The 144179-nt window shown below is 36.1% G+C and overlaps 1 protein-coding gene and 1 pseudogene across 5 annotated transcripts; one reads left to right on the forward strand and one right to left on the reverse strand.

The window, feature by feature from the left end:
- Positions 1-9446: 9446 nt before the first annotated feature.
- Positions 9447-98396, reverse strand: BARD1 (BRCA1 associated RING domain 1). Of its 4 annotated transcripts, XR_013762670.1 has the most exons (12): positions 98120-98396; positions 88188-88244; positions 79890-80038; positions 69025-69983; positions 59665-59745; positions 57826-57998; positions 45771-45879; positions 40577-40709; positions 39924-40016; positions 17844-17941; positions 16413-16833; positions 9447-9490 (listed from the first exon to the last, which is right to left on the reverse strand). XR_013762670.1 is itself a non-coding variant. In XM_079132509.1 (11 exons), the coding sequence occupies exons 1-11, from the start codon at positions 98260-98262 to the stop codon at positions 16501-16503; spliced, it is 2328 nt and encodes a 775-aa protein (XP_078988635.1). In that variant the 5' UTR covers positions 98263-98396; the 3' UTR covers positions 11655-16500. The 4 variants fall into 4 exon arrangements, 3 of the variants coding, with proteins under 3 accessions (XP_078988635.1, XP_078988637.1, XP_078988636.1); XM_079132509.1 differs by lacking the exon at positions 9447-9490 and having other exon boundaries at positions 11655-16833; XM_079132510.1 differs by lacking the exons at positions 9447-9490; positions 16413-16833; positions 17844-17941 and adding an exon at positions 37129-39485.
- On the forward strand, positions 84478-85692 carry LOC306657383 (E3 ubiquitin-protein ligase RNF138-like; annotated as a pseudogene). The gene has a single exon. The product of its transcript is annotated as an E3 ubiquitin-protein ligase RNF138-like (transcript).
- Positions 98397-144179: the final 45783 nt, after the last annotated feature.

The raw sequence follows: 144179 nt of genomic DNA on the forward strand, positions 1-144179 counted from the left end.
ATAAAGCATTATTCCAAAGCTGTGTGAAAGATGGAAAAGTCATAATGTTCTATGTATATAATGAACTGTGCTTTGAATCTTTATGCCATGACGTATGATAATTAGTCCAAACATTTAAATGATAGGATGTGAATCAATTTATAGGATGCCATGACAACTTGTTTTTACCCCTGTAGCAGGTCGACAATTATTGTCAATTCTTTGGCCCCTCCTTCCATTGATCCTGGCTCTGTTTCCTCTCCCAGGAACTTGTCTGATCCTGTGACATACTTCAATCAACAGAACACAGCATAAGCAATGCTGTGTAACTTCTGTGTCCTCAAGAAATGAATGGTGTCTTCCTTCAATGCTCAAAATACCTCCTTTTGGAAACCAGCTGCCATATTCTTACAAGTCTAAGCCACATTGAGAGGACATGTGAAGAAGAACCAATGTACCAGGGGTTCATTCAGTCATTACAGTTGCTGGTCACATGAGTGAACTACATGGGATGAGCTGGCTCAGTGAAATCTACATATGTATACATATATGGAGTGCAACCATCCAGCTGAGCCCATGAAGCCAGATTGATGAAATGCGATGTTTTTAAGTCACTACTTTGGTTAAACAATAATATATAACTGACACACACACCCCACCATGTGAAATCGGTGATAAAATACTATTTGTTTTTTTCTGACTTTGACTTAAAGTATTTGTTGACCTTTTAAATAATAATTCTTAAACTTGTTAATTCATCAGGAAATGCCAGTTTTTCCTCCTGAATCAAGACTATCCCGTCTCATCTTCAAATTCATACTGCCTTGACTAGCAGCGGACCTAGTCATTATGTAAATATTTATTGAGGAAATGACGCTTTTCAAGAGATATACATTTATAATGTCAAAAGTAAGTGAGGTATAAAGAATGAAGACTTTTTGATAAGCAGTAAGAATTTCAATAAAAGACTTATTCTTTTGGAAATTATCTTGAGCATTTTAAGGAGAATGACATTTACAGATAGAATGTTTTCCTCCAGTAATAAAAAAAAAAAAAAAAAAAAAAAGGAAGAAAAAGAAAATCACTTTTGGCAATCTCTCATTTTGTTAGTCATATTGAATTGACCTTTGATTTCTGACTACTTTTTGAAATGTATTTCCTGTACTGTTATGTAGCATTTTGCAAGTGCATAAGTTCAGAGCCAAATTTGAATTTTATATATCTTTACTATATTATAAAGAATAAACCTTCAGACTATAGACATTATTTAGATTCCTCTCATGTGATTACTTTGTGAATTTAATAGTCTGTGCCATTTATAGTCTCCCTTTCTAATTTGTAAAGGTGATAGGGAATCTATGCATGACTAAAAGTCTAATGTAAAGATTAATCTTGATTGCAATTTATGGTTCACCTATACCATTGAGGGGATGTAACTATGAAAAATAGCTCAAGAAAATATTCTCTATCTTCTTTGAGACTTAAAACATTATGAGGCTGAGAAATAAAAAGAAATTTCATCTAAGAATATCTTTTTTATTTAAGAATGTAAACAATCTCAGGAAATTACTACTATGAAATCATGTAAAAGAAGGATAATAAACACTTGGAATTATTATCTGAAATACATACTAACTATGCGTTAGCGTACAACAAAACATTCTACAATTTTAATATGGTGTAAGGCATTTCCTAAAGATATTATTGATGTTATTTACCTTCAACTGTCTGGTGTCTTTGAAGCATTTCAAATTAGGTAGGTTGTAAATATTATAAGAATAATAATACAATTATTGCAAATCTATACTTGACTTTGGGAGCTTCTGGAGATGCTATCTACCTCTAAGATTTTTAGACCTCAGATCTATATGATGTCAGAAACGACTCCAGCTTCTCAGGACAGCTGATTACTTTGTCTGCCTTGATTGTGTACAGCTATCAGCTATTTCTTTTTTTTTTTTTTTTTCTTTTTTCTTTTCTTTTTTTTTTTTTTTTTAGGTGGAATAAGCCCTGAATTTACAAACGGTATTATAGTGTCAAAAGTCTCCTAAACCATAATTCCAGGTATCTATGGAGGACCTAGCAATTCATACATGCATTATCTTACTTGATATTCAAAGCAACCTCATGGGATAGCTAGAGATGATTATTTGTGAAATACAAGTCAAGAAAATGAGATGCTGAAAGTCCTGGCCAAGTCAACAGTAAATAGCCCAGTGGGGATTCCATGTAGAATTTTCCACACCTGGTCTACTCTGCTTGCAGTTCTACCTCTCTGCTTCAGAACACACAATATACTTTGACTTGAGGGATTGATAGCAGAGTCCACAACTGCTGTCTTTAAAAGTGTAAATTTATTTTATGTTGTATTAGAAATTACAGAATATTGTAAAGGACAGGGATATAAAGTGTGGTTGTTGTCGAAAAGAGCCTTTGCAAAAACAGCATCTCAGAAGATCATATATTTCTTTCCCATGTGTCTTCTGATTCATGTCTGCTTAGTTTACTCAGAAAAATATTTTACTACCACCTCCCCTGCAGAACCAATATTGCTACAGAAGAGCAAAATGCCTGCTATTCTGCCTCATGAATCAAAAGTATTGCTGACTAAACTCTGATTTCACCATCATCAGCAATGATGCACAAGGCAAAAGAAACTTTTCCTTGTTGAAAAACAAAACAATGTGTTCAGTGTTGTGCTCTTAATACATAAAATAAACATAAATACTGGGTAAAACGTTAAATTTGAACCCTGTTTCAGAAATGTTGGGATTTATTCAGATAGAGACAGAAATACTTGACATCTCAAGTCACGGATATAAGAATGTGCCCTGGTATAAGAGTGGCAGCCACAGATCTCATTATCAAGAGAAAGAGATTTAATTTAATAAAATCCTTGACTTTTATGTGGCAGAAATATGTAGCAAAGCTCCAACAAACTGAGAAACATTGTGTTGGTCCAATCATGCCTACCACTGATTTAAAATTAGGTAAAGCAGAATTCTTCAAGGCATGGAGAGTACATCTACATACATATCAGGGGCCTAAGGATGATTGCATCAGCCCTTATCTTTATAATGGCAAAAACCCAGCAGCTGAAGCCGGCAGATTCAATCACTGCCACAGTCAAATGAGCCCACTCTTAACTGCACTCCCGTCTTCCTCCAAGGGCAATGACAACTCAAACCTGCGCCCTGTGAGGTTCAGTTCTGCGCTTCTGGTAAAATCCAAAGACAGCCCAGCATTTGAATATTTCTCCAAATTGTCTCGTGTCTCTTTTTCACCAGATGGAATAAAATTTTTTGGTTACTAGTACTTCTAACTTAAAAGGCAAGATACTTCTCTGGAATGGCCTATCATATAAAATGGTAAAATTGTATCAGACCAGAGAAAAATGTGTATATACACTCTTTCTCTCTCTCTCGATGGTAGTGTGTGCTCAGTATGCAGGAGGGCAGGAAGGCCTGGGTTCAATTCACAGCACCAAAAAAAAAAAAAAAAAAAGAAAAGAAAAAAAAAGTATTTAGGCCACTATACTTTCTTAAGATCAGGCATATTGATATCATATTACCTTCATGTTTTAAAGAAGATGGTGAGAGTCATGGTTACCTTTTTCATTCAGTCCATTTCCCAGCATTATAAGATGCAGTGAACTTTGAAAGTATCCTTCATGGGTTATATTTTCTATTTCATCTATCTTCCATTAGAATGCTTGAAATTTCTTTTATTGAATGCATTATTTGGGTTTTAAAAATCTCACCTATTATGTGTAACCTTAGCTACTGAATAGTACCAACTGGATTGAGGGAACTCAGTATCATTAAAATTGCCTTGCTCTGTAGAGTTGCCATTTTCCTTTCATCTCAACCTTAGAAATGTGCTTAGAATAACTTCATCTGCATTTGTCCTCAGATAAGGCTAACTTCATAGACACAATGACACCTAAATGCAATAAAAATGTAATCTGATCATGTGCTCAGAGTGAGACTAACCAATGGAGCTTGGGTATCCAGTCTATTTTCCAGTGTAGATCAACTAGGGTAGTGAAATCAACATTCGTGGGGCAAATAACTGATTTACTAGATCGTCTTAGGGTATAGGATACCTTCAAAGAAAGGGTCACTCCAAAAAAGGATCCAGTATGTGGTGAGTTGATGACAAATGGGTTCCTTATGGCCCCTACGCTCTAAGCCAACTACATGTGGTCTATCATCTTATTCTATCTATTGTCTTTCACAGCAAAGACAAGGCTGTTGGCCATTTTCTATCAGTGAGCGTTCTGTAGTTTTGCTTAGGTGAGAGAAAAAAATTACACATTAATGGCTGGACTATACTCACAAAGTTGTCTGATGATATAGGAGAAGGGAATCCCTGTGGAGTTCAAGTCCAGCACAGAGGCTTGGTTATCACTCTTTCTAACCAACTAAGGCAATTTCTTAAGATCTGAATGTAAACTTTTTTTCTTCTTAAATATTTGTATGCCATTCTTTAAAAAAGACTGTGCTCATTTTTTCCTATCTAATCATAGTTCAATGTATGCAGCCAAAGCATCTTCTCCTCCTCTCTCCAACTTATTCCCTCTGGCTTCTACTAGCTGCTGCTGCTGGGGCTGGTGGTAACCCATTCTCCCCCAGTTTGTGTTTGCTCTTTCTGCTGCTGCTTCTGCAATATAATACACACATATAATCACCATGTGTATACACATCCAGACATGCACACACACACCCTCCAGCACATTTCTTCCTTGCTAAGAGCTCCACTTTTTTTGTTGTTGTTGTTGTTGCTGTTAGAGTCAACACTTTGCAGACAGAGTGACTATGTGACTTTCTGGCCAGCAGACATAGGAAGCAGTTTTGCGATATGGCTTCAGAGCTGGCGGGCTCTTGAGCCCTCTCCTCCTTTTTAAAAAATTTTTAGTCTAAAATACAGGAATGACAGAGTTTTAATGGGACAACTTGTACCAATGATGCAAAGTAGAGAAGGGGAGCCACCGGACCAGCCTTGGACTGCCTGCCTTGGGACTTCAGGTTACATAGAAAAAATAATTCCCTGTCTGGTTTAGGCCGCTGTCTTTCAGATCCATGTGACTGATCTACTCCTGAAACAGATACCATGTATTTATTGCCCTCTTTATGCCAACCACTTTATAGGTTTCCATTTAATCTTCAGGGCTCTTTAAGACATCATTTTTCCCTTGCACAAATGAGAAAACCAAGCACTAGACATAAAGTTACTTGCCACTATTATTCAAGGTAATTTTTTCTAACTTAAACTTAGCCTATCACTAACTACTATGGTATGGCTACTGCCTCTGTTAAACTGCCTTTCAGTCTCTTGAGACCTTGCTCCAGTGAGCTCAGGGACTGATTCTGTGCACTCAAGGAGGAAAGGTTTATTCTGGTTCATGGTTTCAAAGGATTCAATCCATAGTTGCCCAATTCCATTGCTCTGGGCCGGAAGTGAAGCAAACATCAAGGCAGAAGGGTGTAATGGAGGAAAGATGTTCACTTCATGGAAGTCAGGAAGGAGACAGGGTTGGGGGAAGAGGTCAAAGACAAGAAGTATCTTTCCAGGGCATGTCCCCAGTGACCACTTTCCTCCAACAATGCCCCACTACCTACAGTTTCTACCACCTCCCAGGAATGCCATCAGATTATGAACTCTCTTCAATGGATTAATCCTTTGGTTAAGTCAAAGCCCTCATGATTCAAACACAACCCCAAATTTGAAACTGAACATTGCTGCCTTGGAGACCAAGACTTCCATACATGAGCTTTTAGGGGACGTTCCAGATCCAAATCATAACTGTATCTGATCACAGCAGGCACCTGACAAGAAAGCACCCACTGCTATGATTATTACACAGTCCTTGCTTTAAGAAGCTTACACCAACTTGATCACAGAGCCAGCCACGGGTCACTGATCCTAACTTAGAAATAAAAATTTTGGTAAAACTTTAGAGAGTAGCACTGAGTGAACATTGAAGTCAAATTCTGGGGAGGAGTGAGGGAGAAAAAGAAAGGAACCTAAAAGGCAAGTGAAAAAAATAAGTAGTACTGTTCCATTCACTGAAGTAGGTCAATTTCTGTAGGCAATTCCAAGAATCTTGTAGAACATGTTTCTCCTCTGGGATGAAAAAGCTGGAGTATAATTGAGAGCACATAAGCTCAGAGTTGAACAGTCAACAAGGGTTAAGAAAAGAGGAAGGCACGGGAATGGTGGTATCAGGGTGAATGGAAGCCTAGCAGAAGCAGAAAATAATGGTAAGCCCAAGACAATGCAGTCAGCCTCCTATTCAATATGCAAGGCCCACATGGAGGCAGAACCCTTTCTACTAAGGAAGACCCCATTTAAAATACCTAGTGACTGAGTTAGCAAGAAGAAAACGCCCAAGTACAAGATGGAGAATAAAAGAAAATCTAATAATCAAGGGAGATAAAACTTGGTGCCCCAGTTCTGTAGCCTTTAAGCTTAGCTGTGAGATAACATTTTAAACAAAATGAGAACTGAAGCAGTATGCTATTTTTAGTGATCCTGATACTCACCTACAAATGGCAATGATTTATAAAGAAATAAAATTTTGGAAAAGTTTCAAAACAAGAGAAGGAAATGGCTCAGGATCAAAATTTTTAATTCACTTTCTCCTGACACAAAGCACAGCCTGACAATTTTAGTCAGAATGATCCCATCAAGGACATTTTCAACCCTTAAATTCATCCTTTAAGTTCTATGGATTCCTTTCCTTCAAAAATCATCATATAATATTTATAGTATTCCCCAAAAATAATCACTGAAATGTGATATTTCTATAGATTATTTAATACCCAAAACAGGCTAACTGGTTTATTGCCCCTAACTCCCAAAATGTGCACATATAATGAAATTTCAATGGCTCTATTTTCTTACAGATGAAAACCATGAAACCCCAAGTTTATCTTTTGGTAAAGAGAAATAGCTTCTTTGTCAATTCTTTAGAAATTATAGACTAGCAGTTATACATACTTCAATTTGTTTGTTCCTTCTTTTTCCCTCTCTAGTGAATTGTTTGGCTTTCTACTTGATAATCCACCTCCCCAAATGTCCAACTGGTCATTCATAGATCGACTTATCTTTTTCTGTCATCATTAACTGATAATTTTCTCCTTTTATGCCTCTTAAAACCCCTTCATCTCTTACACACGTAAATGACTTACATTTGCATTTGATCATATCTCCTGTGAATACTGCCTTAACTTTTGAGTTATAATTACCAAATTTATAAATCTCCACCCAGTAACATTACCTCAAGGCAAGTGCCTGACCAGAAAAAGGATTGCTGCTAAAAAGATTACAATAAACGTACTGCTATTTTGTGTACTGCTGACAGAATCACCGACCTTTTCTAGGCAGGGGATAGTTCAGTCATTTACAGCCATCATTTAAAGGCCCAAAAGTTTGCTAAGATTTGTTAGCAAGTTGTCCCAAGTCCCACCTACCCAAATTGCCTTATTTAGTCAAATGTTATTTTCAAAGGGCCATTTTAAATAAGTCTATGAAATAACCATTAAAACACCATTAAACACCTAGAAATGGAAAAAAAAATTCTGATTTTCAGAAGGAGGAGGATGAGCACTAAAGGCATTGCTTCCTCCACTGCCTCTTTCTCTGCCTGAAAATTATACTAAAATAATATAATAAACAACCTGATGTACCCTTGACATCTGATGGATAAAAATAAATGACTTAGATGGCAGTAAGGTCAAACCCAAGTGCCAGCATTGGGTGGAGGAGATACAGATAAGAAGGAAGAGGCGATTCACCCCACAGAACCCTACTGTGAGGGAAAGTAATTACCCCTCAGAATTGCAAAGCCAAACAGATGCGATGGCAGAATGCAAATCTTTTTCACATTGTTTACTGATTGTATTCTTTCTCAGGAAGCTACTAGAGGACAAACTCCAACAAAATACAGATGTAAAGCAGAAAACAGGAGACCCAACAGAGAAGAGAAAGAATTGAGTCCCAGGGTCTTGGAGGAAAGCTAGACAGCTGATCTCACTGTCTGCCAGTCCACATGGGAGAGAAGGCAGAGAGCTTCAGAATGGATGTCCAGGAAAAAACTGAAAGTAATCTATTATTTGAAAAGGTTTGTCTTGGTAAAAGTACCGAGACTTTTTATAGAGATGTCAAAAAATAAAGGAAGATTTAGATATACATTAAAAAATTTAAACAGATTTTAAAAATTCAAGAAAAACAGGTTTATAAGAAACAAATGCAATGATCACAAACTAAAAGAATAAATATTTCCACACATACTCATACTAATAATTGTGAAAACTCTGAAAAGAGATTTGAATTACCTATTGGTAACATGGGAAGAGAGAGAAGGAATTTTCAAGTGCCAAAACCATCTATCACAATAAGAAATCAACAGACATCTAAAATGAATGAATCAAGAAAATATGGTGTAGACATACTTACTATGGAGAAGGTAAATACCAAAATAGACTATTTAAAATAGTGCAAAGTGGTTGTTTCTGGGCTTAGGTTGAGAGAGGTACAGGGGACACATTTTTTTAGTCTAAATCTGTTAGCATTATTGGACTTTTAAACATGTACACAAATTATTTTATTATACAATAATTTTAAATGCCAACAATTCATTTTAAAACTATTGTGATACTAAAAAAGCCCTCCCTTCTAACTACTATATCTGAATTCATAGAAAACTGGTATGAATTTTAAAAAGAGGCATTTTTTAAAAGTAGATGAAATAAACCTGGATAGATTTAACTACTGTTTAAATTATCATCAAATTAAATTTGCTAACTTAGCAAATTAAACATGAATAGCAAAAAAACCCTCATTTTAAATTCATGGTTTCAGCAAGCTACATTTCCTATCTCTGACTTGAATTTCTAATTGGAGGAAAAATCTCTGATAAAATATTGATAAAATATCATTCTTTTCTGCAAAAGACTAGAAAGAGAAATAAAATGTTTAGTACATATCATGGTGAATATTAATTTACCTATTTTTAAAGTAAGTCATAGGTACTTTTCCAAAAATACCTGCTCGATGTCCAGAACAATGTCCTGTTGGTTCTTTTAGCAAGTGCATCAGGTACAGCAAAGAAGACTGCTAAGTGTACTGACAGCAACAACCACTAGTGTGCAGGTCTCTATAAGACATTCCTCCTGGCTGGTTAACTGGGATGTGCTTTGCCCCAAAGAGTACCTATTGGAGTGTAGTTGGTCCACTGAGGACTGTTGCCATGTCTTATTCAAGTCTGATATCCAACAGGAGTTTCTTGATAAATATCCAATAAATCAACGTACAAATTTACTCAGTGAATCAGTATCAGACTCTTGTTCAATTTTCTTTTAAAAATGTAAACCAGGTCTGTTTTTTTTTTTTTTTTAAGGATAAAATGCATATGTATAATGGCACAGAATCTCTGCATGGCACTTTAAATAAGAGGATACTTACTGAAAAAGTCAACTGCCTGCTCTTCATGCTTTCTGTTACCTATCTGAAAAGGTCAACAGAAAAAAAAAATTATCTCCATAGACTTCATTTACTTTTCAGAATTTATGAACTCTTTTAATATAAATTAAACATCAAATGTGCTAATCATTACTTCCACAGTCAGAAAAATAATTTGAATTTACCACCAGGTGTCAAAACTTTAGCACTCATACAAAAAGGGAAATGATTATTAAAATGAGAAAAGTAATGACATTACAACATCACATTGTACAGCAAATTCCATATACCTTCACTTTAGGAATGTCTTGGGGAATTAGATGCATTGCATACATAATATGTGGTTACATTTAGTCAAACACACACACACACATGCATTGCAACATATGCTAGAATTAGAAAGATAATTTCTAAATCGTGTGACCATGTCACAGGTAATTCCGACAATAAATGAAATTGTCTTGCAATTGTGGTTAAAAATAGGCATTAAGATCACCTAGGAAGCTTTTCAAACCTTATCACTTCTCTTCATTCTTTCTTTCAGCCTTTGAGGGGGTATGTGTATTACACTTTAAATATGTGGTATTCCCCCAAAAGCTCATGTATAAGACAATGCTAGAAAGTTTAGAGGTGAAATGATTTACAGGTACCTTAACCTAATCGATACATTAATCCTGATGTGATTAGCTAAGTGGTAACTGTAGGCAGGTAGGGTGTGGCTGAGAGAGGTAGGTCACTGGGGACATGCCTTTAGGGTATATATTTTGTTAGCTTAGTCTTTGCTTCCTGGTGTGATATCCTCAGCCACTTTCCTCCACCACACTTTTCCACCATATTGTTCTGCCTCACCTTAGGCCTCAAAGAATGGAGTTGGCCATATATGGACTGAGACCTCTGAAACCGTGAGCCTCAAATTAAACTTTTCCTCCTCTAATTATTCGTCAGGTCCTTTAGTTACAGAAACAGAAAATCTTACTAAAATAGTTCACTGTCCCTTCTACCCACAACTAGGAAGCACGGCCGCCCATATAAGACTTGCTGCTGAGCCACAGTGATTGAATGGAGTGTATCCTATACTTCCTGTGAGCTGCAAAGGAAAGAAACACACACAAAAACCTAAAAATTTGAATTTTTTGAATTTGAATTTTCAAACATGGTTTAGTTTAGTGAGGGTAAATAAATTCTAGCTGACAAATCAATTGTCAATTGGTTGTGGCTGAGAAAGTTTTTTTTTTAAAGTTATATAAGTTTTTTCTCATAATCAAAGTACAGCCATTCGTAATGTTTATTGAAGTAGAGTTGAGTTTACACAAACATGGAATACCATCTCTCCCTCTTACTGTCCCAGGCCTAAGTTCATGCACGTGGAAGATGGATCACAGACACAATAGCAAAGGCTTTTAAAGACCCAATGTGACCTTGGAGGTATTGTGACAAAGCGGAAAGAACACCTGCGTCTGACACAGGCCCAGGCATTAGTGAGCAGCACAACCTTGGGCAAGTCACTGGGGTTCAGTGGGCCCAGCTTTCTCATCTTAACACAAGACCTCCTCATAGGCAGATTGGTTCGCAGGTCACTACCAGAGGCTGATTTTTTTTCGTCGTTCTGATTAGTTTCTAATCCATAAGGGCTGGAGCATTCTGAACCTTACAGGTAGTCTCATCAACTCATGAAGGTCATGGCAATCAAATAAGACTCATTTTCTAATTTTTGTATTTTAAGCATAACTAGAGGTCTTAAAATGTGTAGCACGTACACTGCATTCTGCACAAATGACAGATGCTGACTTTGCTTAACATTTAAAACTTATATAAAGATGTTTTATACAGATATATCTATAAAGGAAATAATCCAAATATTCAATACCAGGGACTCGGTTAAATATACATCCTTTTGATAAGATACTATTCAATTGTTTGAAAATTATGTGTTTAATTACATGATAAAATATAGAAAATAAAAGTATATAAAAATTTAATCCCTTAGTTATAAAAGCCATAGTCATTCCTCTGGATTTGCTGATGTTATATCCACAGATTAAATCTGGACTCTAAATATCCAGAATAAAAAAATTCCACCTGTATTGAACATGGAGACTTTTTATCATCATTATGCCTAAACAATATGATGTGACAACAGCATTTAGACTGTACTGGGTATTGTATTCTAGAGATGGGAAAGTGCACAGGTTAAATGCAAATACTATGCCCCCCCCCCACCAGAGATTGAACCCAGTGGTGCTTTACCACTTAAGTTATATTGCCAGCCCTTTTGAGACAGGACCTCACTAAATTGCTGAGCTTGGCCTCAAACTTGCAATCCTCTTGCCTCAGCCTCTAAAGTCACCGGGATTACAGGTACAAGTCACTACACCTGGTTCTTGTTTGTGGAAACAGGGCCTTGCCCAGATTGGTCTCAAACTCATAAGCTCAAGTGATCCTCTACCCAACTATACCTTTTTCTGTAAGATACCTGGGCATCTATAAATTTTTGTTTTCATGGGGGGGATGTCTTAAAATAAATCCCCCAAAATACTGAGAGCTGACTGTATAAACACTTAAAAAAAGAAAAGACAAGAATGTTAATTGCTATTTGAGTTGTGGGTCAATTCAATGTTTAATGAATAAATGGAAGGGGAGAGTAGAGTGGTCAGGACAGTGATGCTTGGAGTACCTGTGATCTTTTGATGGTGTTCAGTGTTTTTTAATGCTATGAAGGCCACACAAAACTATCAGTTTATGATCCCTGGATGTGGGGTTAGCCACATTATTTTAGGCAGTAGGCAAATGGGGAGTGGTTTTTGACAAACTTGTAGTATCAAGTGAAAATATTCAAGTCTCACAAATTATAAACCAAAGGTAGAAAAAAAAAAAAAACCCTTTTTTTTTTTTTTAAGGAGGTGTAAAGTGAAGCTACCCCAAGGGCATCCATCATCATAAGGGCTCCAACTGAGGTGGCAGAAAGGATCTGTGACCATGCTGACAGAAGTTAACCCACAGCTTCCTAAAGCATGGAGGCCTAAGTTGTCTTGGTGTCCACAGTAAATATGTTCAGGGCACAAAAGCTAAACAGAATTTGAGTTGAATGGGCAGGGGAGGCTACAGATGGGAAAGAGCTACGACAGTGCAGACGCATGAAAAGATGTCAGAGGCAGAAGTCAACCAGACATGCCAGGCTCTGGCTGTCAAGGTAGTATCAGTGAAGCTGGAGGCAGCCAATAGTCCAACTGGGTGGGAGACGAGTCAGGACTAGGCAGGACTGACATGAGTGGGGCTACCCAACCCTTTTCATGAGCTGCTTCTGAAGACATTTCTTAAGGTGATCCTGCAAGTGCCTTCGATGTGCTCAGCATGGAGGAGAGTATATCCTCTGCTTTCTAACTGAAGACCTAGGTTAGATAAAGTAGAGAGCTGGTAAACACAGGTTTGACAGATTTGAAAGCCTGTGCAGGAACACGCCTCTGAAGTTGGGTGTTAGTAGTTAACCATTTAAACTAAGTCACTTCTTCTGCATCGTCATTTAGAAATTCTCAGTACAAGAAGTGCACCTTGTGCCTTAGGAAGTAAATAATGACCAATTCCTAATTCACAAGAGGGCATGCAGCTTAATTAACCAAACATGATACTTAGCTGACTAGGCAGACTCAGATCTCACAACTGAACAATCACTCAATCTTCATGTATTAGGTAGTTTCATGCACACGTGTTTGAAAGAGGTTGACATCTAAGCTCATACATTGTTTATAATTTGTAGTTCAACCTAACTTCAAAAAAATAGTGGCTTTTAGTTATTAAATAAGCATTATTTCCTGTCAGTTTAGTGTCTTCTGGTTAGAAAACAGGCTAGACATTTGTGACTACAATGAGCTCCATGACCCTTGAAAACATAAATTATCTCTTTTTCTACACTGACCCACCCGCCTACTCCTGAGTCTTATTCCCACAGGAAATAACAGGCCTACCAAACATAATTTCCATCTACACAGAGGTCACATAACTACTTAATCCACAAAGTAGGCTCAGAAGAAATTGAGACAGACAAAATAAATGGTAAGATATGTCTATTAAAATTCAAGTATCTATTCCGGTCCATCAGTGAACCCTAACATATTGCTCATTTACTCTTATTTTTGTCATAGTTCTAATATGCTTCCTATTTGGTTTCCATTTTCTAGCAAGCCAGAAGAAAAAAATTACCAATTAGATATAATATATTTGTAGAGACAGATAAATAATTACAATGCAGTGGGTAAAGAGGAAAAGCAACTGAGAAGGCAGAATGCATGTGCAACAAAGCCTCAGGGACAAGGTGGAAAGAGGTCAACTGACTCCAAAGGAACCAGAAGAAATGGCTGTGTGACTAATGCTCTTGAAGATTCTAAACCATCAGTTACACTCTATTCAGAATAATTTATTTAATATAATGAAGTATCTAATATCTTACTTAAAAAGTAAAATTAGTAAAAAGTATTAATGTTCTAGAAGCTGAAAGATTTCCTCACAAGTCACGCTGAGTCTCAATCTTTAATACTACAGAATATATCACTTTACAGAAGATACAGAGACATGGAAACACAAATAACTTTAATAATTTTTGGTAAATAAAAAGGAAGCTTAAATCTATGATTGAAAAATGAAAATGTAACAAGTATGCCCACACAAAAAGTATAACCCTAAGTTTCAACATAACATAACCTTATGGCTTAACATATACCAACTGCTGTCAAGAAAAATACTGAAAGAAACCAAAAAATACTACTTACTAGTGGAGGAGAAAGAAAACAGAGGAAAGGGAATAAACCAAGATAATGAATGAGGAATGTGAGCAGGAAACCCCCAAGGTGTTTTCACAAACAGGAATTCAGACACAAGGAACAGACAAAGCTGTCTGGGAATGTGATCTATGGCCATAAGCAACAGAAAGTGACTTAAAATAAGTTATAAATAAAAAATGACAACCAAATCCCAGAGTCATAATTATTTAGGCCAGACATTACCAAACCCCTCAGATTCCCTTGGTGCAATAGTGTTCCTCATTCTCCATCAGAATGAAGTGTGGAACAAACACGTTAATGGCTATAGAGAGAGCTTCAGAGCTACTTCACCTGCAAGGTCAGGGTCAGAAAAATAATATTTTGTGCACCTAACACATGTGTTAACATGAAAAAAAGTAATATGTTGAAACAGGGACTGATGTAAAACATACCTTCAAATGATCAGCAGAATCTCAGAGTTTCAAATAAGTGGATCGAAAAATGCTGATTAGCCTCATAGACTTTCAGTATTTCAAAATTAGGAATATTATATTCCACTGGTTATCAAACTGTTCTCTGTGGCTCGTGAGGGACCAAACTGGCAGGTCTCATAGCATCTCCTTCTCCAAGCCTATAATATTGTAAGTACATTCAACTTCTAAGCAAGATTAAAGAATCCTGTTTCTTCTTCTTTTGAGATAGGGTCTCACTAAATTGCACAGGCTGGGCTGGCTTGAGATCCTACCGCCTCAGTACCCTGAGTTGCTGGGATTACAGGTGTGTGCTACCCTACCAGGCAAGGATTCTGCTTCTAAAAAATGTTTTAAAATTATCTATTCTAGTCCTCCTGATACACAACGAGAACATTCAGACAACACAGGGTAAGCTTCCCAGATCAGTCATTCTCAAGTGGGGTCCTGTCCACTATGAAGACCTGACTGTTTTGGTATCACCAACAACTCCTTCTCACTCCTACCTCCACATTTACTGCTACACCCTTTTGTATTACCTGGGGGAAAAAAATCCACTCTAAATCAAGTAATTTCTATCTACACACCAAACTAAAATTTTTATTTAGACTGGTTTGGGGATATATCTCAACAGTAGAGCACCTGCCTAGCATGCTCAAGGCCCTGGGTTCAATTCTCAGCCCAACAAAACAAAAATAAAAATAACAACAAAACACGAGAAATTATTTTAGCAATCCCAGCAAGGTGTATTAGAAAAAAGACTGCTTCTAATCTAAAGTAATGACATCTGACTGACGATTTTGTAGATTGATGGCACCTTTTTTTTTTTAAATTTTTTATTTTTTGCCATGCTGGGAACTGAACCCAGGGCCTTGTGCTTGTGAAGCAAGCACTCTACCAACTGAGCCATATTCCCAGCCCTGGTGGCACCTTTTAAGGAATGCTGACACTAAAATATGTTAGAGAATATACTATATACACATATAGATGCACATGGAGAAAGCAAATAAACAGTTATAAACTGATAGTTAACAATAAGCAAATGTACATGATGATAATATGTACAGTAAGTTTAACATTGATTTTCACTAACAAAAGACAATGCTGCTATGGTTCAAATCATGATTTCCTGATGAATATACAAGAGTAAAAAAAGGATAAAAATGAAGGAATAAAAGCCCCCCAAATTTTTAAGAAACTAAATATATACAATATAAAATGAAGACAATTGCAGATAGGAGGATTTAACACCTGTGATGGCACATTTAGATCAGGTACTATCTTTTAAATGCAAAAAAACAAAATCATTTCACAATATTCTGCTTAATAAAGGATGAAAAGTATTTTTGCTGGTGGCAGGTGTGGACTTTTTGCATCAAAGAGTATTAAAAGGTTGAGAGTATAATGATATCATTTACAGATTTAACCAACAGTTATCATAGCCTCTCACTGATATTTGATAGCTGATAATTAGAGTAGAAGCACATCAATAAACAGGCTAGTTTCAAAAAGAAAACAAAAATTTTTTTTTTCAGTGTTAGGGGGTCAAATCCAGGGTCTTGTGCATGCTAGGCAAATGCTCTACTACTGAGCTACAGAGTTACAGTGCTAGGCCCTGAAAGAAAAATTCTTTAAAAGTGGTCCTAGCATCTACATGATAAACACAGAGTGAATTCCTAATCTGGCATAAATTTTTTTTTTTTTAAATTCCAAAAAAAAAAAAAAAAAGAGTGAATGACTCTACCTATCTGTAAAAATGTGAATGATCAAAAACAGTGCTGGGTTCACACAACTGTGCAGCTTCAATTTGAAGTGTTCATCTGGTATAATATTCAGCTGTCAAGAGGAAGCAACTCAAAGGACATCACACAGTCTATAAACCAGCTTGAAGGAGCCATCCAGACTTTGCCCTGACGAACCCTTTCTGGGCGATAATTAGACAAATCCTCATAGATGATATACTGTGTGCAGAAGCGCTGATCAGAATCGGGTTTGGCATGATAAGCAACTGTATTGATGGTCTGTGTCACATCACTGTCTGGCTTAGGTTTTCTACTGAGGATCTGGCCCCCTGCTGCAGTAACAAGCTTAATAAGGTTGTCCTTTGGATGATGTTTGAAGGTTCCCCCAAAATAGAAGTAGCATCCATCAAACAACTTCGGCAACTGAAATAACAAAGAAAAATTTGTTAAAAACTGATTGAAATTTTTAAAAACACGCACTGGAATGAAGGATAAAAATAATAGTAAGCAGCTAAGATGCTATTTAATGAGGTGCTGGTACAAGCTGTATTTCAACTGAACTAATTGGAAATATGCAAATAAGGGTTTCCTATATATACTTTTTTTTCTGTAACATTCAGTCACTATCATCTCAATTCCTTTTCACTCCCCCAAAATTTTAGGTGTGCTCTGTATTTTTTTTTTTTTATATGCTCATCAAACTTCTTTTATCAGGATGCTTATGCATACTAGGTGGGACTTTAGGACCAAAGAATGCCTAGAATATCTGAGATGTGCTTCAGGGACACTGGGCTAAACTATAAAGACAATCCAATTCTGCCCACCCATATCAGGTCCCTGCACAAGACCAACTTCAGGTCCCTAGGGCAGCCATGGTGACAGTATGACCTAAGGGTTCCAGAGATATATTACTGGGGTACAGGAGATGATGAAATGATGGCAAGGAACCCAATTAGCTATAAGACATACTTCTGTGTGCTTTACAGAAAAATAAAGCTTCACAATTCCCTCCTTTGAAATATTTTCTTTGTCATTTCTAATATATTTATATATATATATACATATCAATACAATAATGGAATATTATCCATTAAAACTGCAATATGTGGCAATAAAGACATATGGTAACTAAATCCGAGCAGCAGCTGTAAGTCTTCTTTCAAGCTACTTCCTGTATCTGAGATTTACCTCAGAATCTGAAAGGTTTATGGGAATGTTCAATATGCCAAAAATCCATTAACAGTATGAAATTATTACCTTCTGGATTTTACTGCACATCGTGATCATCTTTCAGAATCAAGTGCTTGAAATAAGCACAATTAAAATTTTAATCAGTCACCTGTACTTGCTGAAAGGGCAGAAGTTTTTCCTGATGGTGATAATAATATGAAGTCATAATAAGAACAATGAAAGTAGTATGGAAAGAAAAATACCAGCTGTTCTCTGTTGAGCCTGCTTCTCTGTGGGCCTTCAGGAATTTCATACTTTTCTTCCCTTTCACACACTTTCTTTTGTAGAGAGGCTTTCACCCCTGACAAAACACAAGGACAAAGTGAAATACATTTCGAGTGAACACTGTTTTTCTCTCATTGAAATTAAGCAATTTACCTAAGTGTTTTTTCCTTTTCATGGTTGTTCTCAGTATTCCTCTGAAATAGAAACCTTACTTAGGCAAAAAGAAAATAAAGTAAAACTGATATTCCATATGAAGAAAATATAAGAAATCCTTCAGGATTAAGCAATGAGTTAACGCTAGATGCTAATTTTAAACTTTTTGAAAAATGTAAACCAATATACTATTTCAAAAACAAGAAAGGACATCAACAGCTTTAATAATACAAATTATCAAAATAAGCATGAATTTTTAAAAAGTCCATCATACAGCTGTTCAGAAGGCTGAAGACAGAGGACTGCAAGTTTGAGGCCAACCTGGGCAGCTTAGCAAGACCCTGCCTCAAAATAAAGCAAAAGCTGGGATGTTGCTCAGTGGGCTAGTGCTTATCTAGCAGGCACAAGGAAGGCCCTGGGTTTGATCCTTAGTACCACAAAAGAGGGGTGGGCATCACTGTATCCAGCACACAATAATCTGAACTGAGCATTTATCATTTGACTGCTCATTTTGAATGTTAGACTACAAAAGAAAAGTGCTTTAGTCCACAGCACCTGCTTAGCTAGTCATACAATAGGAGCTCAATAATACCTATTATAATTAAAAAATAAGCAGTGTGTGTTGCTTGGGATTTGATGTTGAAGTCACTAGTTTAGAGAAGATTTGGTTGAGCTCCATAAGAAAAAGAACATTCTTCTGATGACTTGCGTGTGTTCAGCTTCAGTTTATTTATTTTTTATTTTTTTGAATTCAATCCAAATGGTTATTTATTCTAACACTGGAAGCTACTGTGCCTACATTTTTGCCAGAATATTGTAATGAGAACAGGGAGGAAAAAGTTACAGATGTAAACAATGACACAGTTATCTTTTTTTTTTTTTTTTCTTTTAAATGGTAAAACCCTTTTTTACTGGCCACTTTCAAGAATGTTTTACGGGTTGTGCAAAAACATTTGCAGCCTCCATGTGGTGTTTGTTTTTCTGACAAGCTTTTCCATCTAAAGTTTATAAAGCAAAAGCAACCACGACAGTCCAGTGTGGTGCTATCTGAAGTCATTCCTCTAAATGGCTCCTAGGAGGAGAAGTCCTAAGCAGGATCACTGGCTAACTAACAGCCAGTACCAACTGTCCAGCTAAGTTCTAGAGATGACAGGAGTCTTCAGGTGCCTATGATCATCAAATGGGAATACTCAATCAGTTTAATCTAAAGGTCACATCTTAGTGTATGGAAAGGCACCATCAATTGATACCATGTGTATATATTTACCATACTCCTGGTTTTGACAGCATAGGAAAAAAAAAAAACTTAATTTGAGATCTGAAGTCAAATGACTTAGTTATCCCAATCACTTGCTCTGGAATAATTAAACTCTTCAACGTTAGCTTCCTTGCCTATGAAAAGAGACAAAAATGAAACTAACAGTATCACCTATTTCACAGAGCTTCTGTGGATAAAAATGCAAGAAGTGTTCTAGAAACTGGATCGTATTATAAATTACCTTTGTGATAAAAACAAAACCTTCACATCATTTGCTATTTACCTTTGAGATTATTTTCTCAATAACCTCAAGTTTAATCACTGAGTAAATCTGATGAATCTGAGGAATCACTGATGTTTTTTAGGAACATAATAAAAAATACAAAGCACCTATAAGACTTCAGAGTTACAGTTCAAATTCTTAGCTATTTTAAAGTAGTTTTACATATCAACATCTTACATCCTCCATCCCTTGATATCTAGTAGCTTAAAACTTGACCAGACAGAATTTACAGCTACATAAATATCTACTTTCAATTGGGAATCAGCATATTTGCTGGAAACATATTGACTTAACATCATATTAGAAAACCTGAAAAATGTCAGTGATAAAATTCTTTCCAGGTAATTCCTACTCAATTTGAAAGTAGAGTAACTCCAATGCAGAAGAACTACCTCTTGGCTTATAAATGGCATAAATCTGTAAAAGGGCTCCTTTCTGAACTGAGGGGTGAACAATTAATCGCTGCAAGCATCAGAATTGTCCTAGATTGCATTTGATATGAATACTCATTCAAATATGATAAAAGGTCTCATGTCCTATAATAGCTACCTTAAGAGCAAAATCTGACACTGGATAAGACAAACTCAATACTTTCCAAGAGTCAGTAACAGCTCTCTTTAGATCCACCGAGACTTTATGAGATGACCGTTTTTAAACTTTCTTCTCTATTATCCCAAACTCACAAAATAATGAAACTTCATCAATGTCTACATGAATCAATCATAAAAACTTGCAGTGAGACAGAAATTGAAAAAACTGGTAACTTTTGAGGAAAAAGGGGATGTTTGAACCCTATTTATTAGGTACATTTATTCCAAAGTATGCCTAGAACACTTGGAAAATATTTACAATTATGGAATTTAAGAGCCAGAAAAAATTCTAAAGATCTAGCCCAACTTTGTTTTATTGATTTCAAAAGTCAAGTGCAGAAACACAAAGTGATTTGCTAAGATCACTAATAACATGACCAAATTGAAGCTAACTACTTTCTAACACAATAGGCTTCTACTGTAGTGCTCTTCCTCTTATCTTATTAAGTGCCTATTATGTACAAAAGGAGTTATTCTCTGCCTGAGAAGGGAAATGTTACTCATTTTTTATATTCCTACTGTTTCCTGTCATTCTTTAATTCCATAATCTAATTGATCACTTTCGTTAAAATCAGAAGGCTTTATTTTAAATAAGTGCTTAAATAAATTAAATTTTATTGCTCTATTTTTGTTTATTGGTAAGTAATTAATCCATTATCAAATTTAGTTTTTCATTAAAATTCGTGCTAAAGTTGTTAAGGATGCCACTGAGACAAGCTCAAGTCAAGTCAGTGAGACAGCAAAGGAAAGGAAAAACACCTGAATGTAAAATTGTTACTAAAAACAATGTGGGACCAACTTACCTTCAATATTTAAAAACTGTCAATAAAATATTCTAGAAGTATTAGTGGTTTAAATGTAGGTCTTTATATTTATGGTATTAAATACACATAAAAAAATCAACATCAAAAGAAAAAGCAGAATATCATTAAGAATATAAGGAAAGTCAAGTATTTTTATTGTTATTTCCCTGGGCACAAACAGTAGAATGTGAACAGAATTTATTTGCTTATTTATTAAGTTTATTCTTCTTACACTTGTGAATCCACTAAAACAAAACTGTCTTCCCATAAATTCTCATTAGTGGAGAACCAACATGGCAGCAGCACTTTATATAAACTCTGAACCTGTTCTTTAATACTTATGCTAGAAGCAGAACGCATCATTATACTATGAATATGTAAATATTGTCTAGTACACAAACATTAATTGTTCACAAAACACAATACTCATAAGTTCACCCAAGTAATTTAAAAGGAATATATATTTTTTTAAAGTGCAGAAAACACGTTTAAATCATATACTAAAACCTTCTGATTAAATTAGAGGAAAAAAAAGAAAAACAAAAATCTTTAAAGCCCAATTTATTCCATTTTACCTTCTTTTAAAAATGACTTCTCAAAAAAAAAAAAAGACTTCTCATTTAAATGACCAAAGATACGATTATTTGTCCTAAGGAAAGACCCTGATAAAAATTATTACAATAACTGCTACTACCTGAGTTGTAAGTATGTAGACCATTCCCTCAAACCCAGAAAGATTGCTACAGTAGACGTTCATTATCTGCAGTAGTCATGGTTCTATAAAGATGCTGTGGATACTGAATTATGGCTCTTCAGATGAAACACAGGGTTAGGCTCCTGTGAGCCTTTGGTTCCAACATTTTCATTGACTGACCAAAACTTAATGCTTTTTTAATGTGGGTTTGCCTTTATTGTTTTAGTATTGGGGATTGAACCCTGGGACATTTTACCAGAGTTATATCCTGGGTCCTTTTTATTTTTTGAGAGAGGGCATCACTAATTTGCTAAGGCTTACCTCAAACTTGCAAAACTACAGAGGTTTAGTATCTCCAGTAGCTGGTATTATTTAGGACAATGTGTTTGTGTTTAAAGACACCTTCGTTATTCTATTGTGTTGATTCATCAGCATTAAATTCAGAGTCAAAAACACTACAATTTGGGCCTTGGCAAAGTTTTTCCGAAGGGTTTTCTCTGAAATGTAGAGCCCTCTTATACTTAGGGGCTATTTGAAACAGTGAAATTATGATAAAAAATGAACAGAACTCCAAAAACCATAGCACTGAAAAAAGCATGAAAGGGACACTTCATTGTTTAAGGTAAGAGGTGAAGAAAGAAGGCAGAATATCACCTTATTTGACCTCAGTGGGGAACAGGCTCATTTGGCAACTCAAAGTCTAAGTTATTCTGCCTATGTCTACAAAAGCAATGCATTGATTTTAGGATTACAAAATTTTAGAAAGTATACAAATTCAAATATTTATAAAGAATTCATGAACGAGGGGAGAGAACTGAAGCACAAAGAAATTAACTGGTTTAAACCATTCAGCCAGTAAGTGGTAGAATGGGATCAGACCCAAGCCCTCTCAGTTTTCTAATGCCTATGCATTCTACATTAAAATGTAACTTTCTGGTACACAAAATAAACCTTCTAAAAGGCATGATTGTGAATATGTCCAAAGCTTTAAAGCTGCTTTAATTGACCATTCGAAAATGTTGCTTATATATAAAATCAGAAGATTTTAATAACTGAATATTCCATGTCTCAGAAAACAGAGCTTTGTCCAGAGACTGGTTTTCCTTAACTTGGAGTGGTTAATGTATATTCCAATATGCTTAGGACATTCATAATTCCCTATCATGGGATTCCTAATTTGTTGGATTTGCCTATGTCTTGGGGCTCAAATCTCTTTCCACCACTGATTTTAAATAATAATATCATCTGAATTTGCTAAGCTGAATTTTCAAATCTAGTATTCCCAACTTATATTCTATAGAATTGCTTTTTGCACATAAGATTTTAATATATCAAAGCTTTTAATAATCACTCACTGAGTTAAAAACGATGTAATGAATCTAATATTAAAGAATTAATCCCAGCAGCTTAGGAGGCTGAGGCAGGAGGATTCCTAGTTCAAAGCCAGCCTCAGCAAAAGCGAGGTGCTAATCAACTCAGTGAGACTCTGTCTCTAAAATACAAAATAGGGCTGGGGATGGGGCTCAGTGGTCAAGTGTCCCTAAGTTCAATGCCCAGTACCACCCCCCAACTACTAACTCTACCATATATTGAAAATGAAACTCAAAATAAAACTTTTAGCAAGGTCAAAATACCATCCTAGAAACACTGTCAGTATGCTTAATGGCATTACATTGTATACTGTTTTTCATACTAAACACCAACCCAAAAGATATTACCAATGTAGTAAAATAATTAACTTAAACTCATTATTGTACATGTGATTATTATTTTCATTTCTTTCTTTTTTTTTTTTTTTAATCACTTTAGCATGCAGTCCCCTTCCTAAATGTCCTTCCTAAGGATATTTGCAGAGTACCTGCAACAATATCTTTAGGTGAATTAATATACTAGCACACAGAACCAAGGATCAAATGCTAAACACTGCTCTAATACCTACTATATCAGGAGTGGCTAATGTTTAATTACAGAAATAAGGAAGTGGTCTGTGCCTGTGTTAGTTGCTTATCCATTTTATTGGTTTATCTGACTGGTTATTTAAACTATCACAATTAATATATTAAAATGGTATCAATTGATCCTAACAATGTGCTGCCACCAGTCAGTCAAGAGACCATAACCTGAACAGACACAAGAGTTTGGTTAAGTATGGCAGCAAGAAAAATAAAGTGGCATGCATCAAGAAGGCCATGTGGCATTTTCATGGGAAAGCACTGCTGCTTTTATAGTGTGAGTATGTCTCCATTCATACAAATATCAGTTCTGTGGCAGCTGAAAAGTTTCTGTAGAATCAGAAAAATTCAGTAATCTAGTTATATTTATTAAACCAAACAAACTCTGCTAATACTGTCTTGCTCCAAGTAACAATCTACCAACTCCTTATGCCACCTAATAGCAACTAAAGTTAAATGAAAAAAAGATAGCTCCTTCATTCCCCCTGAAAACCAAGGAATCATTTCCCAGGTCTAAAACATTTTTGAATGGTGACAAAGTATTTTGGTAGTGTTGCTGTCATTGCATAGAAAACTTAAAAATTTTTTGAAAGGTGAGAGTGACATATACTCCAAGGGTTGCAACTTGAATGCTTACGGGGACCACATAGATTCCATAAATCATAAGAGATTTAAGCAGCTTTCCAAATGAAACAATTGAGATGAAAACTCAGATATCCTCCAACTACTGAGTCAGTTTTTCCTTAACTCTTTATTCTTAGTTATAAAAAAAAAAGAAAACAATGCATCTAAGGAATTATAACTTCTCTTATGATAAATCACATAAGCACTTATTAGAAATAAAAATTATTTTTCAGAGATTAGCCAAAATATATGCCAAAAATGGCAAAAACTGCTGACTACTTTGGAGGGGGAAGGAACTATAAAGTGAGAGGGATAATGCACTTGGCTTTGCCTTTGTGGATCAATGAGCTCATTTAACTTGACTGATGCCAAAGCTGCCACTCTAACTTACACCCTACAAGTTTCAGAATGAGGACATACTCCTCGGTAGACATTACCATAGTGACAAATCTATATCAACTTCCAGTGAACCTCCTTTTAAGTAAACCAACTGATAATTTACAAGAAAGTAAAAGAAGAAAATGAGATGCTTTAAAATTAACTGTCAACAGTTTAAAAGATAACATATTAATGTCAAATGAAGTGGAAGATCTACCAAACACCACATATTTAGCAGGCCTAACTAATGGCTATTTTAAGGTTTTATTAATTCAATAAAAGCTAACAAATCTGTAACAAAATTCTTAACCTATTTTCCATTTAAAACAAAATATCAGAACTTTCGCAAATTCCTATTAACTCATCTAAAGTATAATACCATAATCTTTAATCTCTCTCTCTATATATATATACATCAAAATTTTAAAATAAGTCGTTTTCTACCAATTGAAGACCCTTATGAAAACTAAACCAAAATATTTAATATTTGCAATAAATGTTGTAATGAAGTCCACAATTATTCCATCATCTGCCACCAAAATATTTCAGCAGAAAGATGGACTCTTATTCTCCCTTTTGAAGGAAAAAGGAGAACAAACACGAGGTCATATTTTTGTGAGCTGTCTCAACCAGTGATTTCCAAAATGAAATGACTACATGAGTAAGTTATGTTATTTATGTAAATGCAGATTTCTTCATATGCCAAAATGATACATAATTTAAAATGTGTCAAAAAAAGTCATTATCCTTATAAAATGTATGCTTTATTTCATCTTTCTTTTCACATGTTCTAAGATTTTGACTGAAGCACAAATAATAGTAGAAACAATCGATCTATTAAAATCAAGAGATTTTTCTAGCCCAGATTTATTCCTGATCATATCCATCATTTCATGTAAACTTTCCTTCTACCCTGAGATCTTATTACTTTTATATGTGTATATATAGGTAAACAGGCCAATTCCCAAAATAGTACTTGACTCAAAGTCATTAACTTAAACTCATTAAGGCAGCTCTTTCCACCTTTACCAATGCTGCAATCTTTGCATATTAATGCAGCTTAGAAATTTCAGGGCTGAAACAATTTTTTTAAAAAAGAAACTTGTACTATACAGAAAGGTATTCCTTTATTCTAAACCACTAGTAACCACTCCTGCCTCCTACCTCATAAAAGCATATTTTCCTTTTAGCAGCAAGAATCCCTGATGATGTTCTTGAATTTATATTAAGCCTGGTCTCTTCTAGTTTTAGAAGGGAGCAAAAAAAAAAAAAAAAAAAAAAAAAAAAAAAAAAAAAAAAAAAAAAAGGATCACACAAAGGAGAGGGACTAGGAAAAAAGGGCTCCTGAATCCACAGCTATACAATATGATCAGAGAATAAAATGAAAATGGAATAAAGCTTCAAAATGGAGATCAGCTTCAAATGTGCAAAGGAAGGGATTAACCCTGCATGGAAGGTCACAGAATTTAGTCATTCTCTTCAAAAAACAGAACAGTATATAAATCCATATTTTAATGAATTGGAACTACCTGTTATTGGTAACTGAAATAGCATCAATAATCAGAATTAAGTATCAATCTCAGTTAACAAATGTTCTTTAAAAAAAATAAAACATGGGGAGATCCAAGATGGCGGACTAGAGGGAGGCTGCGTTCCTTGTTGCTCCATAACTCCGGTTTCAAGAAGAGGATATCTGTTTCTTCGTAAGACAGTTTTTGCTGCTTATCGATCCTCATTTGTCTGCTTTACTCCATTTGTCTGCTGTGATCACCTGCAGTCTGCCAGCATATCCACGCGTTTTTTGAGTGCAGATTGCTCACTTCAGGCACCTATCATCCGCCATTTGCCTGCCTCTCACCTGTCCATCGCCTGCCTTACACCTATCCAACACCCAACACAGAGGTTCACCTCCTGATTGTCCGACAGCTGCCAGCAAACTGATCGCCCACCGCCAGTGGAGCACCAGTTGCTTGCTGCTGCCTGGAAGTTCTCTGTCACAGTACCTGCAGGTTTGATTACACATGGCTGCCGCCATTTTGAGACAACAGCCAGGCCCCATATGACTCCTGGCCAGACTGACTAAGCCCCGTATCCAGGACCCCTCAGCCCGATGGATCACTCCCTGACTCTGGGGCCCTCACATCGACTGACTGCTCCCTGCCACCAGGACCCCCAGACAAACTGACTGCGCCCTATCACGGGGACCCCAGACCGACTGATTGCAACCAGCCACCAGGATCCCACAACCACACCAAACACAGCCAATCTCCAGGACCCCTGCCTGACCAACCGCATCCCCCCTCCAGGACCTCCTGCTGACCACGGCCACACCCTGAGCTGCAGCTCCCCATTTGCCAACACATTTCAAAGCTACAGCAGCCATCTTGGATAATCTGGAAGCCATAGCTCCAATCTTTAGGTGGGGCAAAACCCATCCTGAGACGCCTGATGGAGGCTTGAAGCTCACTGTCAGGTACCTCTTATGTATCAGGCTACTGAACTCTCAGAGGTTTCATTACTATATGAGTGTTATATTATAGATTTTCTTTTTTCTCCTTATTGAAAAACTTTTAAGTTTTTATTTCTTTACTTTTCTTGCTCTCTTTTCCTTATGTTTACGTGTTTCCTCACAGTCTCTTTCTCCCTTTTTTGCATACTAACATCCAATTTCTTTTGATTACACTCTCACCCTTTCTATTATCTAGAACTTCTGCATATTCTTTGCTTATCCCATTAACAGCCACATTCTACATCCTTCTCCATCCTCTTTACCTCCATTTGAAACTGCAGACCTTACTGAAAATTTGTTTGTTTTACTGAAGATAATATTTGAACTCATTCTGTTTATTATGACAATGTTGTTATTGTCTGCATAGGGGCTATTTGGTCTAGGATTGCATAGTGTCTCAATTGGGCACTGCTAATATTGATCTACCCTTAAAGAAAGGGTTTTGGAAACCTATAGGGCCACTATAAGCCTACAGAGGGAAATCTGTAATACCCCAGATTTGCACTGCTAGAGGGGAAGATACATGAACAACTTGAAAAAAACAAGGGAAGAAAATGATCCAAACAAATCTAGATTCTATATTAATAGAATCCAATGACAGTAAGTTAGAAGAAATGTCAGAAAAGGACTTCAGATTATACATGATTAAGATGATTTGCGAAGCAAAAGATGAGATAAGAGAGCTAATGCAGGCAATAAATGATAATACCAATAAGCTGAAAGAGCAACTGCAGGAAGCAAAAGATCATTTAACACAGAGACAGAGATTCTCAAAACAAACAAACAAACAAACAAACAGAAATCCTTAAAATGAAGGAAACAATAAACCAAATAAAATACTCAATGGAAAGCATCACCAAAAGACTAGACCACTTGGAAGACAGAACCTCAGACAATAAAGACAAAATATTTGATTTTGAAAATAAAGTTGCCCAAACAGAGAAGATGGTAAGAAATCATGAACAGAATCTCCAAGAACTATGGGACATCATGAAAAGACCAAATGTAAGAATTATTGGGATTGAGGAAGGCACAGAGATACAAACCAAAGGAATGAACAACCTATACAATAAAATAATATCAGAAAGTTTCCCAAACCTGAAGAATGAAATGGAAAATCAAATACAAGAGGCTTACAGAACACCAAATGCACAGAATCACAACAGATCCACACCAAGGCACATTATAATGAAAATGCCTAACATTCAAAATAAAGATAGGATTCTGAAGGCTGTGAGAGAAAAGCATCAGATTACATATAGGGGGAGACCAATACAGATAGCAGCCGACTTCTCAAACCAGACTCTAAAAGCTACAAGGGCCTGGAACAACGTATTTCAAGCTCTGAAAGAACATGGTTGCCAACCAAGAATCCTGTACCCAGCAAAACTAACCTTCAGATTTGAAGATGAAATAAAATCCTTCCATGATAAGCAAAAGTTAAAAGAATTTAAAAATAGAAAGCCTGCACTACAGAATGTTCTCAACAAAATACTCCATGCGGAGGAAATGAAAAACAATGGAGGTCAGCAAAGGGAGGAACTACCTTAGAGAAAAACCACTCAAAGGAGAAACCAAGCCAACTTAAACACCAAAAATAAGCCAAATGACTGGGAATACAAATCATATCTCAATAATAACCCTGAACTTTAATGGCCTAAACTCATCAATCAAAAGACATAGACTGGCAGAATGGATTAAAAAAAAAAAAGACCCAACAATATGCTGCCTGCAAGAGACTCATCTCATAGAAAAAGACATCCACAGACTAAAGGTGAAAGGATGGGAAAAAACCTACCACGCACATGGACTTAGTAAAAAAGCGGGGGTTTCCATCCTTATATTAGATAAAGTGGACTTCAAGTCAAAGTTAGTCAGAAGGGATAAAGAAGGACATTTCATACGGCTTAAGGGAACCATAAATCAGGAAGACATGATGATCCTAAATATTTATGCCCCAAACAATGGTGCATCCATGTACATCAAACAAATCCTTCTCAATTTCAGGAATCACATAGATCACAACACAATAATTCTGGGCGACTTTAACGCATCGCTGTCACCACTAGATAGATCTTCCAAACAAAATCCAACCAAAGAAACCATAGAACTCAATAACACAATCAATAACCTAGACGTAATAGACATATATAGAATATCCCATACATCAACGAGTGGATTCACTTTCTTCTCAGCAGCACATGGAACCTTCTCAAAAATAGACCACATGTTATGCCACAAAGCTGCCCTTAGGAAATGCAAAAAAATAGAGATACTGCCTTGTGTTTTATCAGATCATAATGGATTGACAGCAGAAATCAACGACAAAATAAAAAACAGAAACTACTCCAACAACTGGAGAATAAATAATATGCTATTGAACGAAACATGGATAACAAAAAACATCAGGGAGGAGATAAAAAAAATTCTTATAGGTGAATGAGAACGATGATACAACTTATCAAAATCTCTGGGACACTATGAAAGCAGTACTAAGAGGAAAATTCACTGCATGGAGCGCATTCCAGAAAAGAATGAAAAGTCAACAACTAAATGATCTAACATTACAGCTCAAAGCCCTAGAAAAGAAGAACAGAATAATAGCAAAAGTAGTAGAAGACAGAAAATAAATAAAATCAGAGCTGAAATCAATAAAATTGAAACACAGGAAACAATTCAAATAATTGACAAAACAAAAAGTTGCTTCTTTGAGAAAGTAAACAAAATAGACAAACCCTTAGCCACACTAACAAACAGAAGGAGAGAGAAGACTCAAATTACTAAAATTCGTGATGAAAAAGGAAATATCACGACAGACACAACTGAGACACAGAACATAATGAGAAACTAGTTTGAAAATCTGTATTCCAACAAAATAGAAACTACCGAAGACATTGACAAATTTCTAGAGACATATGCTCCTCCCAAACTGAACCAGGAAGACATACACAATTTAAACAGATCAATAACAAGCAATGAAGTAGAAGAAGCCATTAAAAATCTACCATCCAAGAAGAGCCAAGGACCAGAATGATTCTCAGCCGAGATCTACAAGATCTTCAAAGAAGAACTCACTCCAATACTTCTCAAAGTATTCCAGGAAATAGAAAAGGAGGGTACCCTACCAAACTCATTCTATGAAGCTAATATCCTCATACCCAAACCAGGAAAAGACAAATCAAGGAAAGAAAATTTTAGACCCATATCCTTGATGAATATAGATGCAAAGATCCTTAACAAACTATTGGCAAACCATATCCAAAAACATATTAAGAAAATTGTGCACCACGATCAAGTGGGGTTCATCCCTGGAATGCAAGGATGGTTTAACATCCGTAAATCAATAAACATAATTCATCATGTCAACAGACTTAAGGATAAGAATCATATGGTTATTTCAATTGAGGCAGAAAAAGCATTCAACAAAATACAACACCCCTTCATGCTCAAACACTAGAACTAATAAGGACAGTAGGAACATACCTGAATATTGTAAAGGCTATTTATGCTAAGCCCATGGCCAACATCATTCTTAATGGAGAAAAACTGAAATCATTCCCTTTAAAAACAGGAACAAGACAGGGATGTCCTCTTTCACCACTTCTATTCAACATTGTCCTCAAAACTACCCAGAGCAATTAGGCAGACTAAAGAAATTAAAGGGATACGAATAGGAAAAGAGGAACTTAAGCTGTCACTATTTGCTGATGACATGATTCTGTATTAAGAAGATCGAAAAACCTCCTCCAGAAAACTTCTAGACCTCATCAATGAATTCAGCAAAATAGCAGGCTATCAAATCAACATGCATAAATCTAAAGCATGTTTATACGCAAGCGACGAAACAGCTGAAAGGGAAATGAGAAAAACAACTCCATTTGCAATAGCCTCAAAAAAAAAAAAAAAAAAAAAAAAACTTGGGAATCAATCTAACCAAAGAGGTAAAAGATCTCTACAATGAAAACTACAAAACATTGAAGAAATAAATTGAGGAAGACCTCAGAAGATGGAAAGATCTCCCATATTCTTGGATAGGAAGAATTAATATTGTCAAAATGGCCATACTACCGAAAGTGCTACACAGATTCAATGCAATTCCAATTAAAATCCCAATGATGTACCTTACAGAAATAGAGCAAGCAATCATGAAATTCATCTGGAAGAATAAGAAACCCAGAATAGCTAAAGCAATCCTTAGCAGGAAGAATGAAACAGGGGGTATTGCAATACCAGGATTTCAACTATACTACAAAGCAATAGTAACAAAAATGGCATCGTATTGGCACCAAAATAGATAGGTAGATCAATGGTACAGGATAGAGGACACGAACACAAACCCAAATAAATACAATTTTCTCATACTACACAAAGGTGCCAAAAATATGCAATGGAGAAAAGACAGCCTGTTCAACAAATGGTGCTGGGAAAACTGGAAATCCATATGCAACAGAATGAAACTAAACCCCTATCTCTCACCCTGAACAAAAATCAACTCACAATGGATCAAGGACCTTGAAATCAGACCAGAGACACTGCATCTTATAGAAGAAAAAGTAGGTCCAAACCTTCAACTCGTTGGCTTAGGATCAGACTTCCTTAACAGGACTCCCATAGCACAAGAAATAAAAGCAAGAATCAATAACTGGGATAGATTCAAACTAAATAGTTTTCTCTCAGCAAAGGAAACTATCAGCAATGCGAAGAGAGAGCCTACAGAGTGGGAGAATATCTTTGCCAATCATACTTCAGATAGAGCACTAATTTCCAGAATATATAAAGAACTCAAAAAACTTTACACCAAGAATACAAATAACCCAATCAACAAATGGGTTAAGGAAATGAACAGACACTTCACAGAAGAAGATGTACAAGCAATCAACAGATATATGAAAAAATGTTCACCATCTTTAGTAATAAGTGAAATGCAAATCAAAACTTCCCTAAGATTCCATCTCACCGCAATTAGAATAGTGATTATCAAGAACACAAGCAACAATAGGTGTTGGAGAGGATGTGGGGAAAAAGGTACACTCATACATTGTTGGTGGGACTGCAAATTAGTGCAGCCACTCTGGGAAGCAGTGTGGAGATTCCTTAGAAAATGTGGAATGGACCTACCATTTGACCCAGCTATCCCACTCCTCGGCCTATACCCAAAGGACTTAAAATCAGCACACTACAGAGATACAGCCACATCAATGTTCATAGCGGCTCTATTCACAATAGCCAGACTATGGAACCAACCTAGATGCCCTTCAATTGATGAATGGATAAAGAAACTGTGATATATATATATATACATATACACACACCCACACACACAATATATAACTGTGGTGTATATATATATATATATACACACACAATGGAATATTACTATACACACAATGGAATATTACTCAGCTACAAAGAATAATAAAATTATGGCATTTGCAGGCAAATGGATGAAATTGGAGAATATCATGTTAAGTGAGATAAGCCAATCTCAAAAATCCAAAAGGCAAATGATCTCACATCAGCAGATGATGACACATAATGGGGGGTGGGAGGGGAGCAAGAATGAAGGAAGGAGGGACTGTATAGAGGGAAAAGAGGGGTCGGGGGAGAAAACAATAACAGAATGAGTCGAACATCATTACCCTATGTAAATGTATGATTACGCAAATGGTATGCTGTTACTCCATATACAAACAGAAACAACATGCATCCCATTTATTCACAATAAAAATAAATTTTAAAAAATAAAAAATTAAAAAAATTAAACATCACTTCATGGCAAAACCAAAAGTCCTAATAAAATATGTCATTATACCCAAACTAGGAATTTATATCATTCAAAATAACAATATGTAAGTAAAATAAACAGAAATTTCTCTTTGGATTCTAATCATAATCAACACCTGGGTTGTAAGAGCAAAATAATTTCGTTTTGCAAATGTTTTTATATTACGTTTTTAGCCAAGTAGACTATGAAAACAGTAAACTTTAGAAAAAAGGAAAATCCCAGGAAGAAACTGTTTACAACAAAGACAATGGAGAAAGAACAACTTATACCATCACTTAAATTTCTGACGAATTGGGTAGCAAGTAAAAAAATAGAGAAATAAACACAGTATATGAAATCCTGTCATGAAGAGTGAAAAGACAATAAAATGAAGGCTGAAAATGTAAAATAAAAGCTAAAGTTCCACTCGTGTCATCATAAACATCTAGTCTTAAGTATCACAGAAATTACAGTCATAGAGCAGTGGATTTTGTGATCCCATATAAATTCTATTTAACAATTACTTATTTTTGGCTGCCTCTTAAGCTACTATTCTACTTATAAGTATATTTAGTATATAAAATACATTTTCTCCTAATATGCCAAATTTAGTTTACTTAATGCATACTAAGAAATAAATTCTATCACTAAATATATTACTATATAATAAAATTTTCTTAAGCAGAACTTGAGTATTACTTCTAATACCTTGTGTTCTAAATAATATCAAAATTGTCTGTTTAGAGATGTCATTAAAGACCAACCTCATCAGTCTACTGTTCAAAAACTACAACAGAAAACTCATGCTCAGAATTCTCTTTGGGTGATATATTAAAATATTTATGCATGGATTTCTATTCTTAGGTTAGTATAATCATATGACAATATATTTCTAGGCCTGCATTAACAAGTATAAAAGATCTGGTATATTAAGTGGTAGATATCCACAGATGCAGGTTCTATTTTCCTTTTTAAAGACCAAAGCCCTTACCTATTCAATTAATCACCAGAAAAGATTAAAAAGAAAATGTGTTTTCTAATATATATTAGAACTTGAAATTCTGAATTTATTCCTACAGAATTTGAATTCAAACTAATAGGCGCACACAGTTTTCAAAACTCTTTTATTTTTTTAAATTTATTTTTATTGTAAACAAATGGGATACATATTGTTTGTACATGGAGTAACAACATACTATTTGCATATTCATAAATTTACATAGAAAATGATGTTTGATTCATTCCATTATCTTTTTCCTTCCCCCCCACCCCTCCCACCTCTCTTTTCCCTCTATACAGGCCCTCCTTCCTCCATTCTTGTCCCACTCCCACCCCCAATTAAGTGTCATCATCCGCTTATCAGTGAGATCATTCCTCTTTTGGATTTTTGAGATTGGCTTATCTCACTTAACATGATATTCTCCAATTTCATCCATTTGCCTGCAAATGCCATAATTTTATTATTCTTTATAGCTGAGTAATATTCCATTGTGTGTGTATATATATATATATACATATATACCAGTTATATATGTATATATATATATATATAACACAGTTATATATTGTGTGTGTGTGTGTGTATGTGTGTATATATATATATATATATCACAGTTTCTTTATCCATTCATCAATTGAAGGGCATCTAGGTTGGTTCCATAGTCTGGCTATTGTGAATAGAGCCGCTATGAACATTGATGTGGCTGTATCTCTGTAGTGTGCTGATTTTAAGTCCTTTGGGTATAGGCCAAGGAGTGGGATAGCTGGGTCAAATGGTAGGTCCGTTCCACATTTTCTAAGGAATCTCCACACTGCTTCCCAGAGTGGCTGCACTAATTTGCAGTCCCACCAGCAATGTATGAGTGTACCTTTTTCCCCACATCCTCTCCAACACCTATTGTTGCTTGTGTTCTTGATAATCACCATTCTAATTGCGGTGAGATGGAATCTTAGGGAAGTTTTGATTTGCATTTCTCTTATTACTAAAGATGGTGAACATTTTTTCATATATCTGTTGATTGCTTGCACATCATCTTCTGTGAAGTGTCCATTTCCTTAACCCATTTGTTGATTGGGTTATTTGTATTCTTGGTGTAGAGTTTTTTGAGTTCTTTATATATTCTGGAAATTAGTGCTCTATCTGAAGTATGATTGGCAAAGATATTCTCCCACTCTGTAGGCTCTCTCTTCGCATTGCTGATAGTTTCCTTTGCTGAGAGAAAACTATTTAGTTTGAATCTATCCCAGTTATTGATTCTTGCTTTTATTTCTTGTGCTATGGGAGTCCTGTTAAGGAAGTCTGATCCTAAGCCAACGAGTTGAAGGTTTGGACCTACTTTTTCTTCTATAAGATGCAGTGTCTCTGGTCTGATTTCAAGGTCCTTGATCCATTGTGAGTTGATTTTTGTTCAGGGTGAGAGATAGGGGTTTAGTTTCATTCTGTTGCATATGGATTTCCAGTTTTCCCAGCACCATTTGTTGAACAGGCTGTCTTTTCTCCATTGCATATTTTTGGCACCTTTGTGTAGTATGAGAAAATTGTATTTATTTGGGTTTGTGTCCGTGTCCTCTATGCTGTACCTTTGATCTACCTGTCTATTTTGTTGCCAATACCATGCTGTTTTTGTTACTATTGCTTTGTAGTATAGTTGAAGTTCTGGTATTGCGATATCCCGTTTCATTCTTCCTGCTAAGGATTGCTTTAGCTATTCTGGATTTTCAAAACTCTTAGAAACAAACAGACCTCTTCAGTAACCTACCAACCTACTACTCTTTTCTTCTTCTACTCATATGTATTTATATTTTTGCTATAACAAAGACATAATTGGTTTTATTTTTTTAATTTAAACAATCCTGTTTTTATAATAATTTTGTCTAACTTATGTAAAACTATGAATTTTTTTTTTTTTTTTCAGAGAACACCTTTAAGCATTCAGGAATCTTAATTCTCTCATATTGAGGTTACTTTCCTACTTCTTGCTATTAGAAATAACAATGCTAGCATTTTTTTTTTTTTAATCTGTGTTACTTAAGGTAAATTTTGAAAAATAAGACTGTTAAAGATTTTTCCTTTATTCTTAGAAAAACTTTGGAAGTATGGAGTTGCTTCATCAATCTTAATTTATAGAAACATCTTATTGTATCTTTTTTATAATAATTAGCAAACATTGAATAAAAAATATTTTTTTTAAAATTCCAAAGCACTCTTAATATTCATTTAAAGAAGTAAAAAGAGAAGAGAATGAATTTGTTAAACTGATTATGAGGTTAGTTATAATCTAATGATGTAATGATTGTCTCTTAGGGTCCATTGCTTTTTAAGAAAACAAAAAACACACTATCTGGCCCTTCCCCAGGTCAGACACATGTTCCCCTAGCAACTCCTTTAGGTGCTATGAATCTTAAGACTTCCACAGCTGCAATTTTATTTAAACTTGGATGAGAAAAGGGGAAGAGGGAGAACATTAAAGATGACAGCCATCTGCTTGCCTTTCACAATGAGGTGAGAAATGAAGATGCAGAATTAAAGTTTTTAAAAGAGGTTAAGCTCGAAGAAATTTTGAAAGCAGTGTACTAAAGAAACAGGTGGGTAAAAAATACTTATAGAAGGGTAGTTTGCATTTTGGGGATGCGAGTTTCATCTCATTCATATAAGAGATTTACAAAAGATTTTATTTATGTAACTTCTATTCTTTCATTCATATCATGTTTAATTACCACAATTCACCTTCCTACAAGGGTGTTTATTAGAAGCCTATGAGGAATTAGCACCCAAACTCGAAAAGAAGCAGAATCTTATCCAAAGATCTGATTTCTTCTTTTTTCCTCTGTTGGTGGTGCTAGGGACTGAACCCACAACCTCATGTATGCTAAGCAGGTGCTTTACCCTGAACTACACCCTCAGCATCCCAGGAATCTGATTTTAAAGAAGGATCTTTCCCTATCTATAGTTTCTGTAAAATAAAATATAAATATCATTCTGTAAAAGACCTGTTAAATCAATATGATGAGACAGAATGGCTGATACAACAGTATAACAACGTTTTAGTCTCAGAATCTTCCAAGTCTATTGACTATGGCATTCTAAGATTTTATATATATATATATATATATATAAAACACATAAAGAAATAAACATATATTTTAAATATAATATATGTAAAATATTTATATATTGAAAATAAGAGCTATTAACACATTAAGACAAAACACTTTTAAACAGAAAACATCTAAAAGTTAAATGTGGAACCACTGGATCAAAAACTTTTGAATAATTCTTTGTTAATTTGTTTAATTTTTAAAATTAGTCAAGTATTTAAAGAAAAAAACTGAGATTAAAATTCCTCTTGAATTTATTTGGTTTACGGGAAAATACTATCAAGTTAATACTAAAGTTTATTAGTAGTAAATCTAGTAAAGGTTTCTCTACCAACAAGCTTGTGCCTACACTCAAACTCAAGACCTGGTTTTAGTAAGTCATTTATCTTTACAATTAATTTTGAAAGTTTTGGTTCACTTACTTTTTCTTTAAGTGATTTTCAGATAGTTTGAATAGCTCTGAAATACTTTTTCAGATCAAATGAGATGCTTGACATTAAGAACAATATAGAAACTGAAGAGCATATATAAGGAAAGAAAGGTACTTGAGAGTTTTTGCCTTCTTTTCATAAACCCAGTGACTATTTAAAGTAATTATCTTGAACCTTCAGCTTACTTCACTTTGGGACTTTGTATTAGAAAATATAAGGACATGAACGTCGGTAAGAGACTCTAGGCATTCTCTATCCTAAAAGAACCATGGATATTAGAGGATGTTAATAATCAGTACTGTGAGGATCACTAAACAGCACTATTATATCAGCTTGAGTTCATCAGCAATTTTATAAAAATGACATGGCCAAGTCATTGAAGTGACAAAATTCCTATTTCCAAAAGAAGGTAGATTTTACAGAAATTAATCATGTAGCCTATATAAGTTAACAAATACCAGTTCAGCATAGTCACAAAATCTAGACTCAAAGTTAAATGGTAAACATCTTAACTCTCGAAATTTCGTATGGCCTCTTTATCACAGAGACTTAATCATTATGAAACTATTTCCTCTTGTAAGTATCGGTAAAGTTTCTAGCATAGAAGTGGTACAGTAGAATCCATAGTCACAGTGCCATATTAAGTGAGTTTTTTAAAACACTCAGGCTCAATAAGACCACAGATTTGGAAGGGAAAAGAAAGTTTAAAATGTAAAGAGACATAAAGAGAAGCTTTTCTCCACTATGCAAATGGTCAATCAGTCAATCACTTATTTCTCAACCTGGTGATGACATGGAGGAACTAATATCAGGGACTAATGAGGACAGATGGAATGGTATTGCTAGTCACAAGATAACGTAGGTGGTTTCAACCACATCAGTGGGAAACAGCATCACAAGAAAGTAGAAGCTGCATTTAAAAAAAAAAAAAAATGAACACAATTGCTGAAAGGAAATTGTTCTATAAACCAATGAACTTCAAATTACAGATTTAATAATACAACTAGAGATTACATGCCTGTAATCTCAGCAACTTGGGAGGCTGAGGCAGGAGGATTACAAATTCAAGCCAGCCTCAGCAACTTAGCAAGTCCCTGTCTTGACATAAAAAATAAAGATAACTGAGGATACGACTCAGTGGTAAAGTGCCCCTGGGTTCAATCCCAGGTAACATGAATAAATAAATAAATGTGTTTTTCTTGAAGTTTTTTTAAATCTTGGTTAAATAAAGCACTGTACCATGAAATCTTCAAAGCACAAAGCTTTTAAAGAATTTTAGTCCATCATTTACTTCTTAAAAAGATTTTGGGGTTGGAGTTGTGGCTCAGTCGTATAGTTCTTGCCTTGTATGTGTGAGGCCCTGGGTTCGATACTCAGCAACATATAAATAAATAAAATAAAAGATGTATTGACAACAGAAAAATATTTAAAAAAAAGGTTTCATTAAATATATCCATTATTCTTTAATATTTTATTTTGAAAGAGTCACAGGAAATTGTAAAGAAACATAAAGAAGTTCCAAGCTACCTTCCTCCGGTGTCCAATGTTACCCACATACACAACTCTAGCACTACCAACAACCCTACATCAACATAGTTCACGGCAACTACATATGCACTAGTGTGTGTGCACTCATATCTACGAAATTTTATCACACATGTAGGCTTGTATCATAAACAACACTATGAATAAGACCCTCAACTGCAAAATCATAAGACTTCCCATGTTACTCTTTTATAACTATTAATCTTTTCTAAACAGTTAACAAATACAGGTTAATCCACTGTCCTACTTTAGCTATTATATCAAAGGTAGATACTTAGCTACTGAGGAGTAGAAAATAACCAACTATGAGGTTTCATTTTTTTAAGTCCTACATGAATGCAAGGTTAAAAAAAGCACGTACATGACAGCAGGGAGTTCATGGAAGGCAGCTTAGAAGTTGTGGTGTTTGACTGCCAACAAGAAGGGAATAGGGCCATATTTTCAGTAGAGGTTGAGGTAACACCTGGTGTAGTCACCCCAGATCAGGTAGTACAATGCAGTCTAAATTTCTCAACAGTTGCCTAAAATGATGAATTAACTAAGAGAACAAAAAGGAGTCAGGAAGGTGATATTTTAGAAATCTTAAAGGGGAAGCAATAAACTACTTTCATTTCATAGACCTGTTATGCAGTATATTTAAAACATGAGTATGTTAAGTTAAATACATCATTTAAGAGTAAACTGGATTGCTTAAGCTTGAAAGTCTATAATGTACTCCATTTACTCTTTACTAAAATAAATAGTTGGCATTATAGAAAAAAAGATTTGAAAAATCAGAATATATTTGTGGACATTTTACTAAAAATATATAAATAATACCATTAATACAAGAAGCTTTAACCCAAAATGCAGAGACTAACAAGAGTAAAAAAATTAGCAAATATTCCTTAAATCATTAGGCACATTAATAATGCACTGTGAAAAATAAACTACACTAGTTCATGCACATTGCAATTCTCCCAAATCCAATACTTACATTCAAACTTTAGGACCCAACAACCATTGAGAATTCCAAGCATACACTTCAGAGTACTCTGAACTTCGTCACCAGGAACAATGACATGAGTTACTAAAACACAAAAATAGTAGTAAGAAAAACAGAGATATAAACCAAAATAATTAACTATCCTGTTTTTAAAATTAAAAAAAAAAAATAGAAGTTAGTATATTTTATTAACGTACACCTGAAATTTTCTTCAAAGGTCACAATTTTTATATTTCAGTAAAGAACTTTTTGTATCATTCTCTAACCAGATCATCAACATGAAAAATTAGATCATAAACCAATAGTAAACTTGAAGTCACATTAGCAAATGCAAATTTTTCGGTTATTTTCAAATTATAACTAAGGAATTATTGTACTACATAGTACTATAATATCACTAGAAAACTCAAAAATTTGTTCTTGGGACATACTGTCCTAAAATATGTATAAGGTTTTCAACTTCACACTCTCTAACTACATTAAGCCTATGTAGTTTATTACTATAAAAATATTTTAGATTTTTACAAGACACAAAGTACATAGCTCAATGGTTAAAGCATATCTAAATTAACCAAGGTAATTTTCAAAACTGATTACCTATTTAAAAAATTTTTTTCTGCCAAAAATAAAGTCAAAATCCTCACCTGTACTGTCAAACTCAGCACATTTTTTAGCCTTAAGAACTGCTGCAAGTTCACTGAGCATTTTCTGTTGTTCTGAAGAAAGCCCACTGCCTATAAGCACAAGCGGTCCATCTCTGCGTTGCCCAGTGTTCACCTGTTAGCAAAAAAAGAAATGCCATAGCAGTAAAATTTAAAGACGAGAGAAATTCAACAGGCTGTAACCTAGAAGACTGAATTTGTTACTTAGCTTACTCTATTTAATAATTCTCAATAACATCTAACAAACCTACACTCTCAACCCTGGTGTTCAACACATTTGAGTAACTACTTTTCTCTTATTTTCCTCCCAAGAAAACATAAATTGGGCTAGCTCTCTTTACCCAGGACATCTTTCTTCCTTGATACCAAACTGGATCTCCACAGGGTTTAAAACTTCAGTCTGTCATTAGTAAACTCAAAGTATCAATTAAAATATCAATTCCCTTTCCCTCCTCCAGTTATTCAGTAGTGTTAAACTCAACTTGTTCAATTTAGTTGAAACCGAGATTATCTGTAAAGTTAAAAAACACTGAAGCTTCTGGAACAACAATGGCCTCAAAGACCAATGTTCATCAAAGCTAAGGAAAAATGAAAATAGAAAAGAGAATTCAAGTTAGGAGATTGGATCCACAACAGTGAGAAGTTCATGTCATTCATGAGAGAGGAAGCAGTATTCTGACTAACAAAGATTTATACTTTTACTTAGAGCTTAGGAGACAAAAAGAGACAAAAATAAAGAAAAGGCGCCAATGTATATCATTGAAGATTAGAAATGGAAGATTCAAAGAATCAATGACATTGGCTAAAGAACAGCTAATAGAAATTTAATAAATGAAATTAGAATGAATTTCCAAAAGATACCTGATGAAACAGAAGTAATAATCCAGTCATAAAGAAAAGATAAATCAGTACTGCTGTATTAAAGGATAAAATGCCAAATGCAATACTGTCCTTTTCAAACATGCAACATGGGCCCTCTGTGTATGTATACTGGGCATCTGGGCTTTCCAAAGCTCTGAAGGGCATGAGGGAAACAGTGAAGGTCCAAGCCCACAGAGCTGGGAGAAAGTCAGTATTTACTTCATGCAGCAGCATAGTGCTAATTCATATTACATCTAAATTGCTGGCTACATCTATAAATAGGCTGATTTCAATAATTCATTCACTCAATATATTAAATGAGATTCTACTATGTATTAAGCAAGCATATGTCATTTTTTTTCAAGATTTCCATAAAACTTTTTTTTTTTTTTTTAAATAACAGGCTTCAGTACTTAGAAGTTCAATGATCATACTTATTCATTGAAAGTTCCAATAGCAAAGGTTTTACTGGGCATGGTACATATCCCACACCACTTTACAATCATATTTCTGTACGTATCTTTCCTAATCACTAAATTATAAAATGATATAAACATGACTAAACACTGTAAACACCCTATAACATGAAAGTGTTCAGTATACTCTATAATTGTTAAATTACTATGATATTAAAAAAGTTATATCAAAAAATCTTGAGAATCAAATAAGTGCCACAAAACTAGCTCTAAATAGAACACATTACTTTTCAACTTACGTAACTCCACTTCAGCTAAATTAGTTCGCTGCACAAAACACAAAAGTGGAAAGATATATCTAAATATAGCATGTGATACTATTTGTACTAAGGAAACTACCAAAGTGGGTCAAGCATTTTTCTATCATAGTTTTTAAAATTTCCATAAAAAATGGAAACCAGCGCTAATTTCTCATAGTGAAGGGATGCTATAATAAAATATAAAGCAAACAGCTGCCAAAGCCACATGTTTGACTTAGGGTGGGACTTAGTATGGGGGCTGGGGATTCTATTTGAATAAGAATAGGTCTCAGACCACGAGGCTCAAAAGAGGTTCAAGAAATAACCCAAGGGCTCAATACCCTGATTTTATAGAGATAGACGTTTTGTTCAGTGGCATTAAACCAACTCTTGCTTAAATAATTCAGTGTGGTACTTTTCTTAATTATTATTCTTAATGAGTTTATAAAAGTGGGATTAAAACTCTGGAAAGAATAAAAAGGATAAGCCTGATGCTCAAAAGGGATCATGGGCAGAGAAGTCCCCAAAGAACATGGCCAGTGGTTTTGTAGGTCTTTAAGATCAGAGATTGCTTCTCGAATTCAAAGCAATGCCTTCAAATAGTCATAAACTTTAAGTTAAAACAAAAATACTGAATGAGAAGTGGAAGAATTAAAACCCCATATACTTATCACCCCTTCCATTCATATGCTATTCCCTGAAGTGGCTTCTCGGAATCAACTCAACACTGATTTAAAGGATTCCAGACCCAGCCACCACTGTGCTCGTTTCAGCGGCAGGCATGCATCCTACAAGGCACTCCAGTACTCCTTCACACAGTTAATAAATACTTATTAAGCCCTTAATATTTGTCAGAAACTGTTTTCAATGCCAGAGCTACTACAGTAAATAAGACAGTCCCTGCCCTCAGGGTTTATATTCTAGTTGGGGGGGGGGGGGACAATAAAGTAAAAACATCTGATACCAGATGATCAATGGTATGAAAATACAGAGGGGGATGGGTGAGCAGAGTTGGGAGGTGCTACTTCACAGACAGGCACAGAGTCAGACTGGAAGGGTATGAGAAAATAGGCCACGTGAACATCTGGCTCCCCACATCTGCTCCTGACACAGAAAACATCTAGTGTTAAGGACCTGAAAGAAAACACAGCTGGTGGACTCAAGACTTTGCAAGGCAGCCCAAGTGGCTTAAAAAGGTGAGGAAGGTGAGGAGACAATGGCTGGGGGCAGCAGGCCTCAGAGCTCACGTCTTAAGGGTGGTACATAAAGAAGTTACGATTTCAACTTACACTTGTCATCAGGCACGGCTCTTCCTTAGCCCTGTTATCAACCACTAAGACAGTAAATACGGATAAAGGCCATATCCATGTGACAATACAGGTTTCTCACATTTAATAATAAAAATCCTTATTTCCTTAAGGCATTGCAGTCCTCAGACTTCAAGAACACCATAAAGATATGTGTTTTTTTGACACACTGAATATGGTCTTTATCCAGCTTTTACGTAAGAGGAATACTGACAAATGACAACTTAGATATGCTGTGTTCTGCCAGGAGAGTTCAAGTACAAATGAATAAAATAAGTACCAATTTTATTAAGTAAGGTGGAATTGAAGGAGAACTGACCTAAGACTTAAGAAATTTGAGTTCTAACTGGTCCATTAAGAAATATTTTTTTTAATGTCTGGTTAATAACCCTGGGCAAAGCACAATCTCTTTAGGTCTCAGTTTTCTCATTTGTAAAAGGAAGAAATCAAACTACTGACTTCTAGGTTCTCTTCTAGTGCATTTCCAAAACTATAATTTGGAGCCCATTTATAAGGCTGCAGTCAAAAGCAGAAGATAAAGAGCTTTCAAGGTATAAAGGCAACTAGCCCATGATGAAACCTATGATCACATCAAATTTTAACTACCTGGCCACCTCTGTAACTTCAACAAGGCATCAATCAGTACTCCACTGCCCTTCCTAGACAAGAAGTCTCCTGGGATGGTGTGTCCTTCAGTTTATCCCTTCCCCCATCTGAACAGTTACCAAGATAGAGTAAGTCCACCATCTATGTCTCTCTCTCAAACCCCTCTTCTTCTCTCCATCCCCACATCATTACCACCACCTACAATTCCAGGCCTCACCATTTCACACCTGAACTCTACCACAACAGTCGGTCAGCCTCAGTCTCTTCCCTCTCACAGATGGGTCCTCCAGACCACCCTATTCCAGTTAAACACACAGAAAGTTCCCCAATAAGTCCAAAGTCCCTATCAGGAAAGTCAAGGCCTTTCACAGGCTGATCCCAACACAGTTCTTTACCCCAAATTCCACTTTAAAAGACCTTAGTTTCTCTCACACTAAACTCTACAGTGCCTTGAATTTCTTTATGTCTCCTTTTCTTGGAGAAGTTACACTGTTTTCCTCACTATGGTAAGACCAAGAAAAATAAATGACGTTGGTTATCCAGACAGAACCCATTCCTCACTTCTTCCAGACTACCAGAAGCCCAATTCTGTTCATGTATGGACCCTTCAAGATCTAACCTCATTTGCAAGCCCAGGGTATGTCAAAACCAATTTAGTACCAATTCTGACAAATAAGACACTGGGGAAATTAGCAACAAGGTCCCTGGGAAAGGTTTTAGTGCCTCTTTTACAGTTGGCCACTATCACATTGAAATTGTGGCAATGATCCTATTACCACTAAAAAGACACAGCTTACAAATAGAGGATGGCAAAATAAATATAAAGAATTTGGGTCCTTGATGCAGTCCTTAACTGCTGTGTTAAACAAGGCAGAGCTATCCTACACTGGGATTATCTTTAAGATAATAAACCATCTTTAAACAATTGGATGAACCTTTTCTATCATTTGCATCCAACAGCATTCTAACAGCCTGCTAAAACTTACCTTGAAAGACTTAAGACACCTCATCGCCTTCTCTGTGAAGTTCTTCCTGAGCCTTCCAAGTTTGCTTTTACCTTCTGATTCTACTATACAGTTTTAGTGCTTGTATTATACATTTATTACAATGGGTAGTAAAGCTTTTGCATCTGTATTCCCCACTTAGTTGTGAGTTCCTAAGAAAAAGGTGTTCTTTCTACTTTATCTCTTGTATCTTTGTCACTTGTACCTCTCTCTCCTTAGTTCTAGAATCATATATCCAACAACCTACTCCATTTGATATAGAATTGGCATACGCTGATCCCTTCCCCATGGCAACAAAGAGCACCACCATAATTATTACAGTATTTACACATTCACTATCTCTTTTCTATCTCTCACTAGCAGGTTAAGTTCTCTGACCTTATCTATTCAGTCTGTCTCTTTTCTACCTCTCACTAGCAGGTAAGTTCTTTGAAGTAAGGGTTCTACCAGTCATATTCATTGTTTTATGAATGCTGCCTAAAGTATGGAGAAGGTTCAATAAATATTTCTTGGTAGTCTTACTCTTATTGTCTCTGAATCCACTGTAGCTAATACTAAGGAAGTGCTTAATAATTGTTTGGTGAATGAAAGCAATTTGCTAACTGGAAATTTTTCCATTATGTTCCTTTCATAACCAATTTCAATAAAAGATATAAATGTCCCAAAGCTAAATCCATACTTACGACCGAGCAATGGCTAGTTGAGGATGATACATTCTTCTCTGGTAGCAGCAATAATGATTTCATATTTTCATTGTCTGTATAATCCACAGGCCGCAGACCAAATATGTTACTAGTAAAATAAATGCAGATGGGTCTAAGTAAATAAAATGTGTGACTTGATTCTTAACATAATGGATGTACTGGTAGAACAATTTTTTCAATATCCTTAATGATACACAATTTTAATGAAAATAAATGACTCAGAATTCACATTAGGCATAAGGATTTAGTATCAAAAGCTGCTGAGTTCAATGGAAAAGATGTGAAATTTCAATCTGACACCAAATCATTATAAGGAGAATTTTTAATTGAATATATTTTAACTCACATTTGAATGTTTTTACAACTGTTTTTCTGTATTTGTATTCATAGTTTAAAAGTTGATTTCCTAATCATTAATCAATAAGGGTAAGATGCTTTCACATGCAAATATACATCATTTACTATAGCTATAATAGGCTCTATAGTTTGTATAAACAAATACAAAATTAGATAAATTCACAAGATAGGCATTTAGATCCATTAGAAGAAAAACTATGCTGCATGACAAAAAAATTTAATAAAGCAGTAAACATGACACTTTAAAAATTAATTTTAATATGAATATATACTCTAATCTATAACAATCACAGTCATCACAGAACAAACCATTATGATTCACAGAGCAATTTGATGTAGACCTTTCAGCATGCACTGACTCACAAGTTACAGTGTTACACTGAAGAGACTTTATATCTCAGTATGAGCCCATTGTTTTATAGATAAGAAAATAGAGAAGAACAGGTTCCAATGACTTGACTAAGGTAACATACTCTTGTTCTTTCCAGTAATATTCCATACTGCCCAGCCTCAGTCTCTCAATGATAAATAATTTGGGGCTGGGTCTCAGTGGTAGAGCACTTGCCTGGTATGCATGAGGCACTGGGTTTGATCCTCAGTACTGCATATAAATAAATGAATAAAATAAAGGTCCATCAACATCTAAAATTATGTATTAAAAAAAGGAAATAAATAATTTGTTACAACTGTAGGATTCTTAGCTATTCCACTTCCTTACACATGGTCTTTGTAATCAGCTTGGAAAATACTCGTGCATTCAACAACTTTTTTTTTTTTTAAATGTACCAAGAACTCTTCTAAGTTCTAAAAAACCAATGAGATAAAAGGCAATCCTATCTCTATACAGATTCATGGGCAAAGCAGAGAGAAGCAAACAGGAAGGACTCTGAAGTGTGGTGAAGGTTCCCAGGCCCAGAAAGGGAATGAAGAGAAGGTAGAATAAGAATAGAGAGAAAAGAGTGTGTGAAGGTCTTAAGTGAGGTAGCACAGCAAATCAGAAACACAGAACATAGGAAAAGAGAAAATGAAGAGGGTAAGCGTGTACCACAGGGAATGGGGTGATAGGTAAGGGGGTGTTCTGGAATGTAAGCTGTGGCCAGATTATGTAAGAACAAAGAGGTGGTGTTCAAGAACTGGACTTCCTCCTCAGAAAGTTTCCTAAGTAGCCATAAGCAGAGAGATGGCACCAATAGAGCATGCTGGTTAAGAGCAGGGGTCACAGAACTCGACCGCCTAAACCTTAAGTTCTAGCTATGCACATCAAAAGTTGTGTAACTTTGGACAATTCACTTGACCTCTTGTGCCTCTGCTTCCTCATCTTAAAATGGAGATAACACTATAGACTATCTTCTAAAATTACAAGGATGAAATGAGTTAATACATCAAAAACACTTAAATCAGTGCCTCACAGACGTACATGTCAGGAACTGCCTTAACAATGACAGATTGCATTTTTAGAAGACAGATAAAAAAGGAAAGTAAGGGAACATAGTTATATCTGGAATGTATCATTTCCCCCAATTGTATGACATACATCATGCAGGCTTATAATGATAATTTGAATGTCTGGTAAGGGAAAAGTATAGAAGCATGTTTTCTGAATATTACAGTGAAAATAAATTTCCATTTTGTTTGGTACAATCTAAAGATAAAGAGTGTAAGGAAGTAACTGAAAATCCTTTTCCTAACAGAATTTTTCTGATCATCAAGACCAATGAAAAGGAAGTATTATGAAAGGGTTAAGCTGAGGTGTTTAATGTTTCAACTTCACCCCAAGGGTAAAGTTCACAATGCAGTAAAATCCTTTAATGTCCTTTTCCCTACAGGAACAACACAGTAGTCATTGCCTGCAACTGTGCACTAAGTGAGAAACCCCACTAGTAAAAAGGAAGAAATACAAATTTGAATTTATCCTCAAACATTCAGATCATCCAATCAGCAAAAGCAAATACAAAAAGGGCATTTTTACTAATGCTAAACCTGTCACCCACGACAGGAAGCCAACAGTCCATGAATGAAATCCTTTATGAGTAATTACAAAATTGCAATATATTTAGATTTTCAAGTCATTTTGCTTGCTGTGAGCAGAAAAAAATGTACAATCATTGAAAAAAGTTAACATTTTTTTAAAGCTGTAAAACAATAATTATCCTTGTTGTAGGTGATTCACTTTTTAAAGAATTAACTAGGGCAGGGAGACAATTAATAGGTCCAATGATCCATATAATATTTTCTAGTTAAGAATGCAATGTCCTGCCAGGGAAAGTCTGTTAATAGCAGACTAAACACCAACTCCTAAATCCTACATAGCTGTTATTTAAAAAAAAAAAAGAATAAAATAGAAGCATTTGAGATGTACAGAAAGAAGTGGGGAAGATGGACAGTCAATGAGGTTTTGAACAGCTATCAATACAAAAATTCCCAGATAACAAATACTATAAAAGATATAAACTTCTTTCTCGATATCTCAGATAAAAATAGAAATATCTCAGATAAAAATAGAACTAATCTTTCCTCTTGGGCAATGAATTCTTAGTTCAGAAAGGTAAATTACTTAAGCGAAAAACAAGTAAATTCACGTTTAAATGAATTAACACTATTTAAGTGTAAAACACCATCTTTAAAAAGTTTACATAAAGCTCAAAATACATTATAAGCTAGTAAAACCTGACTTCACAGTAAGATATGAAAATATTTAAAATAATTCAAAACAAAAGATAAAATCTGAAATAGAGACATAACTTTCTATTGCATTGTCATTCCCTCCATAATGGCTTGGGGTCCCAAAACATTGCAATAGGAAAATTCATAGTCACAGCATAGCCTCTATGGGAAAAAATAGGGTTAGGAAGACATCACTGATGAACCTATAAATTAAATAATGAAGATGACAAATAAAGAGTATCAATAATATTTTAAATTTGTGCTATATGTGGTTAATTCTTGGCTCTAGTGCCTTATAAGATTTCAAGATTTCCTTCTTCCCACACTCAAGAAGTTTTTTAATTCAGTCGGATTTGCAGGGATAATATTCCATTCTTTCTTTTTCTATATATGGTCTTCCATAAACATTCAATTACCTAAATATATTACTGAGCTGTTGACTCTCCCTACTTTCTGGGCTACAAAAAGGCTATCTTTACATTTTATAAATCACTACTGAAAAGATAGTTCTTAAACACTGTGTCTAATATTTAAGGTCTTGTGGTCTTGGTATCATTCATTACAGTCTAATAATAGAACATTAAAACTTGCTACTCTGGCTCCCTCAGATCTCTTCTACAAGCTTTTCTCTCTCCTAAAGACATCTAAAATAACTCTGAGGCTGGACTTTGTCTCCCCTGCCCTCCTCTCTCCCAGAACTATATTACAAAAATTTTTCTTCTCTACTCCTTCTATAGTTTGCTTCACCCCTAACTGGAATAATTCAAACTAAAATTCTTACAGCAGCAGAAAAGTTGTAAAGTTCAATGAAAATACAGATATGCACTATATAATGCCATTTTGGTCAACACCAGACCACATATATATCACTGGTCCTATGAGATTATACTGCCTAATGATGTCACAGCCATCTTAGTTTATGTAGGACAGGATGTTCACACAACAATGAAATCACCTTACGAGGTCATTTCTCAGAATGTATTAGAATGTAAAGGAAGACTATGTAATGGATACTGAATAAGAATTTGCACTTGGTATGAGGATCCGGACTGTTTTTCAACATGCTTTCAGCAGGAACTCTATAAACTATCACTTCCTTATACATACAGTTAATGAAAATCAACAAATACTTTAGTTTTAGCTGCAGGGTCCTGAAATATGTGAAAACAGATAATTTTCTTTTTTTTTAAGCATTCAGTACACAAAAAACTACCATAACATCTGATTAAAAAATACATAAAGAAGACTTCAAGTTTTATGGGTTTGTGGTATCAATAATAAATATGTGGGGAAAAAAAACAGGGACAATATTTCCTCACAGACCCCCATCTCATTGGTGTGTTCAATGCTAAGCATCAGTTCAGTAGTCTTCTTGGGCATCCTCCTGAAAAATCACAGCCTGAGATAAAACTGCAAAACAGGCAGTTTGTTTTTATAGTCTCACAGGGACTATGTAAGCATAAACTTAGTGGGATAAAAAAAAGTCCATCTTCTCTTTAGTGCCTGATTCTTCTATTAGTTAATTAGTATTTCAGAGTGATATCACTAGTAACAAAATTGAAGATCTTTAAAAATTATATAATATGTAAGTTATCAAAATAGATAATATTGTGCCACCTCAGGGTACAAGCTGATTTCTGCAAGATACTCTCTCTATTCATGATTCAGAAGAAAAAAGGACTGAAAGCATTTTGATTACTTTTAAAAAGTTACAAGTATAATTTTGATACCAAAATCTGAAGGCAAAACATTAAAAAATCACAAATCATTGTAACTTATAATTATGCAAAAATCCTAGCGAACTGACATAAATATTTGTTTGAAGAAGTTGTGTGCCATGGCATATGCCTATAATCCCAGCTACGCATGAAGCTAGGTAGAAGGGTTGAGCCTAAGAGTTTAAAGCCAGCCTGGGCAACATAATGAGACCCTGTCTCAAAAAAGAAAAAAAAAGAACTAGAATAGTAATGATGATAATAATAATAACAATACACTACACCAAGTTTATCTTCAGAATTCAAGAATGGTTCAACATTAAACACAAGACGGGTCTCATGTTTTTGTGAAATCAACATGCAGAAAATACAGGATCATTTCATAAAATATGAAAGCCATTTAATAACTTAAAATAGTCTTGTTAAAATAACAGTAAAACAACTAGAATGAAACTGCCACAGAACAACAAAGAATATAATATTTATAATATCAATGTCAAAATTGATTGTAAACTTAGAATTTACAAAAAGGACAAAGCAAATAAGCTATCACCATTATTTTACCATAATTCTCCCCCCATATTTTGACAATTGCAGTAAGAAATGAAAATTAATAAATCATGATGATATCCTTAACACAGGACAGCAAGGTGTTGGCTGGATAGAAAAGAAAGGGACTAAAATCAACAGTTTTTCTATATATCAAGAATAAGTTATATTTATTAATAAAGCATCCAATTAACTAGGGCATGAAAAGAACCAAATACCCAGAATAACCCCAATAAATAGCTGTTGCCCCTTCTGGTTACTGAGAAGAGTTCAAGAGTAAAAAAAAGATATAAGAAGTAGAGAAAAGAAAAGAAAACTTAAGGTTAAGAATTATATGGTTATTTTAATTGATGCAGAGAAAGTGTTCATGCTCAAAACACTAGAAAAAACAGTAAAGGCTATTTATGCTAAGCCCACAACCAACATCATTCTTAATGGAGAAAAAGTGAAAGCATTCCCTTTAAAAACTAGAACAAGGCAGGGATGCCCTCTTTCACCACTTCTATTCAACATCATCCTTGAAATACTAGCCAGAGCAATTAGACAGACCAAAGAAATTAAAGGAAATAGGATATTAAAGGGAATAGGAAAAGAGGAACTCAAGCTGTCACTATTTGCTGATGACATGATTCTGTATTTAGAAGATCCAAAAACCTCCACCAGAAAACTTCTAGACCTCATAAATGAATTCAGCAAAATAGCAGGATATAAAATCAACATGCATAAATCTAAAGCATTTTTATACATAAGCGATGAAACATTTGAAAGGGAAATGAGGAAAACAACACCATTCACAATAGCCTCAAAAAAAAAAAAAAAAAAAAAGTGGGAATCGATCTAACAAAAGAGGTTGAAAGATCTCTACATGGAAAACTATAGAACATTAAAGAAAGAAATTGAAGAAGACTTTAGAAGATGGAAAGATCTCCCATCTTCTTGGATGGGCAGAATTAATATTGTGAAAATGGCCATTCTACCAAGCCACTATTGGGCTGTGGAGATAGCTCAGTCGGTAGAGTGCTTGTTTTGCAAGCACAAGGCCCTGGGTTCGATCCCCAGCACTGCAAAAAGAAAAAAAAAAAAAAAAAAAAAAAATATATATATATACACACACACACATACACACCAAGGAACTATACAGATTGCAATTCCAACTAAAATCCCAATGACATTCCTTATTGAAATAGAGAAAACAATCATGATCTTCATCTGGAAGAATAAGAGACCTCGAATACTCAAAACGATCCTAAGCAAGAAAAGTGAAGCAGGAGGTATCACAATACCAGACCTTAAACTCTACTATAAAGCAAGAGTAACAAAAACAGCATGGTATTGGCACCAAAATAGACAGGTAGACCAATGGTACAGGATAGAAGACACGGAGACATACCCACATAAGTATAGTTATCTCATACTAGACAAAGGTGCCAAAAACTTACAATGGAGAAAAGATAGCCTCTTCAACAAATGGTGCTGGCAAAACTGGAATTCCATATGCAGTAAAATGAAATTAAACCCCTATCTCTCACCCTGTACAAAACTCAACTCAAAATGGATCAAAGATCTAGGAGTTGGACCTGAGACCTTTCATCAAACAGAAGAAAAACTAGGCCTGAATCTCCATCATGTTGGCTTAGGACCAGATTTCCTTAACAAAACCCCCATAGCACAAGAAATAAAAGCAAGAATCAATAAATGGGATAGATTCAAACTAAAAAGATTTTTCTCAGAACAGGAAACAATCCATAATGTGAAAAGAGAACCTACAGAGTGGGAGAAAATCTTTTCCACACACACTTCAGACAGCACTAATCTCCAAAGTTTATAAAGAACTTAAAAAACTTTACACCAAAAATACAAAGTACTAAATCAACAAATGGGCTAAGGAAATGGGCAGACACTTCACAGAAGAAGATACATAGGTGATCAACAAATAAATGAAAAAGTGCTCATCATTCCTGGTAATTAGAGAAATGCAAATTAAAACCACCCTAAGATTTCATCTAACTCCAATTAGAATGGCTATTATCAAGAACACAAGTAGTAGTGTAAGTCTTGGAGTGGATGTGGGGAGAAAGGCACATTCATACATTGCTGGTGGAGTTCCAAATTGGTGCAATCACTCTGGAAAGCAGGGTGGAGATTCCTCAGAAAACTTCCAATGGACCCACCATTTGACCCAACTATCCCACTCTTTAGTTCATACCCAAAGGACTTAAAGTCAACATACTACAGTGATGCAGCCACATCAATGTTCATAGCAGCTCAATTCATAATAGCTAGATTGTGGAACCAAGCAAGATGTCCTTCAACTGACAAATGGAAAAAGAAACAGTATTACCCTATGTATATGTATGATTACATGAATGGTGTGAATCTACATCGTGTACAACCATAGAAATGAAAAGTTGTACCCCATTTGTGTACAATGAATCAAAATGCAGTCTGTAAAAATAAAGATTTTAATAAAAAAAAATCATGTGTGGAACCAAGATCAAACAGGCACTTTATAATAAAAAATAAAATAGTTGACATTGGCCACAGTTAGAAACCCAGAGACAAAAGACACTGCATTGAAGATTCGATGGTGCTGGGGTGAATTGTGAATTTCATCTGACTCTCAAGAGAAACAGTCTGGCCCCTCCTGGGGAAGCAGAGTTAGGTTCCAAGAAAGCACTAATCGGCTTAGGATGTCTCTAAACCCTTTCCCTGAGTCAGAGCTTCTCTCTATTCCTCTAGTGCTTTGCCTAAGAACCTTCCCTGTCTCATTTTTCAACCAAGCACCAAGTTCAGTAAAAACTATTTCAGATTTCAATCTATGTGTTTCAGACCAATATCAAATCCAGAAGAATATCAGCTCCATTCTGAGCCATGAGGAGGTATTTTAAACATCAGAGGGAAAAGAAATAAGAAAAAAATGAGACTCAGAAGAAATGAGAAGGAGCAGACAGAAGGGGAGAAAATGGAAGAATTAACTAGGATGACTATTTTCCCACTTAGTATAGCTGCACTAAGTGTAGCAGGACCAAAGGAAAAAAGGTCCTATTTAAAAATGGGCAGCATTCCACATTCCCAGAGGATCACCAAGGAATGATCTTTTTAATTTTTTTTCTTTTTCTTTTGTACTAGAGATTGAACCTAGGGATGCTTTACCCAGCCCTTTTTATTTTCTTTGAGACAGTATCTCACTAAGCTACTTAAGGTCTCGCTAAATTACGGAGGTTGGCTTTGAACTTGAAATCCTCCTGCATCAGCCTCCTGAGTCACTGGGATTACACACATGCACTGCTGTGCCCAGCAAAAAGTGTATTTTGTTGAAAAGAAAGGCAATGAAATGGGCTCTGTTATGCAGCGGTTGGTCCCCAGGCCAAGCTCAGAAGCAGGAAGTTTGGAAAAGAAGCATGGAACCAGTCTATATAATGACCTCAGAGGTTATCTATAATCAGGCCAGGGAAACACATGCACATTTGTTCGTTTGATGCAAATTTCCTTAAAGAAAATAAAAAGAAAGAAAGAAAAACACGCTTGCCAATTAAGAATCCAGAGTCTGAGACAGTGATGGCTGAAAGGAAGCAAGAGTTTTAGGCAAAACAAGCAGAGTGGTGACTCCCACCATCTCCATGTCTCAATGTCCCTTTCCCATGGATTCCTTAGAAAATGGAGAAAAGGACAAGAATAAGTTTCCTCTACACTCAGGAGGACAGTCTTTATAACACTGGCAAATGGAAAGGGGGATAAAATGGCCTTAAAAGTGCTGATACTATAAGAATTAACTTGGGTAGTCACAATCCTGAAAAGGTAACATACCATGGATGCCAACAGGGCAAGAGACAAAGAATTCTGCCCAGGGAGCACATGACATTTATTCAAACAATAGTAACTAGTTCCTTTACCATTAAAAAAAAGGTATTGCTTATAGAAACTTGATTTTAGACATACTTGTCATGCTTATAGTGAAGATGGTAGCAAAAGGAGGCAATTTTTATTCTCATCTCATCTGATTTTTTATCAAAAGAGAAGAAAAAGTATACCACATCTTAATGACTCTCTCCACACATAAATGTGGGTACAGACTACATTTGGCACTTGGTAGAGCCTGGGAAGGCAGACATGATCCCTGATCTATAAAGCATACAATCTAAAAAGAAGATAATATAAAGTAAATATACCAGCACCTAAACTCTGACCAGGGAACTACTATAAACAAAAACAAGGAATCAAGAAAAGCAACTGAAAGGAAGCAGTATCTAAGATGAAACTCAAAGAATGAGAAACTAACTACAAAAATGAAAATTCCAGAGCAGAAGCTGAAAACATATATAAAAGCTTTTACAATAGTCTGGCACAGTTTAAGTACATAAAGATTCAGAAAGGCTACAACAAAAAATACTTATAGGGCTGGGGTTGTGGCTCAGCGGTAGAACACTTGCCTAACGTGTGAGGCACTGGGTTTGAGTCTCAACACCGCATATAGATAAATTAAGGTCAATCAACAACTAAAAATAAAAAAATTTAAATGCTTATAGGAAAGCAGGATGGGAGGAACAGTGGTAAGAGAGACAATGCTGGAGAGTAAGTAGTGCCAGACCACCTAGGGTCTTATAAACCATATTTTGGAGTTTAAAGTTTATTTTAAAAACATCATGAAGGAGGCAGTGAAGAGTTTTAAGTAAATACCTGATCTGGCTGAACTTGTATTTTTTGAAAGCACTCAGGCTGAGGAATGGGTAATGAATTAAAGAAAAGCAATCTGAAAAGGAGGAGGCCAGCAGGACACTGGTAAAACCAATTAGGTGAACAAGAACTACTATCAAACAAAAAGCAAAAAACCACAGGGAGAGTATTTCAGTATGATAATCAATAGTTTACAAAAGAAAATATAACAGAGACCACACTACTGTGCCCAGGGATTACATTTACATCTTCATCTGACCGCTATCTTTTATCCAATATCAATCCCATCCTCTTTTGTTGAATAAACCCTACTTCCTAAGTGCCCTATCTGTATCAACTACCTTCCCAACAGTGGAGTCACTTTGCACATGTATTTAAATTAATTAAAAATTAAAGACATTTTAAAATACAGTTTCTTGGTAGCAATAGCTAATTTTCAAGTTCCATTTTCAGTAGTTATTGGCCACTGAATGTTCAGCATTGACATAAACATTTCCATCACCACAGAAAGGTCTACTGGGCACTGCTTGGCTACATGTATACCTAAGTCTGCCACTTCACTTCAGCATATTTAAAACAGGCGCTTGTTGTCTCTGAGAAGACACCTATGAAGGCAGGCTCGCTCACTGTCTCATACTCATTTCTTGTATATTAATAAGTCCTCACACTGCAGTGAAGAATCATGGTGTACAATCCACAAAGACAGGCTCTGTGTTTTGGCTCATTAATTCTCACTATGCTTTGAAGAAATAGAAAAGCAGCAGGCATCACCCATGTTTTATAGGTGAGGACACCAAGGCACAGAAATTAACCTGCCTAAGGCTATAAAGTCAATAATGGAGTCACAAATAAAAGTTGGATTCCCTAACACCCTGACCAGTGCTCCATTCATTAAAGTAGTCATGGCTGATTTAAGAACCCCAGGATGGAAACAATTCAGTTTCACCTGACCCAAGAAACCATTTGCTTTATCAAATGGCTTGCTACACCCATGGGAGGGTCACATCTGTTAGGTCCTTATATAGACACAGATATCTCTGTGTTAGATTCATGTACACACACACACATACACACACACACACACACAGAGAAAAATAAAAAATACATATATGTATGCCCCAACCCCCAACTATCTTATGACTTGTGAAGAGAAATAAAGGCAATTAGACACACTTACTGAAACTAAAAGCACCAAGGTATGGTACATTCTTGCATTATTATTTTGTTTTTCAATTATGTTAAATTGTTACCTATAAAAAATTACAACCTTGAAGCTCTGCATTTTCCAATTCTTATTTTCCTCTGTAAACAGGGTATGCCTGACTTTTGTGTGCTCTTTCAAAACCTATATAAGCAACTGGGGCACAGAGAGGCAATTCTGGCATTTTCATTTCAACTACCTAATTAACTGAAAAGAGTAAAATAATATATAGGGAGACATGAGCCAAGTTACAGATTAAAGATATAAAATCTACATACGGCATTTGCTTGTGATACTCTTGACAATAGCAATTTTAAAATGCAGCCGCCAGCATTCACTAATGTGCCTCTGTGCCCTGACACTGCAAAACAATTTACTCAGAGCCTCATTTGAATAATGTGAAAAATCTAGGAAATAACTCAACTCAACTGCACTTGCCTAATATCTGAAATCTTATATATTTTAACTGTTGTTATACTAAATATGCAGAAAAGGCACAAAGAAATGTAGTACTTAAACTAATTCTAAAGAATCTTGATAGCATAAATATAATTAAGTCTATAACTTTTTATAAATAAGCATGAATCAATCTACAGAATACAAACACTAAGGGAATTTTTCCATAAAATAAAGTTTCCAAAATGGATTTGACAACTGTTTCTAAAAAAATAGAGCAAATCTCCAATATGTAAGCATCATTAAAAAAAAAAAAAAAAAATGCTGATTTGAAATATGGAACGTAATGGTCACATTTAACTCTAGTTATGGAAAAGAAAGGAAAACATCAACTTGGGTAGAACAGTCTTTGCTTCATCATGTACCCTGATTTGGGAATACAAGACAATTAAAAGCAATATTCAAGAGGACTACTTACACTGCATTCCGGGAAGCTCCACGGGACAGTAACAACCTGACTATATCCATGTGCCCATTTCTGGCAGCATCATGAAGTGGCGAGTCATTCTGGTAGCCAGTGGTGTTCACCAATGCCTTATGCTGGAGCAGCAATTCCACTACCTTCAGGTGCCCATGATTGCAGGCTTCATGCTAATTCAGTTAAAAAAGAAAAGTAAAGGATAATATAATAATGCCACACTTTAGAGAAATAAATGGGAACCTCAGTCAGTAAATTTATCCTTACCTAAATACTCATACAGACGAAAGGGTTGATGAAGACACTATGAATGAATCATCTTTGTGGTAAGATATATGGTAATTTAAATCTGTGCTATTTAGGTGAAAAGAAGAGCCTTGGGTAAAGCACTCTTCTTTGTTGTTGTTTTAAAGAAAATGAAGCTTTAAACCAACCAGTCCTCCTAAATTGTTCCACAATACTTTTAAAACACTAAGGAAAAAAGACCTGGTATTTAACAACCAGACCATGTATAAAGGCTGAAATTCTCTAAGGCTGAAGAAAATGTACCATATCAGGTCAACACTAAATGGTGGGCCAGCACATGGACAGGAGCACCCAGCAGAGTGAACGGCCTAAGAGTTATTTACAAGACAAGTTCTCTGTTGAAGCTAGGTTGTTGGATGGCTGGTGTTAGTGATAACAGAACTAACACACAATAGGCATTTGAAACAGCTTACTAAATAAATAACAGAACTGGTAATAATGGAATATTCAAAGATGTATTACATGCAAATCTTTCCTTATGTCTAATGAGCTGCCAATAATGTCACTGTATTGTATTCTCATAAATCTCTGGTATACTGTGTTTCCTTTAGCACATGTCAATTCAGAATAGGCAACATCACATTCAACATGTCTAAGTCTATATCTAGGAGAAAGGAACTCAAACTAGGCATCAGATCCTTGAAATTACTCACTGACCTTTACTACAATTTGCCTTAGTGGTATTAAAAAAATAATAATAATAATAACTTTTGTTTAAAAAGTTTAACCAGCGTTTAGAATCTAAACAATAAAGTGATCCACACTAAACCCTCCCAGCTTAAGAATTTGCCAAGGAAAAGTCATAAACCTTTCAACCTTTTTTGCACCTAGCCAAATAAGAGCCTCCTAATTTCTCCTTAACTTCTTATTTACAGGATAAAGGCAGGCACTCATTTGCTGACACTTTATACTTACATTCAAACATCATGCTTTTGTCTTAATGTAATTAACCCATGTAGCACTTGTTTCTAAGTATTTTTATCATTTTTTCCAAAGTATTCTTCACATTGCATTTATGTTAATAATAAGCAAAGATGTAAGATACTTAATTAACATAAACAAAGCTTTCTCTGCTGCCTCTATTTGCAACTGGACAGGGTATAAGTGAGGTTAAGATAGATCCTAAGTAAGAGGCACTCCCCTGTGACCACATTCCACACTCAGTCCTTCTCATTTCTCTTTGTTCCTCAAAATTAGGTTCCATTGACATGCCAGGTGGTAGAATGAAACTTGATGTTCATTAACTCTATACATTAGTTAAATTCAGCAATGTAGTTTAACTGAATTCCTAAATCTAAACGTAGTCAAAAGGCAGCCAATTTCTTGCCTGTCACAATTGAAAAGTTAGATGGAAAATAATTACTCTCTTATACTTGGTGAAAACATAAATTCTTCAGTCTAAAACAAGAGGGTATAGGTGGCAGAGGATGATATATGGACAACATATAACTACAAACTTTAAGAACTATAAACAGAGAGAAGGAGAATAAAAAACAAGTAGATACCCAGCACCACAAACAAAACAAAAACTACCAATGGTGTCCATCCAGCATGGTCTTTAACATTCGGGTCACTTCCATTTTGCAAGAGGTATTCAACAGAAGGGACGTCACCCTAGTAGAACAATGAAAAATAAAAAGACATTAAAAAAATATCAAGAAATGAGGATGCAGCTCAGTGGTGCAGTGACTGCCAAGCATTCAGGAGGCCTTGGGTTCAATTTTCCAGTATTGCTAGGGGCAGGGGGAGGTATGAAGAACATAAGGAAGATACTTAGTTTTTTTTTTTTTTTTTTTTTTAAAGATTCTGTCTTCTTCAAGAAAAAGTTAAGCTTAAATCTTTTCTCTAATATCTACTGCTCAAGAGCTAAGAAATATTAAGCTATGCATGTATGAATAGTCACAAGATATTGCATCATACTGTCTGTCCTTGAGTATGCAGTACAAAATCTTTATTAGCAACCCATGTTCAATATTCATCTCAAGATACTAAATAAATAACCCTGGCCAAAGATCTTTTGATCATAATCAAGTTTTTAAAGCTGTCATTTCACTTGTGCAAAAGTCCTTTTTGAGCATACATGAAAATGATTTGAGTATTATTTAAAATAAACACTATTTGTGGCCAAGAAAACTGAGTGAAACCAATGTTAAACTGCCAAAATCCATTACTTTATTGGCACTTATTCTATTTATTCTAACACATTAATTTAGTTTATATTCACCTTATTTGCTTAAAAGTATTTTCATGGCAGAAGAGGTAGCTGTTTAAAATGGCAGAAAAGGGATTGGGAGAACACATTCAAAACAATACATGAAATAAACATCCAATCTTTATCCCCCAGTTCAAGACTAAAATCATCCCATTATCAATTAACTGAATTACAGAAAATAACTTATGACAAATCTATGATATTCCTTACAAAATCTTTCCTACCAGACAAAAGGTTTTTAATCTTTCTCTTCTCTATTTCAACACTCTGGAAATATATGCAATTATTTTATAACATCAGCTCACTGATATAGTGAAGGGAAAAGGAAGAAAGGAATAAATAAGAAAAACACTTTTGTAATCAAAACCTACTTTTAAAGATAAACATGACTGAGAAGAATTAAAATAAGGCACAAGACAAGGAGAACTGAAGGCAGATGATACTAATTCCACCTTCAAGTTATTAAGACACTTTTCATTGTTAAATGATATTAAAATTAAATTTCTATCCAATTTTGAACTTTGTCTTATGTGTTGTGATTTAACTAAATTCTAATATAGGCGAATGGAGCTCAGAAGCTGTCTTTCGAAAGAATAAATGACATAGCTTGGAAATTATGTCTCTGTACTGCCAACCTTCAATGAAAGTGAACCCTGGTAAACAAGTCTGAAGAATTAATCTCAGGGACCACCTTCTGTCACTCTTTTTTTTGAGAGGTGTGGGAGTACTGAAAATTGAACCCTAATCCTAGCCCTCACGCACTCAGCTAAACCAGGCCAAACTCTTATTATTCCTTTTCCCCAAACTGAGATCACAACCCTTAATATAATATGCAAAGATATCTGACATCCATCTTTCAACTTCCTTTTTTTTTTTTCCCCCAATAAAGTATTGGTCAACTCTTAAGCCTTTTTTAAAAATCTCTAGTTGGGAGCTGAGGATGTAGTTTAGTGTAGAATATGTGCCTAGCATGTACAAAACCTTGGCTAGTACTACCAGAAACATCTAACTATAAAATAAAAGATATTGCCTCTTTTTAAAACAATGTCAGGCTTTAGGAAGAAAAATGGCATTTATGCAGTGGGATGAAGATAAATTCTCTTGAAATTACACTATTACAGGTCACTGCAAATATAATTAAATCAGTTCTTTTAGGATTAAGAGAGAAGAGGTATAGTGCCTAAATCCATAAAAAATCACTGATAGAGTTTATTCTGAAGAAAGCTGAATAAATAAAAGTTACATATGATGAAAATAACCTATACAATGTTGTGAATTAGTTTTGTGAAACATTTCCTTAAGTGAGATGAAATCTCCCACACCCAATACTTTTTAAATTTGTGTGTGTGTGTGTGTGTGTGTGTGTGTGTGTGTATGTGTACTTTTTTTTTTTTTTTTTGGTACCAGGATTGAACCCAGGGGCGTTCAACCACTGAACCACATCCTCAGCCCAAGCCCCCTTTATCTTCTAATTTGAGACAGGGTCTCACTAAGCTGCTCAAGGCCTGGGCCTGTGATCCTCCCGAGTCAATGGGATTACAGGCACATGTGTACCACCATGCCCAGCCTAATTAATATTTTTTTAACTGAGACATAAAACATAAAAATTATACTTATTTATGGGGAATGATGTTTTGGTCTATGTATACGTTACATAATGTTTAAATTCAGGTAAACATATCTATCTCCTATCATTTCTTTAACGTGAAAACATTCAAAAAATTTTTCCTACCTTTTTGAAATATATAGCACATATCATCTTCTATAGTCACCCTATTATGCCACAGCACACCATAACTTCTTACTCTTATCTAACTATAATTTAGCCAATACTCTTGAAATGAAAGTTTTCTTCTCTTGGGATGATAATGTAGAAGTCACTAAATCCCCTAAGTATAATTAACATTTGCTTTTTTAAAAATTTATTTCTATTTCCATATTTTGGGCTACTTCTCAAGTAGAGAACCTTTAGAAGGTATCTTATAGTTTTAAAATAAATCCACATGCATCATATTTTTATCCTCCTTAATTAAAACAAAATAACCTTAAAGTTTAATGGGTCTAAAAGTAAGCATTATATATGTTCCAAATTGACTGTCCCAGGTATAATAATAAACATTTTTCCAAAATCCCTTAGATTGCAAATTCTGTATTTCCAGTGTGACATGTATTTAGCAACTTTTGCTCTACACCTAAGTCAGTTCCAATGAATTCAGGAACATCTACCAAGAAATAAATTTGAATTATTTTAAGCAATCCCCTGAACACTGGAGAGATGAACAGCCAGAACCATACACATTGCTTACCTTCAACATGAAAGTATCCATAAATACACACACACACACACCCTCCTAAAAAGTTCCCTTGCTTTGATTCCAAATAGTAATGACAAAAAAAAAAACACTAACTTAAAGAAGTCCAGAAAATATAAACATTAAGTGTTAAGTTATATGGAAAATCAAATAAAATAGAAACAGAGTGAGTCTGGAGAACACAGGAATCTCTTTTAAGTTGCCAGTTACTACTTTCATGTCACCTCCTCACATTATCAAAGGTGTCTTCTATTAACATTTCACTCCCTGAAACATATAACTGATTAGCAAACTGCTTGCTTCTTATACCCAATCTGCTTTCTCCTCCCTAGTACTTAAAAGTTTGTCATATTTTCATCTTTCTACTTTATGTAAATTTAAAGTCATGCACATAAATAAAATTATGATAATTAGATAGGGCCCAAAGTAACTGGATAAGCTTGAACTGATATGAAGTTTCCAAGAAATAAATTAACTTCTGCTTCACATTTCTTTAAATTACTTTCTTCTCTAGAAGAATATTGAGTAAGAAGCACTAGCTCTTATTCCACATAACTTAGAATAATAATTGAGGTTTCCTAAAACCACAGCCAAAAGGAAAAAAAAAAATCATCTAAGCAAAGTATTTACAAAGGCTTATAAGAAATTTTAAATAGATTTGGCATTTTCAAGTAATACTGTAAAGGCTAAAAATAAGGGAATATATGTCCACTGAATTTTTATAATGCTAACTTTTCAATGAAAGGAAAAATTCTTCACATATTCTCACATATTGCAGACATGTACATATTTTAGTAACAATAAATTAACTTTTCAAAAATATAAACAAAATTATTTTTTCATGTTATAAAGGTTAATTCTTCTATAATATCACTAATAAAGATCCTCATAAAAGCAAGGTTAATTCTTCTATAACATCACTAATAAAGATCTTCATAAAAGCAGTAGAGAACATTACAATTAAGTACAATAAAAATTACTTACCCAGAAAATAATACAAAGAGACAAACATCATTACCCTATGTACATGTATGATTACGTAAATGGTGCAACTTTACTTCGTGTACAACCAGAGTTGTACCTCATTTGTGTATAATGAATCAAAATTAAAAAAAAATTAAAAAAAAAAAAAAAGAGTAAGGTAATAAGGTATCCAAACATCCAAACTAAGGAAACAACATAAGCAAAAGTCATGTTCAGGGTATTTATTACAGTTTATTATGTTTGTAATACATAATGCAGCTGAGGAAGTGACTGGATAAAACAACATTTCCTGAAAAGGCAAATAATGAAAGGATATATATATTAGTCAATAAAAAAGCACTTTATATTATAAATAATGGTCATTCCTTGAAGAGTTTAAGTAGGCAAGTAATATGAAAAAGACCAATTGAAGCCCGTATAGGGGATAGATAATGACCAGATCAGAATATTTTAGGTGATGAAGGAGACAAAGCAATCTGGGACAGTTTCTCTATCCCTAGCTTTCCCAGAACTGACCATGACTTAGTGGGTGAGTATTTAGATACCTCTAACCCTTGGAAAATAAGCATCCCACAGATTTTTAACAGATAGTACCCATAAACCCCTGTTACATGCCTGGTATGCCAGCCTTCAGAATCTAGAGTAGCAATTCAAGTCCATTTCTTCTACATGCATTTGTTTTCATTTTAAAATTTCATTTATGCTAAATAAAGACATGACTAAGTGAAATAAGCCAATCCCAAAAAAACAAAGGCCAAATATTTTCCCTGACAAGTGGATGATGATACATAATGGGGAAGAGGGGGTGAGAAAAGAATGGAGGAACTTAGATTGCATAGAAGGAAATGAGAGGGAGGAGAGGGCAGGGATATGCAAGATGGTAGAATGAGACGGACATCATTACCCTATGTACATGTATGATCCCACGAATGGTATGAATCTACATAGTGCACAACCACAGAAACAAAGTTATACACTGTTTATGTACAATGAATCAAAATGCAGTCTGTAAAAATAAAAAATAAAAATTACTTATCAGCATGGTTAAACTTTTCCACACAAAGGAATTGACCAGGTAGCTAAAACTTCTCCTTTCAGCAATTACATGTTCTCTTTTTTTTTTTTTTTGACTTGGATTTATGTTCATAGTGTGTGCAAACAGCTGCAATTACATGTTCTTTTAAAAATAAAATTAGCCATCTAGAATGGCACTCTAAAATATGTTGAACACTTCTCTAGCTTCTTGGAATTTACTTAATAATTTCATTTAAATGATTCTGACCTACTCAATTACAATAAAACACTAGTATTACAAAAGCAGAAGAGGCGAATACTAACTCCAAGGTGTTCCAAAAATTAAAATTGTGAACATATCACAGATACCACTTTGCCTTCATGTCCTTTACTTTTCCATGAAGCTGGTATGAAGGACATATAATAATGATGTGACTTATTAGTATAATGAGTTACAAAGTCGAACCCAGAAGGAGATACCTCCCTAGGGATTTGCTTGACTTTATCCAGCAGATCTCCACTGTCTTTGTTATAGTCTAAGCACACCTTGCGTTTATGTTGCTTCAAACTGTAACCTATTATGTCTCAGTCACAAACACATCATGGAATGCCAGCTTCGAGTCATTCTATCTCACGTAAGTTCAGTGCTGTGGCGTGATTTACAAGTAACTGCGGCCATGTTAAGAATCTGTGCCACAGAACCTGGCATGAGGACAATGTTTTCTCCAGTATTCACAAATTCTCAAGCACTACTATGTCACCACATAATAAAAAATGAGGAAGTTTTCTCTATATCCTTAGTATTTTATCTTTTACTATATCAGGAGAATGAACAATATGAGTATTAATTTCTCATAACATGTTCTCAACAGCAATTTAAGGCATAAGAGGCAGAAATTCAAATAGGAACATGGGTTATAATGATATTTAAATAAGAAAAGGGTTATAGAATTATGGGGGGTGGGCAGAGAAAAGTCAAGTTTTGACTCATGTCTAATTATGCTGGCTGTCATGAAAGTATAACAGGAAAGTGGTACAAGAAATTAGGGAGCTGTTGTGTGGTTCCCCAAAATGACCACATCCCAATTCCCAGTGCCTGGGAATATGCTAGCTTACATAGAAAAGGAACACTGCAATGTGACTAAAGGTGTGGACCTTGAGAAGGGGGATTAGTCTGCACTGTCAAGATAGCCCCAATCTAATCAGTTTGTCAGAAAGCACAGTACCTTTTCTGGCTACATCAGAAAGAGAACAAGTGAGAAGGACTCAGCCTGCTATTGCTGGATTTGAAGACAGAGGAAGAGTACCACCAACTAAGGATATTACAACGTCTGGAACCTGGGAACAGCCCTCGGCTGAAGACCAGAAACCAGAATCTCTGCTGTACCCCAAGAACTCTGCAGTTCCTGCCAAGCATCCAAATAAGTAAGGGACAGATCTTTCACTAGAGCCTCCAGTAACACAGGTGACAGACTCATTTTAATCTGATGAGGACTGATCCCAGATTTCTGACCCAAAAGAACTGTAAGAAAGTTAATTCGCACTGTTTTTTGTCACGAACGTTTGCGGTGATTTGTTACACAGAAAACTAACACAAGTGATCAGAGCGAGAAAAGACAAAGGGTATGGCCAAAGATGATGCCTAGAGGTAAGTTTGGGACAAGACATTAAACAATGTTAATGTTAATAAGATTCTGACACTCAGGAGATCATTCTGGAAAGCCTGAACTGCAGCAGGGGAACCTAACCAGAACGGTACAACTACTGCTACAATCTGTGCCCTCTGAGACACATACCAAGCATGCACAGGGCAACCACACCTCCTGAACCCAAGAAAACTACATGGAACTATGAAAACTGCAAGTCTACCAATATGCTTTAGGGAAAAACAACAACCAAGAAAAAGCTTATCTTTTGACAGCACAAGACCTGATACTTTCCTTTACTTGCTTTAGCTGCCTTAAAGGTCACCAAATCTAAATTCATTATGCAGCAGCAACTATTTCCTCTTTCCCTGCTCCTTGTTCCATTTTATGGTGGCTTTAACTTTAAAGCCCCTTCAAATCCTTTTTGAAGTAGGTGGGTACAAACATAACTGAGGCAGTGGAATTACAATATTTGGTTTTCTACTACACCCAGATTGTTCACTCTTGGCTACAAATGAGAAAATCAGGATAAGAAGATGAAAATTATTTCTAAAAAGATAAATATACTGACAAATTCATTATTTTGCTTTGTTTTTTCCCAAGCATTTGTCTGACTGAAGATCAAAGATAGGTGGGGGTACACATTCCACTTTTCCAAATGTACTACATCAGAACCTGCTAACTTATGAGAAAAACAGTATTTGATAATTTAAGTTCAAAAGAACAAAATGGGTAAATCTAATTCTGGCAAGATTCTAAGTAAGCTGACAAAACTCACATGAAGCAATCATGAACATATCAACCAAGAAAGTTCATGAAAACAGGATCATGCCACTATTTTTTCTCCATCTTAATATTCTATGGTAGCTTTTTTCCATGCCTGGACCAAAAGAACACAAACTATGGCTTGTGGCCCAGTCACCTGACTTTTCGCATAATGTTTTATTGGTCTATATATTGTCCATGGCTGCATTAGCTCTAGGTTAGAGAAGCTGATCAGTCATGACATAGATCACATGGCTTGTAAAGCTGAAAATATTTACTCTACCTCCTTAAGAAAGGTTTATTAAAACGAGTACAGTGGAATACACCTATAATCCCAGTTATTCAGGAAGTTTACAAATTCAAGGACAGCCTGGGCAACTTACTGAGAATCTGTCTAAAAATAAAAATGGCTGGGTTGGAGTCATGGCTCAGTGGTAGAACTCTTGCCTAGCATATGTGATAGCACCACATCACATAAAAATAAATAAATCAAATAAAGGTATTGTGTCCACCTACAACTAAAAAAGAATATTCAAAAAAATAAAATGAAATAAAAAATAAAAAATGGCTGACAATGTAGCTCAGTTGTAGAACACCCCTACGTTCAGTGCCCAGTACCATGGGGGGATGGGGAGTGGGGGGAGAAGAGGAAGAAGAATAAAAGGGGAGGGCAGTTTAACAAACCCTAGACTCGACCCTAGGCTCAAAATAACCTCATTAAAAAAGATAAATTATTCTTATAATCAGAAGAATTCTCTACAAACGTAAGTGGATGCTTGCCTGGTGGTCTGAAAATTTCCAAAACACAAAACATAAACCCCTAAAGCAGCCTACATTCTTACCTATTGGTAAGAAAAATGAACAAAAAATACTGTTACACTAATCACTTATGTCTATGAAGCACTGATAACACCATAACATTAAGATTATAAAAGCTTATGTTCATACATAATATGTATACATATAACAAAGATAACCCAAAAAATCCTGATTTTATAAGTCATGCCTTGCAAAAATCAAAATAAAACATAACCAGAGTAAACTTCAAAAACCTTGAGTTGCCCTAATTTAGAACTAAGCTCCACATACTTTTCCTATCACTTGCAAGAAATCAGAGCCATCTATAAGACTATGGAGCTTACTACCCCCTTTCATTGGCAGTACTTAGTCAGCACAAGTGCACCTCATGCTTACAAAGCAGACCAGGTTCCAAAGAACAGCACTGCCTCCCAGGTACTGAGGCAATAATGAGAGAATTAACTTGATGAATGGGATAGTAAAAGAAATGGCTGACTATGGGGCACAGGTAGCTCTTTTGTGGCAAACTTCAGAAGTTTCTTTTAAATTTTTTTTTAATTTTTTGCTTTCTGGTACTAGGGATTGAACCTAGGATGCTTTACCACTGGGTCACATCTCAAGTCCATTTTATTTATTGAGACAAGGGCCGGGCAACAATAGGACAATTTCTTTGGGATTTGTGCAAAATACTGTAAGATTACTAGGATATTTAACCCACTACAGATATGATACTTATTCAGAACTAGAGAAGTAATGTTCACAGGACTATTGTTGGTCTTTGCTATAGTTTGAGTCTTCAATGTCCCCCAAAAGTCTATGTGTTGGAACCTTGGTTCCCAGCATGATGGTATTGGAAGGTGATGGAAACTTTAGGAGGTGGGGCCTAGTAGGAGACCTTCAGGTCATTGTGGGTGTGACCTCAGAGAACAGTGAGATCCCAGCATCTCCCTTTTCCTCTTTTACTCCCCAGCCATGAGGTAAAAAGCTCTGATCCACCACACATTCCCAACATGACATGAAGCCACAGACTGAAACCTCCAAAACTGAAAGACCAAATAAACCTATCTTTGTAAGTTGATTATAGCAGGTTATTTGTTATAAAAACAGAAAAATGTCTAACACAATTTCACTCCAAGATTATATTTCAGAGTAACCATCCTACCTTGATAGAAGCAATATGAAGCAAAGTTTCTCCTCTATGGTTTCTTTTCCCAACCATAAGGCTACTGGGCGACAGCTTCATTGCAGAAGGGCTCAACATCATTCGTCTATAACTTGAACAGTTGAGTGTAGACGGTGGTGTACATGGTGAAAGGCTAATGGAGTCATCTGATATATTACTGTTTCTCCTCTTCACCGTGTCATCAGCTTCAAGTTTGCTAGAAGGTGGTGAGGAACAGTCAAGCAATGGGATATTTTCTGAGAGCACTGTTTGCTTAACAAAATCTCCACTGATGCTTGGAATGCTGCTTTTACATCTCTTAGAAAGAGAACCAGAAGGTCTGCTGCAACATCCACGTTTGACAGGAGGACCTGATAGTAAAGCTGCCTTAGTTATAAGATCACTGTCACGGACCTTCTCCTCAGGAGTCATCTCACTCTTCCTCTCAAGGTCTGGAGACTCTATATGCTCAGCCAATGGTAAAGAGACCTCTGTTAAGCTTCCAAAGCATTCAGATTCAGTTCCAGAGCCACTTGCTAGTAAGTCTATTTCACCATTTATCTGTGGGCTAGTGATAACCGATGGTTGGCTACAGAAGGATACCAGTTTTTCCTTAAATTCCTCTTTGGAGTCAAGTTCACCAGCTTCTTTTTCTGACTCTAAATTCCATTGTTGGTTTATTTCAGCTAAAGTTTTCTTTTTTGGCTTCTTTGCAGATGTCGCAGAAGCCTTTTTAGCCCTCTTAGGAACAACTATAGGAGGACTTGAAGAAACAAATTCATACATTGAGGCTTGCTGAGCGGTTTCATCTTTTATTTTTTGAGGCTGGGTTTGCACTGAAACTTTACTCACAACGTATCTGACTTTCTTGCTTCGAGGACTAAACCACATTTTTATTGATTTCTTCTTGTTTTCCAAATCATTAAGTAAACTTGTTCTAGATGTCTCTTCTTTCAAATCTGATAGAAAAAGGAAAAAGATCTGTTATAGGGACTAATCCTTCCCATCTTGAGCGCCCAAAGAATTTTGTTTATAGTTCTTCTAAGGTGTGTAAACTTTTGTGTACCTCTTTCTCACTCCTAGAGTAGGGGACTCTCTGAGAGCAGGCAGACACTCATCTGACACACTTATTGAATCCTTCTTTGTGCCATACACTATTCTAGAAACTGGAGGTAGAGCAGAGAACAAAACATGGCCATATGTTCCACTTAGAAGAGACAGAAAAATAAGTGAAACACACAGTATGGCAGAAGGCAATAAGAGATATAAGAGAGGGAAATAACACTCATAAAATAGAGAAACATACAACCAGGTGTGGAGGTACACAGCTGTAATCCCAGAGACTTAGGAGACTAGGGCAGGAGGATTGCAGGCTCAAGGTTAGCCTCAGCAACTTAGCAAGACCTATTTCAAATTAATAATTGAAGAAAAGAAGACGGGGGGGGGGGGGGAGGATGAGGAAAAAAAGAAAAAGTAAAGGAGGAAAGGACAGATGTAGGATTTAATACAGAAGATAATAATTAGTGCCTAATTTTTTAAAAATTGCAAATAACAACAAACTAAAGGAAGATCAAGTGAAATTCTCTACAGACATAGAAAAAGAAAAAATTGATAAAATTCAACACTATTTCTTTCTTTTCTTTTTAAGACTCAACACAAAAGCTAAAACTAGACTATCACATGAACTAGTCATCCCACCTCTGGTTATATACCCAAGGGAAATAAAATCAGTACATCAAAGACACGTCTCACTCTCATGTTTCTAACACACTGTTCACAAGAGTTAAGATACAGAATCACCCAACAAGCATCTACCCACAGACAAATGGATAAAGAAAATACAGTATACATACACAGTGAAATATTATTCAGCCATAAAAAAGAGAGAGAGAGAGAGGAGAGACCTAGTTATTTGGTAGGAACATGAATGGAACTAAAAAATACTATGTTAAGTGACATAAGACAGGTATTTAAAAAAAAAAAAAAAAACACATGTTCGAATAAGCTAAAAAAGTTGAGAAGCAGAAAGCAGAAGTTGTCACTAGAAGTTAGTAAGGATAGAGGTGTGAAGGTAGAAGGAGGTCGGTTGAGGGTATCAAAATACTATTAGATAGGAGGAATAAGGTTTAATATTCTATAGCACAGTAGGGTGACAATAGTTAAAAGAAATTTATGGTATATTTTATGAAGAACTAGAAGGGTTTGAAAAATTCCAAAAATAAATGATAAAAGTTTAAGGAAGTGGAAATACTGGCCAGGTGCTCAGGAGGCTCAGGAGGATCGTGAGTTCAAAGCCAGTCTCAGCAAAAAGTGAGGTGCTAAAGCAACTTGGTGAGACCCTGTTTCTAAATAAAATACAAAATAGGGCTGGGGATGTAGCTCAGTGGTTGAATGCCCCTGAGATCAATCCCCAGTACCACCCCCCGAAAAAAAGAAAGAAAATGGAAATACTAATTATCCTGATTGGATAAGTACACATTGTATGCATGTACTGAGTTATCACACAGTACCACCAAAATATGTACAATTTTAACAAGAAAAACAGGAGTAAACCTTAATGTAAACTATAGACTGGATGAGAATAATGTATCAACCAAGTTCATGAATTACAGCAAATTCACTACTCTAATGGATGTTGATAATAAGGTAGACTATGTATGAATGGGGGCAAAAGGGATATGAGAACTCTGTACCTTCCCCTTAGTTTTGCTGTAAACTAAAATCACTCTACAAAGTTTTTAAAATATTTTTTAAAAAATAGCCTCGGCAAATTAGTAACAGAACTTCTTCAGCTGCTTTTACAATATAAAATATATCTTTTCTTCGCAACAAGACTGAGGGAAATTCACAATGCCTCATCTGGACTGAAAAATCCCATTCAATCATTCAGTCAGTCATTAAATATTAATTGAACATCTACTATTTGCCAGAGACCATTCGAGGCACTGGGGATATGTCAGGAAAGAGAGGAAATTCTTTCCTTTATACATTTTATGGGTCTAATAGAGAAAGAAAAGCAGAAATCTAAGTAAAATTTATAGGAGTTTAAAGTTAATAAGTTTAGAGTATCAGGGACAGTATCAAAAAAATGTGACAAATTTATTGAATGAATTTGTGCCTAAAAGACTGTAGAAGTTTTTCCTACCCAACAAACTGTACAAACCATCCACTTTTCTGATTCTGAGAGCCAACTCCCTTTTGTCTTACTTTGTTTTTGCCTTTGATACCATTCATTTTCTTTAACAAAAAAAAAAAAAAAAAAAAACCTCTTACGTCTGATGGTAGAATGTTCCCCTAGCATGCAGAAGGTGTTCCATAACCAACACCACCAAAAAACAAATTCCCCTTAAAAAGTCCCTCTTCCTTGACCCCCAACCATACTCACATAGATTAAACTAACCCAGGTCAGAAAGCACAGTAGTGAATACAAGGACAATGCCCAGTAAATCCTGATGAATATATTATTTGATATCCTCTTCAAAATTGAAAAGCATTTACATAAGAGACATTAGAATTAATTTTAAAGCTGCAGTTGCAGCTCAGTGGTAAAGTATGTATTTTGCATTCCTTTAAGATATATTTTAAGTGTCTACTTAAGAAGTTTAAAAAAAAAGGAAACTATCTGACGTTTTCCTCCTCAGATGTCATTTCTCATTCAAACCAAGAATTCTGTTAAAAAAAAAAACCACTCATATTATTGAATCAAAGAGAAAAAAAAATGTTTTTAATAGAACGGAACTCTAAACATAAGGTTCTTTATGAAGAAGCCAACAGTCACACTAGTGCATCCTAAGGACTGTGCAATGTGCTAAGTAAAATTTTCAAATGGGCTTATTTTTACGAACTTTTGTTACTCTAGAGACACGAAATAATTTTAATTTTTAAATTGTTTTTAAGAGTAACTTTCTTTTCAATGTTCTAACTTTTATGGTTTAGTTAAGAGGTTCCCCACTCCAAAGCTCAGAGGTAAGACAATTCAATAGTTCAGCCAGCCGTGGTGGCATATACCTGTAATCCCTGTTGACTTAGGAGGCTGAGGTAGGAGGATGGCAAATTCAAGGCCACTATTAGCAAGTTAACAAGGCCCTAAGCAACTAAGGGAGACCCTGTCTCAAAAAAAAATTTAAAAAAAAAAGGGCTGGAAACTTGGCTCAGCAGTTAAGCACCTTTGGGTTCAATCCCCAGTAACAAAAGTAAAAATAAAGAATTTAAAATTTAAAAAAAGTTCAGAGGTAAAAAGATTGGATCACAAGAGACTTAAGTTAATCAGTGCATTAGTAACTGTAGGCAGATAAGGTGTGGCTGGAAGAGGTGGGTCACTGCAGGTGTGCCTTTTATATTCTGTCCCTGGTAAACAGAGTTCTCTCTCTCTGCTTCCTGATTGTCATGTCCTGAGCTGCTTTCCTCCTCCACACCCTTCCAGGGTATTCTGCCCCTCCTCAGGCCCAGAGCAATGCAGTTGGCCATCTCTGGACTGAGACCTCTGAAACCATGAGCACCAAATAAACTTTTCCTCCTCTAAAACTCTAGAATTATTCTTGTTAGGTCTTTTGGTCAAAGTGGCAAAAAAAAAAAAAAAAAAAAAAAAAAAAAAAAAAAATACAACCAACTACAACATTCATGTCTTAAAATATTACAAAAGTATATTATCAAGTATTTTTACTTTCTTCTAATCACTCTTTATTCACAGAACCCTATGTTTTATGGTTTATCAACTTAAAATTATTAATACACCAGCTGGGCACAGTGGTATGTGCCTATAATCCCAGCAAATTAGAGGAGTCTGAGGAAGGAGGATTGCAAGTTCAAGATCAGCCTCAGCAACTTAGCAAGGCCCTATGTAACTTATTAAGAACCTGTCTCAAAATAAAAAAAAAATAAAATGGACAGGAGATGTGGCTCAGTGGTAAAGTGCCTCTGGATTCAATCCCCAGTACCAAGAAAAAAAAAAAAATTAATATACCAGAAGATTGTTCGCAATCATCCAAAGTTCAAAGTCACTTCTTTTGTCTGTTTTATTCTTGTAGTCCTTGAATACAAAAGTTTCATCTTTACAGATAGAATTAACAAGCAAAAGGTAAGAAGAAATGGAAAATACTGGATTTTGAGAAACAATTACACTTTTATTTCATAGAAATTTCAAACCTATGCAGATCTAACAAAAAAAAAATGAAACAAAAAATTATACTCTAAAACAGCCACCACTTCCTCCTCGTGAAATGGAAGCATTACACTGAAGACAGAAAACCAATAACTCAACTAGATGCAGAATTATGTATATGAATAAAGATAGACCCTCCTACCCTTCTATCATTTTTTTAATATTTATTTTGTGGTCCTAGGAATTGAACCCAGTGGCACTCTACCACTGAGCTACACCTCTAGTCCTGTATACATATATTTTATTTTGAGACAGGGTCTTAAGTTGCACAGGCTGACCTTGATCTTGCGATATTCCTCAGTGGTTGCGATTACAGGCATGTACCATAGTGCCAACTCAAGTGTTTTTTATATCATAACTGAACATCACCTGATCCACAAAGTGTTACTGAGACAGGATCTTGGAACTAGAAACAATCAGAATGAGGCAACCATTCACAAAGAGACTTTACATCTAAATTCAACAAGGTCTTTTCTTTGCACCACTAAGTTGATTTGAAAACCAAGCCACTTGAGTCTAGAGGAAAGGTCAAAATGCAATCTTACTAGGACCACTTTTAAAGAAAGACTCAGGATTACAAAGATTTAAAGGTTAACCCTTAGGTCATCTGTAAAAACCTGGTCTTTTTAAATTTTGTTTTTTTAAACACAGATGATAACATTTTTCAATAAAAATGAGAGTCAGGACTGGGGATATGACTCAGATGGTAGAGTGCCTGCCTTGCAAGCACAAGGCCCTGGGTTCAATCCCCAGCACTGCAAAAAAAAAAAAAAAAAGAGAGAGAGAGTCAAATCCCAACATCCTGAAAGTTTATCATCTTATAAAATATGGAAATGTGTATTTAAAAGAAAATTAAGGATTACAAGTGTACTAACACAATTGACTAAAAACTCTAAAAAGAAAACAAATTTCATTATCATGAAACATATTTCCTAACTTATAAAGAAACAAATGACATGAGTACCTATTTCTGCCATTTTTATACAAACACAATAATTTTACTGATCATCTTGTAATAATAACTTTGCTTAAAAGATTTTAATTACCTAACTTGGTATAACTAAGAAAGGACCACAACTGCCAATGTGACTGTAAATTGGTGAATTTTTACACAGCATATCTAAGATGAAACTCTCAAAAGCAACAACAATACTACCACTGGAATATAAATCATACTATTAACAGCTACAACAGTTTTTATGGGTGAATGATTCTAAGCATGATAAATTATCATATTCATTTCATAAAAAAAATACTGGATCTTTTTTCATAAAAAAAATACTGGATCTTTCTCTACATGGTAAATTTCTTAATGATGACATTTCAAAGAATTCTGTTCTGTGAATTTAAATATTTCAGAGCACACCACAAAATATCCAGGAAAAGAGATGCACATGTTACTATGGAGCTGCCTGGCCACGTTTTTTCTTAAAATTTAATAAAACTATAAAAAATGGAAGCAATTAGAAAATGTGATTTTGCTATCATTAATCTACATCAAAGGACTGTAATGATGTACACTGTGTGCCTTTCAAATTATTCTCTATTATAGGTTTCATAACAAAAGTTGAGAAATCTCTTTGACTAGTCCCTTATTAAAAAAAAAAAAATCAAAGGAGAGTACTTTGCTTACCATCTGTGTAACATTAATGCCTTCACTGAAGAATGATTATTTTTTAAGTTAAGAAGTATTTAGTTCTCTTTACAAAAATCACAAGGGCAACACAGCTATTCACACTCGTCTTCATCTATCATAAAAAGTTACAGCACATATGAAACACTATATAATCACTTCAGAAAGACCAGCATCTCTCTCTCAACCATGAAACAGAAAGGAAAATTGTAAACCCAAGAAAGCTTAATCAAAGCATTTTTTTAATGTCACTAACACCAATATGTTCCACAGAACTCAACCAGCACCTGCAAGGTCTGATTTAATATGATGAGGCACAAGAGAAAATAAAAACTTTTAAATTTTACTCTATTAATAGAAAGCAGATTATGTTATAAAGAATAAGGTAAAATTATCCCTAAATGGCCATCAGAAAAATCTGAATGACAACCTCTTCTCTTTAATGTACACTGAACCAAGAAAAATCTGTTGAAGTATTTAGAAGCTCATTTCAGCAAGTATTATTATAAATCAGGCTTCTTTATCTTCAGCATACCATATACTAAGTCCATGATTTGACAAGTTCTTCCTAATTACCCACCTTAATTACAGTAATTACATATTTTATAGTAAATGCAAGTAACAAGGTTCATTTGGATGATAAATTGTGAACTACATGGTTTTTAAAAAGAGAAAAAGTGAGAAATGTTTGACCATTCCACTTAATTCATCATCTTCAGCACATGATTTAACAGAATTATACAATTTTAGAGTTGGACCTTAAGAGTCACTTAAACTAACACCCTTATCTTAATGAGATCATTTTCAAATCTCCTCATTATAGAGAGGCCTGACATCATTTGTTTGCAGTTATTGCCTCCTTCTATCTACTATATGGTTCACCTTATTACCATTTCAGTTTTCAAAGTACTTACTAGATAAACTAACACAAAGGACTGCACTAAATGTAGCAACTAGATAAATTATAAAGAAACAAAGGAAAATGCTCCAGAAAAAAGTCCCAAATACTCTTAAAGGCCCATTTGTTCTGGGAAGACTTTAAGGGGAACAGCTTATAATGATACAGTTTACATTAAAGTAAAAAAAAAAAAAAAAGCTTTGTGCATGGAATTAACATACCTGGGTAGGCACATATCACTGTAATTAGACTCAGGATTTACTGTTATTTTCTATCAAGGTAGCAAAGGAGAGTGTTACATTGTTACATTATATAAAAGGAATCATGTAAACTAAAATCTGAGAATTTGTTTTAATATTATTTTACTTAACTTTAGTCTCTAGGATATGAATCAGTCATAGCACAGCCAAATTTCATCCAACTCAGTTCAAGAAAGTTAATACCAACACTTCTAACAAAAAAATTGCACTAAATGGAAAAAAATAGGTCCTCAATTTCCTCACCTACAGAATAAAGAGAATTAAAGATGATCTCCTATTCTCCTAAAATACTGATTAAATTTCATCTAAAAAAGTGAAATTCCAATTCATCTTGAAATAACTTAATGTTGTAGATGGCACTGTTAAGGTCTGCTGAGGACTGAAGGAACTGATTATTAACCTTTCTTTTGGTGCTGGGGATGGAACCTAGGGCCTTGCATTTTATTCATCATAATAAGGAAAACAAATACAAACAAAATGCCTTCAGAACATGAATTACCATAATTCTTCTAATTTCACCTATACTTAGATGAGACAGTATTTTAGGCCTCAGATACCACCTAGAACCTTGTTCTAAACTCGATTTTCCTAAACCTTCTTTAATGATGAAATATTAGGGCATTTCATATCGCACAGTCTACAAAATATGAAAACTATACTAATGACTCAAGCATCACTCAGTACAATAAAATTTCTAGAAAAGTGAAGCTTATTCTTTTTTGTACCCCAAGGTACCAGGATCCCAGGATGCCATAATTGAGGGAAGTTAACCTAAAAAGGTTACATGGCCCTTGTCTCATTTTATCACTATTAAAAATGTCACTGTTACTTGTTATGGGTTAAACTGTTATCCCTTCTCTTGTCCCCTAAATTCTTTGCTGAGGTCCTATACTCTATCTAGTACCTCAGAATATAATCTTCCTTGGAAACAGTTTCATTATAGATGTAATTAGTTAAGAAATGAGGGCTCCTAATGCCATATGACTGGGGTTTTTATAAAAAAAAGGAAAGTTCTTTCCTTTTGTTCTAGAGATTGAACCAGGGGTGCTCTACCAAAGAGCTACATCTCCAGTCCTTTTTATTTCTTATTTTGAAACAGGATCTCATTAAGTCCCAGGTTGGCCCCAAAGTGTTATTCTCCTGCCTCAGTCTTCTGAATCACTGGGATTACTGGGAAGTGCTACCTCACCTGGCAAAAGGGAAATCTGATAAACACTCATACAAGGAGAACATCCTAGGAACAGGAAGACAGTCATTTTCAAGCCAGAGTCAGTCCCAGAACAGATTCTCCCACACAGACTTCAAAGGGAACCAATCCTGCATACACCTTGATCTTCTACTCCTATCCTCCAGAACTGTGAAATGACCAGTTTCTCTTATTTAAGCCACCCAGTCTGTCACACTGTTTCAGTATCTTTAATAAATGGATACATTACTATAGTTAACTAGAAAAGAGTTACATCAAATTGTCATAAGAGTCTCAAGGTAGCATTCTAAATTTGAACACACAACTAATCATCTTAACATATGACACACTCTTAAGAATCTATGAAAGCCACTTTCACACTGACATGAACATTGTTCATACTATACAATTAAATCAAGGGGGCTCACTGATCCTTCCCAACCAACTCTAAATACTGCCTAAGATGCATGGACCCTTGCCTGAGAAACCCTGCATCAATCCATGGTGTCTACAGGTGGGGGATGGGGGGTCGGAAATCACACATCAATCTTTTCAACTAGAAAATAAACACCATCAAGAGTATCTTTGAATAAGGAGGAAAAGAGCCCAGAAAACTAATGACAAAACTTTTCCTCACTATATTCTTAAAAGAGGGTTAAAACCACAATATTATTTTTTTAAAAAGCACTTAGAAAAAAATGTATACAACTATACTTGAAAATAAGTAGAACTTTATCACCATAGCAATTTCATCATTAAAAAATGGAGTCTAATACAATGATCCAGATACTGAAACAAAAACTTGTCAAACGTAGACTATGATTTAAATTCTTCTTATAAGTATGAACATTACGTATTTAACTCATTTCTTCATTTTCTCCAATCAATTTCATCTTAAGTGACCACAACACATTGTGTAAGAATTCAAAGGACAAAAAATTTAAAAACAGATTATGTAACAATTTTATATGAACATTATTAAATCATTAATGGCATCCTGCCAAACAAGAAAAGATTCTCCTATAAACATATGCTAAAATGATGTGATGTGGTCAATAAAAAGACAAGTCCAATATCCAATTATAAAGATTCAAAACACTTTACTTTCTTTTCACAGCTAATTAGTTCTCAGTAGAAAGCCCAATGAGAAGATATATGGTTAATACACAGAGTCTAAGAACAATTTGAAAAACATTAACCCCCATTTAAATAGAAAAGAAAATGAATATTAGATTTTTGCTCTTTCAAAATGCGCTCATCTAATTAATTCAGTCTAGAAAAGTGATCCATGGAAGAAAGCTGTACTCTATCTTGCAAAAGTGTATTTAAGTGAGTTAAGCATTATTAAGGCCAAAATCACTATTTCTATATATCTTCCACAGAAATTATAACTCTAAAAAGCGGCCAATAATAAAGTAGTGAAAAAGTTGCTGGACTGACAATCAAATGGAATGGACTCTTATTTTTCCTGCTTTTGGCACCAACCACATAAATGACTAAAGGCAAGATCACTTACACCTCTCTGGACCTTGGTTTCTCATTAAAGGATTTAGACTTATCATCTCTTATGTTTCCTGTCATTTCGCAAAATGATTTCCAAAAACCAAAACAACCACCACCACTATAGATCTTACAATCTGAAATGACATTCATAATTCCTGGTAAGATGCTTTATGTGATTAATACTAATTCATTAGTTACTTAACTAAGAGAGAGAGATTTCTCACCTGAAAGCTTATTGTCGTGTAGCAAGTTCCGGAGCTTACTACAGAGCTGGATCATGCTGTCCAACTGTCTGTTTATCTTGACATCTAGTATCCAAGCTGGGGTATAACACACTGGACATCCAGTTCCAATGCAGTCACTTACACAATCACTTCAATTTAAAAACATAAAGAAACATCAGAATCTGAACTCCAAAAATAAACAATAAATAGATTTTGAGCAGAAGTAAATAGAACATACATACATACATATTAGGTTGTCCTAATATGTAATGATCCAACTCATGTTTTAGAGAGTTTCAAACACAAACACATAAAATCTAAATCTAAAGCTGCTGAAATAAATTGCTATGAGAGACTTTACTTTGCCTGGCATTAGTCTGCATACTTTTTCCCTGCAAACAAATCTGCAGCTTCTAAAGGGTGGAAGAGACCTTTGAGATCTAATTTCTTCACCAAAGAAACTTCAGTGAGTTTGTTTGCTTACACTACTAGTTGATCCAGGCGGACCTGAAGTCCTAGATACTCTGGAGGCTAAGGCAGGGGTATCATTTGAGCCCAGGACCAGCTCGGGCTACATAGTAAAACCCCAACTCGAATCAGAACAGAACAAAACAAAACAAAATATAAAAAAAAAAAGAAGAAAAAGAACTCTGACTTGGAATCCCAACACACACACACACACACACACACACACACACACACACAATTACTCAGGCAATTTAAATAAATTTTTGTGCACAACCTATTTGAGGAATACCAGTAAAACACAATCTGAAATTCATTCCTTAAGAATCACTTCTTCATTTTCAGATGAAGAAAATGAGATCCAGTTAGTTAAGTCACTTATCCAAACTGCAATACTAAACAGGCTATTCTGCATACAGATCTCTCATCTTGGGGATTTTAGAATATCTGTATAGACTTTATCGACTGAATATGCCTAATATGAAAATCCAAAATGTTTTAAGACCCATGTCAGAACTCAAAAAGTATCCCATTTCAGATCATTCTGGGTATTAGACTTCTAGATTAGGAATGTTTAACTTGTTTGTTTTATAACTTTCTCAAATTATTATATAAACATCAGTCCAGAATTCTGGGAAAAAAAATCATTTCTCAGCAGATCTACATAATTCAGTGAGCTAATATAGCCAAAAGACCAAAAGATCAATTCAAAGTACCAGATTAACCAATGGAATTTAATGCAACAGAGTACAGAAACATACTGGATATAGCTTCAGATTATCATGTGACACTGTGACAAGCCTAAAGAAACTAGCACTTGTCAAGTTTTGGTATAGTACCAAAGAATATCCACTATTACCTAAAAGAGCTATTAAAATATACCCTTTACCAACTACAAATATGCATAAGGTGAGATTTTCCCCACACTTCACTCAAAATATCACACAACAGAATGAAAACTATATCAGATATGAGAATCCACCTGTCATTTATTCAGCAAGACATTAGAGATTTTTAAAAAATGTATAATAGTACCATCTATTTTTCCTTTGGATTATAAAATATCTATTTTTTAAAGTATTATTTATGTTGGTACATAACAGGCTTATTATTATTTTTAAATGAATTATTTTGTTTAAAAAGTCTGTTTTATATGATCAATTCACAAACAAAAGCTCTTTATGGTTCTCAATTCTGAAAAGTACAAAATGATTTGAGACCAACAAGTTTGAATACTCCTGCAACATGCCTTAAATTAATCGTATCTTTTTTTTTTAAATACTTTTTTAGCTGTTGATGGACCTTCATTTTATTTATTTATTCATTTATTTATCTATTTATTTATATGCGGTGCTGAGGATCAAACCCAGGGCATCATACATGCCAGGCAAATGCTCTACCACTGAGACACAACCCCAGCCCCCAAATTAATATCTTAAAGAGAGCACATGAACTACTTTATCAGGGATTGGCATGAGCATATAACCATCCCTTCAAAATTCACAGGGGATTGGTGACAGGACTTCTTAGTCCCCTATGCCCTGTGGATATGAATCTCTGAATGCTCAAAATGGCATAGCATTTGCACATAACCCATACACATTCTCCCATAGTCATTCCTTCTACTAAGTTGCTGAGTGCTGACACTGGCCTAGAATTTGCAATCCTCTGCTTGCCACTCATCCAGCTTTCCCATATACTTTAAATCATCTCAAGATTATTTATAATATCTAATACAATGTAAATATAAATATTATAAAATGTTATTATACTGTATTATTTTGGGAAATTTTTTTTAAAATTCTGTACATGTTTAAATGAATGAAATTTCATTTTAAATATTTTGATCTGTGTTTGTTTGAACACAGGAAAGAGAACCTGTGGATATAGAGTCAACCACATCTTGAAATTATCACAACACTTAATATTAAAATCTGGACCTATTTGCCCTGCCCTACCTCTGTTTCAGTTGAATTACATCAAAATCATCTTCTAAGACCTCACTGTTCATCATCAGTTTTATGAAACTTAAAATCTACAAGGAATTTAAATTCTGCCCTAATTCTTGGCATGAACTAATCAAAACAAATCACAACTGCACTGAATGGATTCTTTCCTCTGCTCATGTTATATACAGAGCATCATTTTCTCTTTCAAGATGTTCATTTTTCTCTTAATCTTTTATGGGCCATTTTAAGTCACAGAGTCTTTCAGAATCTGATTAAAGGTATGGCTCTATCCTCCTCACATACATTTTGCATACAACTCCATTATGTTTTAGCAGCTTTGTTGGTGACTATTGTAAACAGTGAGCAAACCCATCATGCATTAACTGAAACAAAATGTGTTTGCTACAGATGGGAACAGGGAGTGGATATGAATTCTTAAGGGAATCCCAGGACGTATTTCAGAAGGCAGTGACATCTCAGCTGAAACAGGTGACTCAAAAGTCAGACCCAAAGTATATTCCATGCGGAAGAAATAACAAATATAAAAGCCCTTGGGCAGGAGTGAGTTTAGAGTGTTCAACGAGCTAAAAGGAGAAAGAGGCTGGAATAATGTGTCAGGGAAATGAGGTCCACAAGGCAGAGAGGATTACAGGTCCCGTACAGCGTCTTGTGAACCTGCATACAGAGTTTAGACTTTATTCTAATTGCAACAGGAAGCCACTGTAGGATTTTAAGGTGGGCAATAATTTACACATTTAAAAGAACACTGACAAGAATGTACAAAAAGGCTGGGCACAGCACACCTTAATCCCAGTGACTTGGGCAGGCTGAGACAGAAGGATTCCAAGTTCGAGGTAGCCTCAGCAATTTAGTGGGACCCTGTCTCAAAAAATAAATATTATACCCCATTTATATATGATATTATCAAAGTGCATAAATGCATTCTACTGTCATATATAACTAATTAGAAAAAGCTAAAAAATTTTAAAAATAAATTATCAGCAAATCAGAGATGCTTAAAACATTTTAATAAGTCACCTTCCTTTATTTCAGAAGCTTGTACTTTGCAATGTATTTTTTTAATCACAAAAAAATACAACTACAATGTCTCATTTGGATGCTGCAAGAATAAAATTAAGATAACATTCAAATAAATAAATAAATAAATAAATAGGGCTATCGATGTATCTCACTAGTAAAAGAGCCCTGAGTTAGATTTGTAGTACTTAAAAAAAAAAAAAAGTAGAAAATGGGGAAGAGGTAATGATGCAAAAAAGAGAAATCCAGGTATGAAACTACCACAACAGTCTGGGGAGAGAGAAAACAAAGAGTTTTCAGTGGCAAAGACAGAAAAAAAGTGGAAAATTCACAATTCAGAGCACATCTTGTGGGATAAGGATGAATGAGTAATCAGGTATGGGTTGTGGCTTTTTGCTTTAAGCATAGTCGGTGGTATCATTCAATGAAGACTACACAGGCAGGAATGGGATGATGGGAAGGATGATCAATAGATGTGCTCTGAACATAACAAGTTTGAAATGCCTTTTCATTATCCAAATGGAGATATCAGGAAGGTAACAGTACCATCTGCTACCCCCTCTTCCTACTCTATGTACCCCCAAGTAATAAATCCATGTTTCTAGGGGGAGGAAAAATGGGACCCCACGCACACTGTCTCCCAGACATCCTCAAATCATTGAATTCACATATTAAATTACTTTCATACATGCTCAAACTTCAGAATATCATTTGTTCATGCCAGTCACTCACATAACTAGAAGTAATGAAAAGATTCACTCAAAGGAGGCTGTCTTAATCTGTTTCAGAGATACTAAGACATTTAGCAACTGATTTCTCCTGACAAAGAAACAGAAAGATAAAAATATAAATTTATAACCTATAAGACAAGGCCTTTCACATTTTAACATGGATAAAATTCCACAATATGGGTTGAGTTGAATTGTGTCCCCCTAAGAGATGCTGAAGTTAACCCCCTAGCACTGTGAATATGACTTAGTTTAGAAATAGGGTCTTTGTGGATGATCACAGTAGATGAAACTATTACCCGCCCGGGCCCCGCCCCCTTCCTGGCGCGATCCCCCCACACCCTGCACGGAGTCGGGCCGGGCTGCCACTGCCATCGCCTAGTTCTTCTGCCCCCGTCATGGCGAGGAGCTGTCCACGGCCACATCCTACACCAAAGATGATTTCTACTGCCCGGTCTGTCAGGAGGTGCTCAAAACGCCCATGCGGACTGCGGCCTGTCAGCACGTTTTCTGTAGAAAATGTTTCCTGACTGCAATGAGAGAAAGTGGAATACATTGTCCCCCTATGTCGTGGAAATGTGACTAGAAGAGAAAGAGTGTGTCCAGAACGGGCCTTAGATCTTGAAAATTTCATGAGGAAGTTTTCTGGTAGCTGTAGATGCTGTGCAAAACAAATTAAATTCTATCGCATGAGACATCATTGTAAATCTTGTAAGAAGTATCAGGATGAATATGGTGTTTCTTGTATCATTCCAAACTTTCAGATATCTCAGGATTCAGTAGGAAATAGTAATAGGAGTGAAACGTCCATATCTGGTAACACAGAAACTTACCAAGAGAGTACAAGTTCTGGGCATCCCACCTTGACACAGTGTTCCTTGTGTCAAGAGGCAAATATTACCAGACAGTGTTTACCTGATCACTGTAACAGTAACCACCTATTTCAGATAGTTCCTGTGACATATCCTATTTGTGTGTCTCTTCCTCGGGCAGATCCAGCCAGATTACTAGAAATTTTGTTAGTCATCTAAATCAAAGACATCAGTTTGATTATGGAGAATTTGTGAATCTTCAACTATATGAAGAAACCCAATATCAAACTGCCGTTGAAGAATCTTTTCAAGTAAACATCTGAAGCCTGTAGACATCTCTGCATCTTTGTACCTGCAAGTGCCATCTTTAAGGGGAAAACTACATGAAGTCACCATTTCAGCAACTTGATGTGTATATTAATAAAAGTAATTCAGTCTATTGTTTTAAATTTTTTAATTGAAAAATAAAGCTTGGGTCACCCAAAAACTTTATCCTCTTGACAAGTTAAAAAATAACATTTATGACATTACTTTAAAAGGATAAAAAGGATTGCATTTCACTAAAGTAGTAGTGAAAAGGGAATCCCTGTTTTACTTTTATCTTTTTTTATATTACATATTTTTGAATTTTTCATTATTATTATGTTGCTTTTGAAATTTGGTGCAGTTTCTCCTATTTATTATACACAGGTATCACACAGTAGCAAATTCTGAAAGACGTGATTGATATAAACTTAACAAATCTGAGCCAGTTGTCAGAGTTGCAGAATGAAAACTTGAAGTGCTAAATGGAAGAATCCAAAGGAAATTTTTTTAAACACAGATTACAGCTGAAGTATTCAACTATAAGAAAATAGTAATTATATAATATTTAGTATTTTTGAAGACGAATGAGATTTCTTTTAATAATTTTAACTCTTTAAAAAGTAAAAGTTCACTGTAAAAACATTTCCATTTTGCTATTAGAAGGAAATGTCAAGAGAAAAATTTATTTCTTTTGGGCAGTGGGTAATTCAATCTTGTTTGTTTGACTAATTTGTAAGCTGAAGTACTAAGCTGAATAACAGTGGTTTTGCCACAGAATTTTCAATAGCCAGTGTTTCTCATTAGCTAAGATGAAACTTAGAAACTTTCAGTTGGTGATATTATATTCTACAGATATACTTAAATGAAAAATTTAAAGAAATTCAAAGCTAAAAATATATATGTACATACACTTTTGTGTATCTATACATAACTTACATATACATATATATCTTTGCATGCAGTTTGTGAGGTTATACGTAATTTTTATTAAGGATTTAAAAATGAACAAGCAATATAGGATTGAATTATCTGATTTGATTAAAATTTTGTATATCACCAAATTTTTTAAAAACAGTCAAATGCTAAGTGGTATAAGTTGGTTGCTATTACACCTTAAAAATTGAGTTTACACATAATTACCTGTTGTTATGATGCTCATTTGTTATTCTCAAAAATAATGCGTGGCTATGATGTAATGAAAACAGATTTTACCAGCCACAGTTTCACTACTTTGTAGTCAAAACTAAGTTTGTTCTTAATATTCTGTAATGGGAATCATAAAGTATTTTATAGAAGAGCCAAATCACAGGAAAAAAAAGGATAGTTAATTCACTGACATTCCATACTAATATACAATGTTTATGCTTTCTTTAAAATTACTAAAAGATCAAAATCTCAGTAGTTTGCTGCTAATATATACATATATTGTATAAAAAGGTATATTTTGGTTTTCTTAAAACCCTTGTTGACTTTTCTACAGTGAACATTTTTTTAAACTTGATTTAATAAAAATGTTAATTTTGGAAGTGAAGTTTTGTAAAAACCTTTCTCAAGTCAAACAGCAATGACTTTATTTATAGATAGTAATAACAATCACACAAAAAGCCATACATCTTAATGACTTTGTTCTGTTATTCTAAGAGTGATGTTTACTGTATGCTTTAACATTTTCTCTGCAGTTAACATGAGTATAATTTTAAGAACAACTGTATGAGTTCTTTTTAGAAAGTTACTTCAACCATAGTTTTTTTTTTTTTTCCCCAGTTTAAAGCAGTAACGTTAGTAGTAGTTTCTTTCAAAGTTTAATATATCTGATATGTCAACCTAAACTATTCTGAAATTTGCAAACTTCTTTAAAGGAAAGTTGTTGTAGAGGTCATCTTGATAAATTGTGTTTTGAAGTTCTGTGAATGAGTTAAATATTAATAGTCTCATGTGTTTTACATATAAGATTTTTCATAAGGAAAATATTTACTTTTCTCTGGGAACTCAAGTGTGGAAATAATTGTTTAAAATCTCCCCTCCTTTTGTCAGTGGGTTGAAAATAGGAATAAACCTGTATACATTTAATTCATGGAAATTAGGTTCATGGGGGAAAGTTCTTATTTTAAATATTTGTCAGGATAAAGGAGGGAAACTGTATTAATACTGATACCTAAATTTCACAATATCACTTAGGAAAGCCTTTTCTCTCAACATATTACAGTTTATGTTGTTTGTTTAAACAGTCTTATTTGAGATGTACTGCTTTATTTTTCAACTAAAAGTGGTTTTCTCCTTAAAAAAAAAAAAAAAAAAAGATGGAACTATTAGGGTGAGTCATAAGCCAACAGAACTGGTATTCTTATAAAAAGTGTAAATGTGACCAGGGAGAGAAATATGCTACGCCAATAAGGGAGAACGCAATGTGAACAGGAAGGCAAAAACAGAAGAGATACATCTACAACCCAAGGAATAGCTCAGATTGTGAGCAACCCACAAGAACCAAGGAGAGGACTGAAAAATTCTTTAAAGCCCTTAGAAGGAATAAACCCTGCCGACATCATGATCTTATACTTTCAGCCTCCAGAACTATGAGGATAATAAATTTCTATTGTTCTAAACCACCCAGTTCTTTCTTCTATGTTATGGCAGTCCCAGGGAACTGACAGAAAAACTCTTAAGAACTAAATTTTCATAATTTTGTAAGTCCAGATCCAGAAACAGAAGATTTTAAAAACGACATTTGAATTATATAAAACATTAATTCTTCCCCCAAACTTAGCAAAGCTGATGACTAAGTTTTGTGACTTTGGACAAGTTATACTCTTTGAGTGTCGTTTTCTTATTTGTAAATTAAGTCAGTTATAAGCATCAATATGAGATTATGTACAGTAAGTTACTTAAAAGTTACACAAACATGAAGTACTATCATCAATACAATTATACAATTCTTACCGATAAAAAAATAATAGTTACACTATATATATATATATATCAATGATGGCCCTAATTACTTACCTACAGAAGATGTGCTCACACCCTCCTAAACACACAGGTTCCCTCAGAATATTAGTGCTGTTTGAAAAAAAAGGAAAATAGTCAGGACTTAGGTCACTGTGAGGTCAACATTTCATGCACAACATTTCATAAAACCAAGGTCAACACTACCACATTTCTCTTTCAAATTGAAGAAAGAAAATACTAAAAATAAATTCATCTGAAAAGTTTTTACTCCCCTAGTTAAATATTCTCATAAAATGATTGAATTCAAATTGACACTATTAAAACCCAGTACAAGTGATAACACTTTTTATAATATATTTGGAAAGTCAGAGAAAGGAATGACTTTGTTCAAGAATCACTAAACCTCTAAACCTCTTGGTGATGACACTAACCACTGGCATCTTCTTTCACCTACTAAGGGCCATCTTCACCAAACAATGAAAACAATTAAGATGAAGACCATAAATCACAGCATGTGACTCAATAATTACAATGACATAACCATAATGTATCATTCAAGGGGAAATTTTTCTGACAAAGGGATGGGTGATTGATAACTGGTTTGAATGCTGGAACAACACATGCAAACAAGGACTGTACCAGGAAAACTAGGAAATATGGTCACCTTGACCATAAGAATCCACAGATTCCCATAAGCAAACATGTATTTCTCACAATTAAGCAGCCATCTATTTCTCACAGATGTCTTATCCAAAAAACAGACACTTTCAGTTCACAGCAAGTTGATTGCTTTGTTCTTTCAGCAACTACAAATAGAAATCTTCAAGCTGGGTGTCCAGACTGAAAGAGATTCGCTTCATTTAGAAAAGAGAGACAGAAACAAATATTCCCAATGTTGTCCATCAAAATACCTGCTACCTTTGATAGTCCTAAGAAGGTGCCAGTAATGCCTAATAAACAAACATCCAGTTACTACAGTCAGCACAGGTAACGCAGCAAGAGCACCCGCAGAAGCAAGGCCATGGATGGATGAACACTGTGTGTACTAGATTTATCATGCTAACCCCAGGATCTCCAAGTATCTACATCATCATTATTCAGTTGCTTCTGCACACATGCCATATATCAATAAAAACAATCCTGCACACTTCTTGAAAGATCAAATGTAACACACTGCACATTTTAATAGAAATGAACATTAAAGTGAAATTGAGCTTTCAGAAAGAGCACAAAGAACCGAGTACACAGCCACAATATTATTCTCCGGCTACTGAAAAAGGTGCTCACTGACATTATAAAACCCATTACTTTTTAAAAACTCACAATAACTGATTTTTCTACCACACTACATAGAACATAGAGATGAAAATAAGACTTTTATGATTCTGGCAATCAAGATGATCTCTTTTACAATGTTCATGCTGCTCCTAAATTTTTTGTTCATTATTTGACCTACCAAACCTAACCCCTTTTTTCAATCAAGTGCTGAATTCTACTTCATTGTAAGCTCTGCCTCTAGTATCTAAGTGTGATATTATAGCACCTCCTCCAATCATAATACCCTTCCTCTTTCTCTTTTATTTCATCACCCTGGTTAAACCGGATTGCTCTCCACACCGAGAAGATTCTGCTCAACCTTATAGCTCCCTGTATTCCCTACCCAGTACAGTTCACAAATTTAACTAGTCAGAACCATCTTCACTAGTACCCTAATTCTGCTGAGCTCTTAAGAGACTGATGAATACCGAACTATAATGCTAGATAAGTCAGAATCCATTTCTTCCTTACCTGCTCAGGTTATGAATAATCATGATAAAAAGAAAGCTATCCAAACATCCCTAAAAAACTGGCATCTTCTTCAGCTTTGTATCTCACCAAGTGATATTATTAGATGATCCTGAGTAAACAAACCAATGAACAGATAGACACCTATTCAAAACAATCACCATGCTTTGAAACCTGCTTAACCTTACTAGACTCAATGGTGTGAGCTTGTCACCACCTAGACACATTTCTACCTCTTCACCAGTAATCTTCCCCCTCCCCAGGTCTCAGAGGAAAAGGTCTTTACTCACTCTACCTTCTTCAGATGGAATGCTTTGTCTCTAACTTCCAAATCTTCCCTGTCTCCTAAAGGAACTTATTCTCATCATTAGTCATGTTCCTTCTTTCACTCATACCTAAATGTGCTCAGGTAATCTCTCCTCTGACCTAAAAAAGACTTCCTTTTGATTCTGCCTCCCATTCTGTCTTCTGGCCCAGCTCCTCCCTGTCTTGAACAAATAAAAGCTCCGAAGTAAGTGCTCTACACCAGCAAACTCTATTGCATTCCCATTGTAGCTTTTCCTTAGGGGCTGCTTCTCCTACCTCTGGATGTCAGCACACCCCCACCCCGTCAAGATGCAGGCCACAGCCCAGCTTTCTGTCAATAGTTCATTCTGAGTCTTGATTCTGCTTCTAAACTTTAAATTGTCTTCTTCAAATGAGTCTGAACCCTTTATCTACAGTTCTTACTCTTTGCCCTAGCAATAAGATGCTATCACGCAATTAGTAGTGACTTAATATCTATGAATAATTGATCAGTAGAAGTAATTATTCTAATTAGTGAGCTAGACGACATGTTTTTGAGGTTGTTAATAGATGAGGAAAGACATGGGAAATATGAATAAGAAGCATATGTATGTCCTGGGGACCCTGTCTCTGCCCAGTCCCCAGCACACACACAGGGTAGTGCAAACTCCCACAGGTGTTGAACAGAAGATCGTAGAGGGCAGACAATGAACAGAAGTGGCACCAATCTGTACCAAAGTCAGGTTTTCTGAGAATGGCTACGGTTTAGCAAAGAATATGCCATGAAATAAAATAACTTTTCTTACAACCAGGAGATAATGACCAAAATTTTAAATGTAACCAACTTCATTTTTTTGCAGTGGTGGGAACTAAACCCAGGACCTTGTGCATGCTAGGTGAGCACTCTACCATTGACCTGCAACCCTAACACAAATGTAACTCAACTAATTCCGTCAGGAATTTGTATATTATTCAATTTTTTAAATTTTAACATTAAGCCAGGCATGGTGGTACACACCTGCTATCCCAGCTACTTGGGAGGCCCTGCAATTGAGACCCTGTCACAAAACAAAGAGGAGCTGCAGGTATAATTCAGTGGCATAACATCTCAGGTTCAATCTGTGGTACTGGGAAAAAACTAATGTAAAATTTAAAATTTCTTTATAATCTGCTAACACTCTAGCCATGGCAATCTTTTCTCTCACAGCTCCTCAACAAAAGTTCTGCTCTGGTGGGGCCAAATCTCAAATATCTTATGTCCAACTCCAGCCCCAGGACTTGGCTCAGACTATCTTCTATGCCTACAATACACCTCCTTCCCAGCAACTATCCAAGTCTAACACATAACCCATATAATTAAAATGAAACTAAACACATAGCACAAGAATTCTTGGATTTTTGTCTCCATGCCATCATTTATGCACAATATTGCATCAGACACAAGACACATAAAGAATACAAAGCTGACTGTGTCACACTTTCCCAAGGAAATTGCAATCTAGCTGAATGGTTATAAAAACCAAATTAATATATGACTTAAGAGAGAAATAAAACATTCTTTTTTTTTTTTTTTTTTGTGGTGCTGGGGATTGAACCCAGGGCCTTGTGCTTACAAGGCAAGCACTCTACCGACTGAGCTATCTCCCCAGCCCGAAATAAAACATTCTAAAGTTCCAAAAACTAAGAGCAATGGCATCCAGTTGGGACTCTGGAATTCAATGTTGAAAACTAAGTTGCTGTTGTTATTTTAACTGACTGATGCTCAATTTTCCTGGTCTCCAAATAGACTACAGTCTTTCAGACAAGTGACCTTGAATTTCATTTTTCTGAGCTCCCTAACCCACCATTAACTGCCAAACATGGTGCTATGTGAGAGTAAATTTCAATAAATCCTTAATGAATAAACCAAATGGAATACAAAATTGTATTTGTATTAACAATTCCATTTTATCCTTACTCTATTTTCTGTTTGAATAAATAGCAGAAAGAAAAAAATCCAGATGAGTAAGACATTTGCATGGTAACATGATTTCTGTACCTTCAAAATTCAACTAAACTACTTTCTTCCCATCTATGGTCATACTTCTGTAACTTTATATGTTGTTGATTTGGATAGATCAATGCAGTCAGTGAATTATAACTTAGGGAAGAACTAAGTTGTGAGAATAATTTTTAAAAAAGATCCTATTCATATAAAATTTACCTTAAAAAGAAAAAAAAGTAAATTACAAGACTAAGACTGAGGCAGAATTATTTCTTAACAGAATGGCTCCCTAAGTTCCTATGAGATACCAATTGATTAGGTAAGACAACTACCTCAGTGTTCTTATACTTTAGAGAATCCTCAAAGAATTTTTAAGTCTTGGACCAATGTGTTTTATATGAAAATGTAGTCTCTTCAAGTCAATCAATTTGTTATGCTTTGCTTTAGGTGAATAAATACACAGTCCTTAGTAAGTATGGTAATGGATAACGACACAGAAGCATCTTATTCATTATAGCTATTTTTTATGCAAATTCAAGTAAATCACATAGGAAAATTCAAAATCTTACCAAATTGTTTAATGTCAATAAATGCTGAATGAATGAGTCAAATATCCCAAAAGTAAAATGGGCAACTTAAATCTGATTTTAATGAGAAATTATTAAAAAAATCTAATTACTATAGGAGAATCTCTTATTTAGTCACAGAGAATACAATGTATACCTGTGTCTTTTATTCTCTTTCCATCACGGTAAAGCAATGTCTAAGTAACTGCTAATTTTCCATCCTTTTAAAGCCCCATCTCTTCCACCTGATATTCAAATATTAAGTGTTCATGGTTCACACCTAGGCATTCCTCTCTTCCCTTGTCACCCCCATAAATGGCCTTCATTCAGCATTTATATGCATCAAACTTTCTGCCATCCTAAAATCTCTCCTGAGCCCAGACTTGCTAAACAATAACTTCACTTGTAAAATCATTTCCTATGCTATGGGGGACAGTATAAAGGGTCTCTAGCTGAGTGCAGTCGCATGCAGTGGCACCTGTAATCCTAGCACTCTGCAGGCTGAGGCAGGAGGATCACTTGAGCTCAGGAGTTTGAGACTAGTCTGAGGAACACACTGAGATCTATCTCAAAATAATTTGTTTAAAAAAAAAAAAGTAAATTTTTAAAAAGGGTGCCCCACATGTCTAGTATGTTTCTACAGCAGTCACACCCCTATATAATATAACACCAGATAGGTGTTCACCCATAATGGAACTTTGTATAAGGTGGATTTAGCTCTAACTCCCAAAAGAAAGACCTATATCTACAACTGCCCTGAGGCCTTAGTCTCTGCTCAGTATGAGTAATTAACCCCAGAAACCTCAGGAGGATTCCTGAAGATTCAGGTGAATTAACTAGGTCATTCTGGTACTACCACTTTGTAACTGTGATCCTAGCTGATCTAATTTTTTTCATAATTTAAGAAACACCAAAAAACTACATGCCTGGCACTGTGCAAAAAAAAATGTAAACCTGTCTTTATGAAACATTTAGTATAACTGAAGGAGACAGACAGCAATCAAAATACCACATAAATAAAATCCCACTTATAAATTCAAGTTTGGAGGATATGATACAAACTGAACACCGCATGTACTCTTTTCTTTGTGTACATTTAACTTTGATAAAAAGTTTTCCCAATATTTTACATCCAATCAACACTAATAATTATGAAAATCGCTACATTGTTGTTAGTTTTAAAAAGTAGTTAGTCCCTGTTCTTCATATTATAGAGAAGGACGGTAAGAGTTCCAGGAAAGCTATGTGAATTGCTCTCTGTAGGAAATTAAATATGTGAACCAATGGGATGATCTCTTATCAATCTGACCCTGTCTTAGCTCTGTTTATCCTACAATTATTTTCAGCACACCATCATTTTTTAATAACCCCCCCATAATTAGCAATGGCTCCACTTATAAAAATCTATCTATACCCCAAAGCCTAATTCAAAAGCCCATGCAACCCCCATGCACCGCAACCCCAACAAGTACACTTCTCCATATCCTCTTGGCCGTCATCACAATATACCTGAACTGTGTATACATTTTACCCCTTAAAATTAAGTATACACTCTTTAAGGGTACAATATGCATCAACACTAACTACCGTACTGCTTCAGTGATTTCTTGTCGTTCTAATGAATAACCAGCAGCAGAGCAAACCAAAGGGAGCAATCATCCTATTAAAGGATCACTGGCCCATTAAGAATGCCTCTGAACATTCAAAACTCCTAAAGAAAGATAGAAGCCGAATGCTGGAGTCAGGAAATCTATCCTTTATTTATGAATATTAATTCATTTAATTCCCACCACAACCTGGCAAGGTAAAAACAATTACTAGCACATTTTGCAGATTAAAAAAAAAAAAAAAAAAAAAAAAAAAAGGAAGCATACAAAGATCAAATAACAAGCCCAAAATCACTGAAGGATTTGAGGCCTGGGAGTTCCAGAATACATGTTTAACCACTAAGCTGGGTGTCCTCAAAATAAAAAACAATATGAAATTAATTTTGATTGCCTTTTAAATGACAAGAGTGATTCAGGAGGAAAAAAAAAAATCCACCTATCCTAAAAAGTTACAACATCACATTTTAACTTTTTTACTAAAAAAGATTTTAAAAGCCCAATATAGGGTTGGGGATGCAGTTCAGCATTAAGAGTGCTTGACTAGAGCATGTGAAACCCTAGGTTCAATCCCAGTACTGCAAAAAAAAAAAGGCCCAAAATACAATCATCATAAGTCCAAACCACCCTAAGCCCAAAATGTGACAAGTACTTAATTCACAAAACTCCACCATACAACACCTGGGCTTTTATAGGGCAGATCCTATTACCATTTCCTGCTTCCTTTAGGAATACATTATTACTATGCTCTCTGCCAGCCTCTCAAACGATAAGGTCTTGCTGCCTCATTTTTCCAAATCTTTAAATAGCTTCTATCTGGTTGTGAGACTTGGCCCTAACACAAATGTCACATCTGGCCTCTTGAACATTTTCATCAGTTTCACCTTGAAGCAACACTCATGTTAAAGGTCAAGAAAGGATGCCCTGAAATGTAGCCAATTCACCCTCGCCAACAAGTAATGCTTGCTGCAAAATAGATCCAATGTGCTACACAAGACAGGTGACAGCTGGGAACACCAGATAGATGACAGCTGCAAGCTGAATGTGAGGGTAATCGGGGTAATCACTAGCCCACTGGATAGAACTTTGAAACTCTGTAAAAGGACATACTGACACAATTTCAAATAACATGACACTGCTTTGAATGGTGGCAAACGAAAGCAAGAAAGAAGCAGGCCACCCTGTGTCGCTACTTTCCAGCAATGTCACACAGCTACCAGGGCAAAAGCAGAGACAAGAAGAATATGTTTTTCCCCTAAGGTAATGTACAACAGGCCATTCTTTGCTCACTACAAGTAGTAACAAACTTGCAAGAGGGGAAAGCAAAATCATTTCTAAATACTAAATGCCATGTGAAGTAACTTTTAGATCAAAAGAATTTTTAAACTTAAGACATTTTTCCTATTAATACTGAGATAGCAAACAATTGCCTGTGGGCCAAATCAAGCCAGCAGCCTGTTTTCATACAACTCCCTACAAAGAATGGATTTCACATTTTTAAGGGATGTAAAAAAACAAAAAGAAGGGGCTGGAGTTGAAGCTCAGTGATAGCTTGCCTAGCACGTGTGAGGCACTGGGTTCCATCCTAGCACCACATTTTAAAAAAAAAAAAAAAAAAATGAATAAAGGCATGGTATCCACATATAATTTAAAAATATTAAAAAAAAAACTAGAAACAAGGGCTTCAAAGTCAAAAATATGTACTGATATTTTACAGAAAAAAAACTGTAGAGCCCTACGTGAAAATATACACTTTAAAGAAGTTATAGTTCATCCATTGGTGGTTTGTATATTAACTAAAATAATAATAACTGGAATTACCACTCTGTCACAAGTGGATGATATATATTAAAAATCTGGGGCTGCCTCTCCCTCTGAAGATGGACCATATGCTCCCTGAAGTATGTATTCCTTGCTTTACCCCAAAGGCATCTCTTATGAGATTTACTCATTCTCCCTTCCTAAATAAACCTCTATGCGGTTAAAAAAAAAAAAAAAAAAAAACTAGGTCCAGATACTGATGGCTACCATCAGTCCCTTTGGCTCTTGCTTACTTCAATCAGAAAGTGGAAAAACATTTAAGAGGTGGTAAAAAGTGAAATGATTCTGTTAGATTTTAGAAAAATCTATAAGTGACTGATGGAGAGGATCTCTTTAGTCTCTTCCATCATTCAGAAGCAGAGACATCTTTTTGTATTTTTAAGGCACTTATTGGTAATCATTTACTCTATGATAATTACCACTCAACAATTTACATGTATAATTTCGATTAGTTTCTCCCCTGGTCCCAACACAGAGTAAGAGTTGAAATGTTTGTCTGCTTTGTTTATTACCAAGTCCCCAGAGAAGTATGTGGCACCTTGCAGGTGGTCAATAAACTTATTATAATTATGAAAAAGTTCTCATGGGAGAATGAGTTCACCATTACTTACACATACAGAATGAATTACCTGGTCCATTCATAGTGTCAAAGCTGGAACCTGAATTCAAGCAGTCCATAGTCTAAGTGAAATGCTATGTTTCTATACAGAAATGAGTCATCTAAATATCTAACTTGTACTGACTATTAAGGTGTGAACTACAACTGCTTCTGTTATTGCAACTAGAAATGCCAATTTAAATTTTTTTTTATCCTCAGATGAATAATCCACATAGAGAAAAAAAAAGGCATACAACTCAGAAGGTCTTCACATACTAATTTCAGGAAAAATACCACTATTCTCAGGAGTATAATAATGTCATCTTGTCAGATATAAAGTTTTTGTAAAACAAAATATTAAGTACGAAATTTGTGACAGTTAAGTCCTTTGTATATTTAAATAAAAATTATCTGTGTATGTAACATAGCAGTGATTCTACAAGTTGGAAAACAAATGGGAAAAAACCAAAATGAAGTCCAAAAGGAAATACTGTTGTGACAGTTACAAGCAGAAAGCCTGCCAGATGATCTTGATGCAGAAATAATAAACAGTGCATACAACGGTTGCTTAATAAATGCTTTTAGAAGAAATGAAAAAGCCCTTCTTGGAACTTACAAAACTTCCTGGGTTCGATACTAGAAAGAGCTACAGGAAAAGCAGCAGCAGGACACACCAGTCATTTAAATAATGCCTTTGGGATTAACACAAACTCTGAGCGGGCTAGAGATGTGGATCAGCGACACAGCGCTGGAATCCCAGGCTTTTGACCGAATCAAGGAAATGAAAATTAAATAGAGGTGCCCATCACACTGTCAATGCCACTAAGCCCCCAACAAGCGTCTCCAACACTCCACTCCACTCCTCAAAAGTTGTTACGTTGAAAACGTCAAAAAAGGCCGGCCCGGCAAAGACTGACTACCCTTCACACTTAAAGGTGCTCTGTTGCGGCCCCAGCCCTGGGCTTCCGGGCTCACCGGCTCACAACCCTCAGGCGCCGGCAAAGGCGCGCAGCCTGGCCCCGCCCCGGCCTACAGATTCAAACCCGGAGGCGGAGCCAGGGCCCGGCAATTCTGGCCACACCTCCAGGCAGTTCGGCGGCCCGCTAAAGTTCCACAAGTACCGTTTTAGTTCGGTTTGGAGCAAGAGGCTGGAAAGCCGACCCAAAAGGACGGGGCTGGGGGCCTCGGAGGGGACAACCAACGCCAGATCGCTGGGGAAGTGCTAACTGCACGTCGGCCCGAAAGCCGCAAGGGGACCGCAGGGGGATCGCGAGGTGTGAGAAGACCCGCTAGGGGCGACCCTGCCCCCGCGGCAACCCCCTCGAGCCAGGCCCCGTCTTTACCAGCGCGAGCAGCGCAGCAGCTTCTCCAGGCGGTCGAGCGCAGCACGGCTGTGGACCCAGGCCCCGTCACCCGCCGGCTCCATGGCGAGCGCCGGGCGAGGCGCGTTCCCCGAGCGGACCCTCGGCTGCCGGCTGCCCGGCATCGCCTAGCCGTCGGGGGAAAGGCTCCTCGGGGGACGAGATGCCGGGCGGACTCGGGCAGCGTGGAACCCCACACCGCTGGCCAGGGAACCGTCCGGGCCGATCGGTTCCCGCGTAGTGGCTGGCGGGACGCTGGGGGGCGGAGCGGCCGAAAAGCGCTGAAATTCCCGGCGCGCGGGGCCAAGGGGCGGGGCCGCGAGGGCACGCCGGGGCTGAGTGGGCGGGGCCGCGAGGGCACGCCGGGGCTGGGTGGGCGGGGCCGCGAGGGCACGCCGGGGCTGGGTGGGCGGGGCCGCAGAGGCGCGCCTGGAGTTGGCGGGAACGGAGTCTGGCTGCTGGGAAGGAGGGAGCTGCGATGCTTGCAAGTCCTTGCCCTCCTGGAGCTGACTGAAAATCACCAGTGGAGAAACTTTTAGTTGCGCGTTAGCTTTGAAGCGTGCCCTTTAGGACGGGAGGTGTAGCTTAGTAGTAGAGTGGTAGAGCTTATCTAGCGTGGACTTGAAGCACTCCTGATTCCCAGCACCAGGAAGGGAAAAAAAGAACATTTTTGCCTACTGTTGAACTTGGAAAAGTTTTTCCCACGACAAGGCTGATACCACTCTTTTTTCCCTAAGAATGTAACTTTTTCTTTTCTCCCTCTCCCTACCCCAATTTGGAATATAAGAGCCAAGTAAACATAAAGGTCTGTGTCTCATTTAATTGAAAATATCTCTTCAAATGCATGTTTAAATGTTCTGGCCTACAATGTGACGAATAAAATGTCAAAAAACTTTTGTTTATTAAAGAGTGTGTCTACCTTTTCCATAAGGATCTTAATTAACAGATAACACCAATGGAGTACCTGTTCATTCTCCACCCTAAGGAACTTGGTCACCAAATCCATGTATTTTTCCTCTACCTTCAATTTAATCTGCCCACTTCTCTGTCTCTTTGGCAGCCCCTGCTGCCTTGTCTGCCTTGTCCTCCTGTGGGCTAATGTATAAGCTTCAGTTGACATCTGTTGACCACCCTAGTTACCGCCAATCCTTAGGCCACAAGGGCAGTCATCTAAAATATTTCCAAATGCAAAATTCATCTTGGCACCTAATTAAAATTCTTAAGGATATTTCCCTGCCCTTTGATTCACGTGGCCTATACTGCTTGTCAAAACATTCCCCACCTAATAGTGTCCTGCCCCTACAGGACTTTCCTTCAGGTAAGAGAGAGTCCCTGTACCTTGCTGCCTCTGGGCTTTTGCACAAAGATTGGAATCTGGAATTGTCCTCTTCCCCATGTTGACCAAGACTCATTTTACACATCTTAGCTCCAACACAGGCCTTCAAAAGTTTTCCTGGTCCCTCAACTAGATTCTCTCTGGTGCTTCCTGTCATTACCATTTGTACACATGTTGCAGGAAACAGACTGGTTGGGAAGCAAAAAGCAGCCCTTCCTAAGAGGAAGAGAACTCTAAACTTTATTTTATGCCATTGGCCCAGAGGAAAACAAAAACTCTAAATTCTGAGCCCTGATCCACAGTTTCTCACAGTATTTATAGGTTATTTGAAGTCATCTTAGACCCATCCTATCATTGGGGCTTTTTCCTCTTAAAAAAAAAAAAGAAAGAAAAGAATTCCTAATCTTTGCAACTTAAGTCCTGTGCAGGGTCTCTAACATAAAGCATGCTTACAGAACAGGTAAGAAGAAACAGCTCTTCTCACAGACATCTGTTATATTTCAGGAGGGAGTAGTCAGACTTTTAGGGCAGTTATTGATAACCAATTAACCCATGGTTAATTAGGCTTCCTGGAGGAAGGCAGAGAGGAGTGAAACTGACCCCTTCTCCAGACATTGGTCTCCCACCATAACATGTTTGTAACTTCATTTCACAACCAGGTCTGGTTTTGCCATCACATATATATACATATATAAGTGTTTTCCCCTCTACTCCAAACCCCCAAAAGACTGACTCTGTCTGACCTGATCCCATTAACACCAGCCTGTGACATGTAGTGTGTAACTCTGAGTATGTCCTGAGGATCGGAATCACTGGACTACATTTAAGGCAGGCCTGCTGTATTCCACCACCACCACCAACGCCACCACCATGTTATCTGCTTTATGCCTCCGAGGAACACTGTGAAATGAGTATTAGTATCTGGGATTAAATATTTGTGTTTACCCCAAATTTATAGCTATACATCCAGCCTCCAGAATTGTAAGAAATAGACTTCTTTTGTGGAAGACATCGAAACTATGGTATTTTGTTATAATAGCCCCAGCCAAGATAGCATACTTGCCAGGCATGGTGGTACATGCCTGTAATCTCAGCCAGGCTGAGGCAGGAGAAACAAAAGTTTGAGCATATCGTCAGCAATTTAGTGAAACCCTCAGCAACTTAGCAAGACCCTGTCTCAAAATAGAAAATAAAAAGGACCAGGAATGTAGTGTAATGGTAAAGTGCCCTGGGTTCAATCAAAAAGGAAGGAAGTAGGGGAGGTGGAGGGAGGGAAAAGGGAAAGAGGGTGGAGAAGAGGGAGGAGGGAGGAAGGATCCTTTAAAAGAGGATGCAGGTGTAGCATATATTTGAGGCAGAATTTTTACCCAGATCTTTTTGATTTTCAATGACTCCACTAATTATGAAGGTTCAACAAGCTTAAGTGGCTTAATCAAAATAATACTGTAGGTTAGAAGTGTAATGAACTTTTTTTTTCCAGTACTGAGGATCAAACCCCACATCCACCCACATTATGGATGTGTTTCACCACTGAGCTATATTCCTAGCCCCTAAATTAGGTCTTACAAGTGTTTTAGCTAGTCCTTTGAATGTGTATAAGCTAGTCAAAAACCTTTTTAAAACTCAAAGGCACCCAAGAAATTGGTTCTTGATCCAACTTCTGACCCTGTTAAGCCACTGATTCTGAGCGGTGGGAACATCAAGTTTAGAAAACTTATATTGTTAATGGAGTAAACTGAAGATCTCGAGTCAGACAGTCCATTCTGATCTCACATAAGTGTACTATTTAAGTCAAATCTTTAGCTCTCTGACCATTTACTTTCTTTACCTGCAAAAGGGGGGAAATAATGCTTATCATATAGATTTTTGAAATTACTGAATGAGATTAAATGTAAATGACCTATATCATATTCAATAAATGGTATCTAATATGAAGATGATTTTGTGTACATATGTATAATCAGTACTGTTACTGTTTTGCTTACTAAAGAAGACCATGGAATATTTTTATCAGATGTTTTTATATTTTTTTCAGACTCTTTTTTTAACTCAGTGCACGATTGTACAGAGTAAATGAAAAATTCACATTTTGGTAAAATACTTTGGGAGCCCAACAGTTGTAGAATACTATAAATCAATTATGATACAGGTGATACAGGTGCATTGAGTTCTTTCTCCTGCTAATTTCCTGTTTTCCTTCCCTCTGCATCACACCCTTACCTCTCCCTGAGGCTCTTGACATTCTTGACAGCCACAGTAAACCCATAAAGAGAACTAGCAAGGTTACTCTTCCACTGCAACTTCCCATCCGTTTTTCTTCCTTCCAGCCTTGTTCTGCTATGACTCAAGTTGCTAGTGCTTTGTTTTCAGGGCAGATGGGTTGTGCTTTTGAACCAATTCATCCTTTCAGTCCTAGATCCTGAATTTCAAGAACCAATTCCTTCTCCCATGTCCATGTGTGTTTATATGTAAAAGACGGCCAACTGTTTTAGTTAGCTGTTTCGTTGCTGTGACCAAAAGACCCAACAAGAACAATTTTAGAGGAGGAAAGTTTATTTGGAGGCTCACAGTTTCAGTGGTCTCAGTCCATAAATAGTCACTCCATTCCTCATGGCCTAGGATGAGGAAGAACGTCCTGATGGAGGACTATGGCAGAGGAAAGCAGCTGATGTTTTGGCACCAAGAAGCAGAGAGAGCGCTGCTCAACAAGGACGAACTATATACCCCAAAGGCACGCCCCCAGCAACCCAACAGCTCCAACCACACCCTACCTGCCTACAGTTACCACCCAGTTAATCCCTATCAGTGGATTAATGCACCTATTAGGTTAAGGCTCTCATAATCCAATTATTTCACTTCTGAACTTTCTTGCATTGTCTCACACATGAGCTTGTGGGAGACACCTAATATCAAACCATAACAGCAACCCTCCCAGGTATAACAGCATTGTATAAAATCCTGGAATTCTTGGGTTGGAGATGTAGCTCAGTGATACCACACGTGCATAAATGCCCTAGGTTCAATGTATGAAATTAATTAATTAACTAAATCCTGAAATAATTCTCCCAGAGGAAAAACGTTCTGCAAGGAAATGCAATCCATAAATAGTTAGCACAGCTTCAGTTTACAGCATTAACAATATCTTCTCACTTTATAAAAGGCTTAATGGTTTCCTTATTTCCTTTTCAGAGTTTCTCTGCAAGGGACTTCCCGTATACATAAAAGTTTAGGTTTATTGCTCTATCTCTCTCCTGGTCTATTTCTTCCAACTAAACAGTAGCCCCAAGTGTGTTAGATTCAGAATTATTCAGCCTCCCCCAGAGTAACACTGGTCCTGGAGGATTCTCTCCATGCTTCCTCCCTCTTCTACTTAGTGCTTCAATTATCCTCTGTAGTGCTACTATGATACAAAGTAGCATCTCCAGCCTGAATCTCTTTCCTAATCTTCAGGCTCAATATTATGGTTTGTTGAAAACTGTCTCATCACTAATGTTTTTTTCTTCTGTTGTATTGTGAAGAGTTTTACAAAGGAATAAATCTTTCTTGTATTCACTTGGATAAGCCTATCTAACAAAAAAAATGGGATATTCATAATACCCAGACTCTCCTCCCAAGGAGTGTGAAGGCATTTTATAAATTCCAGTCTTTATACTAATTCGTCTCTGGCTTTTCATTAGGGTGTCATGCAATGGGATCAAGCACTTTGACACTTTTGAATTCATTTTCTTTGTCAGATACAAATTTTGTTTGCAAGTACTTTAAAAAAATCTAGAGTTTGGGGGGCAGGGAAGAGAATGCAATTCAAAAGTAATTGATATGGAGTAATCAAACATGGTAATTACTAGAATGAAATAAACCACCCCAGAGTCTAGGACTATGGAGTCTGCTCTGCAAGTTTAACTGAGTTAGCCTTCATATGTGAAAATGCTGTTAGCAGAAGTTAAAGTGATATGCTCTGTGCAATTTTTTTCCCTGAAATTCAATGTAGCATAGTGATTAAGCGCACAGAGTGTGAAGATAAGCAAAACTGGGTTATTAGCCAGGCCTTACCATTTATTAAGCTGTGTTCATCGTCCTATTGATTAACCTACCTTAGAACTTATTTCATGTTTTGTAATTTAAGGTTAATATACATCAATCTCAAGGGCTGAGGGTGTAACTCACTGGTTGGGTGTGCAGTTAGCAAGCACAAGGACTTGGTTACAATGGATTCAATGAATTTCAATGCACACATTGAAACTTAACTCACAATAAGCACTAGATATATTTTCCCATTTTTAGGACTGGTTTTATCATTGTTAAGCCAGATATATTTGCTCTAAAATTCTCTTATGAAAGAGTACATATTCTACGCAAGAAGGAGCCTTTCATTCTGTAACTATTAGGACAGATACTTGCGGTAGAAATTCCTTTGTAAAATGATGTAATAAGCCTGAAAGGAAGTTCAAATCCTATTTAATGATTATAATCTATTTTAGTATCATCTGAAATACATCAGCTACTATATTCCTAACACCATCCTTGGCATGACATTAGGACTCGATAATGAAAATCTTTACCATTTTTGTTTAATTAAGTTGGAGATTTTTATTGACATCATTTTATTGTTCCTTCAAGAGAAGAAAAAAAAAAACTCAGCAATTAAAAACAGTTATTTTTCCTGTGTACTACATACAGTTTTTATAATGCAAGCACACCAATAGATCTAAAACCAATTTATACCCACCACTCACAGGTATCACGATTAATGTGAATCTTCCCTTGATCCCTTCAGTTGTGCTTATATGTATTGATCAAGTTATTGGCTGCAATGTACCATACTGAACTGTTCTGAAATGCCTGCTTCCCACATACAGATTCAGTCTCAATGTCACATAGACCTTGGTATTCAGTGAAAAATTACCCAAGCCTCTAGAAGTATCTACTAGACATTTTGAGATGGTATGGGGAAGGATGTTAACTCCATTTTTGTGAGCACCTGCCAAATTTCTGTCACAGGATCAAAAGCAACTAGTCTAAGGACATAGTTACATTAATATGTCCCCATAGCAGTTGTTGGAAAGATTTTGGTATCTTCTGTACCTCCTGATCATTTATCAAATTTAGTCTGACACAGATATTTCACTGGTCATTGTTTTTTGTTCAGTAGACTTCAGAGTTCAGCCTATTCCACTGCCTTTTATTGCTTGCTTATTTTTAAGGAGACACCTCAGTAGAAACCCCCTTTTTCTGTACAGTGTAATTACTGAAGCACATAAAGTGGTTATAGCAGGAATTTATCACTTTCAGGTGGAAATACTCCCAGCCAAATAAAAGATAGAGTAGGAATGCCAGAAGCAATTTATAACAGGCTCAGTGACATTTTGTGTTGAGAAGCTCCACCACCGAATAAGCATCAAGTCATAAATCTCTGTAAACGTGATTAAAGCAAGCAAGTTATTCTTCGAGGGGACACTGTAATAAAAGAATGCTGTGATGCAAAGCAGGAAAATTCTGTTGACAAAAATCACCAAAAACAGCTGTCAGTAAAATTTACAAACAGCTTGTTTTAAATTCTGTTGGATCCCAGCAGCTGTTTGTTTGCACATAAAATGTTCATTTACGAAATGAGCATTGGCCCTAGTTTGGGCTCCATTGTGTTTCAAAATTTTGTAATCAGTTTAATCAAAATTCATGCAATAGTTGAAATTTCTTTCAAAGGACAACTGAGAAGTAACCAATACATTTAAGTAAACCTCGTACACAATAAGTGTTCAATAAATATGGGTATAAATGACTGAATGACTATATGTCACTATCCATATAACCCGTGACCAATTACAAACTGCATTTCAGCTTTATTTTTTTCCACCCACATATACTATTTTGGAAATTATGCCTTGTTTGTATTGGACTAACTTTATTAGTATTTGGAGGAACCCATAATAGCCCTTCAGCAATACATTTTAGAGTTTAAAAGGCTGAATTAAAACCTAGTTACTATTGTAAAATCAATCTCTGTGAGAGATAGTTTATTAAATCCCTCCTTAATATTACTGCATTTATGTAGTTACTTTTCTCCCTCCTTCAAAAGATGTTTTACATATATTTTCATCAGTGAAATAGATATAATAAAAACTACCTTATCACTATTGTATGGATAAAATTAGCAGATGCATTTAACAAAGTACTTGCAACATAGTAAGTTCTTAATAAATGCGAGCATTTACTACTTTCCAAGAAACTCTAGGTTCAAGTGTAATAATAAAATGACATTGGGCCTGGTGGTACATGCCTGTATTCAGGAGACTGAGGGGAGAGGATCGCCTGAGCTTATGAGTTCAAGAGTAGCTTGGGCAACATAGTGAGATCCTATCTCAAAAAATGAATAATTAAAATAAAATACAGTATCTTAAAAATAACTATAACCATAGCACATTTGTCTTCATTAAGCCACACATGCATAATGATAAACTTTCCTTTCTCTGAATTATTCAAATCATTAAGAAAATATATTCCATTGATTTAAATTTATAGAAAATAATGTATATGATCCTGATCCATTATATTATCCTAACAATAACCCAAATTTATAGCCATCACCATCATCCCTCTTAACAGAAGAAGAAAAGGGGCTTCAAACTGTTAAGTGACTTTCCCAAGAACACACAGCTTTTAAGTAACAAAGCAAAAAAACTGATCCAGGTTTGGTTGATCTTAAAATCTGAGCTTTCATGTACCTATATAACCTAATTTTAATTCAGTCCAACGTCAAAAGAGGTTGTTTAAGGCAAATCCATTGAAATACCAGAGTGCATACTAATTTTCAGCACAACTATGCATTGTGAGTCACAAAAGAAGTTTCAAGTTGTAATCTCTCTCAGAGAATTGACTGCCTAGTTCCTGACAAGATGAATGCAAGAAACAATACGTTAATATGAGAAGACTATAATTACATATTCAATTGTATGGTGCACATGAAAGTATCGAGAAAGGTTAAGGGAGAAAATGCTTAAAATTGCTTTATGAAGATTGGAGAGATCATGGGTAGCTGTGTAGAAGAGGTGAAAATAGGAATTAAGTCTTGGAAGATAGGTTCGAAGTAGTAGAAGAGAGGGGTAAGATTATTTCAGATGGGAAAAGTCGTATGGACATAAGACAAATGACAGGGAAACATTGGCGCCAGTTTTACTAGAGCAAAGATACTAGATTGAAGCACATGAAATTGCTCATTTCAAAGGTCAAGATAGGTCAGACAATAGTAACTTCATTTGGCTCAACTTAAGACATATTTGGTAGCAGTGATTATAGTTATTAAATAGCCAATGCAGTAAGGAGCTCCTAGGAATTTGTGAAAAGTCAATTTTGGAGAGAGAAGCTAGCAGGAATCAACTAATGGCTGAATAATTATCTGCTCACCTGAAGTGAGATTTGGAAATGTGATGCTTAGAGAAATCCCTAGTTCAATTGAAGTAAATAGAGTAAAAATAAGGAAATGAAATGTTTGTTTTAACATTGTCACTTTATTAATAATAATCTACATTTATACAGCTTCGGCATTCAGTGGTGTGTGGTAGCTGACATGTATGGACTCACTAGAACCATGTATTACATTTTTAGAACTTTTACCATCTGTTTGTTTAAAATAGCCATTATTTAAAATCATATTATGTGAACTTAGAATTATATTATTTTTAAAACAAAGGTAATAAATATACAAAACATCACTTTAAAAATATTTTACATTTTCTTATTATCTCTGTTCGTGATGATTTTTGTACTTTTTAAAATCTTTGTGGCAGAAATGCTGTAGTATTTGAAGGGTTGCTCTTGCATATCTCTTGCCAACCCTGTGTTCAGTGACACACCTTGGTAGCCCGAAATCAGCCATGGCGAGAGTACTTATATCATAGGTGTCAGCCAATGCTACCAATTCGAGCTTGTTCATTGTTGACTCCAGAATTGTATAAAAAATAAAGTGTCGATAATACAGATTTGACCTAAATGTCTGTTATGCTAGGCTGGGGGTATAGCTCAGTGGTACATTTGAAAGACCATGGGTTCCACCCCTAGCACAGGACAAACAATGTCATATCTATAGCTGTTGTATTGTGAACAGACTCAAAACACTGATGATATCGTTTATAGTATCCAAAACTGACTCAGCAAAGAGATCACTCATATCACTGATGAACAAATTTCACTTTTGTCTTGCTCATTCATTTAACACGAATATCAACCAACAGGTGAGTCAGAACGGCACACTGAAAGTTCATCATTTACTGTTCGACATTTACCAGCACATCAGTGCCATCTAGCTATTCCGTCAGGTCTCCTGTCTCCCACGACTATCATCCTGTGGAAGTCCTGAGCTGTTTCACATTACTCATAAACATGAAGCTATCTTCACACCAGGGCATCCCGGTATTTTTGCTCCTCTCAGGCTTTCAATGAGCCCCATCAGGATTTTTGTTGCCTAGGCTCAGAAGCTTGGCATGCCTTGAACTCACAAGCTCCTTGTTTCTTTGGATTCCAGAACCCCTCCGGTACAAAACTGTCTGTAGCTGCTAACTTTCAAAGAATGCTATGTCAACACTGCTCTATTAAAATGAAGGGAATGTGTTTCCTCAATTTGAATCCTACTAGGAATTCTTTCAGGGTTGCCTTTTGCCTTCATTCTCTCTCAGAAGTCAGGTCTGAAACTGACTGTTTTTTGGCTTTGTTGTGCTTTCTACAAAGCCACCAGCAGCTGGTTTGGAGGAACACTTCCTAGCCCATTCCCTTTGTTTCCAGTATATATCACTAACTAACACATTTTAAATACTTATTTTAATTATCTAACTTTTTATCTGTATTTCTACATAGAAAGCCATGTTTCAGGACAGTATGGATTTTTATGTATCCATTACCACATCCCTGGTGTCCAGAAAAGCACCAGAGATAAAATAGGTATTCACATGAATGAATGAATGAGGACAAAGTGGCAGGTGCCAGGCTGTGGTCACAACCAACTTGGCTCTTTGATGATAGGGCATTATATCTGAACCCAGCTTGCTCTCTTTCCTGTTTACTTAGCCTAAGTTTATTTTCCCAGGAGATTCCCAGATCATTTATGTCCAGGAAGTTCTCTAAAATGATTCAGTTCTTCTGGCTCCTTGATAGGAGTGGCAAACCTTCAGTCTCCTTTCTCTCCTCATGCCATTCCTATCTGGACATAAAGTTGTAATTGGAGCAATTATAATACAATCTAAATATCTGAGTATTTGAAAATTTCTGTGTGTGTATGTTGCTAAGATCAAACCCAGGAGTCTGCACTGTGGCCTATATCCCCAGGTACTTGGAAGACTGAGGCAGGAGGATTGCAAGTTCCAGGTCAGCCTGGGCAACTTAGCAAGACCCTGTCTCAAGAGAAACAAATAAGCATATGCTCTACCTCCAACTTACATACCAGTACAAAAACTTTCTCTTAAAAATCTACTTGCTTAACATTTCAGACCAAATTTATACAATGGTTTGGGAAAACTCTTGCTAAGACCCTTGGCTGTAAGGCTTATTAGCAAAATCCGAAGTAGAAACAAGACAAAGTCTACACTGTTTTCCATGAGGCAAGGAAAGAGAAAGTAGGTTTAGGGCATGGGAAGGAGAAAGAGAAGAAGAGGCAAAGGAGACGAGATGTCATAAGATTAGACTTAAAACAAGAAAAGGTGGCCAGGAAAAAGTTCCAGGATTTGAGTGACTAAGAACTTTAGGAAGGGGTCTTAATTAGGGAATGCTTTTAGCAGAGTGTAAGATTGCTATGGAAACAAACCTGAAATCTATGTATTTATGAGGCCTGGAAAAGCTACATAACTGAGTATAAGGGTGTCAAAACTACATGCCTAACAGGTCCCTTCTGTGCGAGCAAAAGTAGGTGCATACATTGTTTATAAACACCATGGTGTGGCCAAAAGGGGCAGGGATGGAGGGGAGGAGAGAAGGAGGGACAGAAGGAGGGAGAGAGGGAGGGAAAAAGAGAGAAGGGAGGAAAAGGGAGGGGAAGGGAAGGGGAGAAGGTCTTATCTGAAATCCAATCTTTTTTATCTCCATAGAACTTCTCATATTTTTATTGGTCGATTAGTGTTTATTTAGTATAAATATTCTTTATTTTAAGAATTTTTAAACTTTATGTATGCATCTTATATTCATATATATTATTTTTTAAAAAATCACAAAACATCCTGCCTACAACAGGAAATATTTTACTCCCAGAACAAGACAGGCAAAGTTGTCTCAGCTTCTCTAGTCTCATTCTCAAAACTTTTCAACCACCCCATAAAATGCAGGCTTATCCTGCCAGAGGCAAGAAATGACAGTCCTGATGGGTAAAGCATATTACCTGAGGTTTTTCTTTTTTTTTCTGATCATATTATCCTCTCAATCGAGTTCTGTTTTCACAGTCCGTAACTTCATGTCAAAGATTTTCACATCTTCCTGGCTTTTTGCTTTAGGTGGTTGTGAACGCTGTGATAGCAGTAATGATCAAAACCAAGAAGGAGCAGAAAAAGGAAAAATACTCTTTGTTTCCCAACTATTTTTAATGGTAAAGGGTACTTAAAACTAAAAGGAAAGATATTTTTTAAGATGAATAATAAAAGAAGGCATGAATATCAATGGGAGCTGGGGCCAAGGTAAAAGGAAAACCAAGGTGGTGTTGTTGAAGCTAGAAAATGTATGCCAGTGCCCTGACTCTCACATTTGCTGTGTTTTTTTTTTAAACCTTTGTTAAGCCATTTCATGCTTAATTTTTCCAATTAATTGCATGTATCAAATGGTTTGGAGAGCTTATCACCTGCCCATCTGCCAGTCACTATTAGGTTTTAGAAACACAGGGGTAAATGAGTGACCAACCCTATCTTCAGATCCTCATGGACTTTACAACCTGTGCTTCCCTTTAATTAACTCTAAAGTAAGGAAAATAATAATTGCCTTTTCATAACATTACTGCGAAGATCAAATGAGGATAACTTATGTAAAGGCAATTTGTAAACCATACATGTGGGAGATTAGTATATTTCCCTTTGTTCAGACTAGAATAAGTACTCAGACAACCCGACATTTGTTAAAAGTTAAAACAAAGTTATTAACTTCAATTGTCAGTGCGCAATTGCCTTTGGGAATAAAAATATTCCTTTAAAAACCTTGCAAGGTTTTGTGCAACTCCCATTTTGATCAATATGTAACGTGGCTTACTTTGAAATTTCTCTTCTATATTTCATTTCCAAGTAGGAATTAAATTTCCTTCCTTGAATAATAGAATGCCAGAATAAACAATTGAAGCATTGAGTAAGAATCACAAAATCTAACTTGTTCTATCTTGGTTGGTGAACTGCAGACCAAAAACAAACAAACAAATGAACAAAAAAGCTGTAACTTCAATAGCAATATCCTCAGACATTAGTTATTTTTTTTTATTATACAACATCAGCATAAGATAGTGAAAAATCCATATCTAAAGATAATTTTTAAAAATTATTAAATTAAAACAATCATTTTTCCCTCTCATTTGGAGGATAAATTTATTTTAATTTTTTTTCATATTGGGGATTGAACTCAGGGCACTTAGCCGCTGAGCTACATCCCCAGCTCTAGTTTGTATTTTATTTAGAGACAGGGTCTCATTGAGTTGCTTAGCAACTTGCTATTGCTAAGGCTGGCTTTGATCTCGAGATCCTCCTGCCTCAGCCTCTTGAGCTGCTGGGATTACAGGTATGAGTCAACGTGCCCTGCTAAATTTAACTTTGAAACAAATAGAACCATAGCCCTACGTCCTCTTCTATTCTTATTTATATTGTTTCTTTAAATAAAATTACAGCACTAACATCCTCACAGATCAAGCAATCTTGATATACTAAATGCTTTATCATATTCAAAAATTAAATATTACCTCAAATGAGTATTTCTTGTATTTTAAGTGTTGTTGACAAGTATACCAGGTATAACGTAGGGTTTGATATCATGACATATGCTTTTTGGGTTTTGCCCCAGTTCTTGCATTATATCTTGTATACCTTGTAGTTGTCTTTTCTTCTTGTTTTAGTTTTAGTCTTAGTTTTTGTTTTGTGCAGTACTAGAGATTCAACCCACGGCTTTGCACATGGCAGGCAAGTGCTCTACCACTGTGCTGTACCCCCAGCCCTTTCTATTTTTTATTTTGAGACAGGTTCTCACTAAATTGCCCAGGTTGACCTGGAACTTGTGATCTGACTGCCTCAGCCTCTTGAGTAGTTGGCATTACAAACCTATGTCACCACATCTGACAACTATTATAATTTTCTAAGTAACTAGAAAAATAAGTATCATTTCTTAAAATGATAGCCTTTTGGCTTTGGCTCCTAAGATAGTTGCTGAAGGACCTCAAAGGTAAACTAGCTTTTTACTTTTTTTTTTTTAATTGTTCGTTCTATTTAGCTATACATGGCAGAAGAAGGCATTTCGATTGTTGAACAAAAATGGAGCACAACTTTTCATTTTTCTGGTTGTACACCTGTAGAGTCGCACTATGCATGCAGTCATATATATATGCAGGATAATGATATCTGTTTCATGCCACCATCTTTCATATCTCTGTCTGTCTCCTCATTTAAAAAGAGCTTTTTTGTTATTTATAACAAGCCCCTTTCAGCCTCACCTGAGTTTATGTTAATGAGGTGATTTTTTAGAAGTCTTTAGATAATCACAGGACCTGAGCCTGGGGTTCCAGGAGAACCAAAAAAGTACTCAGGGTTAAAAGTCACAGCAGGAGGGATTTTTCAAGATGGCGGACTAGAGGGTGGCTGCATTTCATGTTGCTCCAGGACTCAGGATTCAAAAGAGGAGATATTGAGAGACTTGGGACCAACTCAAAGCAGCCGGGTGAGTCTCTCCCGTTGGGGAGGCGACCTGGATGGGGTGGTAGTCCCGGAACACAGGGAACTTTGTGAAGTAGAGCTGCCGGCAAGAAGCCCCTCCACCTGCTGGAGCCGTGAACTCGGACAACTGGGAGCGTCGTAGAGGAGGCCGCTCAGCACAGCGCTGTGACTCGGAGCCACCACTGGGGCTCTGGTGGCTGCCCAGGGGAGGAGCGGGGAGGAGAGCTGTGTGGACTCAGAACACCGGGGCCTGCCCTGAGGAGGAGGAGGAGGAGCGTGGCCACTTGGATTCGGAGTGACTATACCAGAGCTACAGGTGGTTGCCAGAGGAGGGACTGCGTGGCAAGCTGTTTGGACTCAGACCACTTCTGAACCCCGGGGCCTGCCCTGAGGAGTAGGAGGAGGAGGTGCGGCGGGTCGTTTGGACTCGCGGTGACTGCATTAGAGCTCCAGGCGGCTGCTCAGAGGAGGCGGGGATTGGTGAGTTGTTTGGACTTAAAGCGACCGCTCCTGAACACCAGGGGGCTGCCTGGAGGAGAAGCGCAGTGGGTTGCTTGGTCTCAAGTGGCCGCACCAGAGCTTCGGGCGGCTGCCCAGAGGAGGCGTGCAGCGGGTCACGTGGATTCAGAGCCACTCAGAGCGACCACTCCTGAACACCCGGGGGGTCACCTGGAGGAGGAGGAGGAGGAACGGGGTGGGTCACTTCAACTCGAAGTGATTGTCCAGGGCTACGGGTGGTTGGTGGGAGGAGGAGGCATGCAGTGAGTTGCTTGGACTCCTAGTGACCGCACCGGAACACTGGGCGGCTGTCTGGAGGAAGAGGCATGGGGCGGGTCTCTGGGACTCAGAGCGATTGTATGGGGCCCCAGGTGGCTGCTCAGAGGAGGGGCCGCATAGCCAGGCGATTAGGTGCACAGCAGGGTCCAGGACCTAGGAGGCTTCTTGGTGGAAGAGCTGCACAGAGACACGCTTAGGGGCGGAGCGAAGGTTCCGGGACTGTGGGCAGATTCTCTGAGGAGGGGCAGCCTAAGGAGATTCATCAGCGACGGGTGAGGCTCCCAGGCCCAGGAGGTAGGGCCGGGCACCTGGGAACTTTGCAGAGGAAGGCAGCCCAGCCCAGGCGGAAGCTGTAAATTGAGGGGAACCTCTAGGAGGGGAACTGACCAGCGAGACCTCCCCACTGGGTGAGTCTTCCCTGCTAGGTGAGGTTTCCCCACAAGGAGGGTAAAACCAGAGACACAGGCCCAAACAGGCCTTGCCTCAGCCCACAGCCTAGTTCCCCTTTGGATGACCATTGGTTAACAAGTGGAGGTACCTCTGCCCACTAGCAGGGAATATACCCCACCTGAAGGCCACAACTCCTAGAGAGGCAGCTTCCTTGTGGAGCACCGCAGTATCAACTTCCTCCAAGACTTCAGCCTACTGAGGCTAAGAGGGGATATATATATAGAAATCTTCAGGGACATTGTAAGTCAATAGAGGAAATCTGCAATATTTCAGTGGTCCACTGATACCTGAACAATATGAGAAAACAAGGAAAGAAAATGCCGCAAACAAATCTAGATGTTACATCAATAAAACCCAATGACAGCATGGCAGAAGAAATGACAAAAAAGGAGTTCAGAATGTACATAATTAAAATGATTAGGGAAGCAAACGATGAGATGAAAGAGCAAATGCAGGCATTGAATGATCGCACCAATCGACAGTTAAAAGAGCAAATACAGGAAGCAAAAGATCATTTCAATAAAGAGTTAGAGATATTGAAAAAAAACCAAACAGAAATCCTTGACATGAAGGAAACAATAAACCAAATTAAGAACTCCATAGAAAGCATATCCAGTAGGATAGAACACCTGGAAGACAGAACCTCAGACATTGAAGACAAAATATTTAACCTTGAAAACAAAGTTGAACAAACAGAGAAGATGGTAAGAAATCATGAACAGAATCTACAAGAACTATGGGATATCATGAAAAGGCCAAATTTAAGAATTATTGGGATTGAGGAAGGCCTAGAGAAACAAGCCAAAGGAATGAACAATCTATTCAATGAAATAATAGCAGAAAATTTCCCAAATCTGAAGAATGAAATGGAAAATCAAGTTCAAAAGGCTTATAGGACTCCAAATACACAAAATTACAACAGACCCACACCAAGGCACATTATAATGAAAATGCTTAACATACAAAATAAAGACAGAATTTTAAAGGCTGTGAGAGAAAAGAACCAAATTACATTTTGGGGAAACCAATACCGATATCAGCAGATTTTTCAATCCAGACCCTAAAAGCTAGAAGGGCCTGGAACAACATTTTTCAAGCCCTGAAAGAAAATGGATGCCAACCAAGAATCTTATACCCAGCAAAACTTACCTTCAAATTTGACGATGAAATAAAATCCTTCCATGATAAACAAAAGCTAAAAGAATTTACAAAAAGAAAGCCAGCATTACAGAACATTCTCAGCAAAATATTCCATGAGGAAGAGATGAAAAACAAAGAAGGAAATCAGCAAAGGGAGGAATTATCCTAAAGGAATTGTCAAATAAAGGAGGAACCAAGTTGTGTCAAATAAATAAATAAATAAAATTTAAAAAATGAAGCAAATGACCGGGAAACCAAATCATATCTCAGTAATAACCCTGAATGTTAATGGCCTGAATTCATCAATCAAAAGACATAGACTGGCAGATTGGATTAAAAAGGAAGATCCAACAATATGTTGCCTACAAGAGACTCACCTCATAGAAAAAGATACCCATAGACTAAAAGTGAAAGGATGGGGAAAAACATACCATGCACATGGATTCAGCAAAAAAGCTGGAGTATCCATCCTCATTTCCGATAATGTGGACTTCAAGCCAAAGTTAGTCAGAAGGGATAAAGAAGGTCATTTCATACTGCTTAAGGGAAGCATAAATCAGCAAGATATAACAATCATAAACATCTATGCCCCAAACAGTGGCTCATCCATGTATGTCAAACAAATCCTCAATTTCAGAAACCAAATAGACCATAACACAATAATACTAGGTGATTTTAACACGCCTCTCTCACCACTGGATAGATCTTCCAGACAAAAATTGAACAAAGAAACCATAGATCTCAATAACACAATCAATAATTTAGACTTAACGGACATTTATAGAATATACCATCCAACCAAGAGCGAATACACTTTCTTCTCAGCAGCACATGGATCCTTCTCTAAAATAGACCATATATTATGCCACAAAGCTAATGTTAGCAAATACAAGAAGATAGAGACACTACCTTGTATTCTATCAGATCATAATGGATTGAAGTTAGAAATAAATGAAAGAGTAAAACACAGAAACTATTCCAACATCTGGAGATTAAACATTATGCTATTATATGATGAATGGATAACAGAAGATATTAGGAAGGAAATTAAAAAATTCTTAGAGGTAAATGAGAACAAAGAAACATCATATCAAAATCTCTGGGACACTATGAAAGCAGTACTTAGAGGAAAATTTATTTCATGGAGCGCATTTAATAAAAGAAGTAAAACTCAACAAATAAACAACCTAACACTATAGCTCAAAGCCCTAGAAAATGAAGAACAGACCAGCACCAAAAGTAGTAGAAGACAGGAAATAGTTAAACTCAGAGCTGAAATCAATGAAATTGAAACAAAAGAAACAATACAAAAAATTGACAAAATAAATAGCCGGTTCTTCGAAAAAATAAACAAAATTGATAATCCTTTAGCCACACTAACAAAGAGAAGACGAGAGAAAACCCAAATCACTAAAATTCGGAATGAACAAGGAAATATCACAAAGGACAGGATTGAAATACAAAACATAATTAGAAGCTATTTTGAAAATCTATACTCCAACAAAATAGAAAATTTCGAAGACATCAACAGGTTTCTAGAGACATATGAATTGCCTAAACTGAACGAGGAGGACATAAACAATTTAAATAGACCAATTTCAAGTACTGAAATAGAAGAAGTCATCAAAAGCCTACCAACAAAGAAAAGTCCGGGACCAGGTGGGTTCTCAGCTGAGTTCTACAAAACCTTTAAAGAAGAACTCATTCCAATTCTTCTCAAAGTATTCCATAAAATAGAAGAGGAGGGAACCCTCCCAAAGTCATTCTACGAAGCCAATATCACACTGATACCTAAACCAGACAGAGACTCATCAAGGAAAGAAAATTTCAGACCAATATCCTTAATGAACATCGACGCAAAAATTCTCAACAAAATTTTAGCAAATCGCATACAAAAACATATTAAAAAGATAGTGCACCATGATCAAGTGGGTTTCATCCGAGGGATGCAAGGTTGGTTCAACATCAGGAAATCAATAAATGTAATTCACCATATCAATAGACTTAAGTCAAGAATCACATGATTAATTCAATAGATGCAGAAAAAGCATTTGATAAAATACAGCATCCCTTCATGCTCAAAACACTAGAAAAAATAGGGATAGTGGGAACATTCCCTAACATTGTAAAGGCCATTTACACTAAGCCCATAGCTAGTATCATTCTAAATGGTGAAAAACTGAAAGCATTCCCACTAAAAACTGGAACAAGGCAGGGATGCCCTCTTTCACCACTTCTATTCAACATCGTTCTTGAGACTCTAGCCAGAGCAATTAGACAAACCAAAGAAATTAAAGGGATACGAATTGGAAAAGAAGAACTCAAACTATACCTGTTCGCTGATGACATGATTATATATTTAGAGGAACCTGGAAATTCCACCAGGATACTCTTAGAACTCATAAGTGAATTCAGTAAAGTAGCAGGTTACAAGATCAATGCTCATAAATCCAACGCATTTTTATACATAATGATGAATCTTCAGAAAGAGAAATTAGGAAAACTACCCCATTCACAATAGCCTCGAAAAAAATAAAATACTTGGGAATCAATCTCACAAAAGAGGTGAAAGACCTCTACAATGAGAATTACAGAACACTAAAGAAAGAAATTAAAGAACACCTCAGAAGATGGAAAGATCTCCCATGTTCTTGGATAGGAAGAATTAATATTGTCAAAATGGCCATACTACCTAAAGCGCTATACAAATTCAATGCAATTCCAATTAAAATCCCAATGACGTACCTTACAGAAAGAGAGCAAGCAATTATGAAATTCATCTGGAAGAATAAGAAACCCAGAATAGCTAAAGCAATCTTTAGTAGGAAGAGTGAAACAGGGGGTATCGCAATACCAGATCTTCAAGTGTACTACAAAGCAATAGTAACAAAAACGCATGGTATTGGTACCAAAATAGAAAGGTAGATCAATGGTACAGAATAGAGGACACGGACACAAACCCAAATAAATACAATTTTCTCATACTAGACAAAGGTGCCACAAATATGCAATGGAGAAAAGATAGCCTCTTCAACAAATGGTGCTGGGAGAATTGGAAATCCATATGCAACAGAATGAAACTAAAACCATATCTCTCACCATGCACGAAACTAAACTCAAAATGGATTAAGGACCTCGGAATCAGACCAGAGACCCCGCAGATTATAGAAGAAAAAGTAGGTCCAGATCTTCAACATGTCGGCTTAGGACCAGACTTCCTTAACAGGACTCCCATAGCACAAGAAATAAAAGCCAGAATCAACCACTGGGATAGATTCAAACTAAAAAGCTTTCTGTCAGCAAAGGAAACTATCAGCAATGCGAAGAAAGAGCCTACAGAGTGGGAGAATATCTTTGCCATTCATACTTCAGATAGAGCTCTAATCTCCAGAATCTATAAAGAACTCAAAAAACTCTCCTTCAAGAATACAAATAATCTAGTCGACAAATGAGCTAAGGAAATGAATAGACACTTCACAGAAGAAGATCTACAAGCAATCAACAAACATATGGAAAAATGTTCAACGTCTCTAGTAATAAGAGAAATGCAAATCAAAACTACCCTAAGATTCTATCTCACCCCAATTAGAATGGCGATTGTCAAGAATACAAGCAACAACAGGTGTTGGCGAGGATGTGGGGAGAAAGGTACACTCATACATTGCTGGTGGGGCTGCAAATTAGTGCAGCCACTCTGGAAAGCAGTGTGGAGATTCCTTAGAAAACTTGGAATGGAACCACCATTTGACCCAGCTATCCCACTCCTTGGCCTATACCCAAAGGACTTAAAATCAGCCTACTACAGAGATACAGCCACATCAATGTTCATAGCTGCTCAATTCACAATAGCCAGACTGTGGAACCAACCTAGATGTCCTTCAATTGATGAATGGATAAAGAAACTGTGGTATATATATACAATGGAATATTACTCAGCCATAAAGAATGATAAAATTATGGCATTTGCAGGCAAATGGATGAAATTGGAGAATATCATGCTAAGTGAGATAAGCCAATCTGAAAAAGCCAAAGGACGAATGATATCGCTATTAAGTGGATGATGACTCATAATGGGGGGAGGGAAGGGTTAGTGTTAGGGTTAGAGTTAGGTTAGGGAGAGGGGCAATATGGAGGAAGGAAGCACTGTATAGAGGGAAAAGGGGTGGGAGGGGTGGGGGGAAGGGAAAAAATAACAGAATGAATCAAACAACATTACTCTATGTAAATTTATGATTACACAAACGGTTTGCCGTTATGCCATGTACAAACAGAGAAACAACATGTATCTCATTTGTTTACAATAGAAAAATAAATAAATAAATTTAAAAAATAAATAAATAAATAAAAAAGTCACAGCAGTCCTGACCAACCTCTGGGGAAGGTTCAGGGGCTAAAGGTTAGGTTGGTCATTAATGGACAATGATTTAATCAATCATTCTTACATAATGAAAACTTCATGAAAAAAGAAAGGGACCGTTTCAGATATTAGACGTCCTGGAGGACTGAGTTCCTGGAGATGGCACGGTAGCTCTGCACCCTTTCTCGCATACCTTGCCCAATGCACCTCTTTATCTGTAAACTTCGTGATGCCCATTGTCATATATAGTAATACTCAAGTCTTGCCTTGAGTTCTGTGAGCTTCTCTAACAAACTGATCAAACCCAAGGAAGGAAGCTTGCAATTGGCACCTGACGTTGGGGACAGTCTTGAGGGACTGTGTCCTCACCTGTGGGATCTAATGGTACCGCCAGGTACACAGTGTCAGAATTGAATTGAATTAGAGTTCAGCCAGCTGGTGTCCACTACAAAACTGATTGATTAGTTGCTGGTAAGGAAAAGTTCCCACACAATTTGTGGTGAAGGAGGACACAGAAGTCTTCTGTTTTGATTGTTGAGTGAGAGAATAGAAAAAAACACTTTGGCCTTATTCACATATTTTCAGAAATGGTAATGTCATTTTAATGTGTATTTGATCCATTGATTTTCTAAATACAATTGCCATTAACTTTTGAAAAGAAAGGATACTAATATAGACCTTATAAGACAATAAAATAGATAAATATGTCATCTTCTCCACAAACTGAAATGTGTTTGCAGTTAATAAATCAGTATCGGTATACATTTCTCTGTTGCACTCTATTTAAATTTACAACTAAGTAAGCATAGAGCAATTCCACTATATATCAAAATTAAGATCAAATGTATATAAATAGAATAGTATATACATATATTATTATAGTATGTAAGATTAAACTGACTCATTATTTTTAAATTCATAAGGTTAAAAGAGTTAGATTCTAGAAACACAGGGAAAAATTTTTCTGCAGTAAATTATAGCAGCCAATTGTGTATTCCAAAGTGTAAGTAATGTGATCTGTGCAAGTATGAAGAGAAAACAGATCACTAAATATGGTTTATGCATTGTTGAAGCACAAGTAATGCAGTCTTTGCCTTTATACAGCAAACATATTTTAAAATCAATTTGTAATGTGACAGAAAGCCAGTAAAAAAGTTCATTAGTGGTATGATATACTGTGATAGCTTAGTTCTATGCACACATGAATCAAGACCTCAGTATCCTGTCAAGGCAGCAAAGAACCCAACCTTGGTAACAGAGCAATATGAATTCAAGCAAATGCACTTCTTAAAGGAAAAACTTAAGGTAAAAAAATGGTACCACAGTTTTTGCAAAAGAAAGGAAATACAATCATTTTCCAAGTAGAATGGTACTTGGAATATGATGATTTTGTGCTTTATGCACTACTTTGTATGAATGGTTTATTTATTAAAAATGGCTGCAACTACAATAATGGCAACACCATTGTGTCTTATGTCACCCCACTTTAGATTATTTCTAATTCGCAAATTGTCCCTTGTAAAGTTATTCTTCATCTTCCCCCTTTGCCTAGTGTTATAATTTTAAAGAAAACTGATTTAATGAGTGAGACAGCTAGGCCCAGTGGCACACACCTGTAATCCCAGCAACTTGGAAGGCTGAGTAAGAAAGATCACAAATTCAAGGTCAGCCTCAGCAATGTAGTGAGACCCTAAGCAACTTAGCGAGATCCTGTCTTAAAATTAAAAATTAAAAAAATTGCTGGGGATGTGGTTCACTGGTAAATTGCCCCGAGTTTAATCCTCATACCAAAATATAAAATTAAATCATATTTTAAAAAATAAATGACTAAGAAAATAACTGTGGAGTCAACTATTGCAGGAAGAGGAACTAGATAATCACTGGTCCCAAGACCTCCTAATCAGTAATCTTTAATTTTTCCAAGCTTGGAGTATCTGATGTTCTTCGGATAATATCCAAGTGAGGCCGAGGTCTTTCTACTCTTGTTCTTTAATTAAAAGTGGAATGACTTAATTTGCATGGAAATAATGTATTTGTCTAAAGATTTACAGGGACTGGCCTAAGAGATTAAGGTTGGTTGATATCTCAAGAATATTCCAATGGAAATATGCCCTCAGTGACGGAGCTCTTTACCAAACCCGGATGAGCAACTCAGGACATGGCCTTCCCGTATATTACCTGGCTAAACTCTTTGATTTCCATAAAAGTCCTTTCAAGCATGCAACTTCCTTCAGATTTCTTTCTTTTGGGAATGTTAGTCCCCCCAGATCTTCTCAGGATGTTAACTCCTTAAATAAGCTGATTTCCTTTTTACTAACTCTTACCTCCTGAGTATTGGCTTTTGAATGGCAAGCATTTGAAATTGGGTCTGGTAAGATGCCTAAAAGTAATTTTGAATAAAAGTTTTGTCCCCATTATTTTACAAAGTTTGGTATGTTTTTTAATATAGTGAAAAAAAAGTTTGTGAAAATCTGTATTTTTAACTCACAGAAATGGAATATAGGAAGAATAACTTTAAATTGTGAATTGTTTTTAAAATAATAAACCATTTTGGTTGCTTTCCAACATGGCTTTAGAAGGGATAGCAACTTCCTTGTACAATAGTCTACTCTTATTCTACATCAGTGAAATTAAGAATATAATGAAACATTTTATGAAAGTTTATAATCATAATCAAAGTGTCATTTTACCTAATTATTTAATTAATTTTAATTACTTTATTTAATTTTACCTAGTTACTTAAGTAAAATATAACAAAATCCTTTATAAAGCATGTGTTTTGTAAAGAATAACCATTTCACATTTTAAATTTGGAGCCACATCCCTGGTCAGATTTTCTTCAAAATAGTTTGTTGAGTTCAGTTATAATGTAACTAAAGAATATAATTTTGCAATTAGAGATAGTCCCCTAATATTGGAATTCAAACTAAAATTTATACCCAGTATGCACTTCTGTTATACATCCATACTAGAACGAAGAGTGACCAAAATATCCAAGTACTAATTAGCTATGGTGCATTAGAATGTATTGGGAAGGAGTGTATCAATATTTCTTGTTTCTCACCTGTACAGATGGCCTTGGTCAGACCATATGAAGAGACTGAAATTTTATTCAGGCAAGGGGATTCTCTGATACTTAGAATTAAAAGGAAATACATTGGATAGTATAAAGATTAAGTGTCAAATCCAGAATGAAAGAGATTTCTTTCAACACACTACAAAATAGTAATACAATAAGGGCCTCCTAAGATTTTTGCTTGTTATACCTGTTTGATTTGTTAAAACTTGATTTTCATGTAGACAATGAACTTCATTTTGTTCAGAAAGTATTTTGAAATGTTTATGAAATGTACCTTTCGACCAGATGATATATAAAGCAGTTCAAAACATGATCCCTGGTTTCTAAGACATTCAAGAAGAGAGTTCTCAGAGAAAAAGAGATAAGCACTTCTGGAAAAGTCTACTTTTTTTTTTTAAATTTTTTTTTTTTTTTTTTTGAAACAACTACTCTTACTTAGGAGTTAGGAGAAACAAAATAATAAGGAGGATAAAGGAAAAAATTAAATTTCATTCATGCATAAGGCACAGTGGGTGTATTATTCAGGCTTGAAATACCTTGAAAGAATTCTAAGTGAAGGAGGTGGTGCAGGGAGGAAAATATTACTGATCACATTTGTGTCTTTTTAAATGACATTCCTCCAGTGGTAAGTCAGAGACTGAGAACTGGTAACAGGACACAGGATTTGGATGCTACTCCCAAAACATGATAGTAAAGGTGCCTGCCGTCTCCTCTTTTCAGAACATTGAACTTCAAGATGGCTTTGACTCATCCCTTTTTCTGTGATTGTAGACAGTCTGCATCATCTGACACTATTTGGCTCTGAGAAAAGTTCACTTAAGGTGGATCCTCTTAATGTGTGGGCCAAAGTTTCATAATTAATACAAAGAAAGAGAAGGGAGAAGAGGAAGATTAAAAGTTTTGATGGTTCTTTAGCTTGGAAAAGAAAATAAAAACTGAAAATAAATGATCAGTTTTCATCGTTAGGTTATAACTACAATTAGGTGATTTTTAGAATGAAAAATGTCGCAGTTTTATTGGTTTGTATCTGTAACATTGCAAAAGAAATGGTTTTTGTTTGTTTGATGTACTAGGGATTGAACCCAGAACTACTCTACTGCTGAGCTACATCCTGGCCCTTTTTAGTTTAGTTTTGGGACCAAGTCTTGTTATGTTGCCCAGACTAGCCTTGGATATTCAATCCTCTTGCCTCAGCTTCCCTAGTTGCTGGGATTACAGGCATGAGCCACCACCCCCAGTTTAAAAAAAATGTTTTTGAACAAGGGAAGTCTGCCAAACTATCACAACTAAGAGGAGCCAAGGGAGACATTGTGACTTAATATATTGGTGGTATCTGGGAAAAGATCCTGGAACAGAAAAAGGGCATTAGGTAGGAAGCTAAAGAAATCTTATATGGACTTTAGTTAAAAACAATAATGTATGGATATACCATATTAACGTAAGATATAAAAAATAGGAAAAACAGGCATGGGGTATATAGGAACTCATTGTATTATCTTTGGGAATTTTCTATAAATCTTAAACAGTCCTAAAAATAGTTTATTTTTTAAAAATTCAGCTATTTTACTTACTTAAAAAATGTTTTTGATAGTACAAAATGACATTCTCAAGCCACATCTTTAGCAGGGTTTGTCTTAATCCTTTTCTATTCAAATCAATCTCTTTTGAAGCTCATACCTGTGTGCCTCTCTTTTCTTTTTTCCAGTTGTTGAGTGGTTTAATTCTCATTTGCTTGTGATTTTCACAGATTTCTGTTAGCACTTGTGATGACTTCAAGCAATTGCATCTCCTGCAATGTTTGCATTTTCACTTTAATTTGGATTTGCTTTGCCTTTTACATTTTGTCTTTCAGTTACTGATGCTTTAAGCTATTGGAAATCTAGAAGTTAGAGTTTATTGGAGAGAATTATGTGTCATTGGTAACTATTTTTTTTTTAGGTGGCTAGTTTTGTACTATGTCTTTTACTTAGGTATGTATTTTGTATTTTACTTCCCTACATGATCTTATACAACTCCAGAAATTCAATAATGAAAACTCATAAGACTACCTTGTTCTCTGAGTAATCAAGAATGACCTGTCATTCCAAAGATCCTAGATGAAGGACTAGACTTTTGTATGAAGGGGATGTAATCTTCGAGAAGCATGTTATTATTTAAATCTTAGAAATCTTGTTATGCTCTTCTTAAGGCATAATAACAGATTTTGGGAATACAAGCCTTGTCTTTAGCAAGTCAATTGTTCATCTCAATATTTACAAAAGATAGAGTAGAAAAAATAATTGCTTATCTATGTTTAAGTATGTCTTATGCTTTGTCAACAAATAAAATATTTTCTATTTTAATTGTGGTTCTCTAAGATAGTTTAAATTGGTAAAAATCATTAAGTTAAGTTTGACCTTAACTTTTGTTAAGTTTTGCATGTATGTGGGAAAAAATAATTATAAATTATGACAACCTGAAATGCAATTATAGGTTGGGGAGTAATATAAACAACAACGTTGTCTTAATCTCAATTATTGTTAGTCGTTGAATTAAATTCCTCAGTAAACTCAATTACACAGTAGGGTTAGTTCATGCATATCAAAATTTAGTAAGTTCTTAGAAACTTAGCAGTATATATAAATTACTAAAGGATTTAAAATTTCCCAAGGGGATTTAAAAATTACACATTAGCATGAGAAGTACGTGAGAAAAAATATGAAAATGTTGAACCATAGTACTGATTCTTTCTTCCAAACTATTTCTATGGAATTGAAAACATCTTTGGTCATTGTATGCCATCTCTGTAAGGTTTTCGAATTCTTGACAATATAGATGATAGGCATAAAATTGTGGTGGAAAGAATCCTGAACTGTAGGTGTAAATGCTGTGGCTTTAAATGGGACTCCCACTCACTTGAGAGGTCACAAAATTTATAAATTTAAGTTTCTGTTGCATTTCCTCATTTGCTTTGTTCCAATTTGATTTGTTTGCTTAAGTTAGACACATTGCAACTTGGTCTTTCCTATGTGATTATCTTGCTTTTACCTGATTCTGCATTTATTCCTACTTCGACGAGATTTTTCCCTTTCTTTCTTCCAAGGAAAAGAAACCTCCTGCCTGCAATAAAATCAATAAAGATATGACAGCTTCTGGACAGTTTTCTCAAGTTCAACTCATCTCTCTCTCTCTGTCCAAAGCACTCAGCGTTATGTTTAACCTTGTACACAGCTGTAACTGATAATAAGATTTAATGAATTTGGGTATTCTCCTTTCGTATTGGGTATTCTTCAATTGTAATACTTAGTGACTGCAATTATTCCATTGACTCAGAATCATGGAATCTCTTCTCCTTTTACCAAAGAAATGATGCAATTAAACTTGTAATTACACTGCACTCCTGGAGAAACTGACTACAGAGCCCAGAGCCACCTTCTGAGAGGAAGTTCTGTCGGAAGTCCTTTATTCACAGTTGTACTTGTTGATGCTTCTTCCAGAGCTGCTAGACTGGACCTTGGAGACTGCTAATAGCGTTATAGTCTGAAAAATCAACTGAGACAAGCATGTTATGGATCACTGGGAAAGCCACCTCATGGTTGAGTACCGTCATGCAATTTCATGCTGTGTCTATATTGTATTTTTATGTACCGAGTTAAAGGCAAACTGAAGTTTATACCAGTTTCTCAGTAATGGAACTTGAAAAAATTGATTTTGGACTTTTAACCCCAAGAACTGAAAAAGAATAAGTATGTGTTGTTTTACACCACCACATTTGTGACAATTTGTGCATCAAGAGTAGGAAACTAACAGAGATGCAAGGTGCATATCCCATTTCTATATTCAGTGAATAGGAGATACACTGTATAGATGTTTTCTTTTCCTCCCCAATGACTGGATCTATGTATGTTTTTAGAATAGATTTAATAAAATGACAGCCAAGAATGACCTCAGGCAAAATTTTAATGAAGTATAAGCTCTTTTTATTTTCACCTGGCAAGCACATTCTTGAAATTACTAGTATTAGCTGGGTATAGAGGTGCACATCTGTGAGCCCAGTGACTTGGGAGACTGAGGCAGGAGGATTGCAAATTTGAAGCCAGCCTGGGCAACTTAGTGAGCTCATATCCCAAAATAAAAAATAAAAAATAATTGGAGCTGTAGTTCAGAGAGGCCCTGGGTTCAATCCCAGATATTATAAAAATAAATAAATGAAAAGAAATTACTAATACTAAAGTGAACTGGCATTCTCTGCATTATTTTTATAGAGGTTAAAAAATGTGCCAGGCATGATGGTGCACACCTGTAATCCCAGCAGCTTCAGAGGCTGAGGAAGGAGGATCACAAGTTCAAAGCCAGCCTCAGAAACTTAGCAAAGCCCTAAGCAGCTTAGCAAGACCCTATCACAAAATAAAACATAAAAAGGACTGGGGATCTGACTCCGAGGGTGAGACCCCTGAGTTCGATCCCTGGCACCCCTCCCCCCAAATTTATACATAACTGTAAAATCTGAGTATCTTTCATAATTTTTGTATTAGCAAACAATTAGTGTATATACACTAGTGTTTTCATTGAAATTGCATTCATCATATATTTTATATTTGAAATTTTATTTTTTTATTTATGTATTTATTTTCAGTTTATGAGAGTTATAAGTCTAAGGAGTTTAGGTTTAGTTTTATATTTGTACTAATTTAAGTCAATACCAGAATTTGAAACATTTTTCTCTTTTCAAGCTATTTTAAAATCACTAGATTGAGAAACTTTCAGAGTCTTTGTGAGGCTTGGACCTGGCTTTCTGTTCTTCTACCTTTCCCATGTACCATTTACCCCCCACCCCAATGCTTTAGTCATCTTTCTGTCATGGTGACAAAATACCTAAGATAATCACTTAAAAGGAGGAAAGTTTAATTTTGATTGCTTAGCTCTGCTGCTTTTGGGCCTGTGGCAACATAGTACATCATGGCAGGAACACATGGTAAAGGATGCCTGTTAGCAGCCAGAACACAAAGAAAGAGACAAGAAAGGGTTGGAGTCCCAATATCCCCTTGAAGGGCACACACCCAATGGCCTAACTTCCTTCCACGAGGCCCCACATCTTACAGGTTCCACCACCTTCTAATACCCCACAGGCTGGTGACCAATCATTTAACAAACGGGCCTTTGTGGGACAATGAAGATTCAAACTATAGCACCCAATAAACTTCTAGTAATAGAATATGTTCTCAAAGTCTGAGGGGTGTCCAGTACCCATGCACAGGTACATCCCATCTTTAAAGGTATTTCCACAAGTTTCTGCTCTTGGAATATAATTTGAGAAATTCACAATAGTTTGATTGTGTAAGTTAAGAACTGATTAGAACTCTAGTGGTTTGAATATTTAAAGAGTCAGTTAAGATGATATTGGTCCTTAGATGACAATTAACATATATATACTTTTATGTACTAGGTATTGAATCCAGGTATTATGGTTTAGATATTAGGTATCCCCCCAAAACTGATGTATGAAACAATTCTGGAACATTCAGAGGTGAAATGATTGGGTTATGAGAGCCTTAACTTAATCAGTGCATTAATCCTACAGTGATAACTGTAGGCAGGTCAGGTGTGGTTGAAGGAGGTGGGTTTCTGGGGGTGACTTTAGTTTTTATATTTTCCCTGGTGAGCAAGAGCTCTCTCTGATTCCTGATGGCCATGTTCGGAACTGCTTTCCTTCTCCACACCTTTCCACCAGGATGTCCTGTCTCACTTTAGGTCCAGAGCAATGGAGTTGGCCATCTGTAGACTGAGACATTGGCAATAGTGAGCACCAAGTAAACTGTTTCTCCTCTAACATTATCCTTTATGGGTCTTTTGGTCACAGTGACAAAAAAGTTGACTAAAACATTAAGATTACTCTCCCACTGAGCTTTGTCCCTAGCCCTTTTTGAAAAAAAAGTTTCTTATTTTGAGACAGGATCTTGCTATGTTGCCAAGTCTGACCTCACACTTACGCTCTTCTTCACTTCCAGAGTAGCTGGGATTACAGACATGTGCTACTGTGCCCAGCAACACAACATAAATTTTAGAGATAAGAAACAATGGATGATACATAGGTGGTATTGATAGATATCAAAATAAACATCAGGGGCTGGGCTGTAGCTCAGTGACAGAGTGTAATGAAGCTGGGTTTAATCCCCAGCACAACCATGGTAGATAAAGTAAACATCATATGTCTAACTCATCTATAAAAACTTAGCTACTTTATAATTTCCTTCAGGAAGCATTTTTGGGTCTCCCAGGGCACTCTAGTGGGTGTGGGATCATCCTTTACACTCTCTTATTACCTGTCCATGTTGGGCTGTTTCCCCATTCTGCAGTGGGGAAAGGGCAGAGGACAGGTGTTTTAGTCAGCTTTTTTTTGCTGCTGTGACTAAAAGATCTGACCAGAACAATTTTAGGAGGAAAAGTTTATTTGGGGGCTCATGGTTTCAGAGGTCTCAATCCACGGATGGCAGGCTCCATTCCTCGGGGCTCAAGGTGAGGCAGAACACCATGGCAGAAGAGTGTGGCAGAGGGAAGCAGCTCACAGGATGATCAGGAAGTAGAGACTTCCACTGACCAGATACAAAATATATATCTTTCATTGGCAGGCCCCCAGTGAACCACCTCCTCCAGCCATACCCCACCTGCTGCCAGTTACCACTCAATTAATCCCATCAGGGATCAATTCACTGATTAGGTTAAGGGTATAACCCAACCATTTCTCCTCCAAACCTTCATGCATTGTCTCACATGTGAGATTTTGGAGGACACCACATCTAAACCATAACAGAAAGGTGTTTTTAAATTTAAAAAAAATCTAATCTCTAGGTCTCCACTGTCTTCAATACAGGCATCCTTTCCTCTGCACGCTAGGATGCCTTGTATACCATAAGCACTCACTCTTTGCCACAGCGAGTTCAGCTCCTGAAACTGCACTTTCTGGAAGGAGGTGCACTTTTAATAAGAAACACTTTCTCAGGGGCTACTCAGCAAATGTCAAGCCTTTTAAACTGCTGCCTAGAAAAATCTGACACTGGCAACATTAACCTTTAAAAGCCATATTAGCATTTACTTGAAGGCTATGTTTTGCAATGAATAACAGGCTACATCTAAAGTCTAATAACTTGTACTCCAATAACACAGGTTTAATAAAAATGTAAAATGGATTGATAAATTATCAGAAACCATAAACTCCCAGCTTATTACTCTATAGCAAAGAACATATTCTCTAGTTAATCTTCTGCTCCTAGTGATCTGTGTTCACTTAATCATCCCTAGAATCCAGTCAAATCCATTACAGCATGAGTTCTTACAGCTTCCAGACAGGAATATCCTTCATCTGCCCAAATCCTCAGGTTCCCTTGTGGATCCAGGTTGCATTGCATCAGCAGGTGAAAGCTTATTTTAAAAATGACATTTTCGTTGAGTGATTTGCCCTATTTGAGAAAAAAATGAAAAAATAGGAAGCTTTGAATCGGAAGCAATTCCATCAAACTTAATCTGTGACTACTAAGCCGTTATATATCCTCGACCTGTCGCTAAGTTCTGTGGAGCTTGTAAGAGGTACGATGCAGCCCTGTGGCACGATCGTGTTGTGAAACAAAATAACATGAAGAATCAGAAATGCGAGGAAGTGTCAAGATAGAGACATAGTATCAGGAAGTGCTCCTGAAGTTCTGCAGAATGACAGCGACATCAGCCAAGGCTAAAGGAGTCAGCTCAACACAGTTCAAGACTTAGACTGCTGGAGAACTCTGAGCAGCCAAGGTAGCAAGGCCACACTCAAGAGGGGCAGAGGAGTACCCACACAGGGAAAATGAGAGCAGAAAGGAAAGATCTGAGTACGCTGTGACAAACTGTCCTAGTTCATGTTTACTCTTATTTAAAAAAAAAAAATTGGTACAAAATTATATGAATAAACTAGTATTACTCATGATATGATTCACTATCATTTCTTATTTACTTATTGTATAAGGAATTTTAGGTGGGCAGCAGAATTTGAGTCAATAAACCAGGAAACTATATTTAAAACAGTTTATAATTTCAGAGAATAGAAGTAATAAAAATAATTTTTACAAGATCAAGACTAATGAGAAAAGTCAAACTGAAAATCAAACATTTTAAGATTTTATACATAATATTTGAGCTACAGAACTGGATCTGAGCTTCCTGGCATTTAAAGAAAAACAGACTATAAAATTTTGGTTTTGTATTTCTTTCAACCAGGGAATCTTAAACTGCATCCATGTAATTCTTAATAACTCCAGTGAGTCCATGAACATTTTAAAATTTTATCCAAAATGTCCTCTGTTTGGGGATTTTTTTTTTAAGCGAAGTGTCCATAGTATCATTAAATTTGTAAAGGAGTTTGTGACCTAAAATTCTATGAACCATAGTCATGTATTTATATCATCTAAGACCCAGAAAGAGAAAGTCCTTCCATGTTCCAAATTAAGAATACAAGAGCATATTTGGATAGTTGATGTGTTTTCTAAAAACTGGAATGTTTTAAAAAGTCTTAAAAAATAGGAAAATCTGGCAATATGGGACTACAGCTATGGAGTAACTATCAGAGCCGAGGAATGTTAGTCCCCCGAAACAAAGCAAGTGGCCTCTAAGTTTATCCAATGGTCACCATCAGTACAGGTTGAGCATCTTTAATCTGAGAATCCAAAGTGCTCCAAAATTCAAAACTTTTTGAGTATTATTATGATTCAAATGTGAGGTACAGAAATAGAGGTGAAATGATTAGCTGAAGAGAGCTGGAATCAGTACCTTCACTTTGCACAGACGAGGTGGTAACTGTAGGCTGCTGGTGTGACTTGAGAAGGTGAGTCACTGGGTGCGGGTGTCCTAGAGGGTGCATCTTCCTTGCAGCCCCTTCTCCTGTTGTCCTCTGCTTGCATGCTACCATCCCTCAGCCACGTCCTTCCCCATTGTGTTACCTCGTGCCCAGAGCAATGGAGTCGATCATCTATCTGCCAACTGATATGATGAAAATTAATGTATCATTGTTTCATAATATTCTGTGAAGTGTCATGACTCCATTGTTCTTTTCCACCTAAACATAATCACTGCACTCCCTAAGCTACAGCCCATTAAATTACTTGTGCCTGTTTATTGGTCTTCTGTGCATAAGAAAAATGACTCTGGAATAACCACATTTCTTGCCAGCTTAACTGCAATTCATCCAACACTGGTAGGTATATTTTATTCTATAATCCAATTGCTATATGATTTTAGCACGTTACTTTCTCCAGTCTGTGGTCCATGTTCTTCATTGAACTCTTGATTTTCCATCAAAAATCTATCCTTCCTTTAGCCTTCTTACTTCAGTAAATACAGTGCCTCAGTTGAAAATTTTAAGTGATATCTTTGATTCCTTCCCTTTTTCTCCCTTCATTTCATCCCCTCTTACTATCTAGCCTTTATTTGATAGTTGTTGGTTTTGTATTCAAATGTATCAAAAATCCATTAACTCGTCTCTATCTACTTTACTCTTACCTTGGTCCAGATAACCACCATTTCTCTCCTAGGCTACTACAACAACTTCACTATTAGTTTTCTAATTTGTACTCTTAGAGTTTATACTCACAGAGCAGCCAGAGTGATTGTGTAAGGGCAAACAGACCCAGTCCCTTTCAGCTCCTTCTCTTATATACCCTCCTATGGCTGCTTCTCCCACTTGAAGGAAAACCCAAACCCTTAATTTGGTTTTCATGAACTTAGTGAGGCAGCCCTACTTCTGCCTTGAACTTCACTTCATGTTCACTGCTCTCCACTCTGCCTACTCAACAGCAGCTACACTAAAAAACTGAAGGCTGTCCTTGCTTGTCAGTCCCTAGGCCAGCAACATTCTTCCCTTAATTCTTTGTTGTCCCTCTTATTCTTAAGACCTTGATACAAATTTCATGTCCTCAGAGAGACACTGCCTGAACTTCTAATATAAACTAATTTCCCTCCCTTCCTATTGCAATCAGTCTCCCCCTTTACCCTGCTTCATGAGTATCTTGTTTTATCTTTATTCTCTTCCTACTTGATTTTGATCTTCATGAAGGCAGGGGATGCTGTGTCTTATTCACCTGAAGGCCTAGCTCAGGTACTTGTTCACTTAAATGGGCACCTGGCATGTAGGTGGCCAAAAATATTTGCTGAATGCATAGTGGATGAATAAATGAATTAAAATGATGCTAAACACTCTTGGGATCTGAAAATGCTGACTCATGAAATGCCTCTCATTTTTCTGACACTCAGAGCTGTGGAGTACATAAAAGTTCCATGAGATAGGTTGCCTTAGTTTAGGGAATAATTGATTGATTATGCTTAAGTGTATCATTGTAATAAAAACTCAGTGACTCACTTAATTTTGGATCTGAGGGGTTTATCTATGACCTAGCCACAAAGCTGCTGCACTCTTCCTTAGCATATATCATTTTTTAACAGAGAACAAGGACAGGGTTTATCTCTCAGTGGTAGAGAATTGTCTAGCATGTGTGAGGTCCTAATTTCGATCCCCAGCACTGGAAAAAAAAAAATTAAACAGAAAATAAATTAACTGATCTTTTCACTTATTTATTTATTTTCTAGCATAATTTATTTTCTACTTTAAAAAATATGTTCTGTCTTCAGGGAAAAAGAGATTCACAAGGACCACTAAAAGGAAAACTTGAAGTATTTGGAAATGTTCAAATAAACTTTCAGTATGGGTGGGCAATGATTATTTTTAATCATGCGAATTCATAATATTTGATCAAAGGAAAAATATAGTGCCTTAGTGATATGCAGGAAATATGAAATGCATGCTAATATTGGAACTGCATATGTTTGATATGATAGAAAAATGTATTTTTAAAATATAAATCCCCAGAGATCTGTGTAATTTGACTATAAGAAATACATTTTTTTTCTGAAGAAGTTAATCAATTTTTATTCAAAATGAAGAAATGACTTACTTTAATAAATATCAAAGTTCCATTCATGGGTAGAATAGGAAAGAAATATTTCAAGTCATACAGGAAAGTAGAATGCTCTCTGGTGCCAAAAGAAGGAAGGCTCAGAAGAGTCCCACTGAGACAGAAAAGAAAATTCAAAAAGATTACAAAAAAAAAAAAAAAAAAATCCTTGCAAGACACATGTATTGTTTTATTCTTAAAGAAAATGTTTTCTTGCTTTATGAAACTAGTCTGAACCTGTCGTTAAATCTACATGGAATTACAGCTTCTACTGAATGCAGAACAGAATAAAGCAACTTTGAGAGATCTGGGAGTTATGAATAAGAAATCTCCAGATTTGTCTTGAATGCCAATGAATGTTAAATTCATAAAATTTACTAATAATAGCACTTACGTTTGTATAATACTTCACACTTATGGACATTTTCAAATATATTATCTCATTTGGTTTTTAAAAATAACCCTTGGGAAAATCAAAATATATTCAGCATTATTTTACTGATAGAGAGAGGTGAGAGAAGGCTCAAAGTCACTCAGTACTGAACTAAGTAAAATCCTTCTCCCTGCAGTTTGACGCCACTATATTTGAGAACAAAGTCTCTTACTCCACCAGAGTACCTCCTTCAGTCCTGGAGACTTAGCACATTCACTTACATTTTCACTTAGTTGAAAATGAAAGATCAGAGATGCTTTTCTGGGGAAAGACCTTGGGATAGGGTGAAGGAAAGGATGGAGAGCCCACAGCTCCTGAAAAGGTGGATGCTTTCCTTGGAGGAGGTTGCTGGCAGGAAGTGGGAGCCCTTGATAGAAACTTTTCCTTATTCATAGGTACATGGAGGCCATCTGCCCTCACTATGCTAATGAACATCATCTATGAGAAAGTTTTATTTATGTTCTTAACATTTCTAATCTATGTCGATTATTTGAAATAATGAATCAATCCATAGCATAAATATGCTAAGCAAGGATTAAACTAAGATGTAAAGAGAGAGTAGGAGTTAGCTAGCTAACAAGGAGGGGAGCTAGACATTCCTGACAGAAGAGGCTGCACATGGGAAGGTTAGAGACAAGAGATGGTATGGTTCATTTCATTACTATGTGCCAGAATAATCTATTGAGATATTAATTTCTGTTTTATTTGCATAGTTACTGTACTAGTCAGGGTTCTCTAGGGGAACAGAATCAACAGGAAGTATGATTATAAAACAGGAATTTATTAGATTGGCTTACATGACCAGAAGATGGATAGTCCACAGGTCATCTGCAGGCTGGAGAGCTTAGAGGAAACAGTAGCTATGCAGTCGAAGATACTGAAACCTTAGAACAAAAGGGATCAATGGTGCTACCCCAGTCCTAGCCCAAAGGCTTCTGGAAACTCTCTGGAGAATCACTGGCAGAGTTTTCTCTGGAAGAGTGAAGGAGCAAGGTCTGATACCTTAGGCAATCTCAGCAGCAATCAAGAACCTGTTCAAGAAGAATGGAGGCGATCCAAGATGGTGGACTAGAGGGAGGCTACATTCCTTGTCGCTTGGTAACTCGGGTTTCAAGCAGAGGAAATCTGTTTCTCTGTGAAGCAGTCTTTGCTGCTTATGGATCTCCTGCTGTTTACCCCATTTGTCCACCTCGATCACCCTCAGTCTGCCAGCATATCGACTACTTTTGAATGTAGATTGCTCACTGACTGCAGCCTATCATCTGCCATTTGCTCGTTTGCCTGCCTCTTGCCTGCCCATCCCCTGCCTTTCACCTACCCATCACCCATGGTCTAAAGTCCACCTGCAGATCTTCCCCCTGTAGCCTGCAGACCGACTGCAGACTGCCAGTGGATTGCCAGCTGCCTGCTGTTGCCTGGAAGTCCACTGTTGCAATACCTGCAGGTTTGGTTACTCGTGGTTACTGCCATTTTGAGACAACAGAAAGGACCTGCAGGACCCCTGTCCTGACTGACTGAGCCCGGCCTCTGGGACCCCTCAGCCCTACCGACTGCACCCTGCCTCCAGGATCCCTGGCCCGACTATGCCTACACCCCGAGCTGCAGCTTCCCTTTTGCTAAAACATTTGGAAGCCAGTGTGGCCATCTAAGATTATCCTGGAAGTGGGAGCTCCCATCTTTAGGTGGGGCAAATCCCAGTTTGAGATGCCTGCTGGAGACTGGAAACTCATTGTCAGGTACCTCTCATGCATCAGTCTACTGAAGACTGGGAGGTTTGAATAGTATATGACTCTTATAGTATAGATTTTTTTTCTCCTTTTTGAAAAATTTTAAGTTTTTATTTCTTTATTTTTCTCACTATTTTCCTTCTGTTTACCTGTTTCCTCAGAGTCTCTTTCTGCCTTTTCTCATGCTAACAACCAACTTCTTTTGATTACACTTTCACTCTTTCTATGATCTAGAATTTCTATATACTCTTTTATTATCCCGTTAACAGTTACATCCTACACCCCCTATCCTCTTTGTCCTCCATTAGAAACTGCATGCCTTATTGCAAATGTATTTGTTATACTGTAGTTAATAATTGAACTCATTCTCTCTGTTTACTACGACAATATTGTTAATGTCTTCATAGGGGCTATTTGCTTTAGGGGCTGCATATTGTCTGTACTGGGTGCTGCTAATATTGATGTTCCCTTAAAGAAGAGGTTTTGGAAACCTGTAGGGTCACTATAAATCTATAGGGAGGAAACTGCAACACCATAGATCTGCACTGCTAGAGGGGAAGATACATAAACAACACGAAAAAACAAGGGAAGAAAATGTTCTAAACAAACTTAGATTCTATATTAATAGAATCCAGTGACAGCATGGTAGAAGAAATGTCAGAAAAGGAGTTCAGAATATACATAATTAAAATGATTCGTGAAGCAAAGGATGAGCTAAGAGAGCAAATGCAGGCAATGAATGATCACTCCAATAAGCAGTTGAAAGAGCAACTGCAGGAAGCAAAAGATCATTTTAACAAAAAGATAGAGATTCTAAAACAAACAAACAAACAAACAAACAAACAGAAAACCTTGAAGTGAAGGAAACAATAAACAAACAAGCAAAAAAAAAAAAAAAACACTCAATGGAAAGTATCACCAACAGATTACATCACTTGGAAGACAGAACCTCAGACAATGAAGACAAAATATTTACTCTTGAAAATAATATTGACCAAACAGAGAATATGGTAAGAAATCATGAACAGAAACTCCAAGAACTATGGGACATCATGAAAAGACTAAATTTAAAAATTATTAGAATTGAGGAAGGCACAGAGTTACAAACCAAAAGAATGAACAACCTATACAATGAAATAATATCAGAAAATCTCCCAAACCTGAAGAATGAAATGGAAAATCAAATACAAGAGTCTTACAGAACACCAAATGCACAAAATCACAGTGGATTCACACCAAGGCACGTTACCTTGCAATACCTAACATAAAAATAAAGATAGGATTTTGAAGGCTGTGAGAGAAAAGCATCAGATTACATATGGAGGAAACCATACGGATATCAGCAGATTTCTCAGCCCAGACTCTAAAAGCTAGAAGGGCCTGGAACAACATATTTCAAGCTCTGAAAGAGCATGGTTGCCAACTAAGAATCCTATACCCAGAAAAACTAACCTTCAGATTTGAAGATGAAATAAAATCCTTCCATGATAAAAAAAATGTTAAAAGAATTTACAAATAGAAAGCCTGCACTACAGAACAGTCTCAGCAAAATATTCTATGAGAAGAAAATGAAAAAAACAATGCAAGTCAGCAAAAGGAGGAACTATCTTAAAGGTAAAAACAATCAAAAGAGAAACCAAGTCAAGTTAAAAATCAAAAATAAGCCCAAATGACTAGGAATACAAATCATTTCTCAATAATAACCCTGAATGTTAATGGCCTAAACTTATCAATCAAAAGACATAGATTGGAAGATTGGATTACAAAGAAAAACCCAACAATATGCTGCCTTCAAGGGATTCATCTCATAGAAAAGGATATCCATTAAAAAAGAAAAAGAAAAGAAAAAGAAAAGGATATCCACAGAGTAAAGGTGAAAGGATGGGAAAAAACCTACCATGCACATGGACTCAGTAAAAAAGCGGGGGTTTCCATCCTCATATCAGATAAAGTGGACTTCAAGCCAAAGTTAGTCAGAAGGGATAAAGAAGGACATTTCATACTGCTTAAGGGAACCATAAATCAGGAATACCTAACAATCATAAATATTTATGCCCCAAACAACGATGCATCCATGTACATCAAACAATCCTTCTCAATTCAAGGAATCTACTAGACCACTACACAATAATTCTGGTTGACTTTAACACACCACTGTCACCACTGGATAGATCTTCCAAACAAAAACTAAACAAAGAAACCATAGAACTCAATAACACAATCAATAACTTAGACTTAACAGACACATATAGAATATTCCATCCACCAACGAGTGAATACACTTTCTTCTCACCAGCACATGGATCCTTCTGTAAAATAGACCACATGTTATGCCACAAAGCAGCCCTTAGTGAATGAAAACGAAAAAAAGAGATACTACCCTGTGTTCGATCAGATCACAATGGAATAAAATTAAACATCAATGACAAAATAAAAAACAGAAACTACTCCAACACCTGGAGACTAAATAGTATGCTATTGAATAAAGCATGGATAACAGAAAACATCAGGGAGGAGATAAAAAGTTCTTAGAGTTAAATGAGAATGAAGATACAACATATCAAAATCTCTGGGACACTAGGAAAGCAGTACTAAGAGGAAAATTCATTGCATGGAGCACATTCAAGAAAAGAATAAAAAGTTAACAACTAAATGGCATAACATTACATCTCAGAGTCCTAGAAAAAGAAGAATAGAACAACACCAAAAGTAGTAGAAAAGAGGAAATAATTAAAATCAGAGCTGATGTCAATTAAATTGAAACAAAGAAACAATTCAAAAAATTGACAAAACAAAAAGTTGATTCTTTGAAAAAGTAAACAAAATAGATAAACTTTGAAAAAGTAAACAAAATAGATAAATATTGTGGCTCTATTTTGAGCCACACTAACAAAGAGAAGAAGAGAGAAAAACGCAAATTACTAAAATTTGTGATGAAAAAGGAAATATCACCTCAGACACCACTGAAATACATAACATAATGAGAAGCTACATTGAAAATCTATACTCCAACAAAATAGAAAATATCAAAGACATTCGTAAATTTCTAGAGACATATGATCCTCCCAAACTGAACCAGGAGGACATACACAATTTAAACAGATCAATTTCAAGCAATAAAATAGAAGAAGCCATCAAAAGCCTACCAACCAAGAAAAGTCCAGGACTAGGTGAATTCTCAGCTGAGTTCTACAAGACCTTCAAAGAAGAACTTATACCAATACTCCTCAAAGTATTCCAGGAAATAGAAAAGGAGGGAACCCTTCCTAATTAATTCTACGAAGCTAGTATCATTCTGATATCAAAACCAGACAAAGACATATCAAGGAAAGAAAACTTTAGATTGATATCTCTGATGAATATAGATGCAAATATCCTTAATAAAATTCTGGCAAATCACATGCAAAAACATATTAAAAAGATAGTACACCACCATCAAGTGAGGTTCATCCTGGGGATGCAAGATTGATTCAACATCCAGAATCAATAAATGTAATTCTTCACATCAATAGACCTGAGGTTAAGAATCATATATTATTTCAATAGATACAGAGAAAGCATTTGACAAAATACAACACCCCTTCATGCTCAAAACACTAGAAAAAATAGGGATAGTAGGAACATACCTCAACATTGTAAAGGCTATCTATGCTAAGCCCACTGCCAACATCATTCTCAATGGAGAAAAACAAAGTATTCCCTTTAAAATCTGGAACAAGACAAGGATGCACTCTTTCACCACTTCTATTCAAAAATCGTCCTTGAAATACTAGTTAGAGCAATCAGACAGACCAAAGAAATTAAAGGGATATGAATAGGAAAAGAGGAACTCAAACTATGGCTATTTGCTGATGATGATTCTATATTTAGAGGATCCAAAAACCTCCACCAGAAAACTTATAGACCTCATCAATGAATTCAGCAAAATAGCAGGATATAAAATCAACACACATAAATCTAAAGCATTTTTATACATAAGTGATGAAACATTTGAAAGGGAAATGAGGAAAACAACTCCATTCACAATAGCCTCAAAAAAAAAAATACTTGGGAATCAATCTGACAAACGAGGTGGTAGACCTCTACAATGCAAACTACAGAACACTAAAGAAAGAAATTGAAGAAGACATTAGAAGATGGAAAGATCTCCCATGTTCTTGGATAGGCAGAATTAATATTGTCAAAATGGCCATTCTACCAAAGGCACTATACAGATTCCAATTAAAATCTCAATGACATTCCTCATTGAAATAGAGAAAGCAATCATGATCTTTAACTGGAATATAAGAGATATCAAATACTCAAAACAATCCTAAGCAGGAAAAGTGAAGCAGGAGGTATCACAATACTAGACCTTAAACTCTACTATAGATCAAGAGTAACAAAAAAGGCATGGTGTTGGCAGCAAAGTAAAGAGATAGACCAATGGTACAGGATAGAAGACACAGAGACATACCCACATAAGTATAGTTATCTCCTACTAGACAAAAGTGCCAAAAACATACAATGGAGAAAAGATAGCTTCTTCAAAGAATGGTGCTTGCAAATCCATATGCAGTAAAGTGAAATTAAACCCCTATCTTTCACCCTGTACAAAACTCAGCTCAAAATGGATCAAAGATCTAGGAATTAGATCTGAGATTCTGAACCTAATAGAAGAAAAAGTAGGTCTGAATCTTTATCATGTTGACTTAGGACCAGACTTCCTTAACCAGACTCCCAGAGCACAAGAGATAAAAGCAAGAATCAATAAATGGAATGGATTCAAACTAAAAAAACCTTTCTCAGCAAAGGAAACAATCAATAATGTGAAAAGAGAACCTACAGAGTGGGAGATAATCTTTTCCACACACACTCCAGACAGAGCACTAATCTCCAAAATTTATGAAGAACTTAAAAATTTTTACACCAAAAATACAAAGAACCCAATCAATAAATGGTCTACAGAACTGGGCAGACATTCACAGAAGATATACAGGTGATCAACAAATATATGGAAAAAGTACTCATCATCTCTAGTATATATACACAATGGAATATTACTCAGCCATAAAGAAGAATAACATTATGGCATTTGCAAATAAATGGATGGAATTGGACAATATCATGCTAAGTGAAATAGGCAAAGCCCCCCCAAAACAAAGGCTGATTGTTTTCTCTGATAAGTGGATGGCAATACAAAATGTGGGGCGGAGGGCAGGGAGAGAAGAATACAGGAACTTTGGATGGGGTAGAGCAAGATGGGGTGGGAGAGAGTGGGGGAAGGAAAGAGTAGAATGAGACAGACAGTATTATCTTATGTATATGTATTCATTACATGAATGGCGTGAATCTACATTGTGTACAACCATAGAAATGAAAAGTTATATCCCATTTGTGTACAATGAATCAAAATGCAGTCTGTAAAAATAATTTTTTTAAAAAAAAAAGAAGAATGGGGCTTGCATCTGCTGCTGCTTCCTTGTTCTTCCAACTGTTATTTCATCCAAGTCACTATTCTAGTGTGGGTACTGCCCACACTTGGGTAGGGTCTCTACTTCAGCTTGCTATCCCGCATGCCATCATTCCTAGACACACCCTCATTGACACACCCAGAAACTTCTTAATCTTCAGCATATCTTAATCCAATCAAGTTGACAATTCAAATTAACCATTACAGCTACATGTGGATCAGTACAAGAGTTTTTTCCTCCTGCTCCCTCATATCCTTCTCTGTTCCAGCTGGGTTTCAGATTGCATGTGGATCTGAGATTTGTCTTGCAGAGCTAAGAAAATTGTATTTTGTAAAAGAAGATAGACCAAGAAAGCATTTGTTGATCAGGGATTCTGAAAGTAAGAGGACTGTGTTCCACGTACTCACAGCTTCCCAGTACATACAGAAGCTCCAAGAATAAAGACTGACCCCAGTTAGCAAAACTCCCAGCTTCCACAAGGATCTCAGTGCCTGTGTGTTAACAGTGTGGGGAACCAAAACTTTACCTTTACCTTTCTTAGGTTTTCAGTTGGGGACTCTTATTAAATAAAAATTATAGGAGGCTGTTGTTTTAGACCAAGCTCCCATAGTAGGCCCCAACAGATCAGACCAAAAACAAAAATGGAGTCACTTCCACTAAGGTACCACGTCATCAAACCAAAACTAAGTTGTTATCTGAACGTCTAAGAAATCAGGAGAGAGATAATAGGCAAAATTTCCAATTTAGTTGGCAGGATGAGAAAGTTTTCTCTGCTTTAATTCTTACCAAAAAAATAAATATCTCAAAGTAAACTGATATTAACTAATCTGTTTTTTTTTTTTTTTTATTGTTCTGTTTCCTTGTTCTTAGCTTATAAGGGAAGTAATTTTGAAATGAACAATCTGCTTTTTGTTCTTGTTTCTGCTTCCTTCAGCCTTTTTCTGGCTATAAAATCAACCTGCCCTGCTCAGCTCTTGGAACACACAATCTATTTTATGGAATGAAGTGTTACTGAATTCTAGAATTGAAAATAAAACCCATTAAGATCTTTAAACTAAACTGTTGTAATTTTGTCTTTTGATATTCTTTAATAAAAAAGACAGATTAACTAGAGAAAAATAGTTTATAATACAAGCAACACACATCACACAGGAGAAAACTTGAAGAGCAACTGAACCCTGTAGATTAGAACTTTGGTGTAGACAGAATCTTTAACAAAGAAAAACAAATTTGCAGAGAAATGACAAGACAAAGGAAAGTGATTTTAGGCTTCTGACGGTGGCAAATTGTGAGGAAGGTAAATATATGGGGGGAGCAAATGGAGCAAGATTTATTTGAAGTTTCCTCTGGTGCCAGCTTTGGGCTGATAAAAGTCTAGAGTGAAGTAGACTTTATCTCCTGTCCTGAGGCAGGAAAAGGAGGGTAGAGAGAATTTTTCCTGCATTTGCTTTTTCTTAATTGTTTAGCTCAAAATAATTTCTATGTAAGAGACGTACATGGGGTGACATATTTCGGTTTCCTACAATAGCAAACCTCCTTTCAAAGAAAATCCAGGCTTGGACTTTAAGTTGTGATCTGTGTGGGCCAAAGACAAGAACTGATGAATCTGAGAAAGACGGGGTGGGGTTGGCAGGGAGATATATAGTTTTGGTTTCCTTAAAAGTGTGAATTGCCACAAATACTCAGGAGATATCAATTGCTTTGCTTTGCTTGGATGTGGATATCTTAAGACTCCCAGTTCTAATCCAGGGCCTTAGAACCACTTATCTGATTTGAGCTAGGTCTTATACTGACTTTGTCTCCAGCGTGTGTGACGTTTCTGAAGGTTTCAGGATCATCATTTCTGCACCTCCATGCATCAAGGATTAGAAATATTCATTCTCACAATGATTGGATAAGTTCTATATTTTACAATTGTTGTGGTCACATGTAGCAGAATCCCAAGTAAAGACAAGCTATACAAAGGTAGAACTCAATTGGGTCAGGATGTGCCTCCCTAAAATATGGAACCTTGGTATTTAAGAAAACTGCAAGGCTGGAAGATTATTGCTCACTTTCTTCTTTTCCTTCTTGACTGAAGCAAGTCATAAGACCCTCATTGGAGAGATGCCCTCCCAGTACCTGGAAGAAAGAAAATACTGGGACACTAAGAAGCATCTGAACAACCAGACTCACCAATTTCCCCCAACTTACTACATTAGATCAGACTCTTTTGTCTTTCATCATATTTGCCTTTTATAGTTCATCAATCCTAAGCATAAAAATACACAAGTGCACCTGCTTCTTTGGGGTCTTTGTTTCCTTATGAAATTTCCTGTGTCACATAAAACTTACATGAAATGAACTTGAATGTTCTTCTCTTTTGTTAAATCTGTCTTTTGTTATAGGAGCCTTAGACATGAATCTAGCAATGGGTGAGGAAAAGAAATATTTTCTTCTCTACATACTTTTAGCCGGTAAAGATTTAAAAATAAAAGGTAACACTTATACACTCAGCACAAGCTCTTTCCCAAGTTATGTCCTAAGTTATTTAGCTGGATTAAGTCACATTATCTTTGTAATAACCCTATAGGTGGATAGGGCATGCTGAGTATGTCTATTGTCAAGAAAAGATGGTGGATAAAGACAAGCAGACACCAAGCAGACAACACTGAGAATTGATGGAGAAAGCTAAAAGTAATTCCTAGACCTGAATTAAATGCTATGGTAAGAAGAAAAAAAAAAGTTATCACTTGTTCCAAAGTTAAACCTAGACCCAACGCAACTTCTTACTAAATAGAGAATGGATGAAATGATTACATGGACTGATATTGCCTCCTATTTGGGGGGAGGCAGTTGCTTTTTGTGTAAGAGGTTTTTGGAGGAGGGCATTATTACTCTGGGGTTCTCATTGAACGATTAGTGCTTCCTGCCAGATGACTGACTTCTGACATTCTTATCCAGTGGCAGCACCGTCTTGATACCTTTCCAGGGTATCTGGGAACTTTCCATTGATTGTAATAAGGCAAACACTCTACAATTGGGAATTTAGGTACTATTTTTCAGTAGAATCTACTATCCAATTTATTTTACAGCAAAGGTCACTATAAAAGCATTCAGTAAATTAATCTGACTCAACTGCCAGGAGAGTCTAGTGTTATTGTATTTTCTCCTCCAAAGCACCCAGGGGAATTAGTTCATCTGCCATTCATATTATTCCCCATGTTTATTGTCAATGACATGGGTGACCTCAGGCAAAGTCTACAAACAAGCCAGAGTAAGCCTCCTACCATCTGTTTCTGCATACACATCCCATCTTTTTGGACAGGCTGTATTATAGTCAGCCAGCCAAATACTGAGATATCCGTTGAACCTCTATGGACTCTAGAAGCGATGCCTCATAATATCTTTGGATACAAAAACTTGTCATCAGGCTTGAGTTGATCTTGCCATTGCTAAAGCCATTGCTAAACGACCAGTCCTTATATGACCT

This window comes from Sciurus vulgaris, assembly GCF_902686455.1.
Source record: "Sciurus vulgaris genome assembly, chromosome: 3".
In the NCBI taxonomy this organism is placed as follows: Eukaryota; Metazoa; Chordata; class Mammalia; order Rodentia; family Sciuridae; genus Sciurus; species Sciurus vulgaris.

What these genes read in the sequence shown, in the direction of transcription:
- BARD1 (XM_079132509.1), bottom strand. Translation starts at nt 98,262, where the DNA reads ATGCCGGGCAGCCGGCAGCCGAGGGTCCGCTCGGGGAACGCGCCTCGC. An exon ending in ATGCTGGATGGACACCATTG is followed by an intron (nt 57,999 to 59,664) that starts GTAGTTTTTGTT and finishes TAACTGAATTAG; the next exon opens with CATGAAGCCTGCAATCATGG. An exon ending in TGCTGAGTTTGACAGTACAG is followed by an intron (nt 40,017 to 40,576) that starts GTGAGGATTTTG and finishes TTTGTGTTTTAG; the next exon opens with TAACTCATGTCATTGTTCCT.